Raw genomic sequence first — 144179 nt, 5'->3', positions numbered from 1 at the left:
ATACAGTAATTCTCAACATCAGTTTGAACCTATGTTTTATGGGAAAATTCACACAAGAACATCTAGAATATATTATGACTTGATGGCAATGCCAAGTGCTTTTGGAAAGTTACTTGTCTCTACATTTGCAATAAAAGCTTGATTGTGTTAGGTAATATACAGAATTTGATACACAGCATGTCATATCCAGCTATAGTCATTTAACAACAATTATTCATGAAAAATTACGCTCCTCAATGTATCAGAAATTTTAGCAAGTTTAGAATGAGAAGTTTAATAAGGATTATCTTCCAACTACAATTATAGCAGACACAATAAATAATAACAGTTAAATGCAGACATAAACTCTGACATTACTAAAAAATGTCGTGTTGTCTTTTTTGATGAGCATTGGGAAGAGTGAGGTAAATCAGGTGAAAGATTAAAAGCAGAAAATAAATCGGTAAATATGATACAAAACATATATGGAAAAGGTATAGAATAAACTAATTCAAACAAGGAAGTGGTGGATGTGGAGAAGATTTCATTATATAAAAAATATTGCTAATTGAGAAAACTAACTAGATTAAGTAGTTCAAACCTTAACAGTACTGTATGACAAATAGTCATATGGAATCATCTATGGAGTCATACAGTTATCTATGGAGTCATACAGTTTCCCTTAGAAAATCATCTGGGGATAAATTCCTATGCAGTGAGAAGATATGCATGGCCAAAGGAAAGGAAAAGCTTTTGCTCATATTTTTAAATTACAGATGATCATCAATAACTTTTGGGGCTTATAAAGGAAAAAATACTAAAAGGTACAAGAAAAAAGTCAAATATTTACTACTGATGTGACAAAACTTAAAAAAGAAGATATCAAATCCCACACAGATTTTTTTTGTAGACTTGTATTAGTTCAGCATTAGTCAGAATTAAAAGCTGTTTTAAATTGAGAATTCCTTATAAAAATGCGACAAATGTTTTTATCATCTAGAACTCTTTCATAGCAGTTCTAATAATAAATGGGAAAGACATTTAAGCAAGCTGAAATATTAATAATTTAACGGTAATTTTTTATATTTTGTATCACAAAATAATTGAAACACTATTCTTCAAAGAATACTTCATATCATGTGCGTAGCTTCTGTTTAGCTATAGTATTTGTCAGTGCACAATGTTTATGTGTAGAACTTCAAACATAGCTCATAAATTCTCATGTTCAACTATCATGATTGATCTTGCCATTACTTTCAGTTGTAAAAATCCTAATAATTTAAACTCAAGTGTTTTCTGCTAGTTATCCTAGTAAATTTGGTCTGACTGAAAAGATCAAGCTATTACAATTTTATGTTTCTAAAAAGAGCTGCTTATTTGCTGTGAAAAGATGCTACTTCTTTGCTGTGAAAAGATTAAGGAACGTGTTACTTCATCTGTAGCAGTATATAGATTCTACAGCAAAGAAATCCAACAAATATGGGGAAACTGACTGCTCAAACAGCTTAGTGAACCATTAAAATGGTTCATGGAACCTCCTGGCTTTCAAATTCTCTTTTGGTTATATACTGTCTCAACATGTTCTAGGAAAATGCAGAGTTCCTCTGTCTCAGGGCATAAGTTGGGAAAATGCATAAATAAATGCTTTCTGTATCACTTTTCATCTCAGGGATCTTGCGTAACTTGGAAGTACTTAAAAAAAGAGGTGCCACAAATACTGAATATTAGATTAAATATTTTACTAGTTCAGAAGCTACAACAGAGGAAAATAGAACAAAATTCTCTAAGATAGTTTCTTTAATACACTTTCTGAAAAGATGTACTCTTCATTTTTTCCATACAGAGTACAAAATATTTTGGATCAGAGTATAGTTTTGTATCCAAGTGTCTAGGATGTTCCGCTGTGAGTTGAGAAGTTCCAGACAGTTTCAGACACAGTGTCTGTATCTCACATTCAGCACTAATTGGAGAATAACTGGAGAATACCAGTATATGTGTCAGTTTACCCAGGCTGGTACTAGGGTATACTGTCATTTTCCCTCCCCTTGACTGAGACTCTGAGAGGATTTTGCATGAAAAAATTCTTGCTTCTGGATCAAAACCACAATCACAAGCAGGTTCAGCCCTGACCTCAGTGTCAATATGTTCAGTGCTGGACAGCCAGAGTATACACATCTCCAGCTACTCAAAGAACCTGAGAAGCAGCTTTGAGGAGATTTAAAGAATTGTAAATATAGATTAAGGCACCTACATATCACTGAATCATTGAAATCCCATTTCGCTTTTTGCTATTGAGCTGCTTCTTCCTGCTCTTCCCAAGCAGACCATTGTTTCTGCCCGTTAATCTGTGAAAGAAAAGATCTGGGCCAGAATTCAATGGGAAAAACTAATAGAAAAATGCACAGCAAAATCAAGAGACTGTCAGCCTGCTTTAATTAGTTATCTTCTTATTTTAATTTAGTCTGATGTGCAAAAAGTAACTGTAAAAGCATTACTCCTTTATATATCTAAATACTAACATAAAATATCATTAAAAAATCTTTTAGTGACTTTCTATTATGTCTCATAATTGAAGTAATGGTTACTCTACAATGCATCTACTGTGCTAGTACACATTAAGCAAACATTAGCAAAACCAGAGAAATTTCAATGGAATGGAACAGTATTATACACTGATTATTATCTTTTTCTGCAGTGTATCTTTCAGCCCAATAACACTATTGAATATGTTTCAAATTCTCACAGACCCTGAAAGATGTCACAAGAATTTTCCAGCCTGGTGAAAATCTCACACCACTTTATCCCACAGCACCACACCTCAGCAGCCTTGCCCCCAATTTTGGTGACCCATTGCTGCACGAGAAAAACTCCAAACAATTTTTCAAAAAAGTCCCACTGCTGACCTTAACCACATCTCTTCAGTACACTGGTTTCTGCTCATGCATTTCACCTACCACAGTCAACTTTTCTCTGACGGAGCTTCTTTCCCAACATACAATCTTCTCCAATTTACTCTCATAGGAACTTGTCTCCGTACCGTAATCTCCCTGTAGCCTGGTAATATATCAGTGTTGCCAAAGTGTTTTGGATGCACTGGCTACTTCCCTGTGTGGCAATAGCTCCATCTCACCCCTGCTGGTAATCTTTCTGTCTTCTGTGTAGCTTATCCTGTAATGATCCTTTGTTCCCTTCCTCCTTCCCATTTTTCCTCCACCTGATAAAAATGTGTCCATTAGTGGTGCTGAAATCACCTTTAGATAAAGAACCTTACCAATGTGAACTGCGTTAGTAAAATAGTATAACAAGTTTGGGGAGGTGTAGTCTCTCCCTTCCACATTCCCTTTCTGGCTAACCGATATTGGTGTTACCACTCTTTGGCGTTTTGCTTACAGAAATATTTCAGAAACTTAACATTAACAGCTTCTTATTCTTTACTGGTCTCATCTCCCTTGAGAAAAAGTGTGCAGAGAAGAGCATTTGGTAAAGAAGTACTTTCCAATATCTTTCCAGTGTGTTTTACACTAAGGAGAGTCAGGCTGGTGAAATAATAGCTGCTCTTTTCTCTCTGAAAACAGAGAACAAAGGGAAAGATTTAAAAAAAAAAAAAAAATCCGTTTTTGAAATGGCATATAGGAAGACCATTGAAATTAAAAGAATGGAGATGTAATTCTCTGCCCTCTAACTTGAAGGAGTCAAGGGAGGTCTGAAACCAGAGTTAAGGCCCCCAAGTGCATGCACATGGGTAATTGCATAACAATGTAGTTAGAGAACACTGAAGAAAAGACATTCAGGGAAAAAAAAAAAAAAAGGGCTGATTTAGCTTTTACCTTCTATGACAACACTTAAAGAAAAGAACAAAACTCAGGTCTGATTAGCACTCATGAAAATTTCTCCAGAAAATTTCATGGTACAAATGCCCAAATATTTTTTAGACAAAAATGATATTTTGATATTTAGACAAAAATGATATTCTGCATTGTGGTGGGTTCACCTTGGCTCGCTGCCAGGTGCCATCCAGTTGCTCTCCCACTTCACCTCCTCAGCAGGATAGGGAAGAAAATAAGATGAAAAAGCTCATGGGTCAAGATGAAGACTATGAGATCATTCATCAGTTACCATCACAGACGAAATAGACTTGGGAAGATTAATTTAATTTATTGTAGATTAAAAATAGAGTAGGATAGTTGGAAACAAAACCAACACTAAAACCCCTTCCCTTCATCCCCATTTTTCCCAGGCTTAGCTTTGCTGTTTTGTTCCTGACTTCTCTACCTCCTCCCCACACTGAGCAGCACATGAGGACGGGGAATGGGAGGTTAGGGACAGTCCATAACAGCTCCTCTCTGCCACTTCTGCCTCCTCACGCTTTTCCCCTGCTCCAGTGTGGGCTCTTCACTGGCTGCAGTTTCCTCCAGGGCACATCCACCTGCTCTGGCGTGGGGTCCTCCATTGGCTAAAGATAGGTATCTGCTACACTGTGCTCCTCCATGGGCTGCAGGGATACAACCTGCTTCACCATGGTCTTCTCCAGAGGCTGCAGAGGAATCTCTGCTCCAGTGCCTGGAGCACCTCCTCCCCCTCCCTCTTCACTGACCTACCTGAGTGTCTGCAGGGCAGTTTCTCTCACATTTTTCCCACTCCTCTCTCACATAGATGCTATGTAATGTTTTCTACACTTTCTTAAACTTGTTTTCCCTAAAGTGCCACCATCTTGGCTGCTGGGCTCAGTTGCCGTGCCCTGCGGTGGGTCAGTTGGAGCCGGCTGGAACCATCTGTGTCTGGCACGAGGCAACTCCAGCTTCTCCTCACAGAGGCTGCCCCTGCAGCCCCCTGCTACCAAGACCTTGTCATGGACACCCAATTCAATTTTGTCTTAATTTGGTTCAGTTATAAAACAAAGCAAATAAATCTTGAGACTAGCTTTCTCCTGCTGTATGATGTGATCATAAGATCTAACCAATTTCATTAAAATAGACATTTTCTCACAAGTTCTATTGATTTGGATGAACTCCCATTTCTCCATGAAATAATTTTCTTATAAAAAATATCAACCAGCCAATTATTAATAATGTTCTAAGACAACCTCAGCAGGCTAACTAAGCTTCTTTAATAACAGAAAATGTTTAGAAAACAATCTGCCATGGAAATTTGAAAATTCAAATCAACCCTAAAAATTTCATGTGAATTTTAATATTTAATTGAAATTGAGAAAGACACTGTCCTAGTATTGGCTGGGATAGAGTTAATTTTCTTCCTAGTAGCTGGTACAGTGCTGTGTTTTGGATTTAGTCTGAGAATAATGTTGATAATTGTCACGACCCGGACTGGAAGCCCAGAGAGTTGCAAAGGTTCTATGATCCGTTCAGGTTAAATTAAGGTGAAATGACTCCAAACAACCAGTTAAAATGTTTTACTTGTGGTAGAAAACAATTTAAACCTGGAAAAGGATAATATGCAATGTGGCCTCTTATAAATCTGTAAGAAAGAAGAGAAATTAAGGAAAAGAGAAGGAAAGGAGTGAAAGAGATTCAAAGAAATCTGGATCACCACCCCTTGATCCAGCATTGTCTCAGGTCCAGTAATATTGGTTGGTGGGTGCACACACAGAAAGTTTTCTGTCATATTTTTAAATTCATCTCATCAGCTGATTAGCATACTAGACAAAGAGAGGCAGATATTCCATTAACTCATTTCCATGAGAGATGGGCAAAAGGTGGAGCATGGGTTCTGTGTGTGCATTGTGGGGGAGTGGGGTACATTAACCCTTTTGTCTAATTGAGTCAGTGGTCACGATCTCCCCCTGCCACCTTTACCTTTTCCTCAGTTTTTTTTTTTTTCTTGGGCAATTATCCAGTCATTAGCTCCATCTGGTGTCGGTTGTTTATCTTTCTTACTAGTCTTTTAGCTCTTCTTCAAGGCTATAGTAATAAATTAAAGTGTAGGCCTTAACCCAAACATACAGTTTTACTCAGTCTATGTGTCCTCCCTTCAAGGCTTATCTAAGGAATTTGGTTATATGAGTTCAAGGGAGCAGAGCCATGAACCCTTCGATACACCCTGTGCTTCCCTAGGCAGATAATTCATTCCTTAGACTAGTCACAAAGGCCACATTTTTTCCTTGAGGTTTTCTGTGTTAATGAATATTTGAGGCATTACTTCCTTCAGTTCCTTACAACAACATACTGATGTTTTAGTTGTTGTTAAGTAGCACTTATCGTGTTAGGGTTTTTTCAGTTTCACATGTTCTGCCAGCGAGGAGGTGCACAAGAAGCTGGGAGGGGGCACAGTCAGGACAGCTGACCCGAACTAGCTAAAAGGGATACTCCATACCATAGAACGTCATACTCAGTATATAAACTGGGGGAGATGGCCAGAAGGGGCAGATTGCTGCTCAGGCATCGGTCAGTGGGTGGTGAGCAATTGCACTGTGCATTGCTTGTCCTCTCTTGAGTTTAAATTTTTTTTTTCTATTATGTTCCTTTTCAATACAATTATTAGTATTATATTTTATTATTGTTATTAGTTTCATTTAGTTTAATCATTAAACCATTCTTACCTCAAGTTTTACTTTCTTTTCCGATTCTCCTCCCCATCCACTGGGAGGAGGGAGGAGTGAGTGAGCGGCTGCGTGGTGCTTAGCTGCTGGCCGGGGTTAAACCATGACAGACACTTAACAACTTTTTTCTCTTCCAAAGAATATTCAGTGATTATATCCTACCTAACACATGAAATTACACATGAAAGTAGATGAGAACATTTTCTCTACTGTTCAGAGAGAGCTGAGTGCTAGGATATCCATTTTGGTGATACTGCTAGATGAAGGCAAAAATGAGAAATGCCCTGGATTTGGGGTTCTGAAGGTAAAAATAACTGGGCTTTTTGTGCAACAGTATTTCCCACTGTGTCCCCTGTCTCAGTAAATGACATCCTTATCCACACACCTTGAAGAGGCAGATGGAGAACTGGGTCCTGTGCCTCTGTGTAAGTGGATTCCATTAAGGAAGAGGATAAGTGGTTCTTTGCCTTTTAAAAAATAACAGATGAAATAACAATAGTGTATATTATAATTAATAATGATCACTTTCAGAATACCTTACAGCTTCAAAGCACTATGAAACCAAGTAATTAATGTTTACTTAGTGAAGTTAACATAATTTAATATGCAAAGATGCTGAAACAACAGAATTGTTTTAAAACACACAAGCCAAATCCCAGAGCCCACCTGAGAAGCTGCACAACTTTGTAGTCAGGTTCTACAGAAACCTTGATGTGCCATGTATGCACAGTGTCCAACAGCAGCAGAATAGATCAGTGGAATAAATCATATGGAAAACAATAAAGTCTCAAAGGACATTCAGGCTTTTAGATGGTTCTCCAGAGGTTCAAAATCACATACCTTGATGTTCAAGCTACTCATGCTACTAATAGACAGGAAAGAATTGACCAGATAAAGGTTTGTTGGTTGTGTTGTTTTTTTTTTTCTTGTGACCAGTATAAGATTTTATTGCTAATTGATTCTTACAGCTCATTCACAGTATGATTCTGCATTTTTATATACTTAGAAGTTCCATTGACTTAAACAGGAGTAGTGAGTGCACAAGGAATGGAGAATAAGGCCTTTGAAGTTCAGTATCATTATTTAGATTTCAGGCATGCCTGGAGACAGCACTCTAGATTAATAAAATGCTTTGCTTCAATTAGCTCTGTGTCTCCTGCATCCCTCCCCAATTCCCTCTGCCCTTGTTTAACATACTCCCTTATCCCTTCACATTATCCAGACAGGTGCTCTCTGCTACCACAGGCTGCTGGAAGTTTCATGGAGGATATTCAGTGTGGGGAGGAAGGGGATGTATATTGTTTTCTTGGCTCTGATGCAGGAAAGGAGAATGTGTGAGTCTGTATATGAGTCTGATTTGTTCTCCCTGAGTATTGTTTCAGATCTTTAAAAAGATCTCTTAAAATAAAGATCTTAAAAGCACATTTTCACAATCTAGCACAGAAAATGTAAATCAAAGAGTATTACTTCTAGCTGATTAATACTGGGGGACAGGGAAGCCAATATAAAGGAAAGATACGTATTCTTTTGTATATATGAAAGAAATCTTTATTGTAGTGGAACTCAGATTTCTGCCGTGATTTTTTCTGGTTTTCTACTGTAATAAGTCCCCTCATTTCAGATTTCCTTGAAAGAGGCTTAGGAGCATAATGCAACGGCCACTGAAAACTGATGCATCCTGCAAAGTGGGGGCAGGAAATTATAAGTTTCACATTGAGTTCAATGGGAAAGTCATAAGGGCCTGCTCCTTCTCCCTTGGGGTATTTTCCTATTTTATTGTCAGTACTATAATGGGCAATCAGTTCCTGAAATGGTGCCCTGCTGTCTAGATGAAGCATTTATAGGTTTTTTAAGCAGTCCATTTGAACACTGAGGTATAAAAAAGTCAGCCCTTGTAAGTTCTGATTTTAGGGTCCTGATCCTGCACTGAACTATGTGTCGGCAAACCTCCTGCCCACTTGGAATTCAATGCAGGATCAGGGTCTCGATTTCTACATTTTCCACTGCAATTCAGACCTTTATTTATCACAGCTGGAAAAAACATTACAAATAAAAATGCTTCTAAAAACCAAAGTGTCTGTCTCTTTTAAAAGTTAACTTTCCTAGATTTATGCACATATATTTACATAGTAATCCTCTGAATGGAGATACTGCTTCTAATGAATTAGGGGATTACTACAAAAAATATATAAATCATCACAGATGTTTTCCATGCAGAAACACTTCCTTTGGGGGGGAAAAAAAAAAAAAAACAAAAAAACAAAACACGCAACAAACAAACAAAACAACAAAATACCCCAAAATCTCTTCAAACCTCAACTGAAAAAAGTCTTTTTGAGGGCCTAACATCACAAATCAGATCCAAGAAAGACCTTATGGGCCATATCCAATATGAGATTTAGGTCTAAAATGAAACTAAGAGAATTTAGGGATCACTTAAGGTCAGTCTAAATTGGGATTTAGAAGCCCAACTTGACTACAGCCCAGACCATTATCTAGGTCATCTCTTTCCAGCACTGCCTAATCCTTACAATACCTAAATCTATAAAATGCCTTCCTGTGTGGCTACTGCTGAAAGCAGTCATACTTGTTCAGACTGGCTACTGAAGATACCCATCGCCTAGATAAATCCCACTTTTAATCAGAGGATAGTAAGTCAGTGAGGTATCTACTTCTCCAGAAAAGTCTGAAAATATTGCTATGTCTTTATACATATCTGCTTAATGCTCAGAACTCTTCTTCACAGAAGCTGGAGGCCCATTACCAGCCCTGAGTCAGCATTGGCCACAACCTTAACAGCAGCCACAGGAAAAGGCATGTTCCACCCACCTATTGAAGTGGGACATCTATGAAGCAAGAGTCATGGTATTAGAAGAGATAGCAAGTTTATGGGTGATTCTCTCTTAGTTGTTATGGCATTTAGTAGGAAAGAGGTAAATCTGGTATTTTTTTCAGGTCTTTACTGCCAGGACTATTGTCCTTGTAACTAAATGGCATAGGAAGTACATATCTATTCGGAGATAGAGCAAGAATATAATTTCTGTCCCACTTGAAGGACAGTTGGAGAACCCTTTCTATGGTCACTTGACTTTTCTGGATACAATGGCTTAGTTGTAAGAGCAACAGAAAACATTTTTCAGCAGATCTCCTCATCAACTTGCTGCTTGTGTCTCAGGAGGTCACAGAGCCTGGTGATTAAGGCCACTGCTGTATGGGGGAACAGGAGGCATCAGTTGCTTCAAGATTTAAAAATCTTCTTACTGGACGAATGGTTTAACTGCCAGTCTACAGTTCAAAAGACAGGGAGTGCAATTTATCACCACTTTTCAAACTTCCTTTGGTGCTTATTCCCCCAAGGTGTGTAGGCTCTCAAAATCAGCATCTCACTCTTTTCATCTGAATTCTTTTATATCAGAGCAAGAATTTATTCATGGGAACTAGCTACTTACTCTTAGGTGAGTGACATATATCTGAGTTCACCATACCATTTTCATTCTTGGGCCTAATTAACCTTGTCTCATGTAAAATGAAAAAGAAAGATGATAGCATGAGCAGGACTGAATTTTCCATGCAGACTTTTTTTTTTTTTTTTTGAAAGCCTGAGGACATGGCTCCATAGACAGATGTAAAGATTCATAAGGCAACCTATCCTAAATTTCAGCTGGCCAGCTATAAGCTGACTCCACTTCCAAGTCTGGGTGGTAGTGTTAACACAGCACTAAGCCCAACTTAACCAAGCATGAGGAATCTTGTGAGAAAATGAGAGCATTGACAACTTTGCAATTTTGAAAGGCTTGAGACTGTGTTTTAGTCACTCCCTCAGCCTCAATGAATAGTTCTATTCAGTAGAAGGTGATTATGCTTAAGAGCAGGACCTATATGCACTCTGATAGAGAGCTAGTAGAGACACCCTACTGTGAGTGGTTTTTTGGCAAGCCTCACCAGAGACTTTGGCAGCCTCTCTTCCTCTAAAGTGCTACTGTGCTTTTGCATGGTTGCATTCTTCATGCAAACAAATATCAATGCCAATCTGAAGAACATGAAGAACTGATAGTAATTATTGTTTTCACTGCTGGATAGCAGAGACCAACTGCAACATTGAGAAATATCATGATTTCTGAGTATTTTTTTAGAAAATGTATCTATTTCCTTTAGCTTAAATAATAAAATCCAGTTATCTGACAACATATTTGAATTGTGTTTTCATTATACACATGTATATTTTGCAATGGATTACAATTTTTAATTAAGGCCCCATATGGTTATCAGAATAGAGTAATTAGTAACTTCCAATAACAATTTTATGTTAATGTTTGTGAAATAATGTATTAGACAATTTTACAACAAAATAAAATAAATTTAAATGTAAAATGTCTTAAAGATCACACCATTTGAGCCCAAACTGTTTCTTTTATTCAGTATTTTTAGTCCATTCCATGTTTAACAGTGTATTGTTAGTAGATGTATGTTCATATCATTTCAAAGCTAGAAATGTTTACTTGCTTGGATTGAAAAATATCTCTTCACAGTACTTCTAATGCTTACTTAACCTGGACTACTTTGTGAAGTTTTAATTCTGGGAAGAAGGGCAAAACAAGGTCCACAAAAAATTGTGATAAAGAAAAGAGATGAAAGAGAAAGAAGTGCAAACAGAAAGACATATAAAAGGTCAAATGTTTTTAGAAATGGAATAGGAGCAATACATCATTTATTCACAATGTTAGCAGTGAAAATTATTTCCAACTTTTGTAGCAATGGGCTATCATTGGCATGAAACAAAAAATTCCGTCTAAAAAATCACTTAGGGCAGGTGTCTGCCTAACTTCTACTAGTGTTAACAGCTGTTGGGGTGGGAATAAGTAGAGTTTTATTGCTTGTCCACTTGCCTACAGGCTGCAGCTCTTTGCAGCACATTCCCTTCATGAACCTTGTTGGCCAAAATCAGGGAACAATAAGACCTGTTCACAAGAGGGAAAGTCCCTAATCTCTAAAAAAAGATAAAATGTTCTTGGCAAGATGACTCCAAAGGTTTCTCTGAGACACTGAAAATTTGTGCTGGCCAGAAGGCTTTATTCTGCCAAGCAAGCACAATTTATTCTGTCTTGTGAGAAATGCCACAGTGACTATGCAGGGAGCAGTGAAGTTTCTGCTAGGCAAGGTGAGAGTTCCCCTCTCCTAGAGTTCTGGGTTGTGATACAGAAACAATACATGTGTTAATGACTAGTCTTGCTTCCAAGATCTCAGCAGCAAATGACTCATCTCATGCATCACAGTGCCTCCTAACCTCTTGATCCTGCTTAGATGCTAGGCAGACTGGAGACCTATTGGAGAAAAATGTTATTACAGAGCTCTGAATTATACCATATTCTAAACGCACAAAGGCTGACAAGGCCGTGTAGGTGGAAGATGTCACTCTTACTATATGAATCTTCATTACTGAAATTCCCACACTAGCTCTTTTAGACTCCAAGTCTTCTGTTTGCAAATGAAAAATAAGAAGTCTAATTTGATAATTCATTCTCACACCAGGTATCTTTGACTGTCTTTTGTTTACTCATAGTTGGCATAACGGGGGCTTTCTGGTCTAAGGGCCAAGAGACAGAGATAAGCAAACAATCACAGAAGAGCTAACCACTATTTCTGTTCATTTTTGGTGGCTGTCGCCTACATGTAACCAGCATAAGTATGTTTAATTTTTATTAACAATTTTAAATTATTTGGACCAGCAGCTGGTAAGCAAAGGAGGATACCAGTAATTTCTACCAGTGATTTTTTTGTCATCCCTTTGACTCTAGGTTTTTATTTGTCTTCAACAGTCTAGTGATCAAATATTTATCCTCCTAGTTCTCTTACCCTGATGGAGGAATTCCATTGGTATTTCCATGGGAAATTTTACTTCTTGAAAAGGAACAGAAGACAAAAGTTTTCACTATCCCAACAACAGGATGTATGATCTTAAAACTTCTCCCCCACAGTCTTTCTAAATACCTTTTCTCTCAGATGGTGTAAACAAATAATGTTACAAAATTAAACTCAGTGCTGCTGTCTTCAAACTAATTTAAATTTGAATGTTGATATTTCTATTTCAACATGTTTACATGTGTGCCTTTAAGTTTACTGGTTATGAGTTAATCTATTGTAAGGCATCACCTCCTTCATATCTAGTCTCACTTATTCATCAAGACTTCCTGTCCTTTTCATAGCTTTGGAGAAGACACTATCTAATACCTTAGAAGTAAAGGGATAGAAATGAACCAGACCCAAAAAGTTTTGTTTGACAAGTGTCTCAATACTCCATGTCATCTGCTTCTCAGAAAAAGGAATCCTACAAAATGTGCATGTTTTAGAATAGAGGAATATTTTCAGCAGTTTGGAAGACTTCAATACAAACCGAAATTTCAAACTTCGAGTACCTTGCTTGGAGACATTATTTTCCTGTCTCTACTGTTTCTGCTGAAGTAATTTTACCTGATACATACTAGGGTTGTAATTGCCTTTTGAGGGAGCTGCTTCATGAGGGAGTGTTGCTCCCTGATAGACTATTACAGCTAGTTCTTACTTCTTTTTTTTTTTCACTCCCATTTGATCGAGCTCCCAGTTTATTACTCTCTAAGATAATGATACTGCACTCGACATAAGTATGTTTCGTTCTCCTTCTACACTACAGTCATCCATGTCATTAATTTTTTCTCATATCATGATCTTCCACTGAACTGGTGATCCCTCCCAATGCTCTGCAGTTCATGACATTTATGCCAAGGTCATCAACAAATATCAATAAATTCCCATCAATGATGTTCCTGCATCTTAATATGTTGCCTTCTAACACAAAACCTTTTCTCTAAGGAATAAAACCTTGGTTTTATTCACAGAAGTATTTTCAGATGTTATCAGACAATGATCCAAATTGAAGTAGAGATTGTCTTGAGGACAAATACCCTCTTCAGATGTGCAAACAGGTAGCAGCCCTTATATGTCACTGCCTGGATGTCACTGAGGTATCCTGTTTATTCTTTTTATTAGCAGCTAATGAAAGGAAGAAAATGTAACCCTTTTTTAAAAAAAGAAAGAAAAGATCCAAAACCTGTAGCAGCCCATGAACAATACTTGAAAATCTAACGACTTCAGAATAATTTGATGGAAGATTTAGGGATTAGAAGGTATGTCTACATTAGGAAGCAGTAGAGTGCAATAGCGGTGAATCTGTGGAATTAAACCATTAATTTAAGCGATATACCCTCTCCAGTATAACCATTTTAGATGGGATACTTCAGAAAAGCTGCAACCTTGTCTTACGCAAAAGCGCTCCTATGGCACAACCCTTCGCCTGTCTTCAATTCAGACTATAAGGCATAAAAGGTATTCTTCAGCCATCCCTTCAAATGGCTACAAAGACTGGTAAAAATATAGGGTGAAAAAATCTCCCTACAGATAAAGTGACTTACTGTGTACTGACTTTGACATGTAACGAGAGACATCAAAGTAAATCTACATCTAAGAATTCTCCATTTTTACCAAAGATATACCAGTCACACCCACAACTCTTATGACGTCCTGAAAAATAATTGCCTTTGGATTCATGTTAGCTACTTATATAAGTTAGGAGAACTAACATATCTCTTTCTTTTCACAGAATCTTATATAAATTTGAATTTTGAATGTTTTCTATTTGACATCTTTCATATAATTACTATCTTGTTTAAATATCACTGTGCTATTGCCTGAGGTAAATGCAGTAGAAAATCACTATGTTCAATGTTACTGTCTTATAGTTCCATCCCCTCTGTCAAACTGAGAACTTTTTTAATTCTGCTGAGGAAGTTTTATTTCATTTACTTGTTCATTCCTAATGTGGATGAATAAGTTGATGGCTATCTACTTACAGATATAGAATATTTCCTGTGTCGGTTAGCCAAGCTTAAAATGGATCTGCGCACTTTTGTCATTGTCATAAATAGGGGTTTTTTTCCCATTGCACAATAATGAAATGTCGAAAAAATACACTTTAACTTTTTAAAAAAATTATTTAAACCATTCATAGTCAAGTCAACTGCTGTTTGTTCTAAGTCAGATTCTCAACCTTAATACAGACTAACCTTAGGAAAGAACTGAGCACATACTTAAATCAAACTTTGGCTTCAGAAGAGTTTGGAGTGAATTCAGAAGGTGGGTGCCAAGAAGGAATTCTACATTCACATACAACAGCTGTGGAACAGTACAGCACAGTGCTTCAAGTATTCAATAGCAGGGGGAACTGGGCACTGTCTTCCCTACCCAGTTTATATTAAACTGCCTTTAGATTAAAAACTTACAGTGACTGCAAGAGTATGGAGCAGAATGCAAATCTGGCTCTTCTCTACTCAGTGCAATACCTTATGAAATAGGAGAAATAATAGGTTTTTTCCCAAATCTCCAGCTTTTGTGGCAATTGTTCTAACCACCTAGCTACTGTGTGAAAGGCAGACTCCTAAACGAGGGCCAGTCTCATCCAGGCAGCTAATTGTGTCTCAAAGTTAAATTTTCAAATTGGAAGGGAAAGGATGTTTAGACATTGTAATGGTTTAGCCCCTGCCGGGGTCTGAGACCATGTGGCCGCTGCCCCTCCCCCACAAAGGGAGTGAAATACAAAGCCCTGATCTGAGATAAGGACAGGTTTAATACAGCAGTGCAACAGCAACACAACAAACAACAACAATAACAATATGAATAATAGTAATAACAATGAACAGGGCAAAATATCTACCAATATAGCAGTGAGAGAAAACCCGGTGGCGCGAACCCCACACGATCACCGATTCTTCCCGCGCTCTGGCGCCTGGACCTGATGTCAGTATGGCATATGAATAACCTGGCTAGAGCTTCCTCCTCCACTGCTGGGGAAACTTAACCCTATCCTGGTTAAACCAGGACAGACATCTATTTTTATCATTTCTAGTTGACTGATCTTGAAATCTACCTGCTCAGTACGCCAAGACTTGTATATTCTGTCCTTAGGTGCCTAATTCAGCAAAATTCAGTTCCTGGGATACAGCAAATAACGTACAGTAGCACACAAGCTTTCCTTTGGACCTCGTCCTTAGGCTACAACTACTGCTTTAGGTATCTACATCTGAAGGTTTTGTACCAGTGACATTTGCAAATCTCTGATACCACTTAGGAGGTGACTAACATTTCCACTGGTAATATCCCCAATATAACTAAGCTATTGCCAGAGGCCATGCATATTAACACTGAACTTCTGACAGCATTAAATTGGTAGGTGTCTAGAACATTAGATTAAAAATTCATAAAATAGACATTACTCAGTGTACTCCATAGCAAAGCCTGAAACATATTTTGAGTATTTCAGCTATACTGCAATATCTGCAAGAGCTTTGGCAGGACCCCAAATCAGCCAAATCTTTGAGGTGAACCAGTCAAGATCTTCTCCCTAGAGTGACCTCTCCAAAGAATACTAAAAACACAGAAAATCCAGGCTTTAACAGTATTACAACTAGGATAGCTGATTTTTTTTTTTTTTGACAGAAAAACTCAAAGTGACTAATTAATTAATTTATAAACCATTTTCCCCCACCCCAGTTCCTCCAAGATCTTAAAGGTAGGTCTTTGTTTCTACACTTTATTTCAGTCAAGCTGGCAGTTTCCCAGCTGGAGCAAATGGCACAGTCCTCTGTAGTTAGCAGGGACCTTGCTTCTGTCACCCATGAAGCCTCTAACAAGGCTTTCAGTTTGCCCAAGACCTGCAGGATCCCAATTTGTTGCTGTACCTGACACTGCCTCCTGCTCTTCTTCTCTCACCCTTGGCAAACCCCAGAACTTCCTATTTCTGTGCTTGCTCAGATGCTCTCCAGAAAAGGTCCAAACTTCCCTATACAGGGAATCCACATGGCCCACTCATTTTGAAGAAATATAAACACAATTTTGAACAGTGAATTAGACAAAATTAAAAAAAAAAAATAAAGTACAAGAAAAATCTCTGAAAGATTTACAGTTGTGTGCCTTACCCTAAGAAAGTGATCTTTACAGCAGGCAAGTAAACATCTAGGTCATACCATTTCTTCATGGCACTCTTATTCACCACCTTCTTGATCAGTGTCCTGGTAGTTTTGTATTCCAGGCCTATCAGCCCAACACAACCTTACACTGCGGAGCAAGGATAGCGTCTAACTGCAACACTGCAGCAGTAGTCAAGGGCTGCAAAATTCATTTGTAACACTGCTGATCTCTTAAGAATGATGCCCAGAAGCCTATAGTGCCTAATGAAAAATTGTCATCATGGCTACAGATATTATTTGAGACACAAACTAAGCAAAGCTCAAATTTGAACCTATATTCAAACTGGTTTTGTTTTGTTTGTTTGTTTTTTCAAATTTAGTACTGCCAACAACATTTACAGGATTGGTTTCATAAAGAGAGTTTTGAACCCATTGATTTCATATGGGCATTATTGGATCTCACAGAAACAATGAAAAAAAAAGAAGATTCTATGCAGAAATGTATATCCATTGGTATTCATCTCTTAAGGCTTTCTGTACTCTGTGATAATGTGACCTTTGTATTTTTTATTGACCACCAGACTTTTATTCAATATAATACTGTATTTAAATATTAATGTTTTAAAGCATATAACTGTACCATATGTTACCTTTTTGTTCCATTTCTATCTTAACTTATACTAGAGATTTGAAAAAAAAGTGAAATATGTCCTTGAAAACTTGTAACTAGATCTTTATAAATATTACAAAAACAATAATTTTGCATCAGTATGGTGAACAAGTAGCAAAGTGCCTGAAGAATATAAAATGAATGTTCTCTAGAAGAATTGGTAAAGGTTAAAATTCATCATTTTAACTGATAGGCTTTCTTTGGGAAATAACTGATGCAGTGAATACAAAATGCTATGATAATTTTGTGTTTCTCCTCAGTGTGTTTTTTCTTCCTTGAAAAACAATATATCTTCAATAATAAAGCATACCTTTTTCCATTCATTCCAGAACTAAAGTGTCCTACAATGCTTGTCTTCATATACAGTTGATATTTTTTTTCACTTTAAATGGAAACTTTTTATCTGAATGGAGTGAACACTTCTGTCCATTTCAGGAGAGGCTGCAATCCTATAGGAAATACACTGTGACTTAGTTCTTTTTAGGAAAAGATTTAACCTAGACATGGTATGAAGACTGGTTGCTAAATACTACATTTACTACCACAGTTTCCATAGTGATTTTCAGACTGTAGCAGGCTGGAGGCTAAACTAGAAAAATAGGCATAAATACAATTTATGCTAGAAATAACAGCAGTACTTAGGAGAACCTATTTGTCCCAGGCACTGCACCAATGCTGGTAACACATTTCTTTTCTTTTCAAAGTCTTACTGTCTACTAAGTAGAAAGGTACTGCCATCTTTCTATAGTTAGGAAATTGAATTACAGAGAAATTGAATTACCTTTTTTTCACAGTCATGTAGGAAGACTGTCACAGAAATGAACCCAAGTCTGTTGAGTTTCAGTCCAGGTTATAAACTGGACTTCAGTTTTCCATCAAGTAACTTTACTCTGTTTAACTATTATTCAAACTGCAGATTAACCTCCTGTGCTGATGGCCCAAAGCAGCTGGCTTGCATGTAAATCAGGTATCAATTTGCAGAGATTAGCTAACTTCAAGTAATATTATTTCTTTCTACCTTGTCAATACTTCTGCCCAAAGAAGACTCTCAGTACAATGTGCTTTGTTAATTTGGGGTGCAAAATAGCTTTTTAACTGCTTTTCTATTTAAAGCTTACTAGTATGATTAGACTGTAGTAAAACAGGGGCATACAGGGTGCAGATTTGTAATTAGCATTTCTGGCAATCTAACTACATCTAGTTCAAACATTTCCAAACCTTCTTCATGAGATATTCATTGCCCACCATGAGTGTCAGGCATCCCATGATCCCCAGAAACTGGTAGACAGACCCAGTAGCTTGGCATGGAGCACCGTTTTGGTAGCCGAAGAAAGGAGCTGCAGGTGCACGTACCCAAGCCCCATGTGCAGAAAGTACACTGTAGCATTGCAGGTTTTTGCTTTCTTAATTCACCTTCAGACAGACATATCCCCCCTTTGCTCAAATCTCTCTAAAAGTTCACCACAAAAAGCACAATGACTCCAAGTATGTGTTTGTGTGAAGTTCACCCCTAATCTTTACATAAGCTAAGAATTATTCCTGCTCTCTTTATACCTTTCTTTTTCCTTTTCTTTCTGCGGGCTATTCAGATAAGGATTTTCATTGTCACTGTTCCCACTTTACTCTGAATAAGTGGAGTGTACGAAAAAGCAAAACTCACAAAAGAATGATTCGCAAACACTGATGCCACCATTGGACTTGAATTTAAAGCTATCACACAAGGACACTGTTAACATTTATCCTCCTCTCTGTAGGCCGACAAATTAAAATATTACTTGAAGTCTCGGATCAGTTTCTGCTACAGCGATTCATTTTGATTGATGTGCTCTATTAATATCAGTGATGCTAGTTAGCTTTAAGACACCCCAAAGGGTAGTCAACTAGTTAAAACTCCAAATGAACCTCATGCCAGCTGTTTAGCCCCTTGAAAGTTTTGCTGAGCATTGACAGAAGACCTTATCAATCATTACAATTAAGTGTTTTCAGACTGTCCCTTCTAAGGGGAGTCAGCTGAAGTACCATCTGCTATTTTGCTTTTAAAACTCACTGGTCTCCTTCTCCAAAGCAGCTGTTTCACTTTTGAAATTACGTTTCTTTTGCAGGAGAGTGATGGGCTGATGAAGAAAACTTTTTGTTTTAATAATCAGCAGTTTCTACGATGTGACATAATTTTTGCAGTGCTCAGGGCCTTTTTCAAATCAAAAGGAATCCAACTAAAACAGTAATTAATGTCAAATGACTAGTCACATACGGCCCTATTTAATTAAAAAGTTCTAATCTTTGATTAAACCTCCTCACACGTTCTTGTGACTGCAAACTGTTGTCTGAAAAGAGAAAGTAATTGGGTACATAATCTATTGTGTCTTCTAACTGACACCTGCTAATTGTCTCAGCAGCAAATGGCAACAATTTAATTTAGAAAGTTAAAAACTGTATCCTAAATATTCAACAGATTTTTTTTTTCTGTATCATGTATTCCTATCCCTCCAAGAATTTTCTGCTCTCTAAGAAAATCATTTCATTGTTTTTCAACAACATGCTCTCATGCTCTCCTACAGTAAACACAAAACATATGATTTCCTGGTCCATTCTTTTAATGTGCAGTTAATGTTTTAAATGCTATTAATCTCTAATAATTTTTTTCTTAAATATTGACTAATCTGTACAGCAGCCATTGCAAACAGGTTTCTATACCCACAGTTTATAGGAAGAAAACCAGGATGAATGAGCCACAGAAATTACCTCCACAGGAATTCTAATTCAGAATTTCAGCTGGGAAAAAACACAGCTATAACCATCTTCAGCACTATGGTGAAGGACGTCCCCCCTCTTCATCATCCTCTTGGGATCTTAGCTTCAGCACTAGCACTACAAAGATGACTGTTAAGGCAAGAGTGTCTCAGAGGAAAGAATATCCTTTACCAGCTTCCACCCTTTTTTTTTCACTCATCAGTGCAAAGTCTAACTCTGTGATTTAGCAAAAATTATAGTTGCTGTTATGTCTGTGTTTACTGTTGAGGTGCTCTTGCTTCCTAGGTTTATGGCTAATCTATCAGCTAGAATTTTTTTTCTGTCTTCTATGGCATGATCATTTGTTGTTTGTAGTTTTTCTGAACTATAATTGGGACACTCCAAATATATTGGTACTCCCAGCTGAAATTACCAATAAGTATTTTGTATGCTTTATGTATTATTTTACCAATATTTTAAGAAGTCCTTTGTCATATTGAATGAAGCACTTTCAGGGAAGAATACCACCACTGTCTTTTGATAGCACAGGTTTCAGAGACATGCATAATCCCCCAAGCAAAATGTGTCTGCAAATATTTTTTGGTTATGATGGCTTCAGACACAGCTGAGCTGTCATACCTCCTGTCAAAACTACCTACTTGGGCACTGTCATTTTCAACTTTGTTGCAATCCCAAACACATCTGGACCCACCCTGGTGTGCTGTCACTATAAAGGGACCATTGCATCCCAGTGGTGGTTGTTGAAGGTGTCCATGTGGGTTGGCTTGATGGTCCGAGGACATCTTCTAACAAAGCTCTACAGAGAATTCTAAGTCCACTGAACAGTATCTAACCTTTTTTTTTTCTATAAATGTACAAAGAAAGGAAAGAACTGCTTTCAGCATTTTACAGGCAGAGAAACTGTAGCACAACAGACGGATATAACCCATCCAAGATTACAGGGCCAATCAGTGGCAGAGTCAGCAAAATAAACTTGTCACCTGATTTCTATATTACTGCTCTACCGTGAATGTATATATAGAGATAAAGATATAAATGATCTAGTTAGCTTTGTGACTTTTACTACAGCAAGTTGGCTGCAGCATGCCACTACAGCAGTGAATAAATAGCAGAAGCCTTGAATACATTTTTTTACATAATCATCAACATTCAAATGTCCAAATTTTGGCTGCTTGGTCAAATCATATCTCTTCTCCATCTACACTGTCTTCAGTTATTCATCTTTTTTTCCTCCCTGCTTCATGCCTTCATTATCTCTCACCTGCTGTGACCTCTTAGACACTGTAACCTTCTTCCCTCTAATCTCCCTCCTCCACTGTACTCCAAACACTGCAGCCAAGGTTATCTTTCTTGTTCACCACTCTGACCATGACAAGTCATGTCTCAGTCCCTCAGGTGGTTTTTCTGTCTCATTACACTACAAGGTCAAATTTCTCCTCTGCAATTTCAAGGCTTTGCAAGAATCTGCCTTAGCCTACCCCTGGACTGAGTCCTTACTCTTTCCTGGCTCAGATACAGTCCTGCCTACTGTGTGTATCTGTATCTTATGCATGACTTCCTATTTCTATTCTCAAAACTGTTTCCAGTGCCTAAAATATCCTCTGTGCTCTATTGTGCCAACCAACCTTACTTTCCTCTTTCAGGTCTCTTTACACATTCTGTGTAAATTTGGTTATGAGTGCTTTGGGGCAAGAGCCTTGTTTCTGAAAATACGAGGCATTTGTGAAGTTTCAGGTGTAACAATGATGTTGAAGAAATAACAATTATGAAATTTTCCTTATCTTGCACCACACTGTAAACAAACATACAAAGTAGCATTTAAATATATTCGGACTAAGTAAACAACAGAAATGTCTCCAATCTCTTTTCCTTCAGATTTATACTCAAGCAAAGGAAAAGGAATAGCGGTTACTATGTGTGCGTCAGATATACTTGACAATTTTGATTCCCTCACCAGATTGCCTTTCCTTTGAAGATTGACCTCAACCAGCTGATACATATTTAAACCACAGCTTGGACTTTATCATGGACTAAAGCATACTTTTGATTCTTATTAAGACAAAACCCCTGACAGCATGCTATGACTCTGTGACTTTCTCAAGAGGCTTGAGCCATAGTTAATTCTGAGATAAATATGCTGCCTTTTGACCAAACAGCTCCTACTGCAAGAAGGCAGGTACACCTAAATCTGTAAAAGAAAAGAGGAAAGTGGATCATGGAAAGAAATCATAGGCAAGGCTTATATCAATTGAAAATGTTGGGGGAAAGTTTATGACAGCAGAAGAAAAAGCCACAGACACAGCAGAACATTTTATTCCCAGGCGTTCCCTCAGGCAAGGGGCATTTCAGCTTGTTCATCATACAAATCTTTCCCATAATTCAGCTATTAGGCAACAAGATTCTATAATCTATTGTCAGTTAAATTAATGTCTGTAAATCTTTACTGCTGATGATATTATAATATCAGAAGCATCTAAGAGCAGCTGTTTTCAGTTTTATTGACATAAGAAGTGGGAAATGGAAGCAAAAAACTTGCAGCAGCAAATCAGTAACTCTAAAGCAAATGCAGTGTATGTGATCCATTTTTTTAGTTTATCTCTGACAAGAACTAACAGAAGAAATTGAAAAAAAAAAAAATCCTGGCCACACAAGGTTTGCATCTTGATATGTAATTAACTCAATTAATTAGCAGCACACTTCTTAAACTGTAACATGTAGATGAGTTAAGTGAGAAAAAAATATCCACTAAAATTTTCTGTATCTGATGTTACTGTGGGAAAACAACCCCCCTCCCCAATTTATCAAAGTAATTGAAAGAGCAAAAGAGATAAAAATGTGTCATCACAAAATGATATAGAAGTTAATCTGCTTGAGAGCTCAACATGTTATGCTGATCACTAGCTGCCTAAATTCAAACATGCTTTCACATTATTTGTGACACATACTCCACAGATCTGGAGACACAGACTATAATGCATGCCAGCTCTTCATCTATCTGCTCTAACAATGGTGATGATAGAAGTTTGCTTATATTTCTTTCTTTGAAATACAGCAACGTTAGAAACATTGACATCTACAATTAAAGCACATCTTGTTAAATTCAATCACACCTGTTAATGTCGGGTGTGATTGCACTGTACCTAGCCAAAATGAACCAGAGACTCTACTCTCCACTTTGTGGTGCTAGTGAGTCAGTGTTGATAATGAATAAGTCTAAATATTTTGACTGAAAGTGTTTTATTTGAAAAAAAAAAAATCCACTGAAACAGGCTACTTTTTCTTTCTCAGCATATCTCTGAACCAAATTAGAGCAATATTTCAGTGTGGCAGCCAAGTATATTTACATACTTAATTTTAAATAATTTACATTACCCTTTACTGTAATAGTTTTACTCTGATTGTTATGATAGAAAACTTATAAATTATTGATTGCAAATTAAATAATTATTGTGCTCACCTGTATTAAGATAAAAACCCCCTATTTTCAGTATCACAGTGTGTACTTTTGCTGCCATGGTAATCAATGGCAAAATTCTATCTGATTTCAGAAGGATGAAGATAATCTCCCATGTTTAAATCTGGCTATCTGTCTCCTAGACTTTTCTTTCAAATGAATTGAACACATTTATTCAATGCAAATTACTCAAAGTTGTTTATTTCACTGCAAATAAACAATGTATAATTGGAAGTGAATTCTCATTTATCTTTTTGCAAAAAGTGTTGTATGGACAGAAGCAATGATGTAAGGTAATTCTGATATTTTTACTTTAAAAAAAAAAGAAAAAGAAAAAAGGTATATGCCTTTCTTTAGGATCTGTCAATAGTCATCACTGGGTTTTAGCTCAGGGGTCTCAGTTTCCTTGCTGTTGTGGAACATAGCATCTTTCCATTTAACGCTCCAAAATTGTCCCTGTGTGATTTTCAATACTGTGGCATTTAGAAAGGATGACAAAACCTCAATACTTGTTTATTCTGCAGGTCAACATTCCAAATAATTGTCCTGATAAATTAGAAATGTTAGCTGCATTACCGTTAGTTTTGACACCTGCTATTTACCCAACAAAAGGGAAAAGGCACATGTTTTTATTATCTTTTTCTTTCTAATTAATTGCATAAATATGCCTAATACCAGAAAAGGCCTTTAAATCTGATGAGAATTTGTTCTTCTATTCAGTAGGGTAAGAGTTAGGCCTTGGTTATACTACAACTGACTATGAAGTGATTTAATAATTTTAAAATTGCGTCAGTCATACACAAGAGAAAGTCCCCTAAAGTATTAATCTTTGTCTAACTCTGTTTATTAACCATCTTTTTTCCCTTTATGTGATCAGGTGTGAACACTAACTATTGTCATTTTTCTTTTCAGTCCTGGAAGGAGAACATGTGTATTAGAATCTGCCAGAGAGCATCCACAGCTTCAACTCTAAATGAGCATACTGCAAAAGAATACTTCCACCAAACAGAATAAAGAGATTAAATATTAATCTGCAAATAAACTTAAGTTGCTTAGTAGAGGCTATACACTTTGTGTATGTGGACATTTAGTGACGTATTGCTCAGGTCTGCCAGCTGTAACTTTGTATTGTTTCTTATTTTAAACTCTTTGAGCTAGACAGCATAGACAACAATTTGGTCTCTGAGGTCTTTCAAAATCCTCCTGTGAACCTACTCTGTATTTTTTACAGTTTTTCTTTTATGCACTTACTGTACAATAAGTGGCTTTCCAGAGGTTTGGGCCAATTCCCAGGGTACTGTAGACAGTTGAGACAGTTGCTGTTTACTACAAGACAGCAAACAATGGCCCCTGTTTGTGAACTCTTTCCCACAAAGTCTGTAAGTGAAAGAGTTTGCTATAGGAAATGCTTAAGAACAGTCACAAGCTAAAATTTAGAATTCTCCTCACTCACTGGTTAAAAAAAAAACCAAACAAACAACAACAAACCAAAAGAAGTTGTGATTCAAAATTCATTAGTTAATTAAATGTGTTTCTCTATAACTTCAGTTGTTGGGGACTTCTTTGATTTTTGCATCACATGGGCCAAATGACAAGAAGAAGATGATGTAGGTGAAGGCTTAAATCTGGCTGTGCTTTGATGAGCCTTTAGTAGGAAAACTCAGCAAGTAGCTACTTGATAAAGTTCTGCAGGAGAGCAGAATCAGGACTGCAGCCATAATACTGTAGAGACAATTTACGTCTGCTGAAGAAGTGAATGCGATACTAACGTGACTATAGCCTTTAAAGATCAGAGACAATGATCAGGAACGCCACATTCTCTTAGAGAAGAAAATAGCAAAGCAATTTAAAATGCACTTCTTCAGCAGTTTTCTATATGATTATGTCTTGTAATAAGAGCTCAGTAATGTCTGAATTCAGACATTTTGGTGACCGAATATATTTCATACAGCTTAGGTCCCTGACACCACATATTAGCAGTGATTTTATCTTTTTTTTTGGTCATATGTGGTCTTCTCTGATATACAGGTTTTAGATAGACATTCATCACTGTAGCATGAGAATATCTAATATTAGTGTACCAAGCAGTACAAATTATTTTAATTTTGTTCTGCCATCCTTGCTTCCAAGAGAAAAGTGTGAGCTGTTTTGTCTTAATAAATTAAACTTACCTACATATAAACCTTCCTATATATTTCCATTAAAGCAAGTTAAGTAAAGAGAAAAGCTTTGCACCTAAAGCAGAAACTTGCTGAGGTGTAAAATGGTCATTGTTTCTTGTGGGATTTCATTCCACTGTATAGGATCTGTCCACCAAAGGTGTCAGGTCCTTTTCCAGATAAAATATATTTACCACAGACTGCTCTACTGGGACAAAAAAGCAAAATTGTCAACCACAGTCTTCATGAAGGACTCGGGCTTTTTGATACCTTGAATCATTAAGCACCTTCAGATAAGGGTGAGATATTGAACTTGACTGATACAGCCTGAGTCAGACTTCGTGCTCTCACACATCAGGTGGCAGCTAGTGTTACGGAGGAGTTGCACTGCAGCAGCCTGTCAGATGGAGTTTCCCATGCAATGAGGGTGTATGGCCTCACCATTACAGAAATTGGGATGTAACTGATGCTGCATCATATTCACCATAATAAAATGGCATGTTCTTGTGCCCCAAAGATGTTTACATACCCTTAATTTGGCATGTAAATTAAGTAGTTAATTAAAAAGTAAATTTTACTTCTTCAGGAAAACTTTAAATAGCAGTCCTCCAAAAAGCAATTAATTTAGGTTTAATAGGAGTTACTACACATTAAACAGGAACGAGTTATTAAGAGATACAGAAGTTTAAAAAAGGATAAAAATCAATTATATATTCCTTACATCTGAATAAATATTTAAAATAACTATGCTATTTTAGTAATGTAACCAACTCATTAGATCCAGATTAAACACCTGTAGTGTAAACCAAATCTTAATTTAAAATATTACCCATCTTAATGTAGTACACTCCCCTTTACACACCACAGTGGACACATTTAGTGGAACACGCAAATGGCAGAAGTTATCCATTTAAATACTTAATGACTGGGCACATTAAATAAAAACTGTGTGCAACATATATTTTGTAGTGATTTATTTGCAATTCAGATGTTATCTCTAGATGTATGTAAAGCTGTTAAGTCTGCTAACAATTTAAGATATTATAATAAAACAGAAAATTGTAGCAATTCATTTATGTTAATTTATTGACACTATAAATTCCTCAGGGCAGCAGCCATGAATACACTTCTCTGTATAAAACTAAAAACTATTTTGGTACCTAACAGATAAAACTTAACAATAGAAATGCTAACTAGGATTTATATTTGCGTGGGGTTTTTTTTCTGTTTCTCTTTCTTTCGCTTTTTTTTGCATAGGTAATCCAACTTTTCAGAGTAACAAGTGATTTCATGTACTCATCAATAAGATGCCTTAAAGGACCTAATTTCTGGGACACGGACACTTTGCAATTTTTAAAAATAAAGCCTCTTTAAAATGTCTTTCATAAAACCAGACAAATTCACTAAGAATTTTTAGTGGTCTCAAGGATACAGTATTTCGTATTTTAATTTTAGGATCTGTTTTTGTTTTTGCAGCAGGTTATAGGATTTTTTTAAACATTAATTTTGCACCTTGGTTATTACATTTGGTCCTGGGTTTTTTATAGCACTGGATTCTGACTAATCACTTACGACAAGACTGTAAGACAACAGTCTGCCTGCAGAAAGAGGGATGCATAGCAGCACCATCCCAGGAGCAAACGAAGAGAGGAATTAGGACTTTTAGAAACATAATATCCTCTCTTGCTTGCCCCAGGCTCTAAGGGGCATACAAACTCCTACTGTTCTGTCCTGGCAGCCAACTGTCAGGTCAGCTTATCTCAGATGGCCAATGTGTTGAGGGGATGAAGCCAAAGCCCTGCATGTCCCTGAGCGCCAGCTGCCAATGCCCCATCAGGACAGGGACCGGCAGCCCCACACAGGCTGCTGTCATCACTCTCCAGCTTTCACTGTGACCTGCAGTCCCACTAGCCCACGCCAGAAAGCAAGCCCTCGGGTCTCCCTTATTTTCCTGTACACTGGGGATAAGGGAGTTTGACAACCCTATTTGGCGATTACACCACTGAAAACAGTATTGAGGCCTCAATTTGGTAGGCAAGCAAGGCAAAGCAATCATCTGCTAACCCGTTATCAAGTTGTAGCTATGCTGGGCACAGCAGGCAAAGAACCTAATTTTGTAGTTCCTATGAGCACTTGCAAATTCATCAGAGGTGGGGCCCTCCCTGGATCCTCAGTTGCCATCAGAAAATTAAGGAAGCTTCGTACAAATGGCTTGTGTTGCACCTACAGATGTGTCAAACTTTGAAAATCTCATGCTCTAGACAGCCTTGCCTTGCTGCTAATTGGTATGTTTTTCTTTAAAAAGTGAAGATTCTAACCTTTTACTTGACAGATATGTGGGTAAAATGCCACATAACATTTTGAAAGCTTATCTATAGTCTGCTGTTTACGAGTCTTGTTTATGTTGGAGCTCACACAGGAGTATACAAATGAAAAGGGTTAGCAGGAACAAAACTGAATGGTTGGTTTCAAATAGATGTGTAAACTAGCGAAGAAAGGTTTTCACTTACAGAAAGTCTAAAGATGTTGCTCCCTTTTAAAAGGCAACCATACAAATGTGACACTTCGACTCAACAGATTTTTTTATTATTTATTCCTAGTTGTGTCCCTGGACTTTTGGGGTGGAGAGTAGAGACGGTTTCATTACCTGTTTTTTGGTTGGGTTTTTTTCTTTCTTTCTAATCTTATGAAATTGCAGCTAGGAGAGAGTAAATGGGTTTCCATTTCTCTGCCAGATTTAGCAACAGAATTGTTTACAGTGTTGCAATCAGTCATGTTTAAAGTAGAGCTACTAACTGCATAACTGAATAAGGGAATACTTTGGAAACAAAAGGGTTGCATAATAGGCAAATTTACCTTGTAGAATTTTTAATATGCAATGTATAAGAAATTTCATAAACCCTAGGGAGAGTTTGCAATTTTGTCAGTGGGTGCAAAATGCTAACTTAGAAAAAGTAAAATGACAAAAATATGGAAATAACTGATAATCAGAAAGCTGGCTTAATTCCTTTTTTCTGTTATTTTTGTGTTTGTTTGGTTTTTGTTTGGGTTTTTTTTTTTTTTTTTGGTAGGAACTTATCTTCTGCAAATGTATACACACAGATTACTTTGCATTTCAGGCTTATTCTCTTCAGGAAACTAAGCACTGTACTTGGAAACCAAAAGTTTCAAAGACCATGATATCTTCATCCCACCTGGAGAGTTAACTGTAAGAATACTGGCAGAGGTGAATTTCTGTGTCTCAGGAATACATAGTATTTTACATCTAAATTATTTTGGAGTCTTCCTCAATCCTCTGCTTCCTGCCACTACTTGGAGGTGGCAGCACCAGCTCTGAATTTCAACAGACCAAAGACCTTGGTCTTGCCTTCGCAAGCAAATTGCTGACCCATCTGACTGATGTTTCAGCCTTCAACCTCTAAGTAGTGCTTTGAAAGGAAAAAGTGATGCATTGAACTCTACCACAATTCCTTGGCTACTGCCAGTAAACATTAGCTCTGAAACAATTGTGATAGTGAAATACTAGAAGAGAGTGAAAAATAGAAACCTACCATTTCATAATAAACAATACCCCGATGCTTAAAATTTGGGAAAATGTTTTGAATAACTGACTCAATCTCCTGCAGCTTGAAGGTGTGAAATGTGGGAAGCCTGCGAAGTTCCAGTTAAAAAACTTATGGGCTCTGCTGGGTTAGCTAGAGATTCAACTTGAGTCAACAATATCAGCCTGTTCTCAATAATATCGTAACTTCGAAGGTGCAGTGAGCTTCTTCCTAAAGGAGGGACAGTGACTCACTATATTGAAATTTCAGTGCATTCCAAATTATTATTATTAATAATAATTACTTATTTGTTAAATATTATTTACTATTTAGTTATCAATAATATTATTACTTAATATAATATCTTAATATTATTAGAGATATTCCTGCATAAGAAACATGAGAAGTATCCAGCAGCTTCCTCGGACTCTGTTGGGCCAGTAATCTTGTTTGTTTAGTCTTTTTATTTGGTTGCTTTTTTAATGAAGAGAAGGAAAAAGATTCGTTCCACACCTAACCTCACTGAGTATAACCTTAAAGTCTACTTGGCAGAGCATCTTTCTTATAGCTCCATGCAGCACATGCTTTTGCCCTTAGACTGCCCTCATGAAACACATTTGTCAAGACTTTCATCAGGGCCCTCATTTTCTTTGACTTTCGTGACCTTTCATATCATCAGATATGTTCTTCTTGAAATGTTACTTTAATTTTGGCTTCTCCAATTTCGTCCTCTATCAGTACTCTACCAGTACTTTTATCTGCACAATGGATGTCACTTAGCCAGATTTTTGAGCTGGATCCGCTTCTACCTCTTCCTTAGAACAAGCACTACCAGCACTCCCAGAAAAGTTTTAAACACTGAAGATCAGATTTTGCTCCGAAACAAAGCTTCATAAAACATCCGAAATGAGACAGAATAGAAAAGGTGTAGATGAACATCCCCTGGCTCACGCTGCTGTGAGATGGCAGGTCTGCTTGTCCATGTATGTTCTCAGTCCAGCAACTCTGCAGGTTTGCGGAGGATTGCACACAGTTCCCTTCCCAAGCCCAAGAGAACATTTTCTTTCCTTCCCCTCTGAGACTTGAATAGCAGTTCTGTTCCCTGCTTTTCTCAGCACTTTCTGGAGTTTCTGCTCACTCTTGTCTTTTTTTTTTTTTTTTTTTTTTTCCCCTTCCTCCTTCTCCTTTTTTATCCTGCACTTCCATAAGTTTCTCCACTTCTGCATTCTTAGGGAAGGCACAATCTTGCCCCTTTCCAGAGTGCAGCCTAATCCAGAAGGGAACAAGAAGATAAACATCTGTCCTGTCCTGTCACATAATCTTTAAAGGACATAGGAGACATTAACCTACAATAACTGCAGACAAACTAAACACTGTTTACTAAACAAAGTATTCAGTAAATTTTAATGATGTTTATAAAAATTTCTAAACAAATATTTAAATCATTATAATAATAAAGGGCGTGTATGCTCTAATCTCTAATAAATTTGCCACTAATAATTCACAAAACAGATTTTCATCAGCAAAGTACTTCATTATTCAGTGAAACAAAACATACTGCTGATCTTTATAGGGTTTAATGAAATTTACCATGTAAGCAAAAATTGCCAGGTTTAAAAAAAATCCATAAAATATTTGCTTCAGAAAAGTTTCTAAATGCTTCAGAGAATATCCTTTATTTAAAAATGAAAATATTTTCTAATCTATATCACAAAATCTAATGTCTATACTTACACGGTATATTCCTGTCTTACTGGTAATATCAGTGCATGCATTATGACAACATGCCAAGTGGTATCATGTGACCATATTACTGAGCCATATTATACTCCCAGAATTAGGGTCATATTATAATAAAATGGCTCAAGTGCTTTAATTTTTAATGTTCTAGGGTTTTTTTAAGCAGCCTATGTAAGTAAACAAACAGCCCACTTGACCATTACCTGAGTGTCTCTCAGTCATTCTGCCCAGTAACTTTGTGAACTACTGGACAATTTCAATCAAATTTGCAAGTGGGGTAGACGTTTCAAAGGTGATCGTAGTTTAAATTTCATTCCAGTTGGTGGGTATGTATGGGGCATAAACTGATACCCTGAGAGAATGAAAAGAAGCCATTTTACCTTTCCAGGCAGCTGCTGCCTGGCCCAGCAGCATGTCCCTCTCAGCCAGCCACTCACATCTGCAGGGTAACCATCACTGAAGACACAGGAGGAAGTTGGTAGTAGTGGCAGTGGAAAAATTAAAAGACACACCTGTAGGAAACTGGTTTTCATTAGTTCAATTGCTCTTAAATAAATTGCTTTATTTTTTTAAATCATTAAGAAAACTTCTACTTAATCTGTTTGAAACACTCTGAGTTTGATCTCAGTGTGTCCTGTTTTCACTGTAATAAAAGAAAAAAATGTTTCTGTATTCTGTAAAGAGCCATTAGATAACATGCCTCAAAAGAGGCATGAGAATTCAAGTCCTAAGCCACTAATCTGTGGCCTAACAAGTCACCCTTTCTGTAAGCCTAATGAATCTTTGTGTTTGCTTGTTTGTTTGTTTCCAAAATGACACAGGTACAACTGTAAATGTAATACTTCCCAGCTAGATAGAAGTAGGTCTCAACTGTTTCAGTGACAATGTTAGGCTTATCTCCTACTAATTCCCTTTGCCTGACGTCTTTTTAAATAGCCCTATGCCACACTTCAGCACCCGTTTCCTGGTTTCTCTTCTTGGCTCCTGCCCCTCTGTTAGCCCACTAACATCATTTGCAGACACTTATCTTCTCTTGTCTTTACCTACTGCACTGCTATTTCTTGTTCCGTTTCTCAGCAACTATCCTCTCTTCTACATGTCTTGCTGGTGTGGAGTCACATTTAAATTGACATAAAGCTGCTTAAATACAGAGTGACAAAGGTAATTTTATCTATTGTTCTGTTGATACTTTGAAACAATACTAATAAACAGAAGAAATGTCCTTTTAATCTATGCAACTGGTGCTACTTCACTATTACAGGATGAATCAAATCAGTGGAAATGTTTCTATTGATTTGAGTTTCTGGACACTACTTCTCTTGCATTTCTCTAGATGCCATATAATTTCTATTTTTAATTGTCATTTTAACTAATTTTCCTAGTACTAAAAGTAAAGCTTGCCACACTGTAATTCTTTGACCACCCTTTTAGTCCTTTTAAAAGACAAACAGATTTTGTACCTTTTCATCCTCACACATAGTAACTGATCTTAATGACTGCATATTTTTAACAGTCCATTTACTTCATTTTCAGATTCTGTAATAATGCTTGATGACTACCATTTAGCTGGATGCTTTAAGAATCTCTCTGTTGCCACCTCAGTACACACCCACATCTCATCTTTGGTACTAAAAAAAAGTTGACCTGAGGAAATGTCTTAATTTGCTATGAGTACTGAAGAACAGAAATTTAATTTCTCTGCAATACATTCTCTTTCATAGCTGGCCAACTAATAGGCCTGCCAGTTCTGTCGTGACTTCCTCATACTGGTAAAGTATATGCTTGTTTTTTAACAGCTAATTCATTCTCTTATATATGGATTCTTTGTTCTTCAAATTCCCTCCTTGGCTTTTCTAATTTTACTTCTTTCTATTGTTTTCAAGATGATTGGATTTGGGCTTTCCCAATGATACATTTTAGGCTCAAATAACTTAAATATTGAACCTTGACATTTAATGATATCGATCTTTTCCTTGCCTTCCTGTTTTCTTTTATTTGTTTAGGGATATTTGTTCTGAGACTTTTGTGCTATGCTTAAGTACCCTCCATGCTGAGACTAAAGATCTTCATTTCAACACTTCTGATTGAGGATACTTCTTATTTATTTCCTTTTTTTTTGAAAGTAGAATGGTTTACCTGCCTTTCCTGAGGATAGAATAATAAACTATTAGATTTTGTTATGAACATTTCCCAAAAAGAGTCTGAATGATGTTGTATTATGTTCATGATTAATCAGCATTTTTTAAAAAGTTGGTTTTGAGATGTATCCTGTTAATACCTGTTATTTTGGTTGATGTCAGTCTAGAGCTTCCAATAAACAAACATTTCAAGAATCGAAAATCAGTTTTCTGAAGCACAATTTAACCCTTTCATATATAGGTTATTGTTAGGGCTGTTACACTGGACTTAGCTCCTTTGTTGAGCTTCTCCTATCCAGCGCATTTAATGTGTTTTTCTTGATCTGTCAGGTAGTGTAAGCCTTCTGTATGTGTATTCCTATTATCAAGGATTTGCATTTTGTCAATGTATTAGCCTCTCCGCAGTACAGCTTTCTCACCAAGCTGGTAATAAGCGTTTTTTAATTTTGTTTTTATTTTGTTTCACTTTTTCCCAATAAATATACACTATATATTCAATACACGGTGACATGGCACAGCATATAGGTATTATTGGCACTCACTGGCATTACCTTCATGCATTTTATTTCTGACTTTTCTATGTGAAAAAGACAGCAATTTCCCGATGAATGTATAGAAACTTATGATGCCAGTCTAAGCTATCAAATATGTAGTGTGCTACAAATTTGACAGAAAGCATTTTAGATATACTGTAAAATCATCGAACAAATAAAATATTCATTACTTGCACAGGTGGATTAAAATCAATAAATGCCATTCTGTTGTAATAAACTGTCTGATGTAACAAACATCAGTCTGACAGAGGTATATATTCATATGCAGGCATAATTTTTTATCTGGCTTTTTCCAGTTAGGCATCTAAGTCTCTACTGGGTTTAAGAGCCACAGTTTTTAAAGATGTCAATATTATATGATTTCCAGTGAATCGTGAGAAATTGCTAATAATCAGCCATACCTGAAAATGAGCATTAAAAGTAGCTCTGTTGAAGTTAACACTAAAAACCACAGTGACTTGTAGGGCAAGGGGTAAGCGTTTCATTTACGGTCATCAGGTGGTAGTCAGTCATAGGTTTGAAGACCTAGTGCTAGCGATTCAGATTTTATTTTTCCTCTAAGTATTCCATGCATGTCGTTGGTATCAATGGGATGTTGTAAGCTGCAAGATGTTTGATAAAAAAAGGCAGATTTTACAAGCAAAGACTCCAGTTACGTGGATAAAGGGTTATATAGTTTTCCCCTTAGTTCAGAGTCCCGAGTACTTGTTTTACAAACTGCAGAGTGCCCTCAAATGTATTGACTTCATTGTGGAGTCAGAGTATTTATTGTGTAATGCTGAGTCATATAAAAAAAGAAAGGCATTCACTAGGCAGGAGAAAAAAGTGGTGGAGACTCTAGCCTCCTCAAAAAGTCAAATTCATCTTGGGTTTTGTGGCTTTTTTTTTTTTTTAACAGAAGTACACCATGAGAAACACTATCAGAAATACATTACATAGTATATGCCACTGTAATAGTGAAATTATTGTTTTAACCTGCTGGTGCCTTCCTGCTCCCTCATAAAGGAAACAAGAGACACCGTTATGTGCACACGCATACACAGCATATGCCCCAAATGCAGCAGTACCGCTAGCACGCTAGAGGGAGCTATTACATAATTGCAATGACCCTTTTTTCCCCCCAATTAGCAGAACTTGGGTAGAAAATCTCTGGACGTCCTGAGACATCCTGAAGGTTTGGCATAGGCTACAGAATAAGGAGAGGAAAGCACAGGACTCAAGTCACACTGCAACGAGGTCTCCTGATATAGCTTAGGGGCGTTCTCAGGTGTTTGTTCCATTTTTAAAATTGTGCTGCTCCTATAGAGGACTTCTCCAAGTAAGTGACTTAGCTGAATACGCCGATTTTCATCAGCCAATGTGAAGCCCTCATTCAGAAAGCAAAGCCCATTTTGTAAACGTATCCTTTATTTCGTCTGTCTGTCACTCTCACACAGAAAGCTGGCACGTCTGAGAGTTGTGATTTTACGCTGCCACTAATGTATGTACAGTTTATTTATATACCACATTTTAACACAGCATTAGTTTTATAACGGTTACGAGCAGACTCATTCTGCATTGCAAACTATCCGTTTCAAAGCTACAGAGGGGTCTTCAGGATGGGAAGATGGGTCTAGAAAGAACATTTATTTGAATTTATAAATTCGTAAGACTTTCTCCAAGTCAAATAGTATTTATGGACACAGTAACTCAGAAAGGGCTGAAGGTTATTCTATTGAGCAAGGCGAAACAGCAGCTTCCTTAAGGGAATCTTTTAAGAGCCACTCCTAAAATAATTGTCAGGAGCGTCTTGTAATTGCTCCGGCGTCGATTTTCCTTCTTTTTGTTTTACCCTTTTTTTTTTTTTTCCTTTTCCCCCTAAATGATTCATGCTACTTACAAGCTCATCACTCACAGCTCACAAATGGCAGCTTCATTTCGGGACGCGCGGGTCGAGACCGGCGCTCCGGCGGTCCGAGCACTCACCTTGCCAGTCTCGGGGTGTCCCGGCCCCTCCGTGTCCCGCCCTCCCCGCCCCCCCGTCGCCCTCGGCCGACAGCCTCCCACCGCGGCGGGGGCGGCCGCCGCGCCGCGCCGGGCGGGGAACGGAGGGGAGAGAGGGGCGGGGAACGGAGGGGAGGGGCGGGCAGGGCGCTGCTGCGGCCCCGAGCCCCGCACCGCCGGGCTGCCGCCGCGCCCGCCCCCCCCGGACCCTGCTCCGCGGGCAGGGGGGTGCCGCCGTCCTCAGGAGCTGCCCCTCGGGGAGGGCGAGACCCGCTCGGGGCGGCTCCCGCAGGGCCGGGGGGCGGGGGGGCGCAGCCACACGTCCCTCGCCGCCGTGCACCCCGGCGGGGGGTGGCGGGGTGCGCCGGGACCCCGGGGGACTCGGGGACCGCGCCGCGGAGGCAAGTCCTCGCCCTCACGGTGCTGTAGAGGAGCGCGGGGGAGTCGCGTCCTCCGTCCTTTCCCACCCGTCATCACGGAAGACTTGCTAATATGTCTTAAAAATAAAGAAATGGCGGGGGGGGGTGTGGGAATAAATAAATAAGTACCGCGAAGCCGGGGGGAGCCGGGGGCGCGGCGCTGCGGTGCGCGGCGACGAGACACCGCAGCCCGCCCGCCCGCCCGAGCCTTTCGCACGTTGCGCGTCTCCCACCGAACCGATCTAATCAATGACACCCAGCGCCAGCCGCGGCCCCGCCCCCCGCCTCCTCCCATTGGCGGATCGCTGCCGGGGCCGGTCGCCGCCACCGCCGCTGATTGGCTGGCGGGGAATCCGTATCAATGTTTAAGCCGCGGCGTGAGGTGAATAGAGGCAGTCGGCGAGCGGCGCTGGGCGAGCGCGGCGCGGCGCGGCGGCCCCGCGAGTGCTGCAGTGAGGGAGGCGAGGCGGAGAGGAAAGGAGGAGGAGGAGGGGGGGAGGAGAGAGAGAGGAGAGAGAGGCAGAGAGCGGCTCCAACTGTTGAATTTTCGCTGAATTCTCCACTTACCTGCGGGAGGCTGGCGAAATGGATCTGGCTTATCGGGGATCGGCGTTCGTTTCGCGTGCTGCCTGGCTAAGACTGGCGACCGTCTGTTTGAAAGGGGCCACCCATCAATGAGGCAGAGAAGAATATTTATTTTTTCTTTTTCTTTCCCTTTTGAAAGCCTCTCTACCACAGGTTGCAGAATTAACTGTGTACTTTGGGTCTGGACTCAAATAAAGGAGAAAAAAACAGTGCAGAACTGAGACTCGGAACTAGATCTGTGAGCTATGTATTGGGAACCTATGTTTTCGGTTTTTTTCTTTTAATGTGAAAGATCTCTGATTTATTTCACACATAACACTGAGGAAGGGTGGTTAAAAACACTCAGCAAAGCAGGAGACAGACGCGCCTCTGTGCCAGTGAGTGGATAACAGCCTTGTTTTCCTGATCCTCAGTCTCCCGGAGAAAGAGGTATAGTAAAAGTGTAGCTGGATCCGAACCCCCAACCCCCACCCCACCCCCCATTCTCTTTTTTTTTTTTCCTTCCCCCACCCACCCCCTCCAAAATATAAATCTGATTTTTTTTTTTTTTCTTGTCTATAGAGTGAGTCAGAGAAGCGTTAGGAAGAAGCTGCAACTAATGTCTGTGAAAGGAGGAACATGAGGCGATAGTGAATGTGATTTGTTCCTCTGGATCTGACTCATCCAGCAGATTGAAACACCTGCATTTCTAGATGTGCCATTCATTTATTTCTAGTTATTAAAAGAACCTGAAATAAAATTTAGTTACCCTTCCCCAATATTTACCTATACACTGTATTGCTGGGAAAGGTATATCAGAGAGGGGGAACGCATCTGGCGTTGCCACCGCTCTTCTCCCCTGTACCAAGATGCCCAGAGAGACGGTTAAAGCTTGAAAGGGCTGCAAAAAAAAAAAAAAAATATGCATCACACCAATCGCGGAACTGCATAGGGTTTAATACAAGCGAATTAGTCGACTAAAAGATCTCCCACTTTATTCATCGCCAGGATTGTTTTTCCTCCTCTTCTCTCCTCCCCTAAATGAAGAGGACTAGGCAGCAGTGTCATTGGAAGGAGATGCTGAATAGAAAGAAAAGAGAGGCACTTGATAGCGCAGCCCTGTGAATACAGAGACTGTTTCCCTTTTAGCGAGAGACTAAGAGAGAGAGAGAGTGTGTGTGGTGGCTTTTCTTTCTTTCTTTCCTCTCCCCCCCCCCCCCCCCCCCCGCTTTCTCTCTCTCTCTTGCTCTCTTTTTTTTTTAATCTATGCGTCCAGCCATGGGTTGCCTGTTGATTTCCTCTCGGCTGGAGAGAAAAGCGAACTGGAATTAAACTGCATCGAGAAAAGTGCAGCTCCTCAGACACGCATACGCACACACGCACAGATACACGGAGAGAAAGGATGTGGTGGTGGCGGCGGCTACTGGCCTGTCTTAAAGAAACCCAAGTGTGTATCTGATTGAGCGCAGCCTGTGATTTGTCTCAAAATATATATTTACTGCTAATGATGACCGTCAGCCGGTGGGTTTCTTAATTTTTTCCCCACAAAAGGACGAGTGGGAGGCTGGTAGTAGAGGGAGAGAAAGGAAACTACAAATCCGGACACTAGTTTTTGCTGTGGTTTTGTTTTTTTTTTTTTTTTTCCTGTGTTTTGTTTTCCCCCCTTGCCCTGCAGCCCTCAGTCACTCGCCTTCTCATTCGGGAAGGAAACAGTGAGGGTGTACGAGACAGAGAGGGGGGAAATACCGATGGCAGCGAGATGCAGCTCTCCGCCGCAAGCAATGCAAGATTAGATCTCTAAATGCAGCAAAACACTCCCTGAAAACCAACAACCCCGCGGTGCAATCAGACATTTCACTGCCTCTCACTGCACACGAAGAGGGCTTCAACAACAAGCTGAGACTTTTTTCCCCCTTCTGTCTCTCTCCTACCCCTCCAGTCCATCAATCGCATCACAAGCGATGAGTAGCAAATAAGCTTTTCTACCCCTGCTTACAGACCTGTGGCCACCCCCCTTTCCTATGTATATATAAATACACCTATTTAAAAAAAAAAAAAAAAAAAGCGCTTTTTGATCGTTTTTAGAAAAACAACCACTGCCGCCGATTTTTTATTATTGTTATTATTTTTATTATCCTTTGTACATCGGCGGGGATTCAAGGATCGGGAACGCTTCGCCTGCCCGGAGGAGAAGATCTTTTGCAAATTTTCTGATTTTTGAAATCCTCCCACTGCCGAAGTTGGACAGCCGAAGTAACTGCGAGGGGACTGCAAACACGGCAAGCGCTTGCTGAAACGCTGCCGAAGCTGCTCCCCCCCCTTCCTCCCTCCCTCCCTCCCTCCCTCCGGCCCCCCCGATTGCTCCCTCCCTCAGAGCTACATGGTCTATTTGCTGCCTCTCATCCTGTGTCTCTGCAGATGTTTTAGAGCAACAGGTTCAGGAACTTAAAATATAGGGGTGGGGAGAGAGAAGGAAGAAAAAAAAAAAAAAAAGCAGCAAGCCGACGGAGGAGGAGGAAGAACAAACCCAGCGCGGGAGACAGAGAAGACGGGGACAACCCTGGTCGCCGCTGCAGCTGCTGCCCCCCCCACCCCTGCCCGGGGATGTACCTTTCCATTTGTTGCTTCTTCCTCTGCTGGGCTCCCGCCCTGTCGCTGAAGAACCTGAATTACTCGGTGCCGGAGGAGCAGGGAGCGGGCACGGTCATCGGGAACATCGGCCGCGATGCGCGGCTGGCGGCGGGCGCGGCGGGAGGCGGGGTGCTGCCCGCGGAGCGCGGCGCTGCCGGCGGCGGCCCGGGCGGCGGCCGCGGCCCCAAATCCACCTTCCGGGTGTTGGAGAACTCAGCCCCGCACCTCCTGGACGTGGACGGGGAGAGCGGGCTGCTCTACACCAAGCAGCGCATCGACCGCGAAGCGCTGTGCCGGCGCAGCGCCAAGTGCCAGCTGTCCCTCGAGGTGTTCGCCAACGACCAGGAGATCTGCATGATCAAGGTGGAGATCCAGGACCTGAACGACAACGCACCGGCCTTCCCCTCTGACCAAGTGGACATGGACATCTCAGAAAATGCTGCGCCGGGCACCCGTTTCCCCCTCACCAGCGCCCACGACCCGGACGCCGGGGACAACGGGCTGCGCACCTACCTGCTCACCCGTGATGACTATGGCCTCTTCTCACTTGATGTGAAGTCCCGCGGTGATGGCACGAAGTTTCCAGAGCTGGTCATCCAGAAGCCATTAGACCGTGAGGAGCAGAGTCACCACACCCTGGTACTGACGGCACTGGACGGCGGTGACCCACCACGCTCGGGCACAGTGCAGATCAACGTGCGCCTCATTGACTCCAATGACAACAGCCCCATCTTTGAGGCGGCCTCCTACGTGGTAGAGCTGCCAGAGAACGCACCACTGGGCACTGCCGTCATCGACCTTAATGCCACCGATGCCGACGAGGGTACCAACGGAGAGGTGCTCTACTCCTTCAGTGGCTACGCACCCGAGCGTGTCCGTGACCTGTTCAGCATTGACCCGCAGAGTGGCCTCATCCGTGTCAAGGGCAACCTGGACTATGAGGAGAGCGGCCTCATTGAGATCGACGTCCAGGCTCGGGACCTGGGACCCAATCCCATCCCCGCTCACTGCAAGGTCACCGTCCGCCTCATCGACCGCAATGACAATGCGCCCACCATTGGCTTTGTCTCCGTTCGCCAGGGAGCACTGAGTGAGGCTGCCCCACCAGGCACTGTCATTGCCCTGGTGCGGGTCACCGACCGTGACTCGGGCAAGAACGGGCAGCTCCAGTGTCGGGTGCTGGGCGGTGGCGGCGGGCCCGGAGCCGTCCCTTTCACCCTGGAGGAGAACTATGACAACTTCTACACTGTGGTCACCGACCGGCCCCTGGACCGCGAGGCACAGGACGAGTACAATGTGACCATCGTGGCACGTGATGGGGGCAACCCTTCGCTCAACTCCACCAAGTCATTTTCCGTCCGGATCCTCGATGAGAATGACAACCCACCCCGCTTCAGCAAGAACCTCTACGTGTTACAGGTGCCTGAGAACAACATCCCTGGAGAGTACCTGGGCTCTGTCTTGGCCCAGGACCCCGACCTGGGCCAAAATGGGACAGTCTCTTACTCCATTCTGCCTGGGCATGTGGGCGATGTCTCCATCTACACCTATGTCTCTGTCAACCCCACCAATGGTGCTATCTATGCTCTGAGGAGCTTCAACTACGAGCAGACAAAGCACTTTGAGTTTCGCGTGCTGGCCAAAGACTCAGGTTCACCCCACCGCGAAAGCAACGCCACGGTGCGCGTCACCGTGCTCGATGTCAACGACAATGCGCCCCTCATTGTCCTGCCCGCCCTCATCAATGACACCGCTGAGCTGCAGGTGCCACGCAATGCTGGGGTAGGCTACCCCGTGGGCACCGTCCGTGCCCTGGACAGTGACTTTGGGGAGAGCGGGCGTCTCACGTATGAGATTGTAGAAGGCAATGAGGAGCACCTCTTTGAGATGGACCCCACTAGCGGTGAGATACGCACCTTACACCCCTACTGGGAGGAGCTCAGCCCTGTGGCTGAACTGGTGGTAAAAGTCAGTGACCATGGCAAGCCCAGCCTCTCTGCAGTGGCCAAGCTCATTGTCAGGGCCTTGGCAGGGCCCCTGCCTGAGGCTGGTGAGCCACAGGTGAATGGCGAGCAGCATCGGCGACCACACTGGGACTTGTCGCTGCCCCTGATCGTGACGCTGAGCACTGTCTCCATCATCTTGCTGGCTGCCATGATCACTATTGCCGTGAAGTGCAAGCGAGAGAACAAGGAGATCCGCACCTATAATTGTCGCATTGCCGAGTATAGCCACCCTCAGCTGGGAGGAGGGGGAGGCAGTGGCGGGGGAGGAGGAGGCAGTGGCAGTGGAGGGGGCAAGGGCAAGAAGAAGAAGATCAGCAAGAATGACATTATGCTGGTGCCCAGTGAGGGCGAGGACAGCCGGGGTCCCCTCAATGTCATGAACGTGGTGAGCAGCCCATCCTTGGCCACCTCACCCATGTACTTTGACTACCAGACCCGCCTGCCCCTCAGCTCTCCCAGGTCTGAGGTGATGTACCTGAAGCCCGCCTCCAACAACCTGACTGTACCCCAGGGACATGTGGGCTGCCACACCAGCTTCACAGGGCAAGGGACTAACGCCAGCGAGGCTCCCCCGAGCCGGATGTCCATAATTCAGGTAGGAGACTTTTAGAATACCCTGGACCTCACTTTAGTCACTGGTTTAACTTTACCTTTTGTCTGCAGTGAAATCTGCTGTAAGGCATCACTGAAGGGACCAACACAAGTCACTAAAGAGAGGTGGACTTAATGAAAGTGGAACCAGACCACATCTGGTGAGTCTGGTTCCACTGTCACACTGGTGTTTCCTGTGTGATTCAAAAGCAAATGCCCACTGAAACAGAGACGGCAGTGCAAAAGAGGTGCATGTGAGAGGGCAGACAGGCGTTTAGTATGGGGCACACTGGGGTATTTTCTGAGAATATCATCAGGCAGAGGTGGGCGCTTCCACACGTTTCACTTCACTTTGGTTTGGGGTGGAGAAGGGGGAGGGCATTTCTGAAGCAGTCATATCATCTGCAGTAACTAACAGGACATGGGGGAAACTCTACACACTGAGGACATCTATTGCAACAGTGTATTATAGCCCTCCAATTCTGTATGTAAATATGAGCTATCTTTCCAAGATGTATGATTTAAATTTTTTAAATTTCCTTCTTTAGAATATATATATTTTATTTTTTATTTTTTTTTTTTTTTACGCAGAACAGTATCATTGGGGCCCCATTGCCTCCTCCTCTCCCCATAAACAACCAAACCTTCAGCACTGAAAATTCTGCTTAGTCAAATAGAAAGAAAATGTATGTGGTGATTCCCTCCTACCCCCAAATGTTAACAAAACTCACATCCTGTCATGAAACAGCAAAACAACTAGTCAGATTTCCAGCAGCCTGAGTCAATACTGATGATTGCTTTATAGCGAAAGACTTACATGCTCTGTCTTCTACCAAAGCTTATTTAGAAATTACAGCTGGGCTGCATTCTGCTGCCAGTTATATCCACACTGTCCTCTACCGACTTTTGTGAATGTGAGAAATGGCAGAATTTGGACCATTGGATATAGGGTGCTAAGCAAAGAATGACTTAATTTTTAGCAGGTAGTTTAAAGTCCAAACACAGAAGATGTATTTCAGAGCGGTGAACTCTTAGAGTGAAGGTGAGGGCAGAATTTGGCTCTAGTTGATTTAATTTAAAGTATTACTTCATGATTAATGCAGCTTAATGTTCAAATACTACAGGTATGTTCCAAAGTGATTTTTAACATTTGGATTGAAAGCAGGCTCTGGATAATGACTATTAAATATATTTGAAATGTCATATCTGTTTTATCCTGTGGTTCTCCTAATATGCTGTTCTGAGTCATAGGGGAATGAGCTGAGTGTATCAGAAGTGACACAGACTCATTTTGTGTACACAGCAAGTGGGAAAGAAGGTGCACTGTAGATGCTTGATGTACCAAAAGAAAATTCACAATACCTTGGAGTTATCATACCCTGTGGTCTGTGAACACCGAATGTTCTAGTTGCCAGCTGTATCTAATGTTTTAAACTAAATAGAAGTGGCCATTGGAAATTGGTAGGTTAAGTAGCCAAAATTCCAGTAACTGGTGGCCTCTAAACTAAATATTTATAACTGGGAAAAAAAAATGAAAAAGGCTGTCTGTACAAGATCACTGTGAACTAATCATCAATATACTATCGAGTTGTGTCACAGAAACAATTTCATTTTACGTCTATCATGAATTTGTGTTGCTATCAATTAGGTGAGTGGAGCAATACTTAAAATCTGAAATTGATTTTAACAAAAAGTGACACTTCAGGAAAGAGTTTAGGTTAGGGCACAATCGGAGATAATTTGATTTATAATTCATGCTTTAAAAAACCAAACAACTTTCAACCACACTTGTTTAAGTAATGTCAACTTCTTACTGTGAAATGGAGTTGTCAGAATGATAAAAAACCCCCACATTTTTTTCCGACTGACAAGTGTAATACTTACTAAAAAACAGAAAATTATACTTTTCTCCAACCATGTAATGTCTATATAAAGCAATTAATTCATGTATTGATGCTACTGAGTAGTAAAGATTCAACTGTAGTGTAAAATCCCTATGGAAAATATGATTCCTTTTTTTACAGTGTTCACTGTATAATATCAGTTATGATTTTTTTTTTTTTCCTGAGATCTATATAAAGCTAAAAGAGGAATTTCCTCCCTTAAAAAGGTGTGTTGTGGTTTCTATGAGTTTTCATGATGACAACTGTGCGAAATATTAACCGTAACTCCTCATAGCACATACTGGTATACCTAATACTGGCTTTTCTTTCCCTGAATATCTACACAGAGTGTTTTGGATGTTTAGATGGTCTAGTCAGTAGGTTGGATTAGGAAACATTCAGTTTTCCCTACTGAACAACCTATTCAAACATAGTTATTGGTACTGTATTGTGTAGTTATATTGACAAAACAAATGCACAGTATGAAACAGAGTAGTTGGTTTCTATTTAGGAAAGGCACAGACTTAAAGTAGCTAGATGGGAAAATCTGATCCTCTTCACTATAATTTTGCATTACTGAAATACATTTTGTATTCTCCATCTCCACATCCCTGGAGTAAATTTTATATAAAATTTGCATTTAGAATGTAGACACTACTTTGTGTCTGGTCCTGTACTTCTGCCTCATGTAAAATTCAAACTGCAGACTTAGGGAGAAATAGTAAAGGATCAGCCCTCTCTCTGGATCTGCAATATCCTTAATCACTCCAGGAAACCTGTGTCTGGAAAAGTAAATTGCACAATTAGGAATCAAAGGTATAGCCAGTGGAAAAAAGATACAGAATCCAAACAGCTGCTTTATCATCTCCTTTCATTAGTCGATTCAGAAAAGCAGTTTTCTTCGTTACCTCAGTAAGGGGTTACCTCAGTAAACGATTGTGTAAGTGTTCTCTAGTGAATATTCACTTTAGTTTTTCCAGATATATTACTGAATCACGATAATCTCACACTATATAATTCATACAATGGAACTGCTTTTCTTCACTCTCATTTTTTCAGCAAGTGTTTAATGGCAGAATTCTCTAGCAGGATCCTGTTACTAAAACTTTATGGTTTTATATATATATATGTATGTGCATACTTATATATCTATGAAGATATATATACATGCTAAATATTATATTATTACTTAGTACATCCAATTGAGTCCATAAATATTTAAAATCAAATAAATAATTTCTTTCTCAGTAAGATCCAAATTTTCTCACTCTTATTAGGAGTGCATAACAATTTTTTTTGCTTTGCTTACTAGTAAGAGCTAGTAAAGTCAATAGGCTTTATGATTCCCTTATTTCTCATGAATAGGATTTTATTCTACAGATAGCCCAATTTATATCAATGAACACCTGTAAAGTGTTGCTTTGTGACTGTGGGTTTCAGCCTGACCCAAAATGACCAGCAGTTGAATAAAATATTGCCTGATACGTGTAAGAGCGGTGTAGTCTTGCCTCTCTTTAAGTAGAGTTCTGTTATACATTAGTCACACTGTTTAACAACTTGTGTCTTTAGTCATTAATTTGTAGCATTCAGCTATGTCCCATTTTGCATGTGTTACTTATATGAATCAATGAACTTCTTCTGTACCCTAAAAATTAAATAATTTAAACATTCATACATACATGTATGTATAAAATTTTGGAAGGATAGCCAAGAATGCTGTGTACCTTCAGCTTTTATTGGCACAAGAGACTTGCAAATACTTAGGGCCTCTGAAAATAGACCATTTGTGATTTGATGTGCACATGAAATTGATGTGTATGAAGAACAGTGTTTAGTAACACACTGGGAAGTTAGAACAGCTACACTTCAGCATGTTTCATTGCTTGTAACTTCAGCACTCATATTCTAAACATTCTTTAGAAACAGTGCTTTTGAATGCAAATCTATTAAAAAGATTTAAATATAGGCCAGTGCTATACAATTCTCATTGCCAGATTCAAAATTCCATGCGACCTTTGAATCACTTAAGGTCCAAACTATTCATTTTTACTGGGGAGGAAAAAGAGGAAAGTAGGAGAAAATAAAAACTCTACATGGCTGAAAGATTTTTGTTTACTCTAGACCTTAAAGACTGCTGGACAAATTCTGTTCATCTCATTCGGAGTAAATCAAGCTAACCTGCTCACCTGACTAAGAGAAAAAGAATTTTGCTTTATTTTGAAGAGCAGACATTAGAAAAAGAACTATCGCATACAAAAATACACATAGATGTTCATATCTCTCCTACCAAAAAGTTCTGGCTTAATCAGTTTGCTGTTCCCTGGGTGAACAAGTCGCAATTTCTTCTTGCAGGTTTTCAATAGATAAAAGAATGGATAAAAGGAAAAAAAAAAGTTTCTTTAAACAAATAGGTTCTGGAAATAGGTTCCTCAAAGTGTAGAAAACAGTAGTGTATAAAACTATACACATATGCAAGCAATGTTGATCATCCTAGAGATTATTTATTATTATAGTTGTGGTGCAACTTGGAGAGGTTTGTAAATATATCAGGAATGAGATGGGCATGAATAAAGAAAGCAGTGGTCACAGCTTTTGCTAAACAACCGCTAAAAAAGAATGACTGTGATGCAATAAGCTCTCAAGCTGGGAATCACTCTAGCTGCTGTACTAGGCAGTCCTGTAGCACTTTAAGATAAAGTTCAGATCATTCTTAGTACTTCAGGCACCTGATGTTTATGATGTGTCAACAGATTACTGTCAGGTCTCAGTGCAGCTTCGTCACCAGGTGTCTAGTAGTACCTAAGAAGATAGAGTCTTGGGAAATGAAAAACATAAGCTATATTAGTGCTGCTCTGTCTTTAGATATACTATCCCATGCTTTGCTTTGAGAAACTTCAACTCAGAAATTTCAAGATTGCAAAAAGAAGTCTGCAGCTGCTGCAGTGTAAGGAGAAGCATCTTTCCTCATAGAAGTTGCATTCATTCTCAGTAATTTAAATTCTTAGCTGAAAACAGAGGTCTTCATTTTTTATTTTTATATCTCTGCTGCAAATGAGGAATATTATTCTCTCTCATTAGAGCTAGTAGAAGTTAACATTTTGCACCAGTAAGATGCTGGGCAGTTCTACACATTTGCAGGTTTGCATGTTCATACTTAATAATTCCCAAATTTTCGCAGCTGCATGTTCTAGGGCTGTATCTAAGGTCAATAAATTGACATCAGATCAAACTTCAGAACTACCTGACTAAGATGAATAACAGTTTTTGCAGTGTTTTACGAGGTTAGATGTCTTGCAGAATAACTCCTGTGAATGCTTGTATTGAGTAAATACAGTCTGCAGTTAGTAGGTTTTGTGTTACGTCGTTCTGTAGCTTTAGTTTTAGTTACTCAGTGAAGTCAATACCAGGGTCGGCTGTGCAAGAATTTCAGGAAAGGATCTTTTCTCTATTTTTATGAAGCATTATTTCATTTTTATCGAGATACACTGCATAGTGCTGTGACACAAAGTACATATATTTTAGGACCAGATCTGGCAACATACTGCTCACTGTGGCATCCGCCCTGGCTGCTGAAATAGAGAGAGGAAGCAGAACTGGGCTCTTGTTTTGTGTTACATCTGCTCTGGTCTTGATCTTGAACTCCTTGCCGGTGTTTATAGCAATATTATTTCAAAAGGACCATTTCTGATATATAGGTCCATATGAGATCTAAAGAACTTTCCAAGATTAAATGCTGCAATATAGAACAATAAACATAACAATTTAAAAGTCTGAAGTAGAATATTGGTATTATGAGAAACAAAATTATATTGCCAGAACAGAAATTCTTGTTAACCAATAAATTAAGAATAATAATGTATCCATAGAAATGGCTAGCTTATAAAGTAAAAGAGCTGAAGACAGTGCAGTTAAAATTAGACATGAAGCAGGATTTACTGGATCACAGCTCTCAACAGCTCTTAAAGTTCTCTGAATTTTCCTCATCTTGGTGCTCACTATCACTACCTTATCTTAAATGGGAAAATCCACACAAATTTGTCATTAACAGTGCAATTTCAATGACTGATCCTTTGAAGAGTTATCTTTTAACAATAGATTTGGTCAGAGTTACCTTATCCTTATCGACGATGAAAAGGCCTGTTCATACTCATGTTTCAGTCAATAGCATAATTTTGACTTCATCAATGATTTCAGTGGTTCAAGAGTAAATTGTGACTAAGAGCCTTACAGTGTGCAGCTAAGAATAGTGTGATTGGGCCCTTTATTTTTAGATTTCAGCTTTTTGTGATGTTTCTTTACAGCTTCTTTATAAACAATTACGGAGACTGGAATTTAGAAGATTTTGTAACTATGATGTGAACTGTAACATAGAATCACACAATCATAGAATTGTTTAGGTTGGAAAAGACCTTTAAGATCATCAAGTCCAACCGTTAACCTAGCATAATCAGGTGTGCAGCTGAAAGAAGAAACCAAAGACTCCATTGAACATATCGCTGAACATATATTTTCACACATTTTCATGTGTTTTTTAAAGTGTGCATAATATAGTATTATTCTTAAAATTCAGCAAATATTGTTACATGGAATATCATCATTAGGTATGTGTAAAATATTCATAAATATTGGTATTAAGAAAACGTAGATACAACCTGGCTTCTCTAATGAGGCAAAAATGTCATTAAAAACCAAAATTTTTTCCCAACATTTGGCTGTAAACCAGCTGGGATTTTGTTTTCAAAAGAAAAAAAATATCTTTTTTTTGTTTTTTCCCCAGTATTTTTTCTTCCTTTTCACTACCTCCCTCCCCAGGAAACTTTAACATACTAGGTAATATTTACACATGTTTTTAAAGATCCTGCTTTATTTCTCTTTCTTTCTTTGTTTCTACAAGAAATAAAATGCCTTGTCAAATTAGTTTTAGGTTTCGCTACAGAAGACACTCATTCTACATATAAAAAGTGTATGTATATGGGTTGCTGTTTTCTTTCTGAAGCAAACATAGAATACATGGCAGAGGTCTTAGGATACCTCTTCAAGACTGAGGAATGCTTGCACATATAAAGAAAAGCCATTTCAACACTAGTACTAGTATTTTCCAACAGGTAAGATTTTTCTGTGAAACTTCTGTGATACTTAAACAATGATTTGTTGACCAGAGCAGAAACAAGATCGGTTTTTATCTTTAAAAGTATAGAAACGATCCTTTGGTGTCAAAAGGTCAAAGTAGAACAGTTGGGACAAATTTTTGCAGCAGGTAGCCTAAGAGCTTTATACTTTCAATTGTATCTCTACTTCAGCTGTAAGAAGAGAAGTGGTGAAATTAATGCTAAAGGGTTCAAAAACATCGGAAACTACTGAAACTCTCATGGGACTGCAGGCTCTTACCTGAATAGGAAAAAAAATGGAAAAAAAAAAAAAGGTACTAGGAAGAGAGTGGCAAAATGACTTTGGGGAAAAGTTTCTTGAGTTTAAGTGATTCATTTGTTATGTTTTTAAGGGGCAACAAGAAGATTAACTAGTTGCTGCTTTTGCTGATATGAGGAGATGAAAGGGAGTAGTGTACAGCTTGCTATAAATCTTAGCTAGGGTGCATTCTAAGCCCTAGTAATATATTTGTCATGGTCTTTTTAGTGCAACCTTAGTTGCAGTTTTTTAGTCTGCTGTAGACATTTTTTTTTCTTAACAGTAGATTCTGGATTAATTACTGCAAATCCTACGAGAAAGAAAAAATAGATAAATTATTAAGCATTTTAGATAAAATACTCAGTATTAAGTACTAGATTCAAGAACAAGCAAATTCATATGAATGTCCCTGTTAATTAGGATATTAATCAGTTCTTTAAATAACCTCCTTGAACAGTCATATATTTTCTAGCTAAATCCCAAAGGCTGCTGATACAATTCCTGCTTATTAAGGTCACACGAGAACCATCTCTTTCTTCTACTGAATTGCTTCCACTAGTTAGTCATCTTACCTGTACAGAACATATAGCAGAAGATCAATTCATCTCACTCGTTTGAGATGAGAAGACAGCTCCTTTTTTCATCTGATAATGTGTTCTCGAAATTGAGGAGTCCCTCTGCATATAAAGGTATAACTGCATAGTTTCAGCCAATTATTAGTGTTACTTGTACAGAGGGACAGCATAAAGATCAATTTGCATCTCGCTTTTGTGCAGTGAGGGGATATCTCCTCTTTCAGCCCTCGTGAGAATCAGTACCATGCTGATCTATTTTCAGTTTAATTTAGTATGCTATAAGCGATCTAGGCAAGTAAAATCCTTCAAATGAACAGTATTTTATTTTAAGCCATGGACCCTTCTACTGGCTTTGTGATGTATGTATCAGATCAGAGTTCCTCTGGTTCATAATATACTTTTACCTATAATAGAAAAGTTTTGAATCACATCCTGTTCCTGCTGGGTGGTTGTGTGCTACAGTCTCCATGGCACGCCGAAGGAGGACTCTAAAGGGGAAAGGAAAAGTCTTGTAACAAGATACAAATGCGTAATTTCAGCTGTGTGGGTGGAACCTCTGATCGATGCATTGTAAGTTCTTGCAGTGATAGACATACGAAATTAGTTTCAGGCAGTGTTTCAGATCATCTATTGATGTATGTGTGACATGCTTGTATTTGCCTGTACTAGTTCTAGTGACACTATGATTACTGGTATTTGCAGTCCTTGCCCTGGAACACTTCCAGGCAGTTTTATTGTATTGAAATGGCTCTCACAGTTCATTGAGCATCCAGCATAACACTGCTGAATATGATTGGCGCGTTTGCATATATTTATTCAAAAAAAATCAGGCAGTTAAACTGCATAATTATGGGAAAACGAATCATAACAATAAAAGACCATTTAAGTTAACAAGCTTTGTGATCAAAGGATAAATACAGGTTGGATAAATGAGACTCTAGATGTAACTAATCTACATAAATAGGCTGTGGTCTGATTAGAGGAAAGGAATATATTAATCTAAAGTATTAAAAAAGCATTTTACGTCAGTATTTTTATAATGTCTGGTTTTATTTAATCATATTTTTAACATTTATACTCAATAAAAATAGCTGTGTTTAATGATAAACTACTTTTATGTGGTTTTATTTCTTGATTAACGTTTACAGTGCAAAGAAATTCTAAACTAATACAAGTAAACAAAAGTAATATCATAAGTTTTCATTCTAGTTTGAATGCGTTGTGTGTCAAAAACCTTAAACATTTTTTAATGTCTTAATTTTAAAATTTTTAATGTTGTAATGTTTTTTGATTGATTTTTAATTAAAGAAAAACATTAAAGGGAACATTTAAAGGACAATTTCTTGTTTACCGCCTTTATCAGCAGAGAGCAGCCTTTGTAGTGTTTGAAAGCTGGTGCATTAAAAATCAATTTCAAGTCTTCAAAGCTATAAACTCTTGCTTGCTTTGTAGATATATACTGTTTTTAAAATCATTGGAAGCACACTTGACAATTGAATTAAAAACAAAAGGTAAATAATGGCTTCATCAAAACCTGAAGGATTTTAATGTATTTTTAATAGTACCTAAAGGATTTTTTATAGAGACTAGACATGTGAATCACAATTTGTAGCTTTTAAATGCATAATTTGTTCCTAAAGACAGTTATATGTATTCTTTTATTAATAGTTTTTCAGACTTTCAGACTTCTGTTGGTCTTATTCTGCTGTTTTTAATGAATGCCATGATTCAAACACAGAACGTCAGTCAGTTTCTTTACTACTATATTTCTGTCTTGTTCTTTGCTGATTGCTAAGCAACCATATATCGTTAAGGTTGTTTAGCTACAGTTTAAAAAAAAGGTGAGCTGAAGGAGGCTAAACAAATTTTCATTAATTCTTAATGAATATATTTAAATTCTATAAAATTTTAAAGGTGACAAAACAAAGAACATTGTTTTAATAATGCACTTTGGATTCAGAACTTGAGCTTTGTTCCTACCAGTATCAAGGAAAAGACTGTTTTTCCACAAATCTAGAAAGAGTGGGATCATGTCCTTAATCAGTGCATAAGTGATTTCTAGGCCTATGGAAACTAATTTATATATGTATAATTACATTAGTATTATGTCTTTCAAGGCATCATCCTTAAAACACTTATCCAGTGAATATTATAATTTAGGTCAATAGAACCAATAAATTAAATAGATCACTTACAGGAGTGGGGTGGCTGATGTGCATAAGCGTGTACAGAATTCAGCCCAGAATCTGTTAGTCTGTGTTAGCTGAACTGCTCCCTGTTGCTTCTCTCCTTTGCTTTAAAAACACTGCAAAGCTGCAAAAGCTGTTCATTTCACTTAGCCTCCAACTGCATTCTCTAGTACTCTATTGAGATAGTCCTGATGTCTGAATATTTGATATTTTTGCTTTTTTGCATAGACTTGTGTAATTTGATATGCAGATTTGAAGATCATAAAAACAATCCTGCTTTGATGATCATGAACAAGATTATCCAGCCACAGCTGTAAAGTACCAAGTGTGTTCTTTTCTGATCTTTTCATCATTTCAGTGGATCAAATGACAATAAGAATATAGTGGAATTTAGAGTGCTTGGGAAATAATTAATTTAAAAGCCTTTTAAAAATGGCAGCCATGAAACCTTAAAAACTATTTAAATTTCTAGACTACATATATGTCAGATAATACAACTGTGTATATATGCATATGTGGAGATACTTAGATATGAGAGCAGCATGGATTCAAAAGAACTATTTAGCTGGATAAAAGACACCAATTAATGACCAATTTTTACTTTTTATTTATATATATTTACTTATACATATTTATTTACTTTTTTTTAATATATATATTATGTATGATCTGTACGCAACTGTGTAAGTGTTTTGGAAGATGCTGTCAATCCACACCTTTTGCTGTAACCTAGAAAACATCAAGTTTAGAGACAAATGCTGTTGTCATTTTCTTCCTGAGGCAAGAGTGTAGGTAAAGAAGGACCTAATTTTCCACTTCACGTTGGAAGTTATACATCTTGCTTAAAACTATGTATCCCACTATCAGACTTCAGGATTGAGAGTGATCATGAAAAGGAGGTATAAATCCTGTGACACGTGAGAATAATCAGCACTCAATTGCTTCCATCAACTGTGTCAAGTGTTAAAAAGCACATGATAATTTGCATTTTGCAGCTCCAAGGCAAGGAACGTATTAGTCAGTTTTGTAGCCATCGGGTGAAAAAGAGGGGGAACAAAAATTTTTTATGTTATTTCTTAATTTTGTCTAAATCTGTAAAAGTATTTTATCTGTTTAAACCACCTGTAGCTTCTTTGCAGGCCTAACAAGATATAGTATTGCAAAGGGCAGAAGTAACTGATGGATTTATTTTATTATTTATTCATTGGCCACTATATATATGATCTTTCCCAACAGTATGTGTCTCTAATGTGGCAATAATGAAATAATAATTCCCTCAAGCATGAAATAACTCACTTTAAGTACTTTTTTGTGCTCAGTTGTTTCAAACAGGCTTCCCGAATTTTGAAGAAAACTTTAATTTCAGTTCATTTATAATATATGTAGACCACACACACTCTTTTCTTCGTCCCCTGATACTGGCAAAGGAACCTTAGGAACAAGTCGCTATATTTCCAGATTTTGACCTACTTGGTAGTCTACTTTGCTTGCATGAAAGTAAAGAAAGACAAAGCTGTTTCTATTAAGCCAATGTAAGCTTAAGGAATTTTGGTTAGTATTGGCAAAGATCTTTAGATAAAGATAAATTGCTTGCAGTCATACTGGACTTGCTGATACCATTAAATGAAGAAATAGGCATACACCTTGAATAGCCATGGGAGGAGAAGAATTTATGTAAAGGAATGGTTTCGTTCTGATTTAAATATTGAGTGATAGATTTTCTATAGTATTTTATAATAAAGACAATTACACAGTAATTTGGGTTAGAATGCATGCCCAGTTCCCCATCTCAAAACCCAATTTGTTACTACCTGTGGCTATTTCTATTAAAAAAGAAACATAATTACTATGAGTCTCAGCAGTCTAAGAGTAAATTTTTGCAATTACAATACCCCCCTTGGGCAGATGTGTGAAAATAGCAGATTAATTCCTGCCAGTATCTGTCTATTCCTTGCACATTCTTAAGGTTGCTGGTAGCTTGGATTATCATTATGTTGGTGCTGTTTGTTATGCTGTGGTTAAGGTTAAAGCAGCAATCCTATTATAAATTTTTAGGAATAGGGCTTTATACCATTACCTTGGAAAGTCTCTGCGCTCAAGTCTGATACACAAGGTCCTAGCAGTAAGATCCTAATTCTGTTTTCATGGAAAGTGAATGAGTTTGCTCTTGATCTTAGCATATTTTAGAAGGGCATTTTGTATTTTATTACTTTATGCCTGAGAAGATTTAAACTAAACCAACCAACAAACCCAGTTTTACTCATTTTTAGGAATTTACAGTAAAGCTAATAAAGTTGCATGTGAACTGAAGGCCATGTGGTAGTCCCTTAGTATTGTATGGCTTTTGTTTTATTCCCAATGGCACAATGATGCGTTTATTTAGAAAGAAGCACCAGTAAATTAAGATGGCTCTGAAATTTTGTAAATTAGTAACTTTCCATGGAAAATAATCTAATTCGTCTCCTAACGAGCTTTTCTAACTGAAAACAAGTTCTGAGGGCATATGTGTAGAAGAATTACATGTGCAGGCTCTGCTTCTGGAGATCACTGTCTGCCCCTAAGTACCTAACTCCATGTTGAATTCCAGTGAAGTTGGAAGTTGGTGTGGCTTCATGTGGGCTCGTGATCCACCTGCAGGGAGCAGCATTAGTCTGTGTTACACATTATCCAGTTTGAATATTCAGGAAGAACAGTATGAACAATCTTAACAAATTATTTCTTTCCCCTTTGCATGAGTTTCTGTTTGGAATTTCTTGTACTGTACCTGTTGTATTTTCATTTCTTTTCCCATTTTGAAAGAGACTCTCCCCCCCCACACACTTCTTCTGAATTTTGGCTTGGATACTTTTGTGATGTGGACATTATTTAGAGAAGGTTGCATTAACTATTTTCCTTGAAAGTTCATGACTAAAAAAAAAAAATAAAAAAAAATAAAATATATATGCAACCTTCAGTTGCCGTTGCATGCATTCTCTTTTGGAAAAATTGCTCACATGCTGGGTGATCATCCTGCTAATTAGATACAGAGCAAATTTATAATTTAATCACTGTATTCTAACTAGCCTCTCAGTCAGATATTAATGTTCATGTTCAGTCTCTCTATCCCTGGTGAAACTTGCAGCAGTGTCCTAGATGTTGACAATCCAACAATGGTTTGGAACAGAAAGGGGACTTTTCCTAATCCTGGAATTCTTGCAGAGAACATTTCTTATGTGGATCTTCATTATTTTAACAGCAAAATCTGTTTTCAGAGTCTCAGTACAGCAAACTGTAATGAGAGGGGTAATCCAGAACATTTTGTTCCCAGGCTGTTGAGAATTTGCAGGTCACAGTCAGCCCTTAAATACCTATGAGTTTATAGTTTACCTGTGGTGATCCCTACATAAAAGAGTGTTATGTTCTAGATGAGGTGATCCTATCAAGAAACATAACTTTTTTTTTTGCTTGTTCTGAATCAACTTTATATAGAATCCTGTATGAAGTCATTGCAGTAGGCTAACATTGAAGTAACAGAGCTGTGGATGGTTATACAAAGCTTTATAGCCAAAAGACCTTATTTTTTCTGTCCACGCCTACCTGACCACTGGTACTATATTCAGGGTGTATTCAGTCAAACTTTTCATTTTATGAGGTACCTCATCATAGGCACATGACTGTTATGGCTCTAAAATATATTTAGGGACAGAACCTCATGCTAAATTTGTGCAAGCCTAAATTATTTATTTTATGTCACAAATAATAAATCAACTCATCACCATTTTGCAGTTGAAAATCTCCTTGCACAGGCATGTGAGGCTGTAAAGTTTGATGATCTACTATTCTGTCATAAATCCAGCCATTATTTTGGCAGCATATTTAGTGGTATGTCTTCTTCTAGTGCTAAGAGGAAATAATTATGCTGAGGTATTTGTGTGAAAGTAGGGCTTTGTATCCTGTCACAAAATGTTTATAGAACACCTTGCTGGGGATTTTTAACAACATGTTGAAATAAAGAGTTGCATGACCTAAATAACAAATTAGAAAGAGATAATAAATGTAAGTTCTAACATCTGTGATTTTCTTCCTAATTCCTAAGGACTTTAAGGGAATCATTGCTTTTCTGGGTAAGGATTTTAGGAACAGAAAGGGGATAAGGTTGGAGCTTTAAGGGGAGGGAGGTAATCTAGTTTTACCTCTGTTCTGACCGTCACCTAGGAAGAAAGCTTCAGTGTTTCTCTTTATGTGTGTTTTCTGTGCAGGCAGTGTGGCTTCAGAACCAAGTCCTGCTTTATCTTTGTTGTTAATTTTTTTCACTCTGTAGGGAAGAAGCATAGAACTGGAGTCCTGTGCCACACACAGTATTTGCTGCCTAGCTAATCACCTTTCCCTGTCACTGCCATTACAAATCTGTTTAAATGCCGACCATAGAGAAGACCATATGCTGGGATAAAGGAATATTATGTTGAAGAGTTTCTTCTCATTTTCTGTCAGTATATAATCTTCTTCCTGCTCCTTTGCAGCTTTCTTCAGCATACAACATATGTATCTGTGGGAATGTAGCACGCTATGTAAAGCCTCGCTTATCCCATAATTGAAGTAAGCAGGCTGATCCAAGGGCTATTGAAACCAATTTGAAAACATCCATTGATTTCAGTGGACCTCAGGTCATGGCTTGTGGGAGTTTTATTGTTGCCTTTAGTGAGAGTATGGGTTGGACAGAAGAAGGTAAACATAGTGTATAAATGTTAACACAAACTTAACAGATCTAAAATATCCAGTGTCTCTGTTTCCCCTTACTAAATATTATGAGTACAAAACAGTTTGTCAGTGTTAAAAGGACATAATATGATCTCCTTCTCCACTCTATAGTACTGCAGTGTTCATAAGCTTTTATCTCTTCAGAAAACATTTGTGATATGTTGCTTTTAGAAACAGGAAAACAGCAGTGGTAAGAATAGGACAAATCCTACAACACTTACTGGCTTCACTGGGAATTCCTGCCGAGTAAGAGCTTTCAGATACATCTCAAAATTAAAAATAAAATGCCAGGAACTCACAATTGCACTGTAGAATCTATGTACAAGAAAGAAAGAAAGAAAGAAGGAAAGAAAGAAAGAAAAAGAAAGAAAGAAAGAAAGAAAGAAAGAAAGAAAGAAAGAAAGAAAGAAAGAAAGAAAGAAAGAAAGAAAGAAAGAAAGAAAGAAAGAAAGAAAGAAAGAAAGAAAGAAAGAAAGAAAGAAAGAAAGAAAGAAAGAAAGAAAGGAAAGAGAAGGTTGTTTCATACAGAAAAAAGGGTTCTAAACACAAGGAGAGAAAGCATTTTTGAAATTATAACAAGTATTTTGATCATCTTAAATTTCAAGGCACTATGTTTTTAAGTTTCTGATCTTAATGTCTTAATTTCTAGACTTCATATTTAACATGTAGACTGGAATGAAAAATTAAAAAACCCACAAATGCTATTAAAGATGCACTCTCAAATGTATTGTTATTTTGAGTTCATGGTATGATATTCTTAGAATAAGCTGGATATTGTGATACATACAGATTTCATTCTAGTTAGCTAATTGTAGTTGAGTCTGTTATGCGGTAAACATAATATCTGTTAGGAATACTAAGGTAGACTCAACATGGTGGAAGCCATAGATAAAAGGTGCATTAAAGCGTTTCAAATTCAATCATTAGGTTTCATTGCACCCATCTGCTACCAGAAAATATAATTGGCAACTTGATTCATTGACCTTTAACTGTCTTTTCGGACCATGTTTTTTTAAATCCATATTTTCAAGTTAGACCTAGAGAGTTAATTTGATAAGAGAATGCCCAGTACATTTTAATGCAATTACTTTTTTCTTTTTTCTTTTTTTTAAGCAAAAGATTTTTTAAATATAATCGGGTTTAATGGTCTGTTGTATATTCTGCTAATCCAGTCAAAGTAGTTATTTAATATTGAATGTGGTTAAAAGCAACTAATGTTCAACTTCATTAAGGCTTCTATTAAATAGAAGGCTTGCTGAACTTCTACTGTTTTTTAATGCACGAACTACTACCTCTTATTAATTATTTCCAGGGGTTTCTGTTATACTAGAATTATACTTACAAGCTTGAGTTTCCACCAAGTTTATACAGCACAGTACAAGGACTAAATAAGCATTGAAATTGTGGAGTGCTTCATATTTTGTTCCTAAAATGTGTTTTATCTCTTTCCTTTTGTTTTCTGGAGCAGATATTATCTTGTGCAGGTGGGGTGGAGTGCATACATCTCTTAGCAGTTCTATATGTGTGGCACACAAGTAGACTGTCTTACAAAATAATAGTGTTACTTAGAGCAAGCAGGAAACATAACGTGATAAATGAGGATGACTTAATATTTCCTCGGCAATGATAAACAATGATACTATTCTGTCATCTGAAGTTTATGTAATGGAAAAAACTGATTACATGTGTTTCTTTACACAACAGGATAGAATTCCTAAAATACTTATGTAATATAGAGACAGATGTATGTAACCTAAACTTATAATCCCATTTCACAGCTTTCCCAAATACTGGGGAGCTCGATAAATAGGAAGCCGATTATATTGGCAGTATAACTCCATTAATAGGATTCGGATTTGCCTTATTGACAAGCAAGTACTGTTAATATGATCCAGTATATTAAACTGACAGGAAAACTGGAGCGATAGAATGTATCTGCAGCCTAATTGACAGGGAAGCTCTTTCAAAAGGTTCTTAATGTGGTTTTTATTGACAGAGTATCTTCAGTAAGTACATATCATTGGTGAACATTGCAATGTTCAATGCAACTGTACTAGCAGATTCAGGTGAAGTAGTTATTGTTCTGTTTTCCCATACTTCCATCTTTACTTTGATATAAGTTGTATCAAGCTCTCTTGGAAGATCTTCACAAATGCCTCTTAAAGCACCAGTCTAACTGCACTGCTCACAAGCATTTGACAAGTTGTGAATTATTTTAAATGTGTTCATCATTTTTTAAATGAATAGAGGCAGTACAGAGCAATGCAATAGTGTGTCATGAATTTCATTATGTTTATTTATTGACACCGTGATAGCAGAAGCAGAGCTATTGTACTTTCAGCTCAAGCTCTTTAGGTAGTGTGATGTTTGGCACCTCTTCCTACATTCTGATCTTGCAGCTTCTCCAAAAAGTAGTTCATTTTAAGAGCTTGTATTATAATTACTTATTCCTAGTCCCATTTGACAACTTTCCACATTGTCTTCCCAGACAATGCTAATTTCTTTAGATGCTTACATTTCATGTCTCTCCAGTGCAAAATAGAATGAGGCTCAGAAAGCTGAAACCACTGTGAAACAAACAGCAGTCTGGGTAGAAGAAAGTTTTACGTTCAGTTTCCACACTTTTCCCTAGTCCTATCTTTCTCAGAGAGAGCAGTCTGCCCTTAAACACATATCCTGCATCTGCTCTGGCTGAGAAGTTGAAGGCTTTTGTTAAACTGAGTTCCCCACTGATGAGGAGCCAAACTTGTTTCTGAAAGACTTCAATCTTTTATTTCATATCAAAATATCTGATCAGGGTCTGGTCTCACCTCAACTTTAGAGTGTCTTTCAAGTCTACTTTTTTACCAGGGTCACTTAAAAATATGTCTCTCTATAGTGACTTTTTAACTTCTTCAGATTTCAGACTTATGTAACCATCAATGAGGTGAGAGGAAGCTTGACGTGGTCTTGTGACTTCTGATCCTTGCACTGTGTTAAATCCCTTGCAGTCTAGGCTTCTGTCTTCTTTTGTGTCTTGTACATTGCCGAGTAAACTTGTAAAAATTTGAGAAATAATTGTTTTCTTAAATCAGTAGTACAAACACAACTGAAATATCTTCAGTACCTTATTATGAATGCTTAAGCAATAAACCAACAATTTTTTTTTTTTTTTTTTTGTAACATACAGTACTTGCTAAGATAAAATAATACAGGGACTAGGCATTTATATGGGGAAAGTCTGCATTCCTTAGCTTACAGGAAAGGGTGGTAGTCTCTGTCTCCAGAGTTTCACTTTTCAGAAGTCACTCTGTACATTTGACTGAATAGCTCTGGATTTCTTTCCCTCACAGTTTTCCTTTTCTCGGTCAAGAAAAAGAAAACACAAGCCACCAGCCCTCATCAGTAAAGAGTACAGCACCCTGGTGAACGATACTGACTTGTGCATCTGACTGTTTTTGTTGCTCTGTCTTTTTAATGTGCTTTTGAAGAATGTTACATATGTCAGAAATTCACATAAACACACCGTAAGCCTTTTAAAACCAAAATACACATTTTACAGCAAGTGTGAAACTTTCCAAATATGTACATGTCATATAAATTATGTCTCAAAAACATTTTCAAAAGAATGAATGGAGAGCACATAGTAGGACAAGGTTTGTTAAAACAGCCTATTTAATTTTGTCCTTCAAAAAGGTGGAATAACTTATTAGAAGTTTATACCCAGTTCTCTTTTTTTTTTTTTTGTTTTTTTTTTTTGTTTGTTTTTTTTTTGTTTTTTTGCTATTGGGCTAATGTATTTTCTTAAAGAAGTAAGTTTTGTGAAAACAAAAGCTACTAGTTTAGGCTAAGTGGATACACTCACTGGAAGTCTTATAGTGAGGAGCCTTTGTGAGAAATTGTACTATGTTGAACCCAAACTGTTCCTAACAAAATGAAGACAATTGTCTGCTCTTTCAAAACTAGATTTAGCAGAATACAATTCTTGTCTTCAAAAGTGATTGCCATTATATAAGATCTTTGTTTCATGGGGAAAGGGTGAATACTTGGAATTATGCTTTTCAAGAAAAGACACAGAAGATGCTTGAGTTAGGCATTAAGTGGCAGTCTGATAAAGGGGAGAGATGTTTCATTTCATTTTTGCATTTAATGTTTAATTAAAAAAAAAGTTAGAGTCAGCAAAGACATTTTGCTTTATTATAGTTCCAGGTATGAACACTTACATAAAATAAAGTCGCATTGAATCATTTTTGAAAATGTGATACTTGTTCTTGTAATTCTGAGAAAAAATTATGAATATTCTAGTGGTCTAATATTCATAAATCTGATTAATGTTTAAGTACTTTTTTTTTTTTTTTACATTTTAAAATACATCCTTCCCTAATATGACAATTATTTCTGGGCATAATTTGTCAAGAATGTTTAAATATTGCATTTCTCTCTCATCTTCCCCACCTTCTCTCTCTCACTTTCTATGGTTTTTTTTCTTTGTAGTCATGTTGATTCTAAGATTTTATTTTTTTATGAGAGACACCTGTCAAATTGAAAACCTCTTCTTTTTCTCAGATTTTATTAAAACAGTATGGAATACACCAAAGATTGCTAAAAATCTTCAGAATGGTGGTGTAAAAGAGATTTTGATTAAAAAGAAAAAAAGGAAAATAACTAGGAACTTCCAGTCTTCAACAGACAGACTTCTTTTTGTAGGAATTCTGGAAAGCAGAAACCTTGTGAAGTCCTCTACCATTGTCTTACTGAGCAGTAGTAGAATCCCTGAATTCTGGTTGATTAATATCATTAATATGATGGCTGTAATTTTAATCCTGACTTTTTTTGGAAAAAATATATATGTGTGCAGAGTCACAGTGGAATGTCTTTTTATTTATAAAACTATCAAAATATTTCAACAGAAGTCAACACATATACCTTGTGAACATGAATTTATGAAAAAAAAAAAAGAGATTAATGTAGCTCATTGCTAAAAATATTCCTCATAATTCATTGTGTAATGCTTTTTCCAGGTTCATTGAAACTGTTTCCAGTGACAAAGCTTTCACTTTTTCTTTTTTTTTTTCTTACGAGATTATTTGAGGTTAATGGATCCTATGAGGAATTTGTTTCTCATACTCTGTTCTTGGTTATAGTTCTTCATTTTCCTTTTTCTAGATTAAACTTTTGGAAATCATAGCCACTCTAAAATTAATTAGTAGAACCTTAACAGTTGACTTGCAAACTTTTGAATGTTTTAAATTTGATTTTATAAAATTCAGTTTTCCAAATTCACCATATGAGAGCAATACTTAGCACCAACTGAAGTTTATATACAGAAGCCCTAATATGCATAAGAGAATGAAAGGTTTTATAGACAGTTGACGACAGCTCTTCAAAGATGGTCTACACGTTCAAGCAGACATTGGCCAGTAAATGATTCTTCAAGTTATTTAACTCTGGTAACTTTCAGAGATGGATTATTTCTGGGGGTTTTCTTGGGGGAGGGTGAGGATGGAGCTTGTTTTATTTTGTTCTTCAGGAGGTTAACAGTGCTGACATTTGAGTAATTTTTGGTTATTTATCAGGAGATTGTAATTCCATGTAATTCACTTCTGATAGGATGCATCTTGCTTAGCTTTAGCTATTACACTGAGCATCTTGCTGGCCATATAGATTTCCCTAGTTATTAGTGAAAGTAATTTCCAGGAGCAGTATGTACCTAAAGCTAGATGCCCAAAATGGGACAAATTATCTTGTATGTCTCTAAATGCTTATAGAGCAATTTTAGCTGATTAGCTCAGAGTAGGTGACTAACTTTTAGATGGTTATCTGCAGGTGACCTGAAACCTACCTGAAAACTGGAGGTAAACAGGGAGACACAGTTGTTCTAATTTCCTAGAAAGGGCTGTATACACAGAGAAGAACAAATAGTTTATTTGCTGTTGATAGATTTTTAAAGTAGCACTCATTTCTTAGAGTTACAGCTATTCAGTGTAAAGAGGTATGATTAATGCATGAGCTGAAATATGTAATGTCACTTCCATAGATGTTGAAGTATCAAAATTTTAAGTATATGACCTCTCACTTCAACTGGGATTAAAAAAGAAAAAGAAAAGTTTTTTAAGGGAGTTAGACATTTATATCTCTCTGTAATCTGTTGTGAAGTGGATGCTTACCTAAGATTCCTCTAAAACACCTAGCCTTAAAATTAAATGTTTGTTTAGTATCCAAATTTGTGTATAGATATTATTATACATGAAGTAATTCTCTCTTTGCTGTCTGTATCTTAGAATGCTCTGTTACAGCTCAACACAAACATCAGACTTTCATAGTTCATAGAAGAAGGTCTAATGTTTTTAGAGCAGAAGGAAAAGAATTCAACTCTGAGCTCTGTGGCTGTATATGATTACCAAGTATCTACATTTGTTCTTTTGCAGCAAGGAACTCACTGTAACATGGCACCCAACTGTTTGTATTGCTGCAAAGTAACAATATGAAAAAAATTGGTCAAATTATTATTGAGTTAAATGTCATTAATGATTACCATAAATACAGAATTTCTCAGAAGAGGCTTCCATTTTTAGGATGGCAGCTAAGATGTGGTCATAACTTCTGTTTTAAACTTTATATCTTGGCTAGCCCAGGGTGTGCAAAATGCTTTTTTTGCTATGAAAAAGTAGAAAGAAAAAGTATGACCAGCTCTTACTGTGGTCCAGCTTATAGATAAGTTCTTAGCAACATCTTTAAGGAGATGTTATAATTAGGGCAAAAGTCTGATTTTTCTAATGACAGAGAATTATTGAAAAGGCAGTTTATAGCAGGCATTTTGCCTCACAATAACATAAAAAATGGAAATGTTGATTCTAGTAGCAGCTGTGTTTAGGAGGAGGTAGATATCTTATGTAAGTAAAAGCATAAGGTCAGTTTTCCTGGGCATCTATAGTTGAGATACTAGACCTAGAAAACAGACATGAGTTCTGCAATTGTAAAGGTTTATTTGGGTTGAGAAGTATTGGGCTCTGTGAGTGTCACAATGATTATATGTGTATATATATATGAGGTAGATTTGCTGCACACAAGAGAGATACTAGTTTACAATTTGTGACAAGAAAAGACTAAATGGCAGAATTAAGGCTGCTTCCAAAATATGATGTGCTACATTGAAGAGATTACTTATAAGAATGCTGAAATATTTATCTTTATGCCTCCATTTCTTCCTTTTTTCTGTTTTCAATGTTTGTTTTTATAACTTGAAACATGTTAAAAGTTAAGACAAGCTTTTTTTCTAATTGCATATATTTAAACCAAGATCTTGTCTGTTTTTAAGCTCAAACCACTAAACTGCCCCCTAATTGAAGTGTCCAGATTTTAAAAAGTTTGAATACCTGTAGCTGAAATCATTAGCTTCTGAAATGCTGGCTTGGAAAAGCAGTGACACGACACAGAGTCTGATGTCCCAGATCTTCAGAATTCTCCTTCTGTAACATAGCGTATTGTTTGCATTTCTTAGGCAGTATTTAAGAACTTTCATAAACCCATGTTTTAATAATGCTGCTGAAGAACAAGTCTCTAGTTGCACATAAACACCCAGATTTCCAAATTATGTGCAATTTTGATATGATAAAAAATAATTTATAATTACAGGCATAGGTGCTTTATGCTATATTTTGAAAATAGATGAGTAAAAACTGATTCCGTCGTACAGTTTATCATAAAAGAAAATTCACTGATAAAACATCAGATTATTTTTGTAATGACATATACAATGCTATGTACTCCACCGCTTAAATTAGAAATTGCTTCAAAATGTGAACACAGGTGTTATAATTTTTGAACCTAAGGATTTAACTAGAAACAAGAAGAAAATACAGTGTGAACTGATTTCATAAATGCCAAACAAAAGATAATTCTTTATCTTCTGTTCCTTCCGTAAATTGCACAAGATATCTGTGGTATATAAGCACATCTATTTCACGTGTACCTTGAGAGTGGTAGGTGGCCACCTATTTTGTGTTGCAAACAGCAGTGACTGTTAAATTTCAGATACAAATTCATGCATCTTTTCCAAGCTCCAGTAGTCCAACCATACAAGAATTAACAAATATTTCTAATTACTACCTGCCTATAGAATCAAAACAAAGCTAAAAAACTGGAGTGGGGAGTGGCAGGGAAAAACAAATATCTAAGACACCAGTCACTTGTGTAAACACTTGTTGTGCAACATTAAACCTTACCTTGGGCCTTCTGCTCCATTAAGTGAGCGCTGCCTGTGTTACCGATACTGATATTCTAGATGCTGTTGTAAAACTCATAGCTGCTGCAAAGCATAATGGTGTGATATGAAGTGATGCAGAAAACAGTAGAAGCTCTGTCACTAGGTCAGCTGCAAGAAGAAGTGACGTGTGTGAATGTACAGTATATGGAGTTTTGTGAAAGATAGTCTCTCTTTCTCCCAAAGAACTTCAGCTGATGATACAAGGGGAATTCAGTTCCCTTTGGCAGGACTCCATGTTGGTCTGGATGCTGTAAATACTTGTGCTTCTACAGTTACTAAGCTCATGCTGCCAAATATATCCTCATGACAGACTTAATAAAAGTATCTTCTTTTAAAAACTACTTGTCTTCAGCAATCATTTAATGTTCTTGTTTGCATGTGTGGTTCTCATTTTTCTGATATAGTTATTAATACTGATGAAAATTAAAGAGAGAAAACCCAAATATTTTCATATTTGCACTTTTCCAGTAGCATTTAAGAAACCCCACAGCTAATCGGCCATAAATTTTCTTGATTTTTGTTTATTTTTTTTAAATTCAAGAGTAATGTAGGAATATATGGAATTATATTACAGCGATAAAGGCTTCAGAATCCCAGTAGATGATGTAATTATGATTAAAAAATAGTATTATTGAATAATTCACTTTTGTAATATGCAAAAGTAATTTTTTCTCTCATTTTCAAGAACCATCAGTCTTAATATCTAACTAATGAAAAAACATAAACAGTGTCATCTGTCAGGTTACTAACAGAGAATACCACTTATTGGAGCTTCATTGTTTACTTTAGCAGGTAATTTGTGGACCGGAATCATTTAATTGTTCTGAACACATAATTACATGCCCGCATTTTCCAATTTAATTAAAATGTACAAATCTGAAGATTAAGGGAATTTTTGAATTATTAATCATTTCTCCTCTAGGAAATCTTGTTGCTCTGCAGGAGATTTGTCCAGTTACAACTATACGTATTTTTTTCCTTCTCTTTCACAGACAGACAATTTTCCCGCAGAGCCCAATTACATGGGCAGCAGGCAGCAGTTTGTTCAAAGGTAAGGCCTATTAAATAACTTTCTCGGCTTCCCCATTTGCATTCTTGTCAAAATTGCTTTGCCAGAGAGTACAATTCAACTTAGAACAAGTAAATACAACTCTCTCTCTCTTTTTTCTTTTTCTTTCTTTTTTTTTTTTTTTTTTTTTTTTTAAATATGTATTTCAGTAGCTCCACGTTCAAGGATCCAGAAAGAGCCAGCTTGAGGGACAGCGGGCATGGGGACAGTGATCAGGCTGACAGTGACCAAGACACTAACAAAGGCTCCTGCTGTGACATGTCTGTTAGGGAGGCACTCAAGATGAAAACTACTTCAACTAAAAGCCAGCCACTTGAACAAGGTGAGTGAAGCCTCCAATGCTTACAAAAGCGTAGAGTTTAAGCCATCATTATAAACCTATTAGTTTTGCAGTTGCAGTTTATCAGGGTAGAATAGCCCACTGATAATACTATCAGAGAAAACAGTAAATCTTGTAGCTAGCCCAGAGCAAAAACCGCGCAGTATCTTTCAGAATGAACATGAAATGAAACCACAAGTACCCAAAGTAGATTAAAAAAAGCAAAAAAAAAAATTAGTACTTTTCTAAAATGATTAAAATATATTTTATCTCCACTGGCATTGCCTGTGATATATTATATACAGTCCTTCTGCCAAAGGATGATTTGGAAATTGAAACTAGTCATGACTACAACAGATAGAAGAATGCCAGTCATTTACATTGCTCACGTAGTTTGGAGAAGAGCGAAAAGCAAAAAGGCAGGCTCGGGATATCAGGCAAGAATAAAACTGGATCAGAAGATGTTTTCATTTCATGGATGTATTTTCCTATTTGTAATGTTGATTTCACAATTAATAGTAGTGTGAGAAGTGTCAAATAATAATATAATCTGATTTTCAGTATAATTTCATTCATATCCTGTGAAGGTACCAAAGATAAGTGCCTGAAACATCTAAAATGACTTAGGACGATGACAATGCTCTCTGCAAGCATTTGTTCTGACAAACAAGCATGTTTATTTCCTCAAACTCTGTATCAAATTCATTTTTTTCCAGATGTCTTTTATCTAATTATGAGGTCTTTTTTTTCAAAAGGGACACTTTTTTCTTAAAAGCATCAGAGTAGTCCAGAATTGTGTGTGTTTGCATTTTACTTCTAGGCTGTAAGCAATAAGTGCACCACTGAATTATTTTTAAATGTTTTGTATGTTTACTATTATATTAGTTTGTTGTGGGGAAGATGATTCAGTGTTAACCAGTTAAAAGACTATTAAATAAGTCAGCCTTAATAAGAAGATATATTTATAATTAAGCAGAAAAATATTGTAAGTTTTTTATTAATTATTGATTAATTTGGCCTAGGTTTTTTGCCTCTTAGCCTAGTCTGATCTATAGTACAGTCATCAGGAAATACATGTTCAACTTCATTTTTCTGATTATGTTGAGATTGTAATATAATTTTTGCTGCGTAGAATATTTAGAATGCTGCAGTATAATTTATTCTGTATATATTTGAAGGTAGACCTCATACATGACCTTATTTTCCAAGTAATAAATGCCAGAAAGATTATTTTTTCCTGACCTTTTGCCACAGCAACTCTGTGCTTATAATTGGACATTGATCTGTATAAAGATGCAGTACTGGACTTTTTTTTTTTTTTTTTAAGAAGCTGTTTGAGTGTGTGTCTAATTCTCTCAGTTTTGTGGAAGAAAAAGACAAAATCTCTGGATTCCTATCTATCAAGCATGGCCATGAAAGAGTTCTAGAATTTTAAAAGTTTCATTAGGAAAATGATTTACTATTCACATTAAAAACGTGTGGTTTCTTGGAAAAGGATGGTATGGCCAGGGTTCATAATACTGCAGTTTGTCCAGCAGCATCAAGCCCAGTACTGGTCAAAATATAAAAACTCCAGTAGGGAGATTAAGCCAACCATTCCTGTAGCTTGTTTTCATTGTAATGCAAAGAGTTATATGGAGGTTTGCACTTGTCATTGTATCTAGATGAGGGGCCCTATTCATCAAGAAACAACTTATTCCAGTGGCTCATATGAATTCCTCACATTCTTATTAAACATATATTGAACTGTGAATATTAAGTACTGTCAGCCACTGAACTGCAGCAGCAGGTGTTATGTGAATTTTCCTACTGAGAAAAAAAAAAAGAATGAGGATAGAGAGATAGACTACTTTTTTCTTTTTTTCCCCCCTTTTTTCCCTCCTAAATATAATTAAAAATGGTAATGATATCCACTTGTTTACTTGTATGAACTCTTCCATCTCAAGTGTGCTGTAATAAAATCATTGGCATATTATGAAAACTGAACCTGCAGTAAGCACCTTATGGGGTTACCAATCATTGCAGTAACAAATGTGGTGCAATGTGGTGTTCCCAATGAAATCAACGATTGTTTGTCATTGAGCTTAGTACAATTAGGGCTCTTAGCCCAAACTAACTTTTCTCTTTTGAAGGAAGAGAAACAGGATTGCTTTCTCTAGTCATAAGCCAAATTGAAGGAGAGTGAGAAATACGATATATGTGATTAGGATAGAAAAGGATTGTGTTTTCTTTAGAGAAAAATTGTTTTCTGGGAAGAGGAAATGGACAGCTTGCTAGAAACAATTGTCTACAGCAGCGCGTGAGGCAGTATCAGAACTTGTGGTTCTGTCATCATCCTGGGTTGTGCACAGGGATGGGAATTCACTATTTTGTAGCAAAGTTGCAGGCTTGATTACTGTTGTTTAAAGATATTTAAAATAGTTTAATTTCTGCTTTTAGAACAGTGCTAATTATTAGGTCTTCTGGCATTTTTGAAAAATGATCAGGATTAGCTGTGAATTGAGGATCTTGACTTGAGATTCCTAATTTAAAAATGAGTTAAGTTTGAGTTTGACATCCTCTGTATGTGATTCCAAACACTATTGTCACGGGTCCAATTCTACCCATGTCAGTAATAAGAATGCTAGTGGTACCAGTAGTTTAACTACAGTTTTGAGCAACTATAGACTAGACAGCTTGAAAATGAAATGATCATACTGAGACAAAAATTGTGTCAGTAGCAATACAGGAACTGTTCTATCAGGAAGAGAGAAATAAGAAGTTTTATGAAAAAATAACTTTTGTAGACAAGACATCTTCTGATTTCAGCATAGGATGGAAGGCAATCAAGATTACTTTATGATTTACATTAAAATAGTGAAAACAGTGGATGGTAAAGCCTCAGTAAGTTTACTATTAAAATATTTGATTTCAAGGAAGATATCTCCAGATAGCAGTGGTGATTGTAAACATTCACACAAGTGGGAAAGATAATGCAAATTAAGATATCATCATGAAATGCTTATGAAAACTCATCAGTTGGCTTTAATGGAAAGAAAGGGGAAAAAAAGCCCAACCCAAGAAAAGTTATCAAGACAGTAAATCTTGTGTTAAAATAAGCATGTCCCTTTTTAGTTATCTCAACCATATATCCTCTTGCTGTGAATTCCAAGCCACTTTCTGCATAAAAATATATAGCTGTCTCTTAAACTTACTTAACGAAATCTGAATTAGCTGTCTTACTAAGCAGCTTGCTCCATATGCCTGCTACTCTCTCAGTGGAATGGTTTTAGATAAATTTGTTTTGTTTACCTCTCTTTTTTCACTGCTGTTTCTAAGACTTTAAACCCCATCACTAGTTTGGACACTTTGAGATCACTCTTCTTAGAAGACTTAGAATTATTAAGTTTGAATACATCTGTCAAGTTACCTGTTTGTTCCACCTGAAGTAGCATATATTATTCATATTTTATATTTAAATAACAGAATAATCTTTTTGTTTGGTATGGTTTAAGCATTACAGCTATAATCTGTATTTCTTGAAAAGATATCCAAAGCTGAAAATGATATCGTAAACCATAAATGATATCTACAAGGAAGCAGTACAACAGCAAGATGTATATTTTATACCTTTCTTAATGAATCCTGGATATATTTACCTTATAATCAGTAAAACAATATAGAGTTATGAACTTTTCTGTAGTTACACATAAATCATTTCTTTGATAGATTTTCCCAGGAATTTTTCCTTCCTTTTTCTTTTGGTTTTTTTTTTTTCTGTGTTTCTTTGCTTTAACATAAATCTATATTTTCATGTCACTGTCAAAAATATCCATGTGCAAGGGATTAATTATCTCCAGATTTGGTAACTTTATTGTTGACTTTTTGCTTTATCACTGTGCATTACATTTTTCTTTCAACACGTTTGCTTGCTGTTCACACCTGCATTCCATAAAGGGGGTATTTCTGCATGTACTGTTGCCTCCTTAACAGTAGCACAGATCCTGAGAATAAACAGAAAATGGAGCCATCTCCTTGGAGGAAGGCTAGAAGGAAACTCTTTAGTGTTGGTGTCAGAGAGTCCTCTAGGACCTCTATTACTCACCAGGCTTTGCTGTAGAACAGCATCATTTCAGTCAAGGATATAGATGACTAGTATAAAATGACTGTAATGTATCTTCAGGAAAAAAAAGGAGATATTTAATATAACTTAAAAATATAATACTTCTTTCTTCATCTTCACAACAAAAATACATTTACATCACAGCTGGTGCAGTCCTGCATGCATCATTTAGGAATAAAAACTGTATCAGTGCTGTGGAATCTCTATGAATACTGTTAATTCTTGAGTTTGTCCACTGAACACATTCGCAGAATGAGTCTGTAGTAACTTCTACATTTATATTCTCAATTTTTAAACAAGAATGATCCCTGAAATCGAGTATTCTGCATTATCCATCTGCAGCAGAGCAGAAATTATCAGAATTTTTTACCAAGATTTTTTCTGAACTATCCATTGATTTTCTTGCCTTAATCTTGCTTGAGTCTGTAAGATAATTAAAATCCATTCTGTTTAACTGAGTGAGAATCAGTCTAGACTGATAAGTGCAGAAAGTTCATCAAGCAAATTTCTGCTGTCTGACATCATCACCAATGCTTTCCATGTCATTGGGGATGATGGCTTATTTTATGAGTACATCAGCTTAATGAGATAATGGAAAAGAAGTTTGTGGAGAAATATTTCTTTTCAAAGTTCTCTGAGTTGGTGATGGCCTCCACTGAGAAACCGATGGAGGCTGGGAGTCCCCCCAGAGCTGGCATGACCTGTGAAATACTTTGTTCAACATTGCTTCCTCCCACAGGTTTTTTTTTTCCCCCTGGACAGAATATCTCCTATCACATTCTGTCTGTGTCCAGAATGGGAATAGCTGTCAGACTGCACTACTTGTTCTGACGCCACCTAAGGGTCTTTATATCTCGGACTATTGTCCCTTCCAAGTCGCTTACCTCTAACATGGTCAAGTAAGATGCTAACTTGCTGTTGTAGATCAGGACTTGCATGCAATACCCATTCTTCACTTATGTCTGTTATCCAGGTAAGAGTCTCTTTCATTTTCTTAATATGACCTAGTAGTAGCCTCTACAACTAGTTGAAAAGAGGTTGTAGCGAGCTGGGTGTTGGTCTCTTCTCCCAAGTAACAAGTGATAGGACAAGAGGAAATGGCTTCAAGTTGTACCAGGGAAGGTTTAGACTGGGTATTAGGGAAAATCTCTTTATGAAAAATGTTATTAAGCACTGGAACAGGCTGTCCAGGGAAGTGGTTGAGTCACCATCCCTGGATGTATTTAAAAGATGTGTAGATGTGGTGCTTAGGGACATGGTTTAGTGGTGGACTTGGCAGTGTTAGGTTTATGGTGAACTCAGTGGTCTTAAAGGTCTTTTCCAACCTAAACGATTCTATGATTCCATTCTGTTTCTATAACTGTAAATTCTGGAAGTGCTTAGGTGAAGCCCACACAAAATGAATTTTTTCCCCCCCTTTCATTTGATCTTAGCCTCATATTTTTCTCCTTTTTTTTGGCTTCTGTGCTTTATACAAGCACATGTGTGATCCTAGATGATGACTAGCATAGGTCAAAGACTAATTTATCTAGTCTGTAAATGCTTCTAATCGACCAAATTTGTTAACACCCCCGAGATACTTGATTTTGGCCTCATACTAATACTGGGATTTTTAATTTAAGACTAAAAATATATGTGGAATTACAGACTTTTATGAAGAATAAGGCCATATTTATATTCATTCAATGTCCACTCCAGTGCGTTTAACATATTCATTATGATGTTTAAGTCACTGCCAGTACTTCCTTCCTACTTTTCTGCTGTGAGTACCTTGTTCAGTGAAACAGTACTTCTAAATTTAAGAGAATTAGCAGCATTATTATTGGTCTCATCCTTTTATGAAGTCCGTGTTGAATGGTAATATTGAAACTTCTATTGGCGTTAAACTTTTAAATTAATGTATTTCACTTTTAGTCAGAGGAGTACTCATAAAAGTTTCAAATGTTCTATGTGCCTTGATCTCAAACACTCATTTAAAGATGATCTGGGTAACACTTTTGCAAGGCTTCCTTACCTAGGCTGAGCTAGACTATGCAAATGTTCTGTAATGCCCTTTTTTGAGAGATCAGAATAATCTCCCTTTGAACCTAAACTAATGAACTAGAGAGAGAAATACAGGTCAGTTGCCTTTGCTGTACAGATGATTGTCATAACCTTTCTCATCTTAATACCCAGTAATCTATGACATATCTGTTGCTGTATTATGTGTTGAGCAAATTATATGATGGATTTGGGCAAAATAAAGACAAATCTCTTGTATCTGCCAACTTGTATTTACCCAGAGTTTTAAATATTTCTTTTTCCCTCTATTGTAGTTACATTGAATATCTTTCTGGTTTTGTTTTTATATCATCTATTAGTCTAACAGTCAATTTAGATTCACGCTTTACATATCAGTTATTTCAATACTGAGCCTAGATTTGTGGGTGACACTGTATGATGTCAGGTTGAACGATGATTGTGTGTGCTTCAAAGCAGAGTCCAGTTTGTTTGGTGCTTCCTCATTAGAGATGGGAGTGTTGCCAGGCATAGTTTCCCTTGTAGCATGCTCTTCTTAGAAGTATATGAGCAGCCTTGGATTTCAAGCAAGACTATCCAGGTGAGGAAGGAGAAGTTTGAGGAAGCAGGTGTTTGTCCTTAAAGAAGTCAGGAAAAGAAGTGAAGTGGCATCCTAATGGAGAAGGGATGGATTAACTTAATGCCTAGACTGCTTACTTATCTGCCTTCATTGATACAAAATAGAAAAGCAGTGCAAACATTCTGGCAGCTGAAGTGACAGTGAATACACTTTGCATCAGAGTATTTTAGCCTATTATTGCCGCGTGTTATTGCCTATTATCCTGCTTTTCAACTGGAGCTGAGTTCTGCCAAACCAGGTTTTTAATCAGGTGCATGTTTCAGCATCTGGCAGATTATTATCATCATGTATCTGGTAGTAGTGAAGTTTTGTGAATAGCATATCCCACATTTAATTAAGGTATTTAGCCACAAATTAGGGGGGAAATTTCTATAACTGACTTTCAAAACATGCAGAAAGAACTTTCTGCATCTGTACACACACAAAACATGTCACTGTGAAACAAAAAAGGGATTACTGCCATTCAGCACAGCTTCATCTATGCACCATTTGGTGTGTTATGCTACATTTTTCAGGTAATTTCATTTCTTCCCCCCATTATTTCTACTTATTTTATAATTACAAATTAATTCAGTGGTTGAAAATTATCTATATTTTGCCCTGTATTTTGTTTCAACTGGAAGCTTCACCATTGAATCAATTTAGATTATTACCAACACCTTAAAAGTTCTAGACTGTACCAATAAATGTAATAATAAATTTCCAAAGAGTTCTCTTTCATGATCTTATTTGCAAATTAATGCATAACATGCACTTCAAGATCACAAGTCTGTTACCATAAGGCTCATATCTGAGATGTGAGTGCAAATTGTAATATTTGGCTGCTGTAGCTGTTGGTGCTCATTTCTTCATGCTTTACTTTAGAGGCAACACAGCAGAATATCCCTTCCCTGGCATAAGTGTAAATCTCATTACTTCCTTTCTGTACTCTCTGTTTTGACACTGCCTTTCCCAAGTCTGAGCACAGTCATTGTACTGCAGTTTGTTCTTGGAAAGCTTAGAATCCATAAGTTATCTTTTTTATTCCCACTAGAAGAGCAAGAGAAGAATTTGCAGTTCTCAGTAAGATGAAGGCCTTCTATGTCAAAATCATTATCTTCAGCTAACAATTCTTCTTTTCAGATTCTTTTTATAAATTGAAAGAAAAGTGAGGGCATAGAAAGATCAACAACTTTTGAAACAAGGAAATCAGAAAATGGATAGTTTTCATTGTTTTAGGCTTTATGCATTTCCCTTGGTGGTAAATGGATGTTCTCTGACTGCTTACTTTTTTAAATGAATATTTTAGGGCATATATTCATATATTAGATACTTAATATCATGGAAACTATTGTAATGGGTCTAGAAAGTCTACTCCTATCTCTTAGTCCATGTCTGAAAACATCCTTGTATGGTGTATTTACAGTTTTCTTTTAATTAAGCTTGCACAGATTTATAGATTTAAAAACATATATATATATGAGAGTGTGTGAGTTTATTCAGCTATATAAAGGAGACAATTAAAATGAATACATGTTCTCCTCTCTTTCTCATTTTAAATCATCATTGTATGATTGTAACTCCTCTTATTGAGTCAGCAGAAAATACAGATATGCTAAACAGCAGTAGTAGTCAAGTTTTAACACAACCCCATTGCATATTCCAGCCACATTCTTGTACCAAAAAAATTAATATTCTGCAGATGGAGTTACTGTAAAGTACATTAGTTGGAAACCTGAACTTGGACTGTAAGTAATCAATAGCTTTATGTCTGGATGGGGAAGACAAAACAGAAGTGTCTTAAATAAGAGATGGGAGTTAATTATTCCATTCATCAGTTCTTCAGTTGGAATAATACTAATTGTATTTTGTTCTTCTGGAACAAAGAGTATCTCCTAATTTCTGTATACAGTAATCCAGTCTGTCCTTTTCCTGGTCCTTTTCCTGTGCACATACTACTTTTCTCCTATGCCCTGGTTTCCAGAGGGAGAAAAGTGGTATAATTTAATTTGGGCCAGAGTTGCAGCACACTCTAATTAGTGACAGAGCCACTGTACCCAGTTTGTAGGCATATTTTTAAGGAAGATCTGGACAAATTCAAAATCAACAAAGAGGGAGAGTAACAGCAGAAAACAGAGGTTTACAAAACATGGCCTGTGGGTGACGTTTGAAAGAAGTGTTTGTTTAGAATTTGTTTTTGTTTAAAGGAACAAAGACTGGGGTGAAACATAATAAAAGTCTTTGTGTATATAAAGTTGTTATAAATAGGATGGTGACTGGTTTTTATTTTCTTTTTGTTTAATTTGCTGGGAGAGCTATTTAGGTTACATATGACGGCGAGCTTTGCTATAAAGATATCTAGGCACTGAAGCAGGGTACCCATGTAAGTTAAAGAATACCCCTTCCTGGCAGTTTTTAAAACAGGTTAAGTACACATTTGTCAGTGATAAACTAGATTTATTTTAACCTACCCAGGGCCAGTGGATCCACTCTAGCCCTGCTTTTTACGATGCCATAATTAAATGTGAGGATGCGATATACTGTCTAGTCCCAAGTAAAACTTAGTGAAAGGGAACACTTACACTGACCCGTTCTGCAGCCTTTTCTCTGCGAACATCTTCTACGGGAAGACCATGTTAGAGAATCACAGGGAACATGAAATATGTAGAGCTTCATAACAAGAATCCCTGATACGATATAATAATACTTAGCATTTAACATGGACTTTGCTCAGTGGCAGAGCTGCAGCATGATTAAGTAATTACTGCTCAGTGAAACTTTGTCTGCTCTCTGTACATCATATACGCATGCCATGTATCAGCCTCTGTGCACCTACTGCCCATCCCGATTTCCAGAATGGCAGAACAGCTGGTTTCCATTCCCTGCTGCTGCTTTCTCCTATTCCAGCTGCCGCTCTCAAATAACCTCCCTTCCCCAAGTGGGCTTCATATGGTTTGAAAGGGACTTAATGTACCTCAGTGCATAGGGAACTTTTGATGCATATTTCATCATGTTTCAGTTCTTTCTACAGGGAACACTGCATGTATAACAGATGTTCCCTGACTACTACCCTTTCCTGAAGGTGACATGCCCTTTTTTGTGTTTCATCTCTAATGTATATGGAGCTGGTAATGCCTGTGTGGTACTAAAATATACTGCTCCATGGCTGCCCCTGTGCTGCATGCCAAGCTATATTTAATTCCATCTGCTACCCTCTGCAGCATGAAATTGAGAGGAGCATATGCCCAGTATAACCAAGTCATACTGTGGCACAGAAAAAAAACCCCTTTATTTAAGACAAGTAAGATATTTTTTAAATTTACGACCACATTCTTCCAGCTTTTTATACATAAACTGTCTCTCATAAATCAGTGGGGATGTTCAGGTGTCTACATGTCAAAAATCCTTTATCTTTTATTATTTCTTTTAATATTATTAATACTGTATATGTAGTATGTGTTTGTTTATATAGGTACACATGCATATGCATAAATACAGAAATAAGACATCATTAACCGATGTCCCTGAAAATTCGATTTTGTAACCTATATAAACCTGTATTTTAACAGTATGGAAAATTTAAAGCTTTAAAATATTTTATGCTTGTTTTAAAACTGCAAATATGAAAGCAATTCACAAATTTGTTTACATAAAACACTATTTTCATCATAAAGCTTGTTTTGGGAACGTATAATAATTCTGAGGCAAAACCTGTCAATCTAAAATATACAGTTGAAAAATAGTATTTTAAAAAATAATGTTTTTAATATATAATTAATAATGTACTGTACATATAGATATACATGTATATAACAATATAATTGCAGTGTCTCCTTAAATATTATAGGGTTGTGCACCTTGGATTTTTAGAGGGTAGCCTATCAACTGTTTCTCAGAGTTTTGAATTAAATTCTTCATACAAAATTTTACTATCATCTGACCCCATTTTTGCTTGAGCAAATGAATGAAGCTCCTACATAAAAAGTGCAATTTAAGTTGCACATTGACGAGATCTCTAGGCAGTTGCACAGCTCAACCAACCTTCCAAACTCTGAGACAAACATATAGACTAAGAGCAACAGAAACACAGAAGTGGGGTTGTGTCTGTTTTCTGTGAAGAGGCTTTTGAAACACATCTGTAATCTGTGTGGCCTGGGGAAGTGTGTATTGGATATGTGTGCACTGCAGAATGTGAATATTCCTACACTTCATGTGTGTAATTAGTTTTAGCATATGGTATTTCTTTTCTACTTTACTTGTTTGATTTAAAGTAACGATTCTGTCCCTTATCCCTATGGTATTTTGTTGTAATCAGAGTTCACATAAAGACAATGTAGATCTATATGTTTATCTAAAATGCCTAATTTAAAGAAGGAATAATTTTTCTTTTTTTTTTTTTTCCTTCCCTGAGGTATGTAAAATTCATAGTGCACATTTATAATCATTTCAGAAAGTACCAGCTTCACTTCTCTTTTACAGGAATATTTTACTTACAGTAGAAATTTTGTACATGTAATGTGGGAAATCATATTATGCAGCCCTAAAAATATGTCATTTGTGGGTGGCTACTTCTTAAAAGGACCAGTATTATTTCCTATGAAAAAACTGCAAAATAGTCTATGAAATCAATTTCTGTCAAATTCTCAGCCTGATTTCTTTTATAGACTTAGTATTTACCCATAGGCAAGAAAGGCAAATTAAAACAGTTTCACTAAAATATTTGTAAGATTTATGTCTACATTATAAAACACAGAAAGTTAAATGTGACCCTGAGTTATGTCAGGTACCATGTTCTTTTCTCTCTTTTCTCAATTCAAAGTTTTATGACCCAACCACATGTGGCTGGTACCCAGGTAGGAATACCTGGGTGCATAGAAAAGTCAGGTGTTTCTGAGGGGAAGTGAATGCAGTAGACAGGAATAGAGAAAGAAAACTACACTGAACAATACAGGCGCTGCTGTGAGGAAAGTTTTAAACTCAGCTTAAGTTGTCAGTGTGCTGTGGCTGCTTTTTGCTTCTCAAGAGTACCGTAGAGTAACCAGAGCACACTACTGAATTGAACCATAAAAATTAAAATAAAAACGACCATGTAAAGGTGATACTGCATATCCTTAAGTCACTCAAAATATATAATAGCATAAAATATTTTTTATTTGACATTCATGCTCATAATAAACAAATAAGGACATTCTCAAAATCTAATTACGTTGGAAAGTTCACTTAGTAATATATGGCAAAATATATTACAGCTTGCAACTGTAAAGCAAGCAAAGCAAGCACTATTGTATTAACTCAGGACGCTTATATTTAGCATTTATTAAAATTTTCAAACAATAAAAAACCAATAATAAAAATGTAAATTTTGAACAGAAGTATCAAATACGTTGAAGCATGTAGTGAAGACAATCTCAGTTATCATTGTATGGTTATTTCAAGATAAGACGAGAATTTAAATAGTTTGGACTGCCAAAATAAACCTTATCTCAAAATTTTCTGGTTTCATGATATTTATTGTGAAAATAAAATCCCACAAGTTGTTTAAGACTAGTTATTGATATATAGTTCTAAAAGTTGTGATTTTTGCTTATGGATACCTTTTCTTTATATGGAACTACTGATAATATCCATATTTTTGTTAAATTCAGAATGTACTTATCTGTCATTAATAATCATGTTTATTGTATATTATTATTTATTATAGATTTATAATAACACTCATAATCTAATATTAATAATGTCTATTATTATTCATAATGTTTAGTTTTATTCCCTTATTTTTAATTTTATGTGCTTTATTTTGTGTACATTCACATTTTTTCTTAGTATATGGAGAATATGAAAAATATTTATGTTGCTAGAATTTTGACAAAAGTAAAGTCTCTCAAAGTCAGGTTAGATGATTGGTGAAAATTGGGAACCCACCTTCCTCTTGTTTTTAAGAAATCATCCCATCGTTAATTTGCTATTATTTTACAGTGATCTCAAGAGATGTGTAACCTCTTTAAGTAAGACAAAATAGGCTACTATTTAAAGCCTGAAAATGTCTTTGCTATTTAAAACCTAAAGATTTCTTTAAATTCTTTGAAGACATAGATTCAGATGTCAGTAGAATTACATATCATTGTAAATTTATTGCATTTCTGCAGCTTTTCACAGGTATACATGACAACAGTGTGTGGTTCATTGTTTATTAATGACTCATATTTAAACTTGTTACAAGCACATTTGAAAGATAACTACCATATTGTAAACTTGATATGCAGAAAAATTGAAAGACAGAGAGAGAATGAGTTACAGGAAGAAGGAAGGGGAAAAAAATTAACTTAGAAGTTTAAGGTTTGGGAAGATAACATATAACACAGGAGAAAAAAAAGCAAGTAATCAAAACAAACTCATATTTCTTAAGAAACAAGAAACTGCCCTACTGTCAGAGTTAGCGTGGTTTTGTTGAATTTAATTCTCTTCCAGAAGTGATCAAATTTTATTTTTCTTAGCTGCAATTAAATTATCCAAAATTGGAATATATTCCATATCAGACAGGTGTTGCGGTTTTGCAGTGGAGGCTCATCAGAGTCAGCAAAGTTGTACCACCTTGCGCTTTTTGAACCAAAAGAGTATAATATTTATTTATTGTTATAAAATTACAAAACATAACTTTTTATTTTTAATCCGATGTCAAATAACTTCATTCTTTTGCGTAAGCTTTTGTAGCAGTACAAAAATAAATAAAGTACTTTCTCAAAATGTAGATGATGATAGATTTATATAGGGATTTAGTGCCTTTGTTCATTTTACTGGCAAGATGTGCAAACACAGTACTTTGGAAAACACAACAAAAGTAAAGAATTAATTAAGTTCAAGACAGCTAAAAATACTCTTCAAAATCTTAATGAAACCTAGGAAATACAAGCTAATGGCATCTTCATTTAGAGTGATTTTTACCTTTCCAAAATAGATTCAAAACTAAGGCTCAGATTTTCTCCTAGATATTTAGTCTTCTATAAGTACAAGGAAACTGGAAAACCTAGACCTCAAGGTTTTGTTAGTTAAGAAAAGAAAAAGAAAGCTTAACATCCCACGCCTCTACATTTTCAATCCTGTTGAAGGAAAGAACAGTCACAAGGAACCTTGTCCCTGCCATTTCACCTACCAACTTACCTACCTCTGAGTTAGTTACCCTGACTTTTTAATTAGTTGACAAGCACTTTAGAATTAATTAAGAAAGCAATAGGTACTTCTGGAGCATGATTAATTTGACCTATTTTAGATGAAGTATGCCCTCAAATGCTCATTCATTTCTACTGCCAGTAAAAGATAGCTAACTCAGATGTAGTTAAACAATTGTAGATATCTAAAGTTATGATAGATGAATTGTAGTTCTGTGATTTTGCAGCTTTTTGCACACTGGCCATTGTTTATTCCAACTTTTTGGCTTCTGGTTCTCTTATTCATGTTATAGGTGTTAATGGTTCCAGTCCGAGTTTATTCTGGAGGCATCAGCATTAGTTTATTCAGCAAATCTTTCCCATTTTGTCAGAGTCATGATGTGGAGGTGGTGAAGCTCTCTTTCATGTGAGAAATACGATTTCTGTTTGAATAGCCGTTGTTCCCTCTTCCATGTATTTGCACTTGGGAACTGTTACTTCCCTCAGAAAACTGGGTGCCTGTGTAAGGTTCATAGTTTTCGATGCTTTGCATAAATATTCATCTATTTGGCTTTTCTTTTGAATTCTTATGGCCAAATTTCTGGTGCCAGAAACAATAAAGAATAGTGTGTTAGAAGTTTAAAATTAGAATCTTTGGCTTCTAAAAAGTCCTGTGTGCTGAAATGCTTTACTGAAATGACTTGCAGAAAAGGAAAGGGATGGTCTTAGATTACATGGACCTCTACTTAAAATCAAAATATGTTAAAATATCTATCTGACTGCTGGAACTATTACAATTTAAGTTAATTAAATACGAAGGGATGAATAAAAACATATTAATTTAAGGATTAATCTCTATGTAAGATACCTTACATAGTGTTAATCTTCAGTAAATTTTTATCATTTGGTGAGTTGAAGTAATTCCTGATCTTATTAAACCTAACTTCTTATTACATCTAAGATGGTTCTTGTATGTTCATTAAATAGCAATGGATTCTGGAATAGCTGTTAATCCCTGGCAAATACATTTAAGAATCAACTGGCATTTCATAAACATACAGTAGCAATCCTATTAAATCTAAGTAAATATTTATTTTAGATACTTCAGATCTATCCTGTTGTATCACACCTACTGTGGTATGTGCCATTATTGGTGGTAAGGTGAAGTTTATCTGCAGGAGTACACCTGCTACTCTCATCTCAACTCCATCACCACAGCCAGCTGCTGGAGACATTGCACATGGTGGCACAAAGAGGTCTCGTTCTAACCTTTCTGCACTGTGTCCCTGAAAGAGATAAACTAAACTAAATATATATTCATATAGCTATGTGAATGTCAGAGTTTTCTGTCAAATAGCTGTGTGAACTGGGGTTGTCATTTTTTTTCATGCTTCTAGGTGACATAGCTTTGCCAGCAATACTTCACAATATAGATCCGGTCTTAGAAGTTCAGTGTTATTAATAGTGAACATAGTCTGCTTTCTTAGAAGGATCACACAGATAAAGACTGAACTGTATTTTTGGCAAATTGAACGGGTTTGTCAAGAATGTGTTACATACCTTTTCATGTTCAGGGTAACCCCAATAACAACTATTTAACTCTATAAGTGCCTCTCAGAACTATCTCAGAAACTAAATCTCGTGTGTTGTACATTACTCAAATACCTTTGACTGTGTTTTTCTTTTCTGTTTGCTCTTTCAGCTTTGCTAACTGACAAAGAAGTAGTGGTTCTCCTCTGGATTTTTTTTTTTCCCCTCAAGGTAGTCAGTTTACTTTGGGAAATTTAACTACTTTCTTCTTTTTCTTATCCACAAGACAACATTTCCTTTTTTAAAAAAGAAAAAAAATATTTAACTACTATTACAGAGGAAGAAAAGATGGAGAATACAGCTATAAAACAAACAACCAAACAAAACCCACCCATTTTATAATTGAAAACCCCAAGATTTTTGTGAAACCCTTAAGTAGCTAGTTTTTAATGACTATAAATTTCTATTTCAGAAATGATGGGAAATGTAATTCAGATTAAGATCCTGTTACACTAATTTATGCTTTTCTATTCACAATTAAATTTACATTTCACAAAATATTCCAAGTTTATCTAGTTTACAGAATGAGAAAGCAAAAGTGTGCATTACTGAAAGTAGTACCAACCTTTCTGTGTGTTGTCTTGTACCATTATACATCAATAGAGTCAATAATGAGTAGTTTAGTCCCTTAACATTGTTTCTGATTTGGGCTTTAGAACTCTTGGTTTTTTGAAAGTTAACTAAGTTTTTTATTTCCTTTCATAAAAAATAATCAGAAAACTTAATTTTAATAAATGTAAGAATTATTATGATTAATTACTGAAAACAATAGAACAGATCAGATTTTGAAAAGAAAGGAAGTTCAGCCTAAAACAATAGTTTAGTAATAATAGTGATCATACTAAAACACTATTGAAAGGGTAGCCAAATTTTCTATTGGACATTTGAAATTTTTTATGTGACTTCATAATCCTGGTCCCCTCTGGCTTTTTCTATATCACTATTCTAGTGTAAACTGTAAAATGTTACTCCTTTAAAAGGTATCTTGTCTGGAGCAGTCATGTAGTTAGGTACGTATGCATTTGCTTTTATGAAACTAATTCTTAATAAGTCATTCTTTTAATTTTTCTGGTGTAGATATTTTAATACCTTTTATTAAACTGAGCTAAGCTAGTACTTAAAAATAGCTCCCTGACATTCAGAAGAATGGATATAAAAGCAAGAGTAATAAAAATTGCTGGGAAGGTGCAGTGCAAGCACTGATTCAGCAACTACCACACTGATTTAAACATTTTCTGTAGTATGTAAGATATTAATCTATAGGAATTAAAAAACATTTGAAAACAACCCTGCCTAGTAAGGGTTGACATGTGGAAGTTATAACGAACTACAACTCATCATACAGTCTAGGGCATCTGTACTATATGTATGCCCTTCACTTATACCAGCTGAAGGTAACTCAATCACCCACCTAGATGTAACATCTGAGTCACCTTGTGGAATTTCCTGTCACTCCAGCAATTGCAGGAAGACTTTAGAACAATTATACCCCTGTGCAATTAAAGGTCTAAAGAAAAGAATGCAATAAAATTGAAAAGACATTTTTCCATCAAATCTGGGTGGATTTTTATTCCATTAATTTGTGTAATTATGTTATGGACCCTTGGCATCCATAAAGTTCTGCACAATGATCTCCACAATTTAGGTGTGTGTACAAACACAATAGTGTTGATTGAAACCTGCCACATGATAATTTCATTGGCAGTGCCTAGTTCTTGCTTTAGGAGAAACAGTAAATAATTGTTTCCTATCAGTCTTCTCAGTGACAATCACAATTCAAAGATCTGTTCATATTTTCTCTTTGTTGTGTTTTCGCCAAGCTAAAAAATCTTAGTCTATTTAATCTCTTCTCTTACAAAGGCCTTTTCATAACTTTGATTATCTTTGCTGCCCTTTTTTATCTTTTCAGTTCTATTATATTCTTTTGAACATGGCAGGAGCAGAACTGCATGCAGAAGTCTAGACACAGCAGTTGTGGATTTAATCAGAGTAATGTTTTGTCTATTCCTTTTCCAAGATTTCTTCTTATTCTAACTGATCTCCTGATGAGCTGACATCTTAACTGTCCAGAATAATACAAAGATCTGTTTTAGAGTCCATAGTTTGTGTATTGAGAATTGTTACTATTTTTCATCATGCACATTACCTGCATTTGTTGACACTGAATCTCATGTGTCATTTTATTGTAGACATTCAATAGCATGACATCTATCTGCAGCTCTTCACAATCACTCTCAGATTTTACTACTCACATTTGTTTGGTACCAAAGCTAATTTAAGTGATAGTGTTACAATGCTCCAATTTCATATTTGGGTTCCATATGGTCTGCTGATTTGTTAGGAGTCATTTTACACATTTTCTCTAAAATTTAGTCTATTAATCTTTTAGTTGCAGGCGGTTTTTATGGCTCATTTCTATGCCCAAAATACTTGCATTGTGGGAATCTCCCTAAGCTCCTTTTTTTCAAAGCTTTTTCCTTTTTTTTTCTTTTTTTTTTTTTTTTTTTTTTTTTTTTTTGAGGAGTGGGTACTTGTGACCTCATCTTCTTTCAGTGTAATGGTAATTTTCTTTCAGCCCTACTGATCCACTGATCCTCTGGCAGGCTTTCATTTTTTCCATTTTTTTTGTAAAAATTTTCCTCATGACTTGCTATGTCATGAACAAATTATCTTCAAAACCTTTTCCATCCTTCCTTACAATATTGTAACATTTAACTTGTTTGACTTTATGCATTTTTCTCTTCCTAATTTGCACACAATTCCCACTTTTCTAAGAGTATCTTTTTACTTCTAATGGCCTCCTTTACTCTGCTGTTTCACCATGCTAGCTATTTTTCTGTCCTTTGAAAGTGTTTTTGGTAAGTGGTATACAGTTACTTTGAACTCCTAATATAGCATCTTTAAGCAGTCTGCCATGCTATCTCCAAGCATTTAGTCTTTTAGTTGTCCTTTTCAATTTCCTTTTAAAAAGCTTTGTCATGTTCAGGTAGTTCCCATTTTTTAAGTTAAATGTTACAGTAGTAATTTTTTTTGCCGTTTTCTTTTCTACAGAGACATTGAATTTGAGTGCTTTATGGCCAGCATTACAGTGTAGCATGTAGATAATTACATTTTCAATGTGGCCTGTTGAATGCTAAAAAGTAAATCAAGTAAGCAATGTTTATCCTCTTGTGAACTCTTCAACTAGTTGCTGTAAGTGTAATGTACTTCATCATTTCTGTATAATTTGTATCTTGGCATTAGAATTACACTGAGTTCTGCCGGGTATTTTCTTTCTACTGCCTCTGTGAGGTATCTGTTATATCACATTCCTCACTTAGAACCAGCTGCTGCAGTTCTTATTTTTTAGACTTAATAGACAGAATCAAATAAATATTTGGTTTTGGTCTGGTTACCAATTTTTATATGCCCTGTTCAATTGGGATTTTATTTGCTGACCTTTTTCTTTGCTATTCCATCTCCAAATATGGTAAACTTTTACTCTAGCCTTTTTTTTTTCCTTTTTGAGTGTACAGTTTGTGACTTCACTCTCGCTGACAATTTATCTAAGATTACATGCTTTTCTATGCAACCAATTCAAATGTCACCAGCCTTTTTTCAGTGCTGCAGTGCTGACTTGCATGATGCCTACCCTTCTTGGATGTGTTCCATTCATTACAAACATTTTCTTGGTTACTAAGTAAAATATACCCTCCTCTTATCTAAGTCAATTTTCAACCCAAAAAAAGTATATGAACTTTACCATCTAAATTCAGAAAGTAGAATCAGAATCTCTTCAGAAATGTGGAAATGTTGCAGAACTGTGATGTCATTTTCAATTCTTACTTAGGCCATAACAGAAAGACAGAAAAAAAAAAAAAAAAAAGAAGACATTTTTTCCAAATCAATTATAGAGAGATCCATAGCTGTCTTATTTTCATCTTGAATTTTATCTTTCACTTGTGATTCAATTGACTCAAGTCTACCTCTTCATAATGAATTTTTATAAAAGAGGAACTTGATAGTTATACCTGTTACTAACATTCAAGCAAAAATGCAATGTTTTGCTTTGTTTCATTGGGAAAAAAAACCACATTACATTGGTAGTCTCCAATGACTGCCACCAATTTCCTATTTTCAGCTCCTTCTGATTTTTATTCTCACACTTCCTGGGAGTTTTGACAAATAAGAATAACATTTTTTAAGTACATGTAGTGGCAATGTCCATTTTTGTGTGGTATATTAGTAATAATGCATATCAAAGACAAAATTTTAATGATATTTTTATTGGTCCTTTGTTACACAATTTGCCAAATGCTTATTTTAGACTGTTGCTTACCCTGTTGTCATTTTGACTTTCCTTACCCTTGGAAAAATATTTGTAGAGATCTTTCACAACTTACCATTGCAGAATTCCACTCAGGAATGGAAACATCCATTATTACTGTTTTTCTCATTCCAGTACAAGTCTTAATATTTTTGTCTTTTTCTACACTGGAGCAGCTGTGAAAATTTGTCCAAATTAATATTACAAGTAGATTAGTCAAATCACTTTCAATCTCTGTATAGATATCTTTATTTGAACTTAAAATACAGTTACTTCGGCTGAGCTTAAATCAGTTCCAGAGTAAATGAGAGCAAAGTGAATCAGGAGCATGTTAGTTCTGAATAGGAATAAGAATAAAAATAAGGCAAAGAATAAGAATATAACAATGAGACTGTAAGAATATCCACATAGTGCTTTAATGCGATTGAACAATTAAGCTTTAAATTCTCCTGTTTAATTGATAAGGATTAATTTTCCAGACTGTTTCGGTGTAGCCTCGGACAGAAGTGCGTGTGATCTTACGTTCTGTGGTGTTCACCGGTATGCTGTGGAGGTCTTTCATCAAAGTAACACCTTAGGCTGATTGTCCACTCCTGCTTTATGGACTGTTGTGGGATCTGTTTGGGTTACTGCGGCACCTAAGTGAGCTGCCATAGCTTTATGAGGTTTGCTGCAGCTTCATGGCTGGGTCTGGTAAAGGCAGAGTCAGAAGACATGAAAGAACCATATTGGTAATCCATCTTTATTCACCGTTGCTCAGAATCTGTCAGGTAACACCTTCATAGCCCTACTTTGTGCAAATAAACCATAAAGACTCTGACAGCAAGGGTTCTCTGACCCTGAAATCAAGCTCCATGGTCTGCCACAGACATCCTTGTAGTCTCTTTTACCCTGCAGCATAGAAAAGTCACCTGCTTTTGTAATTACTGAGGCTCTTTTTCGTACAGAATTTTTATGAAGGTCCAAGGTAAAATCTGGGAAGAGCATTATGCTAAGCAGAAGGATCACACAGCCATGATTCCTACACTGGCTTCTGAATCATATCTGAAACAGTCTGGCAGAATGGTAGGTGGCCCAGGCCAAAGGCGTGCCTTGTATCATTCCAGCTGCATGGACTTTAATAGTTGGAGTAGTTACATGGTATGGACAGTTTCCTGCTGTGACACTTTCACATTTCCTAATGTGATCCAGCCAAAGAATCCATAGAGAAGGAATCAACATTTTGAGCTCCACAGAGTCTCGCTCACATCTTCTTAGACAAGGATAGGAGTTTCTCAGTTTGTCTGAGAGGTTTTGCATTTTTTTCTTAGATTCTGATTCAACTACAATATATATTTATTTTAAATTCCTTCATCTGGAACCTTAGGAAAAGCAAACTTCTTTCCATTTCCATTTTAAAAGGCGGTTAAAATAAAACCTGAAACTTGTGGAATATTTGACCCAGTCATGTCCCGTTAATAGCTTGCTTGCTGATTCAAATGAGCAATGTCATCAATCTTGTATTCAGGATTTCCTTACTGAAAAGAACAAAACAGGCCTGAATGTAAAGCTATGGTATGCTGCACTGTCAGGTTGAACAGCTCAAAGGTAGACAAGGATACCTGCAATTCTGTTCAGCTGAGCTTGAATTCCACCCTGATACATGCTGAGAATTATCATTATATGCTTTATTCTCAGTGGTGACTGCCAGCCGTGTAACTCTTCAAGCATATCCTGCCATTTGTTCTATCCATCAGAACCGGTTTTGATTTCAAAGTAGCTCTTCCAGCTATTTTGTAGGAATAGTGTGCAAGGAGAGTGCGTTTGGGCAAATAGTAAATAAAACTTGACAGTAGTGTTATATGAAGGGAAAAAAAAAATTACTCCCATTTCCTTGTAAAACATGTGAGGATGTAAAAAATGTTATAAGTCATATTTCTAGTGAAAAGACAAAGAAAATAGAGCACATTCATTTTGTTAAGTACAGTATGCTAAAGTCTATACGATTCAGATCTTACCTACCCCTTAATCACATTTGCAGGTGCCTCTTACCACAGCTTGTGAGAACCAACAACCTCTACTATTTAGATATTGACATGACCAAACTGTGAGACCTGCCTGTGCTCAACTGCTTACTGGGACAAAACCCAGGATGGGACCCCACACGTCTGTTGAATTAATTTTTATCTCTTCACCCTGGTTTCCATTAGAAGAATGGGAATTAGGTATGTGGATAGGGGACCAGAGGCAATATGTACATCCCAGTCGATCCACACCACACAAGTTTGATGTAGTCATGGAGGTGTTAATGACAGGCTCAGCTTTCCAACCCTTAGCTTACAGATGTGGCAGTTTTTATTTACTGCTGTTTAGCTTCTGGTTTTGCTTACTTTCATTATTATTCTTGGCTTTGATTACTTTCTCAGTTTAGGAGAATCTGACTGGAGCCCCTGTTTATTTCTTGTGATGTGTCTTTTCCATCAAATGACAGCCATCAACTGAGAACATTTTATTTCTAGTCTTGAGAGCTTCACACTCACGAGAGTGGCCTAGAGGGACACAGCTGTCTCACTGTGCAGTGAACAGAGAATCAGATGCATCCTGCTCAGCAAAGCCTTAAATATTATGGCCAGGTTCTTGAACTGGCATTGAAAGTAAATTGAGAACCAGTGGAAAATATGAATTGTTAATATGATATGTTGTGGTAGCTTGTCCTTTGAAACAACTAATTTTCTTGTTCTGTGCACATTATGCACGTGTCCTCAACTCTGATTTCTACATAATGCTAATTACAACAGTATGAACAGGAAGAGATTATCACATTAATGGTTGCTATCAAATCTAACTTTAAAAAAGAAAAAGACAATATTTATTGAGGTAGAAATGAGGAATTTCTGTTCCTTTCTCTGTATGTCTAATGAGATCTTGAGACTTTGTACTACCTGAGTAAACATACAGTATATAATTTAAGGAAACAGAAGATATTCCTAGCATATAGGTATTCAGAATGTTCTATTTCTTCCCATCATCACATCCTTCTTCAGCTGGCTGACCTTGAATCAGTTAATTTTTACCCTTTAGATTTTGTGACACCCTTGTGATGACATTACTTCAGAAGCAGATGTAAGGCTAGGATCTATCAGTTTGTGCTCATAGCAGCTATACTTATACTGTCTTTGTAATGCACGTGGCAAGCATATAACTTGTGGTACCAGGTTGCATGGGGAGACTCGTGTCCCCTCTGTGAAGAATTCACATCCTAGAAATGTCTTCTGTGAACAGCTTTCTTTGGCAGTGCAAGAAGCTGCAACCTAGGAAGGACAATTCCTAGGACTGCATTAATATGTTTAAAATGATAAAAACCTTTAACGTTAAAGGGAAGGAGAAAAATTCGAGCGACTGTCCATGACAGCTGTTAGTGCCTGATGATCTCATAGTCTCTCCAATGTTAGAAAGTTATTTTCTGTGAAGGCACAATTTCACAGTTTTAACTGGTCTAAATTAGTTAAATAGTCCTAGTTCCATCAATATGGTATGTTCCCCTTTCTCCAGCTGGGGGTTTTCAAGAAGAAAGGGCTCACATGGTCCTGCAGCAAGTGAGTTCAGGAAGGTGAACTGACTGAAAACTATTTGCTTTTATTTTCTGCTCTTTTAGCCACTTGAACCAACTCACCATAATATTAAAACAGGGTAGAAACACATTCAGAGTGAGTGCCAGGCAGAACTAATCTAGCTTAGCTTTATATATCATGGAACCACAGCCTAAAGAAAGAAGTTTGCTTCTGTCAGAACCAGGTGTTTTCTTATGATGTTTGCTAGCTGAAAGGTCAGGAATCCACACTGCGAGGTTGCTTAAAACAAAACAAAAATATGACAACTGCCAGTTTTTTTCACACCTCTGGGTAAAAATCTTATTTTTGACCAAATAAAGAAATGGACAGTTACTTTAGCCTGTTGCAATTTATACAGTTTTCTGAAATGATACACATCCTAGCACAGAGTTTTTTATATACATTTTCACAGATGCTGCAACAGTAAAAAAATAAAAGAAAAAAGGTCTTTTTTCATCTTCTAAAAAAATTACATCCTTTGAATAAGAGTTCCTGCTACATATAGGCAAGATGTTGCATGGTAGTCTCAAACTATTACAATATCTGTTCCTGCAATTTTGTTCTATTTTATTTTATCTTTTTGATGTAAGCTACTTGTTTTGCATGCAGCATGAATGAATATCCATTCTGAGTATGCAAAAAATATAGGTCTTAAAATTTAAGCAATAGGTTAGATTTTCAAATTACCAGACCAGAATTACAGCAAGATGGAAACTATCATTGTGAAAATATGAGACATCAAACTCTTAAACTGAATGCATTCATATTACATCACATTTTAAAAGAGACATCTTAATTATAAATATATATTACAAATAAGAGCTTAAAAGTTCCACTATTATTAATTTTTTATTATTTTATAATTGTATTACAGGCCTAATCAGATTACAAATCCCATTTTGCTAGTAACTACCCAAGAAAATGTGTATTTTTATCATTCTGGACTGATCAAATGGTGCAGATTTCTGTTCAGTTTCTACTTCTGTTTAGAGTAAGGACTTTATGCTCTCCCATCTTAAATTGGAGAATTATAAGAAGGATATCAAAGAATAATGTTATTTTCTTGCAAACCATGAATGACTACTGTGAAATAATTCCTTTCCCAACAGAAAGTTCAGACTTATACTACAGAAAAACAAATTTAAAAGAATTCTAAAGTTTCCAACACCTATAGCAGTCAGATTTTGCAAATGTAATACAAGTGCAGATACAATGCACCTAGTTAAATGTGTTAAATATCCCAAGGTGTTAATAGGAAACTTTAGAATTATTTTTTTTAATTAGTCTAGATAAAGAAGGTAGACAGTCCACTTCTACATCTTGAGGTTTCTTAACATCTCTAGTATGAGAGGAGATACTTTATGAAATAATTATAAATAGAAATCTACATTGGAAAGTATTTCTAGTTCCAAGACGGGTGCAAGACTGAAATTTTCCCCTTAGTAGAACAAGAAAACATCAGGCATGAGGACTGCCAGTACTTACATGTGTTTAAATTCTTCCCACATCTCCAGTTGATTGACATCTTCAATAAGCTGTTAATGATCCACTCCATTTGCTTTAAATGAGCCTTAAATTTTTAGATCTGGTGTAGTTTTGTAGGAAGTGGAAATTAAGTAAATTTAATTGCCTTTTTCAGTTTTTGTTTTTGTTTTTGTAATTCATCATTCAAAGGAACGATACGCTTTGCCATCGTAATAAAGTTTCTCAGTAGTCTTTGATTTGAGTTCTAGATGCAAAACTGTGTACTAGTTATAAAGAATCAGTGTTCTTACTCAGGCTAGGTTGTGTGTGTTAGGTACCAGTTGTTCATAAAATAAGCGGTTTTCTCATGCTGGCTTTTGGTGTTTTAAAGTAGTAATTTAGCAGCTGTCTTGAATAGGGCTGTGAACACATTGGAAATCAAAGGTGACTCTGGTTCTGTTCATGAGATGGGTTGGCACTGCATTTTTATTAGCATATTTGCTTTCCTTGTACTTGATAGTTTTATTCCCTGGGGCACAGAGCTGAGAAATATAGATTGTAACTATCATGCCAGATAAGGAAAACAACGTAAGTGATGATGCAAATGTATTGTCTCTGACAGTGAACAAGCAGAGACTGGCTTGTGTAAAACAAATTTTTACAGTCTCACTGTGATGGGCTATTCTCACCACAGTGATACCTGCTGAGGAGCTGTGTTACATTTAGTTGCATTGTAATAGCATTTCTTTCAAGAAATGAATTACATATCTGTAGAGAAACGATGGTACAGGTAACCATGGCTGTTAGTATGCAGCTGGCATTTTATATTCAGGCATGAACATTTATATTGGTGCCAGACACTAATCTGTCATTGTGATAGAAGAAAAATATTGGCAAGAGGACTGGCAAGTGGGGAGCTGGACATCAAAGTGCTTATCAGCATAAAAGACTTTATTGCTTCAAAATGAATAACACGTGATCTTTCCCTGGTAGGAATGAAAAAAGCTTAGAAGACATCATAGGTAGTGAGCTATTCTACTTCGGTTCATGTTAGGCATTCGTATGGGCAGTACTTCACGATATGAAATCTGAACTCAGACTTCTGATGCAGGCTTATTAATAGTATAGTCCCTGAATCCATATGCAATCAACTTTCCACAAATATTTATGCTAGATCATATTTGCATAAGGTGGAGTGTATACAACTGCAAATTTTACATATGAGATACGGGGAATGGTAGTCCATATGATCTTCAGTCTTGAGCACAGAACAGTGCCTGTCTGCATAACCTCTGCAGTCTGTACCTCCCTTCAGAAGGAGGATAGCTATGGATAGCACTTATTTGGTAGGCCACACTTTAGCCACTGCACTTTGGAGAGAAGGGAATATGCCATTAGCTGAGTTAAAATGAAATAGAATATTGGGTATAAAGTAGTCACTGTGCTCTTTGTGACCTCATCCCTGCAAGGCAGCAGCTAATCAGCATTATCTGGTGGGGTCTTTCTATTATGTCCCCTCTCTTACAATTCCTATCTGCTCAACAAATGACATATGATCTTTCATCATCCTTTGTGCCTTCAATAAGCATAAAGTCTGATGGAGGGGCAGGAGGAGAAGGAGACTAACCTTTCGGCTCGATTACAGAGAGAACAATTTGTTTTTGTAATTAGAGCTCAGCAGTGATCTCTGTTTATTTCACTGATATTCAGCTCGGTGTAAACAGAACTCAATTTTGACAACTGTTTAGCTCACGGCACAGTTTTAAAGTATTAAAGGATAATGGAAGACTTATTAGATTAGCTTTTGCCATGATCTTTTTGTGTCCCAGATAATTATTATTTGTGATACAGCTGAATGGTTTAGGCTTGTATTATTATGCATGCATTTCTGTGTAATACTTTATGTACTGTTGATGGGCACTAAAATATGCATTAGGAAGTATATATTTAGTCAGATATTAGCAGTATTTTCAAGTGGCTCAAATTGTTCTTTTTGTAAATTTTATTTCATTTCCATCATAAGAGTTCTTAGTTCCTGACTTTTCTTTTTAAAACAAATCAGTTCAATCATCTTCTTCATCATTATTATTATTATTAATCATTCTTAGTAACACTTGTGTGACTTCTACCACACTACTTTGATCCAATCATTACATTACATTTCTCCCCCAGCATTTTACTTTTAACATTCCCTCCGTTTCATGTATTTTGGTGTCCTTGCATATTTTTTCTTGCACTATCACATTTTCTATCTTTCTTATTTAGTATTTTAGATCATTCCTGCTAGTCACATACTGGTTTTCACCTTGCTATTTGATTTTTCCTCTTATTCCATCTTAATTATGATATGTTGCTTCTATCTCTGATCTTATAATTAGCTTTCTACCTTTTGATCACTTTTTTTCTTATTTTGTGTAAGGCATGTCTTTTTGATCTTTTCACCACTTTTCCCTACACAGTTTTCCTTTTTCATTTTTTTTTTCTGGCTAACCTTATTCTATTAGTTTGACTCCCTCTGATCAGAAACACTACTTCTAATCTTATTTTTTATTTATAGTAAGAATTTTATATACTGTTTTGTCCTTGTTTACATCTATGTAATTTTCTTTTTTTAGAAGGCTAAGTTTACAACTTCTTGGTAGTTCTCTATAGATCAGGGCAATACCTTTGAAGGTGATTACATGATCATCCTAGACATCCAGACTAAATTACTAGAATACATGAGGAAAAAAAGAATATATGGAGTTTTCACTTTTGAATAATTACACTTTCTCTTAAGGTGCATCGGGAAAGCAAGTCTATGTCAGTGACTAAGTGCGTACATTTAACAAAACACGAGTACTAGTCCATGAGTGAAATACAGTTGTATTTTCACCTCAGTCTTCAAATGAACACCAGTGGCTCATGTTATGAAAGCACAAAGATTGCTTGGGGCAAAGAGACCTCTGTCAAGGTTAATGGCCCCAAATCCTTTCTGCCCTAAACATCTTTTAATGTTTGTTTTTTTCAGACTTTTTAAAAGTTTGCTCTTCAAAACAAGAGTCCAACAGGAAAAAAGTATAATAGTAGCTACACTTTGTGATCCACCTCATTGTTTATCTTTTATATATTAATCTTTATGCTGCACTCATTCCAGTGTGCTACCATCCAGGAGGATGGTTTGTTGCTGGTTTTGTTCATGTTTCATGCTTATGATTAGTATTCTTGTTTGTTCAGGCAAACTGTAATAACTTAAAAGCATACAGGCCTTTCACCCATATTTTCAATTTGGAAGTGAAAGGCATGTATCTCTTTCTGAAGAAATCAGACTTGTCAAATCAGCATAGTGCAAAAGAGGAGATTGTTATCATCACTGTGTAGTACGAAAAAAAGGATTATAAATATATATGCATGCCTTGCACATATGCTGCTAAGTTATCATGAAAAGAGCAGGTAGTTCTCTGAAAGTCAACCATTCGCTTTTGTTATGTATTAGATATTCCTATTCATTCTGTTGATACTCATCACAGCAGTATCTGAGTACCTCCCAGTGGTGTATTAAGCTCTTGACTTAAGATCTCTCATTTTCTCTCCATAAGAAGAAAACAGCTGAGTGCCTCAACTTCAAATGAACGCATTTTTGGTAGCCTATGTCCCAAAGGACTCCGATTCTAGGTAAAATTTGTAATTCTGGTTGAACTACAAAATTTGACATTTCATCTGAGAAGTGAAGACCTGAGCAAGGGCAGATCACTTTCTGCTTGGCTGAGACAGTTTTGCAGCCAACCAGCAAAAAGGGAAAATATTATTTATTTGTGACAACTTCATACTAACAAAGAACACAAAAGTTAAGATACATGATATAGAATCATAGAATCATAGACTGGTTTGATTTGGAAGGGACCTTTATTGATCATCTAGTTCCAACCCCCACACCATGTGCAGGGACTCACCACCCTCATTGTAAAAATGTCTTCATTATATCTAGTCTAAACCTACCTTCTTTCAGTTTAAAACTGTTGCCTCTTGTTCTGTCACCACAAGCCTTGGTAAAAAGTCTCTCCATCTTTCTTATAAGCCCCATATATATATTGATAGTCTGCAATATGGTGTCCCCAGAGCATTCTTTTCTCCAGGCTGAACAACCCCAACTCTCTCAGCCTTTCCTCATAGGAGAGGTGTCTCATCCCTCTGTCTATTTTTGTGGCCCACCACTAGACCCTCTCTAACAGGTCCATGTCTTCCTTGTGCTGAAGACCCCAGAGCTGGACACAGTACTCCAGATGGGGTCTCACCAGAGCAGAGCAGAGGGGGAGAATCCCCTCCTTCAACCTATGGGCCACTCTTCTTTTGATGCAGCCTAGGATACAATCAGCTTTGCAAGCGCACATGGCCAGCTCGTGACCAATTTTTTATCCACCAGTATCCCCAAGTACTTCCCTGCAAGGTTGCTCTCAAGATATTAATCTCCCATTCTGTGTTGATACTGAGGGTTGTTCAACCCAGGTGCAGGACCTTGCACTTGGACTTGTTGAACTTCATGAGTTCAACGACTCTTCTGCCTCATTTTTGGCAGCCAAACAAGAGCGAGTGTTTACTCCAAAAGTATTTAGTTTCTATATTAAGAATTTAACCTGAGTTTCCCTCTGAAAGAGCCTCTCTTCTTCCATTGAGTAGGTAAGGAGCACAAAAAGATTAACTTCTTAATTTACATTTCTAAGCAATGTAGCCTTCCCAGAACACAGATTATTTTATTCTTTATAGTGGTACAATTTCAGCCTCCAGAGACTACAGTATAGTTGTGAGAGCTTCACAATACTTCTGTGAGTCTTTTAGAACCATTTACTCTGCTGAACAAGTAAATATTCCTTCATGAGCTGCTTTAATCCAAGTATTTCCCTGGTGAAGGTAGCATCATTTTCCTGAGATACAGAGAGGTCAAGCTGTCTGCTACATGCAGACTGTTGGCTTTTCAGACCATATCATGTTAATTATATCACCTAATATATACGATATATCATATTATCATGATACATGGATAGGACCTGAAAGTACACTGATAATTATGCTATTCACCACAAGTGCGGGTCTTAGTCATGAAGAGTAGGTTCTATTATTGCTAATTTATGAGAAAAAGTTTTAGCACATTCTCCCTAGATCAAACAAGAGAGACAGATCTCATGGATGACAGTATTAAATAATGCAGAGATACAGGAGTATAAGAATAATGAATGTCTTACCTTTCTCTTTAGATCAACCACCAGTGTACTGTCAAGTCTATGCTGTGACCCAAGTCCAGGCTGAATTTTCAAGAATATTAAACTGGATTAGATTTTTTTTGTTAATTAACATCTTCCTGAGCTTGCTCGGGATTTAGATGATTGGGTAGTAAATGTCAGTTTCTTATAGTTGGTGAATCTCTTAACATTTATTAGAATACTCTTTTTGCAAATAAAGAAAAGATGACTTATTTGACTGTCTGTTCTAGTTAGTATCAGTACCAACCACCTTCCAGTTGTCATTGATTGTCTTCCTAAGCTAAAAAGGGCATGATTGAGATTTTTCGGATCGCCCTTTTCTTAGGGTATGATCCTCTTTTTTGGTGAATAGCTATATTGAATTTTGGGACTTTTGGTAAACACATAGTTTGTGCTTGTTGCTGAAGTATATCCAACAGTCTAGGAAGCCTTCTGAATATGAACTATGCTTTAAACACAAGTTCTTTATGGTTATTTAGATCACTGACTACAGTTCAGCTATGTACTGTAGGCATTGAATTGATTATGGAGTTCATCACTTTGATTGGTGACTTGAGGTGAGATATGACAGGCTTGGTAAATGCTGATGGAAATAAATCAAAAGGAGTTCTTAGTCAGCAAAAAAAACCCCAAGGAAATCACTAGAGATGATTAAAAGTAAAAGGTTATCTGAAGGATAGGCTGTCAATGGCTGAGACTCGGATATAAAGACTTTCTATGTCTTCATCTGGTGGCCAACCACATTTTTTTTCCTGAAGTGGACTACGGAATTTTTTAGACAGACATAGATGTTTTTCTTTTTTTTATATATAAAAAACCCCCCACAAGATAATTGTGTGGGTCTTTTTCCTTCTTTCTGAGAGTTGAGAAGTATTTCATAGAATCACAGAATCATCTAGGTTGGAAAAGACCTTGAAGATCATCTAGTCCAACCATTAACCTAACATTGACAGTTCTCAACTACACCATATCCCTCAGCGCTATGTCAACGTGACTCTTAAACACCTCCAGGGATGGGGACTCCACAACTGTCCTGGGCAGCCCATTCCAATGCCTAACAACCCGTTCTGTAAAGACATACTTCCTAATATACAGTCTCAACCTTCCCTGGTGCAACTTGAGGCCATTACCACTTGTCCTATTGCTTGTTACTTAGTTGAAGAGACTCATCCCCAGCTCTCTGCAACCTCCTTTCAAGTAGCTGTAGAGGGCGATGAGGTCTCCCCTCAGCCTCATGAGGCTTCCAGACTGAACAACCCCAGTTCCCTCAGCCGCTCCTCATAAGACCTGTGCTCCAGACCCTTCACCAGCTTCGTTGCCCTTCTTTGGACACGCTTGAGTAATTCAGTGTCCTTTTTGTAGTGAGGGGCCCAAAACTGAACACAGGAATCGAGGTGCGGCCTCACCAGTGCCGAGTACAGGGGTAAGATCACTTCCCTGTCCCTGCTGGCCACGCTATTTCTGATACAAGCCAGGATACCATTGGCTTTCTTGGCCACCTGGGCACACTGCTGGTTCATATTCAGCCGACTGTCAATCAAGACCCCCAGGTCCCTCTCTGACTGGCAGCTCTCCAGCCACACCTCCCCAAGCCTGTAGCGCTGCTGGGGGTTGTTGTGGCCAAAGTGCAGAACCTGGTATTTGGCCTTATTGAAACTCCTACAGTTGGCCTTAGCCCATCGCTCCAGCCTGTCCAGATCTCTCTGCAGAGCCTCCCTACCCTCGAGCTGATCAACACTCCCACCCAACTTGGTGTCATCTGTGAACTAACTGTGGGTGCACTCAATGCCCTGGTCTAGATCATCAATAAAGATGTTAAACAGGAGTGGCCCCAAACCCGAGCCCTGGGGGACACCACTCGTGACCGACTGCCAACTGGATTTAATTCCATTCACAACCACTCTTTGGGCCCGGCCATACAGACAGTTTTTTACCCAGCAAAGCGTGTGATCGTCCAAGCCTTGAACAGCCATTTTCGCCAGGAGAATGCTGTGGGAAACGGTGTCAAAGGCCTTCCTGAAGTCAAGGTAGACAACATCCACAGCCTTTCCCACATCCAATAAGCAGGTCGCCCTGTCATAGAAGGAGATCAAGTTTGTCAAGCAGGACCTGTCTTTCATAAACCCATGCTGACTGGTTCTGATCATCTGGTTGTCCCGCATGTGTTGTATGATGGTACTCAGGATGAGCTACTCCATCAGTTTCTCGGGCACCGAAGTCAAGCTGACAGGCCTGTAATTTCCCGGATCATCCTTCCGACCCTTCTTATATATGGGCGTCACATTGACCAATTTCCAATCTGTCGGGACCTCCCCGGTCAGCCAGGACTGCTGGTAAATGATGGAAAGCAGCTTGGCGAGCACCCCAGCCAGCTCCTTCAGCACCCTTGGGTGTATCCCCTCCGGTCCCATAGACTTGTGTGTGTCCATCTGATGCAGCAGGTCACTGACTAACTGCTCCTGGATTGCTGGGGGGTCATTCTCCCAGTGTCTGTCTTCTGGCTGAGGAGGCTGGATTCCCTCAGTACAACTAGTCTTGGTATTAAAGACTGAGGCAAAGAAGGCATTAAGCACCTTCAGCCTTTTCCTTGCCACTCATTACCATGTTTCCTCCCACATCTAGCAGGGGATGGAGTCTCTCCCTGGTCTTTCTTCTGCTGTTGACACATTTATAGAAACATTTCTTGTTATACTTCCCTCTGAAGCCAGATTAATTTCTAGCTGGGCTTTAGACCTCCTGATTTCCACCCTGCACAGCCTCACAGCATCTTTGTAATCACTGTGAGTCGCTAGCCCCTTCTTCCAAAGGCTGTAAACTTTCCTTTTCTCCCTGAGTTGTAGCCAAAGCTCCCTGTTTAGCCAGGGTGGTCTTTTCTGCCACTGACTTCTCTTACAGCACCTTGGGACTTCCTGCTCCTGAGTCATTAAGATTCCTTCTTAAAGAGTGCCCAACATTCCTGGACCCCTATACCCTTCAGGACCGTTTCCCAAGGGATTCTGTCAAGCAGGTGCCTAAACAAGACAAAGTCAGCCCTTCGGAAGTCCAGGATGTCAGTTCTGCTGCCCCCTCTCCTGGCCTCTCTAAGAATAGAGAACTGTATTATTTCATGATGTCTGTGCCCTAGTCGGCCTCCAATCGCCACATCATCCACCAGTCCTTCTCTGTTCACAAAGAGGAGATCCAGCAGGGCACCTTCTCTGGTCGGTTCGCTCACCAGCTGCATCTGGAAGTTATCTCCCACACATTCCAGGAATGATTACTACTGTAATAAATATGGTCAATCATCAGAGGCATTTGCAGGTTAGTATCCTCTATCTTGACACAGAAGGCCAAAGATCAGGGCAAGACTATCTGTAATGAAATGGCTCATGCAGGAAGGCAAGGGTAACATTGGACTCCGGCTATGTTTGTGTCAAAAAGTCCCAAATCCATGATTTTTCTATTCAATTATAAATAAGGTATCAGTGAACTCATTTTTCAATTCTTTAATGAAAGGTCCATAAATTGGCACTATTATTTTAAGTTATCATACCTGAAGTTTGTTCTGTGTATAAATATGTATTTTATAACTTTAACAACATAGATGCAGAGTTGCACAGAATTGTATCTTTAGAAGACTACAGATTCAAGCAGCAGATACCAGATAAAACATTTCCTAGGAATTTTGACAATGATCTCAGAAAACTCTAAGGTGATGAAATCTGTAGATAAGAATACAAATCAAACCTCCTGATGAAAAAGACAGTTATCACAATATGTGGAACAGCACAAATATTGAACACAGAAAACATATGAAATATCAGAAAATAAAGGAAAAAATAATAGTTGAAAATAATTCAGGAGGAATTTTACCATGTGAAATATCAGTCTGCCCATGCACATCTTGTGGGTATCCAAGAAAACAAGATGGAAATCTTTCTTTTAGAGGCCTCTAGTGAACTGCAAGCTCAGTATAGAGCAGACTGGCAGATGGAAGAAGAATCAAAAAAATATTGGTGTGTCTAAATTGAGGCTTGTCAGCTTTGTAAATAGCATATTTTAAAGCCAGGACAATTTCCCTCTGCAAAAAATATGAAGACATTACTTTCTTCTGACAAATATCATGTCTTGGTAGAACTTTGAAGTGATGTCATGTGTATACAGTAATCATATCTTTACTGCTGCACATGAAACATTACTTAACAGCAATTACAAAATCTCTGGTGTTGGTAAATAGCATGAAAAAAATCTTTAATTTCATGTATAGAAAATATTTTTTTTCTTCTAACAAGAAATAAGTGTTCTCTGCTCTTGTACTTTAAATCTAAGAGGAATTGTTTTTGCATAAAATGAGTTCCTCAGAATTACCGTAACATACACCCAAAGAGTATGTAAAGTAGACATTCACTGTCAGTAGCAGTATTATGAATTGCTCCTCCTGACGTCATGAAGTCATGTCCTCGTGATGTCTTGAAGTCATGACTCTGGTGATATTAGTCATTTTAAGAAGATATATTTGTGCATCTTTTTGACATCAGCATAGTAAGCAATGAGTCCAATATCATAAAACTAAATTAAATCATTGTAGTAACTTACTGTAGTACTCTGTTTAGTAGAATTCCTATCAGTAAGTGCTGAAACTGAAGAGAGTTGTATGATGCTTGGAAGAGGTTATGTGAAGCTGACTGAGGAGGGTGCAATTTACAGTGCAGCAATACAGTACTGCATTACTTTTTCATACAAACTATGATTATGTGCAGAAAAACTCTACCATAAACCATAGCACACATATCTATCTCATATAAGAGTTTTCTGTATTTGTGTTGAAGATGCTGTTGTATTCTTTGTACTTTTTTGTTTTCTTTTCTTTTCCTTTTTTTTTTTCAGCCCACGCTGATAATCTAATAAACTTCACTTTAAATTACAGTCTGCCTGGATCAGTTCCAAGAATCCTAATTTTCTAGGCACACATGAGTGCACAGTAAGTAGCAACACACTACACGTCAGGTAGTTCTAAGCAGACTTCCAACGTAATTTCAGGATATACCAGATGTAGGGTGTCTTTCACTTTCTTCTCACATTCTTTAGCGTTTCCGGCCTGCTTCCAAACTGCCTCTTCTGCTTTGATTCCTTTGCTGGAAGCAGGTGATGGCAGTGTGGGACAAAAAGAGTTTTCTGCAACTTCAATAATTTAAAAGAAACTATAAAGATAGTCTTTTCAAGCTTATGCTGAAGAACTCCTTCATGGAAATTTTATTTTTTCACAAAGTGAAATTTTTCTGTTACGTATGCACATATTTATGGCTAACTTGACTAGGCACATTACAAAAAACTATCCATGTAATCTTTCATTATTAAAGAGCTTCCAGCATTAGATATTGTTTAAAAGAAATCAAATGCTTTTTCTTACCTTATCACAAAGGGGATTTGAAATTGGAGTTTGGTTTTGGTTGTCTTGGATTTTTCTTTCCATTTGAAAATTATTTTTAACCTCTGCCTCGGAGGGAAACCAGACATCTTTCAGAAGAACAAAGGAAGATGAAATAATCTCATAATCTGTAACTATCCTACACATAATTTTGGCAAAAAAAAAAATATATTAATCTCTCCGATTTTTTAAAAAATCATATTTAGGTAAGGAACATTCTTCTATTCATCTGTGTCAAACCTACTTTACTACTGCAATGACATAATTTCTCTTTTACTTTAAACTCTGCAGGTTAGAAGCTGCAGTTTTGTGACCCTCTTAAACAACAAACGTTTCACAGATAAACTAGGAATTTACATGTGTCTTCTGTACTAATTTTTAACTATTCGGCACCTCTTCGGAGACAAATGAAAGCAGATTATATTTTTCCTCCAGCAGTAGCCATCAGATTACATGGTATCTCTTTGGTAAAGGGTAGTATCTTGTCCAACTATAGTATAATAAACATGTGAGTGAAACTCCACGTAAATGTAAAAATTTCATGCAGCAGCCAGGCTGGGAAAATATTAAAATCAACATTTTTTACACAACTCTGCCAGAAAATACATAAAATATACAATGGTTGCCTCAAATACTAAAAACATAAAAATAAACCAGTGACAATATGAGGTTATTCAGTGCTCAGAATGCAAATGTGAAGAGGTATACATTACTAAACCCATGGGGAAAATGTTCATCCTTATTGGGCTGTTTGGATTCATCGTTTATAAACCAATTCAACATTCATGGAATAATTCCAGTTAAGGTATTTATGCGAACCTGAAGATAGAATCCTCTAATTACAATAGGTTGTACATTCAATTACACTTACTGTGCTTTGTTTGTTTACATGTATCACATAAAATGAAATCCATTCTATTTCTGCATAGCATTGTCTTTTGCAATTTATATCCTCCTTTTTTAATGGTGTGAACTAAAGTGAAGATTTACTAGACTTTCAGTACTTTTTTCTCAGTTAACCTGGACTTCTTTAAACATTTTTCCCAGATGAATTACGCTCCTTTATTTATCTTAATCAGTGAACTCCAGAAATTCGGGGGAAAACAGCATCTTGTACCTGTTTCTGCATGGAGGAACTCTTATATTTTAGCGGACCTTTTGAACATCTGTCAGTATAACATTTTTCCATCTCTTTTAGGCTAAATGTCAAGTGCTAATTACTGAACTGAAGTATTGCAAAATGAGGACTATTTATCATGGAGCCATGATTACTTTTGAGATGTGTAGTGAGTTTATGTCAAATATAGAAAAGCAAAGTGAACCTATTTTAGAGGAAAGAAAACATATACATAGACATATACTGAAAGACTGTCAACCTTTATACAGAATGGCTTTCAAAGGTCTGGAGGTCTTTCTGGAGTGAGTGTGGTGAGAGACTATCATCTCAGTCGAATTCCTTCTGCTTTAACTGGGCAAAATGAATTTCACTGTCCTTTTAAATGCACTACATATCAAAATAAAGGTCTTGTGAACATGTGCATTTCACAGACTTATTTTCAGGTGCTTCCATTTGTTGTGAGGGCATACTTCAAGATCAGGAAAGAAATGTATACAAATTAAATGAGAAGCCAAAGGAAAAAAAAGAAAAAGAAAGAAACATCTGCAGGGCATCAGTGTGAAAAAATGTTTAAGCTGCCTGTTATTAACTGCTCAACCTGTTTTATGCTGGATTTCTGCATAATTATGTTACAGTGGAGGGGGGAAAGAACAGATGTTGAATAAAGATTGAAAATAAGAAAATGAGACTGTTAAAAAAAAAAGTAATTGTGGTTGCTCTCAGCTAGAAGTTTTTTGGCAAGAATTTTAGACAGCAATCTATTTCTCAAATTCATTGCCCATTTCTGAAAGATTAATGTAAAACAAAATGTTTCTTTTTAAGTCTGATCAGTTGAACAATTATACAGCTCAAATAATCCCCAAGTCAGTCTTTCAGAAAGCAGCTGATTCTTTCCTCAAGCAGTTTCATAAATTAGATTAAATGAATATGATATCAGGTCAGAAACCCTATAAGCTCTTTCCATGGGAAGTTGTTGATAGCTTATGTAATTAGCTGTTTTTTTCATGCTTTGCAAATATCCAAAAAATCCAAAGAAGATACATTTTTCACAATCTTTATGGAGTAAATGCCAGCAAACTATACTTGTGTGTTTTTCCATCCCTTTTCTCACATTTGCGTCATGCTTTAAAGCAAACTGAACTATCATTTCTTAAGAATGTCTCAATTTTTTTCTCCACTTAGTTGATATTTTCTGGCACTGGACTTGAAAGCATTATGAAATTGCTGTCAGGATAAAGCTATCTAAAAAAAGAGGATGAAACTATATGCAGTGTTACTACACTAAACCGTGTGCATCACCACTCTGCTGTACGCTCCCTTTTACCCTGAGTTGAATATTTACCTCACTGGGAGTTATTCCTGAATATGATCTGCAATGGCCCTTAACTGAAAGAACCAAGCGCTTTAACAGAACTGCTACCGCACTTTTTCAGACATGGCTATTCAGAAGGTTAAGATGAAATCAGAGACCATTTTGGGAGAGGGATTCAGATGAGAAATGAATCCTTTCCACAGCATTTTAATTTTCTTCTTGTTAACTAAAAATATTTTATTTTTCAAGCATTCCCGACTTTGCTTTCCTTTGCTATCCTCACCCTACATACCATCACAAGTAGACTTCAGTCTGTTGAACTGCTTCTTTCAGGTGAGCAAATACTTCATCTGCTAGCTGTCTTCTCTTGTGATCCAAAATTTAAATGTGAGATTATAAAGCTGTATAGGGTTTGTTTTTTGAAAAGTTGCAGCTTAAAAAGTCACATCTCAGAACTGGATAGACTGTGTTATTTCTTGAAGAGCTCACAAGTAATTTGATGAAGAAACCACATACTTGTATGCATTTTGTATTTAAAGGATTTGGACTGAAATTTCCTCAGAAAAAATATTCAAAATTATATCACTGTCTTATTCTATTTACTTTTATTCTCATAGAGCTTCTCAAAGAAAGTATGCCATTTGGAGGAAGTACAGATGTGAAAAAAACAACTGTGGGAACTTGTATTACTTCTGGTGTGTGGTGTGTGCAAGCACGTTTTCTAGATACATTCTTATTACAGATTCTTACTGTAATTGTAAGTGAAGAGTAGTAGCTCATTGTTATAGTATGTTTAATACTGCAACTGCACCATTACCACCAATCTCTATAGGAAAGCGTGGTTCACAGGTACCAGCAAGTTGATGGATCTGTCTGTGGAATCAGAACAAATCTTTCTTATGATTCATTTTTGCCACAGATAAGCCATAAAATGAAGACAGCAGATTGATGGAGGTTTAGTTTTTCTGCTCTTGTTTTAAACAGTAGATGTAGAACAGGTTCTTCTATTTTATAGCCCGAAGCTGAACTGTCAACATAAAAGATGTACGGACTTAATACCTGAGAGCTGGGCAGAAGAATTTCTTCCCACTTTTTTAAGAGCAGATTAAACACTGCACAATATAGCTTATTACTGCCAAGTGTAAATTTATTGAAAAGGCAGTTTTTGCTAAAGCATTAAATACTTTGTATTATTACCTGCTTTACAGCAAGACACAGATTTCAGCTGAGAATGAAGAAGTTTTTCATTTACAATCTGCTTGTCCATATTGTGAGAATTTCTATACCTGACCAAAAATATAAAGCTTGAAATATTATTTTTGCTTTTTGCTTCTGTGAGTTCATGTGACTGACTCCGTGTCTCACTTGGTGTCATGTAACTTCTGTCAATATACAATTATGAGTTTATTAATTATGTACTTCATGAGGAAAATACCCAGAACTGATTATAATATGTAAAGTAAAATAACAAAATGTGATAACAATTCAGGTTTGTTCAGCTTTGGAGATTAATTCTGTGGTTTATTTTTAGTTCTGGTTATTTTTATTTCACAGAAAAAGTAAAATTGTGGACACTTTAGAAAACCAGATGTCAGTATCAAAAGAGCATTCTATTACATGTTATGAAGGAGGAACAGAGGAAGAGAAACATGAACACACAAACAAAAAAAGATGAGAAACAAATACCAAAAAATAAAAAAGAAAAAAGAATTGTTAAATAATATATTGTGTTTCACATATTTGGCAATAATTTATATTTCATTAAAGCAAGCATAGTTTTCAGAAGATATTTCTCCTGTTCATCACTACAGATATACATATATATTTCTAAAAGGAGATCCTCTAGATGTGCATAGGATAAAAAGTCCCGCTGTCTTCATTTCAGCTCACCTCCTTTTCGGTAAGACCCTGCAGGTATGGAAGAACTTAAGTTAGGGCGTAGCCAGAGTCCAGTTTTGGACATCTTTTAAAATTCATCACATTTCTTTTTCCCACAAAGCAAAATTAATTCTTAATTTTAGATTATGGATCTGGTTAGAGTTATGTATTTTTGCTACATATGTATAACAGAACCAATACTGGTAAAACAATCTTCAAGTAAAAATGTTGTACTGAAACACATTCTGGTTTAGAGCTTACTGGAGATAAAACTTCATTTCTGTTACATCACCTTTTATTCCAGTTTTGTTTAATACCAGTTTAAAGGGAAAACAAAACAAAACAAAACAAAACAAAGCCACACCTAATACAGCTCCTCTTAAGCACAACCATTGAAATAAGCTAAAAGTTAGACTTGAAGGGATTTGTGACTTAGTGAGGAAAAGAAACTGTTTTAAAAGCGGACTGTGAGTTTTTTATAATCACTGATTTTATTTTTATTTTATTTTGGTTTTAATAGGATTTTTCCTTTAAGCAAAGCAAGTATATACCAGACATTCCCTGCACATTTGCCAACATGTATTAGGTGCATACTTGTAAATTTTTGTTTGTGCTTTAAATTCCTCAGAATGACCTATTGATAAATGTTCCATTTTAAAAGATTTTTGTTTTCTACTCATGTAGAAAATGGCATGTTTAAGCTTGCTAGATTTAAAGTTTGTTGACCTGAAAGTTTATACTTATAAATTTCCCTTCCTTGTGTGAACTGTCGTTGGATACTGCTTAAAACTGGATCCAAATAAGCAATATTTATTGTGGCATGAAGATTTATAATGTGCATGCTGGAGAATGGTAAGGCTAAACTTACAATTCTGATTTAGAGAAACAGTTCTCAGCAGAAGTATTGCCTCAGCTTTTTGCTTTTTTTCCTCCTAATCTTTATATTTTGATCTGATAGAATATGTTGGCTTCCTATGGTTAATTTTGTCCTGTAATGTCTTGAAACTTCTCCTTTCTTGTCCTTTGCTCAAGGTGTGAGAAGCTAATCTGCTCTGTTTTTTAAAGTAGCACTAGGAGATCTTTATACTTATGGAAGAGGTAGGAATATAACCAAGTTAACTTAAATTAGTTCTTTTTTGAGTGGTGTAGGATGATATAGTTTTCATTATCATGTGTGAGTGTGTTGTTGTGTGATGTAACACAGCTGGGCATAACAAGCTGGAGTGTGTCTTCCAAGAAGTTTCAGAACAGCTTTCTTGAAAACTGCTGTGAAAGAAATAGCATGTTTTTGTAGCAAGACTGATTAATCAAAATAGGCCTTTTCTAACACAGAAACAAAAAGAATCCAATTAGGTGTCAGTTCTGCAGCTCTGCTCATAATCACTGCCAAGATTTTGTGCAAAATGTCTCATTATAGAAGACTAATAATGCCATATTTAGGGTAGGGAACCAAGTATTTTCAAATATTTCTGCCTAAAGATGGTAACCTACATCTATATTTAAACATCTGGAGTGCAATTTTGGTCCACATTCATACAGTTAATTAGCAATGGGATTCAGATCAACTGTAAATATCTACATTAGCATGTGCATTGTGTTGACTCTCCTGAGTAGGTCTCCATGTACAATAATGGGAAGTTAGACACCTACCTGGCATATGGACTCCTTCCTTGGAGGCACAGAAGTGTCAGAATCTGGGGCTAAGTCCCACATACATTCCTTAGTTAGGTGTAAATATGTGTAAATATATGTACTTGTATGTATGAAGAGCACAAAGTAGTACTGAGTGGAAGTGTCTGAGTTAGCTCAGTGTCAGAATCAGTCTGGACACAATAGTGAATCATTTTAATCAGTCTTATCTGCTTCTCAACGAGAAGTCATTTAAACATATTTTACATTGATTTGGTCAGAAAGTGAGATTTGAAAAATGCAGCAAATAAGTAGGTTATGGTAGCATTCAAGATCTCCTAGGTACCTTCAGGATATTCAAGAAAAAAACCCACCCTATGTAGGGAGATCAGTCTTTCAACAACAGTTATGGAAAAAGAATTTGATTTTAGATACATTATCAGGTTTTTTAAGAAATAACTCTGTGAAAATGCAATCTGTGTCTGCCTGTTTCCCTGATTAACTGTAACTTCTGAACCAGTATCTATCCAAGGACACAGGCCTCAAAAATAAGTTTCCACAAATTTTGTGGATATAGACAGCTGTAATAGACTACGTAAGTGCCCAATATAAGTGAAAAACTGATGTCACAGATTATTAGACACTGAAGACTCTTGACTGAAGAAAGTAATTAATAATGACTCAGTTACCAAGAAAGCCTCAACCAGACTGTGCCTTCCAAGACACATTAGCCAATAATAATACAAAGATTTGCAGAAAATAAGCTTTAATTAGTTCAATTGCTCATGGAACTATGTGTTATTGTTAGTATGTTATATTTGTAGACAGTGCAACAGAAACAGGTCTAGTGAACATAATTAAGCACAGGGAGCCTAACAGCCCTGTGGAGAAGCTCAAGGAGGACAAAACTGTCATGACCACGCATATTAGTGGAACAAATATGATGGAAGGCCAGTGGATGTGCAAAGCTATTCAGTTTTGAAAAAGTTTGTTTCCTTTAGTGGCAGATGGAAAGTCATAAGATGGAATTGTCACTGAAATGACACTCCAAAAATCAGGGACAAGCAATCTGACTTCTGAGGATCTTGAGAGTCTGGCAAGACATTTGATTTGCAAATACTAAAGGAATATACATGCATTTAATGCAGGGGGCAGTTGTCTTTTTCTTTCCCTTCTCATATTCTTTAAGCAACTTCTTTTTAGAAGAATAAATTAGAGACAACTAATAGCTCCTCAGCTTCTCCTGATCTGCTCCCAGGTCCATTTCACTGAGTGATGGATTCTGCATGCCTCTGGGAGATCTCCATAGGAGAAAGGGAAAATGCAAACACCACCAGCATGTTTTGAGAATGTTACAGGTTTTCCTCTGTGCATGAGAGATAAGCAGGTGTTTCTTGATTTAATTATTAATTAGTCATAATTATCACAGGATACACTTCTACGACAATAAGATTGTAATGTATGTCCTTTCTAATGCCTTATAGTCTGTTCTTAAATTATCCTGTATTTGTGATTCTTTACCTGCTTTTACTCAAGTATCTCTAAAGGTGCTTGTTAAGAGAAAGCATTTTTAACAGATGTCCTTGCACTCTGGGATGAATGCATTATGGACATAAAATTGTCTTCACGCTTCTTATGATCACCTCTTTTCACCTCTTCAGGCAGTGAACACCTCAGCCTTGTTGTCACTGCACTTGATTGTATCTTAGTAGGTTTATAGGGTGAATGCTAGTCTTGTATCTTTTTGTTCTGTCATGCAAGTCTTGAAAGCTTTACTCTCATGCATTCAGTTTTAAGATGGCTTTTTTGTACTTTTAAATTTTTAATAGGGTAATTAAGTACTTTTCATACATATGTGCGACAAATGTATGAAAATGTATGTATTGTAGACACAGCTTTGACTCTATAATATAGATTCAACAATATCCTTGTGAACATTTATGTTTGTGTATGTATATGAAGGTGATTTCTAACAAAAGTGTCAGTGGGATACAAAAATTGCCTTTTTCCTCTAACTTTGCCAGACTCACCCACCCCCAATCCACTAGTCTCCTTTGCCAGGATTTATTCTATAATTTGAAACCTATATGTACATCAAAGAGACACAACTAAAAAATAAAATAAAAAAAAGTCATATAATTATCTTGTAATATTTTGAGCAAGGTTCAATTTTTATAGATGAAATTAATGTCTGCCCTAATAGCAGCTTTTCTGTCACTATTATATGCCCTAGTTCAGGAATATGATGCATTCATGTTTGATTTTAATCATATGTGATTTCACTGAAAATGAGGGAAATTGTATATTCTTTATGAAAACCAATTAAAATTGAAAGATTAAAAAATATATATCTTAATATCGTAATTAAAATTATTACGATTAAAATACATATATATCGTAAACAGTTGAACAACAAATTTGATAGAACTTACCCTAGTGAGCACCCGGCACACCTTAAGACATTGAAAGAGGACACAGAATAAATAAGAGGTTTTAAAATGATTTTGTCTTTTTCCTGTCCCAAACACTTAACATTCCCCATAATTTTGGCGAGTAGAGAGAGATTTTAGACAGGCAAAAGAGATCTTAAATTTGGGTGTGTTTTAGCACCCAAGCTATTGCTACATTTTAAGATAATCACATGGCACGAGTTAAGGATTTTATCTATATTACAGATCTGTTCTCAGAAGGCTTTACATTCCCCATTGCAGCCTTTGATAATTCAATTAGTCTTTCAAAAACTTAGGAGTAACTGATAAATTCACTTTAATGTTAAATCAAGTACCCCAGCAGGTTTTTCTTAATATGATCGCTTCTCAGGGAGTTTAACTCTAGAGGTGATACCTCCCAAATGTAACTTTCTGCAAGGAATATGTGGGCCTTTGGAGCAGATTAAAAGAACTGTCTGTGCCAATATAGCTTCTCACAATTAATAAAGTTACTTCAGATCATGACAGCCATCTCATTCACTCAGATGGCTGTCCATCTAGTTTAATTTATTTTAATTGGCAGCCTTAGGTCCCTCCATGGAACAAATTCCATGAATATGATGAATGATCCCAGGAACAGAGAATGTCATTAAACAAGCTGAATTTAACCCTTCTCTTTAAACGTTGTCTTTTGGGATTCCCAAATCCTATTGGCAGAAACTGATTGCTGAATAATAAGTAGGAGGGGATTAGCTAGATCTGCATTGCCTGTGTCTTTGGAGAATGCTAACAATAACACCAGTTCTGCTTGTCTACCTCTAGGAAATGAACAAAGGATATGTTAGATGCAAAAGATGAACAACAGGATTTAGTGTGGTAAATAGATGCATGTCCCTGCAGATATCATATAGCAATGCAGAGAGAAAAATCCTAACAAAAATGCTGCTTACTACTTGCAAATAGTTGTCCTTAATAGGCAGATTGTCATTGACCTTCTGTACAGGATTACAGTTTTGCTAGAAGGAAGACTTGAATTTTAGATGTATTCATCCATGTCATCAAAGATGCATGTTGTCATCATAGTTAGAGCAGTCTAACTGTGACGCTGAAAGCTTATAGAAAATGCTGTATTTTTGTCTCTAATGATAGAAAATAAAAAGTGACAAATCTACATATCCATCTCTATGTGAAATGTTTTATATTGTATTTTTACTCCACTTTGATTTCCTGTTTGAAATTAAATAGGCAATTATATTCAAGGATAAGATTTGTCATTTGTTTTATAGAACAGATTCTCACAGTAAACAAAATAAATGTATTAATTTAGATATTATTTTTTCAAAGAAAGATTGCAAACAAATTAATTTCTAATGAATTAACCCTAGGAAACATGAGGGAAGACATTTTACATAAACAGTTAGATTTAATATATGATTTCTTCTCTTTTGCTTTTTGACTTGAAAATCAGACTTACATAATAACTTCTTTTCATTCAGAGTGGTTAACCCAGTAAAGAACTGCCCTTTATTTTCCTGTATTAGTTTTATATTTTTTCATATAATTTTTTTAATGATTGTTTTCTTTTTAATAGCCCTTAGCTTTTTTCCACTGAAAACAAGCATTCAGTTTTAGAGAAAACTGAAAACATTTACCCCAATATATATTGTATCCCAATATATGTTGTGAACATTGACTTTACTACGCTGTCCAGCATGACTCTGAAATACTTCCTGAAGTTATAAAGGTGCAGTGAACTGTGGATGAAGGCAGTTTGTAACATCAAGCTGCAATTGAATTTATTTGTAAATCATGTAGACCAATAGGCTGTAGTGGCTAAATGTATCTGTGGTAATATGAGAACATTTGATAATGCAGATGCCCTCTACAGGATTACCATCACTGGTTTTCCACATGATTATGTTTAAAGAAAAATTAGCTGCTAAATAAGTGTGTCAGCTTTTCAGAGGACTGTGACTGATATTCTGATATTTAATGAACAAAGTTGTTGACAGTTGTTTATCACCCCAGTCTGACTCTCTAAGAAATACCAATTCAACATTGTTGAATCAAAAAGCACATGCCAAATTTAAGCTGAGATTTTACTTAAAGGAGTATTTAGGTTGATGTTGAAAGCCACAGACTTAATGAATAGAAGAGCTCAGTCCTACTCAACGTTTAAAATAAGAATTTTGAGATCAGAACTATTTCTGAGAATGGAATCAGTGGCTGATGAGTATTCTGGGTATGCTGCTCTATATCAATAACTTTTATTTTGTCCTTGGAAAGGAGAGAAGTGAGATACTATGATTGAATTTTGGGCATCTCAGATAACTTTAAGTCTGAATTCCAAAATCCAAGGCTAGCAATTCTGTACTCCCAAGACAGACAGGTAGTCATGAAAAATCTGATACATAAATATGGGCTATAATTCATGAAGCTCCCTTCCTTTTATTTTCCTATTAAAGCAAAAGCTAAACATATGCTTTAGTAATATTTGCAGAAGATCTGTAAGTCTGAACTGTAGATGAAACAGAAAATTGGAATTTAGCATCTTTGCAAGGTATCCAGTACTCTTCTGTGTTTAGGATTCAGCTAGATCTGTGAGCCAACACAGCCTGGGCTGAAAAAGCAAGGTATGACTGGACAGAAGAGTTGGCAAGGACACTGGCTCTCATCTGCCTCCAACTCTAAATTCCAGTAGGAGCTAGGATGATGTTCTTGTCATACTTCAGGTGCCAACTTGCTCTGTAGACAAAGTATAGTTGATCAGCTGATTTGGATTTGCCTTGCTAAATTTCTGGAAATAAAATAAAAATAAAATAAAATAAAATAAAATAAAATAAAATAAAATAAAATAAAATAAAATAAAATAAAATAAAATAAAATAAGCCACTTCACACTGTGTCAAACATCCTGCCTGTATAAAGGTGACAACACCTATAGGTCAGCAAAACCACTCCCTGGTAGGGTTCTGATAAGAACTTGGAGCCAGACTAGCAGCTGCAAGAAGGGAATGGATCAGCCACATTTCGTGTCAATGAAGAGCAGCAGATTCCAGTGTGTTCGTTCAGGCATTCAAAATACAGCACTTACTTTGACACAAACTTTAATTGTGTAAAAAAAAGTACCAACTTGATATAAGCACATCTTGGAAAGGGGGATTCATGATGCTGTTACACACCTAAATCACATCTACATTAAAATAGGGAATATTGGACCCGTTGACTCAAAACAGACAATTTTCTCAGTGCTGAAAAGCTTAAGACAGCTAATGGGAAAAGCAAGACTGATGGGTATGTATCTGTAACACAGAGGTAGATAACTTCAGGACATCAACTCCATGCACATTCAGTGAAGATATGCAGGCCTGTCTGGGAAGTGGTTTAGATCTGGAGCGTATCACTGACATTCTGAATGGCTCTTTGAATTCATCCTTCTCCATTGCCTCTAGAGACAGCTTAAGAATTCTAGCCTAATTTTAATTGTCAGAAATCAGATTATATGGCTGTCTCTGTTTCTTGAATGAAATTATTTTCTCTCTTGTAGCTGCTGCTAGGCATCTGATGAAGCTAATATTCAGCATCTAAGTCTGCTTCCTGTGGGTTTTTTCCCAGTCCCTTGATTGACAAGAATTTTCCCTTAAATAGCAGGTTAGATGGAAGCTCTCTCTGGTTTGCTTCCTTGTTGCATGATAATAAAGCTTAAACAGGAGGTGTGAAAAAACTATGGCCTGTCTTCCTGCTCACTAGGATTTAGTGCACATGGTAGGAGGAAATCAGGGTCTTCAGAAGACCTCAGCTGTAGGAATATCTTTTCCCTGAATCCTAAATAGACTTAGGCAGGTACAGTTGCCTTAGGAAAGACTATGCTTTATAGTCTTGCTCAAAGAAATAATCTTAGTAAAAGAAGGACCTTGAACATGTTTCATTTTTGCTATCATGAATGATGTCAGATATCAAACCACCAGCATTTTCTTATCTTACTTTACAGGAAGAACTAATTTCTGTGTGTTTTCCCAATTAGAAACAGTTTTTTTACTTTGTTGGGACATTTTGAGATGAGCATTGACACAAAGGTTAAAATAACTTCAAAAGGCCTTCAATTTAGTATTAGTTCTATGCAGCTACCTCCATCTTTTAGAATATTACTGTTCTCATGGTCTGTCTAACCAAAGAATAAGATTTGCCATGCTCTTTGATCTTTTAAAAAAATATTGAAATCTGAAATCAGGTGCTTTGCATGAGTCTTAACTTTGCTAACAACAGTGAGCTGAATAATGTACTAACATATAGAGTCCCCCTAATATCACTTAAAAAAAAAAATTACGTATCTTCAGAATTGGTCCAGCCATGTCTGGCAAATGATTAAATGCTCTGAAGTCTGATGTGGATAAAAGAGGGAGGATCAACAATCAAGAAAGGGGAAAAAATTAAAAAAAAAAAAAAAAAAGGAGAATAAATGGAAAAAGGGATTCCAACTAAAACAACCCCATTTGATTAAGAGGCTGTACAAAGTGCCAAATGTCATGCTAAGAAAAGAGCGTGATCTTTCTTTAAAGTTATTTGGAAGGCAGAGCTAAAATATTTTGCCGATAGTCATAGTGCAGAGCTCTCTGCATATCTTGCCAATAATGCAAAAATAATTCTACAAAAAACACATATATCCTTTCATTTATATTTTTTTTAACCATCTAGGTTAGAGGCTTTTTACATAGTAATACTAGGGACAATTAAGTCTGCTTAACACAGAGACAGATGCCAGATGTATGCATGTAACAGTTACAGAGGAAGCATATGCGTAGTATCAATTCTACAAATAGTCAGGCTCCCTAGGCACTCGACAGTTTTGAAGCTCCGGGAGTGAATGTTTTTATGTTATAACATTTTCCCTTGGTGGTAGCAAATTAGCTGCCTTGTATCCATCTTCAGCTGGAACTGCAGAGAGTCACTTGAGAGCTTACAAATAAGTTTAGAACTCTGCTAAACTGTTTCTTAGATACCTGAGAAGTAGGATACATACCATGCATGTGCTGTAACAGGTGGACTTAAAAAAAAAAAAAAGTTGTTTTTTTTTTTTTTCTACAAGAAAATTTTTTCTTACCTTAATTCCTTACAGAATTTGTTGAAGGTCAGAGAGAGCCTTGCTTTCAGATATGGTGCTTCACACACAATTTTTGTCTCCTTGGGAATTAAAGCAATTCTTTTTCTTAAAGAAAAACAAAGGAAAGCTACGTTTTTATTAGGAAACCCAGAGACTGTTTTTGAAAAACCATGCCATAGATATTGGGGCTCAGTTTTCTCTGCTTTCCATTATCTGTGATACTAAGAATTCAGACTAATAATGACTGTACAGGTCTCTTGCCTTTTCTTTCCAATAGAACAAAAATGCTGTGAGAAGGGGAATCCATTAAAATGAAGTCATGGTGGAAAGCACACATGAAACTCTAACTCAAGTAAATATTATAGTGATAAGTTCCAGTAAATGAAAAGGTCTCTTTAAATACCCCAAGAAAGTTGATCATGATCCATGTCTAGAATAGGTTTTACTGCATTTTACAGTATGTCTGACCCATTTCTAGGGTTGTAGTTTCTTCATTACCTCTACAGAGTAAAGATTTTCTTAAAGTCAATAGATTGACACTGACTGACATATTCTGAATCCTTCAGCAGCTTTAAAGGTAGCAGCTGCATCTTTTACTCGATTTTCCAGAACAGTGTTTAACTTATCTACTGCCTCACTGTTGGATATCCTTTGTAGGGTGCTCAGATAAGTAAGCTGAGGGCACAGCTGAAAGAAATTACACTGACTGCATCTTACTTGGTGGTGATGTTTGTAACTAGCCTTTAAGTCTATCACCAGGACTAAAATACACTTTTTATAAGAATATGGTTGAGATGAAGGGTTGCTAGAGACCAGAAAAATAGCTTCTAACAGTTGCAGGCTTAAAAAGTGAAGATATTAGTGAAAACAATGAACACATAGTGACGTCTTTGGAAATAGTTCCCAAATTACCAATTTTCCTTAAAAACGTGTTTTGTCATATCGCAGTATGCTGACATCAGTACAAAACTTGAAGCTATAACAAATACAAAGATGACAAGTGAAAAAGTGACTCTCAGTTGAGCAGCTCAACTGCTGCAAATAAAAGTAACTAGCAGGAGAGATTTTGTGTATTAGTGTTGTCAATATCTATAATCTCCTCAATCCTTGAAATACAAGAAAATGATCTGGAACTTAAGGTTCTTGATGAAGTATCTGGGAGAAGAAAGATTTGAATATTCTGAAGTCATCTTCAGTAAGTGTCTTTCAGAAATTTGTTTACAGTACATGGAGAACTTGAAAATATGGTATTGAATCTGTTTACACGCACAATTCTTTTTGCCAAACTAGTTTTATTTAGAATCAGATTTGAAAAAAGCATACTTAATTATTCTTTCTGATAGATCTAACTGGAGCACTATCAGGGCAGAAAGCTAAGTAGGATAGCATTATGAAACTCAAATTCCTAAGATAATGCAGGTGCTTCATAAATTGACATAAGGGTAATACTGTTCTGCAAATCTCTTTTGAAGGTGGCAATAAAACACAACACCACCAATCTGCTAAACAATAGTCTAGATCATCATCTAATCAAGCAATAATGAATATGTTACTTACCATAGCATAGGAGAGACTCTATATGAAGCTTTTAAGTAATTTTTTCCTAAGAAGGTATTTCTGTATCTGTATGTCCGAGTGACAGTTCCTTAAGATGCCCAGACAACTTCAGGGTTTTTCTGGGAGCAGCATCATGAAAAATGTTCTTACTCCTATTCTGGCAGATGCATTGTACCTCCCATGAAGTCCAAATTATATGACCTGTATATGACATCAACCTTTTGAAGCAGAGAATGATACCCAGTGGGCTTTTCCATCTATCAGTATAAAACAGACATGGTCTCATTATGTCTGGTAAAGGAGATTTTGAATGTAAATCTAGGCATACTGGCAGGAATGTGGAGGAAACTACTCTCTTTCACCAAAGTGGCCAGATTTTGAATGGTTCAGCATCCATATAGCCTGTAGCCAATTTTTGTGAGACTCTGTAAAGGAAAATAAATAGCATTTGAAAAGCTTTACTACATTGTTTCATTTTTTGGACAAAATCATGCTCCTACACAGAACCTGATAGACTTCCATTCAAGAGAGTCTACCTATAGACAGGATGTTAACAGAGCCACTAAAAGGACATAGAAACAGATTTCTTCAGAAGCCTGTCGTCGCTCTCCTCAGTGGCACCCTCATCAGTCAATGTCTGTAAACAAGTTGTCATATCCAAATTTGAGACAAGTTTACAAAGCAGAAAGCTTGGTGCCTTCTAATTAAAGTTTTGTATACTGAGATAATTGGCAACCAGTGAGGAAGGCTCAGTGGTGTAATATATAGCTAATCGTTGGTGGCTTGATGGTATGACAGATGGGGATATCTTCTTTAAATTATATAGCTTTTATATTGGTATTTTCAGGAAATGTCAACAGCATGATTATATTTTTATTAATGTTGTCTTTCCTTCCCATTCATTGCTTTTGTTAGTCCTAATCACTTGTTACCTCTTGTCTCTAACTGTACAATCTATTAATATTTGTATAGGATGCCTCACAATGGGCCTGGTTAATGACTGGATTCCTAAACATTGCCACAGTACAATATACATTGTTAGTATTTACTAAATATTACAAATTAGATACAGAAATTATTCATAATTATGACTAGCTCACAATTCAGTTAGTAAAAAGCAATGTGAATATCATTCAAATTCTGCAAATGATTACACAAATAATTCAGTTAGGTTTCAGATTTAAGACTCAATGCATTTTTAGATGCCAGTACTGAAACAATCCCACTGTAAAATCTGTGGAAATGCCTTGATCAAGAGTAGGAAAATGTGCTATATTAAAAATGTTCTTTCTAACAGATCTGCAAGCCTGCTCTCTTCTGTTAATTACTGCAGGTTTGTTTCTCTTCTTTTCTAGGAAACAGATTTACTGTTTAAAACTATGAATTTGTCCGATTACTAAAGTTTCCCTGTAGCTTCTCAGCTAAGCACAGGGCTGGCATATCTAGCCCTTGTACATTTCCTCCCTGCAACCCTGGACTAGGAAGAGTTTTTTATGGTGGGATCAGGAAGAGGCCAAAATATCTTTTCATGACTGTCATATGGTCTTTTTACTGCAAATTAGAGTAGGTGCCAGTCTGACTTAAAGGCAAATGTTGGAAACCAAAACTGAGTGTCCATTCTCAGCCTCGCCTCTTTGGTAGAAAGAAATGAGACACCCTTTTTACTAGTCAGACATTTTTAGTTCACTGCCAGCTATAGACTTCTGTGTTTTTATACCTTTGAGAAGCATAGGGAAAAATTTCAAGGGCTGTGAGCTATGCCTGGGCCACAGATAGAAATTGTTTTTCTGCTGTGGAAGTTTTGACATTGTTGTGAATTTTGGAAGCAGAGCCTATCCCTGTCTGTGACTCACAGGTCTGATTTGCCTCCAGAACAGCAAGGCAGAGGCCAAAGACCCATTGTTGGGATCTGTGGACCAGCCCGCTGTGAGGATGGAAAATTTTCAGGTAACAGAAATGTTTTCTTGCTCTTACTCTGTCTTTAAATAAAAATATGTGATTGCCATTAAATTTTAAGCATGAATTTAAAGCGTACTTCCATTAAAAAAATGTTAAATGTTCTGTAGTGCTCCATGTAATCCTGAAATATTCCTCCAATATTTATGGTTTGGAACAAATGTCAAGTAGAATTAAATCCATAGGCCCACAATGTTTTTATTGCTTTTGAAGTGTTTTATGCTATGTCAATATAAAAAATATATTCTCTTTATCCTGTGTCCAGAAAACAAGCAAACAAACAAAATAACCAAACAAAAAAACAACAACCAACCACAGGCAACTATGTAAGGATTACAGACCTCAGAAGCTTGTAGCTATATTACCAGGAAAAGACCACGGGATCCAAGAGGTTTAAAAAAGTGGCAGTCCATTCTCATTTTACTGCCAGTCATTTTGCTAATCTGAGCTACATAATTGCTTTGCCTAACTGAAAGGAGCCTTTAAACAGACAAGCCAATATAAATACTCAGATTGGAGACAGCTCTGTTTAATAACAGCAAGCATGTGTATAGAAGTATTTGTTTACCTCTGCTCATTTATGTCAAAATCAATTGTAATTAAACAGGAATCCAACCACAGAAGTAGTACTTTAGCTGATTGTTCTCATCAGAAGTGTCATATAGCCCCAGTGTTTAGGACATGTCAAAGCAGCCCATTATTTTTCTTCTGTAATAAATACTTACTTACAGTCTTTTCAGTTCTTTAGTAAAGGCAATTGCCTGTCTGAAATAAAAAAAAGACACCATTTCATATTAATTCTGCGAGGTTTTCTGGTCATATTACAGGAATTACTGACATTCTGAAAGGCAGAGTTAATTATATTCTCTACTAGACATTAGATGCCATTTATTGTCCATCTGTTTACACATACGTACAGAAAATATAGGTCTTTCATATCTATTCAAGGTATTAAAATATATAAAACTTACATTATTTTATTAGTCTAAGGCAAGTACTAGTGGTTTTTTTTATGTAGTGTGTTTGGGGTTAGACCAGAGAAATATAAGCTACAGAGGATTTTACACCTTGTTTCATTATTGTGTGAATTCTAGATGGAATTATTTTCAATAATGAACACAAATTCACAAAATCAAGGGTGAAATGAAACTCTCTCCAAGGAAGTCAGTGTGAACTCCATGTATGCATCAAAGGCAGATCTTTTTCTTTTTAATGTGAAACAAGGGTCAGAAAACATGTGCATTACTGTTCACCCTGTAATGCAATGAAGAATAGAGCATTTCAAGGGTGGAGGTAGATTGTATCAGCAGTGTGAAACCTCATGCTTCAAAAAGAAGACTATATACGTTTTAGAATGCGTCCTCCAGCGTATTTTTTATTTGGAGCTGTTAGCTGATAGCCATTCTAGTCAACTGAGCCAGCCAGTGACAATTAATGACTATTTTTTAGCTTCCATATTTATAGGAAAGAAGAAAAAAAAAAGGTCAGTTAGAAGGAGGTGTTTATGTGATAGTAAAGACTAAGCATCACCTGTTGAGAGAGAGTAAGAGTAAATAAAATATCTGAAAGATAGGCTAGCATTTCCTAAGCTAATAAAAAATAACAAAAGCTACTGACATTTTAAAATATTCACTGTTATTCATATACTTATCTAGCCATATTCTTATTTAGCTTTCATTAATGAATGTATGGTAATACAAAGCTACATTTTTTTATATTTCACGAGTAAAAAGTTCTTAGAAAAGAATGCACTTGAATGACTATTTGCCAGATCAAATCTTGTAAATTATAATGATCTGAACTCTCTCTGCCTTGTTTAACTTCAAATACAATTTGATAACATCATTTACAAGTTTTGGAGAGGAATATGAGTGTACAGATATAGGTATAGTTATATGTCCAGGCTAGTGTATAGAGTAAATCAGTTTTTAAATAAATGTATATGCATATATACATATATGTTTTTAGATATATGTATATATGTATGTAAATACATGTATATACACATATATTTAAAATCTGATTTCCCCTATACACAAACCTGGACATTTACTATTACATTATATGGAGCACTTCAATACGGAGTATAGCGTTTTCATCTTACAAACATAGTGCATGAAATATTTCTTGAAAATATTTGTATGCTGATGTTTTATGTACATGGATTTTTTACTTTTCATTTGGCTTTCTGCTTTGTGTGTCTATGTGTAATTTAAATAATTAGGGTCCAATTAAATTAGAAAAAATATTGTATTTATTAACTGGGTTCAGTTAATAACAGTGACTGAGCCACTGTTCAAAAAAAAAATTAATTTTTTTCTTTGTTATCATTATGCAAATTTAATATAATTAGTGAGTTAAAGTAAGATATCTCAGTTTTAGCCGTTGAAAGGAGTCAGCTATCTAAAGCATTAATTAATTAACTGTGTAGTGCAATATGTTTAGGGTGAAATTGGTACCCATATTTAATTCTTCACAATATTTATGAGGAAAGCAGGGGAAATTAAAGATAGCACAATAAACGTATCTTTTGCTTTAAGCTTGCTACAGAAGGCAGATGTTAACTACAGCTCTTCTGGTAATATAGAATAAAATACATAAGCTATGTCTTATGTTGCATCAAAATACATACCTTGCATTGCATTTTATATGTTGACAACATAACTTTCATCCTACACCATCTTAAATTTCTATCCAGTATACATTTCCTTTCTAGGTGACTGTTGTTTCCGGATAACTTGTTTCCTTTTCTTTCTATGGCTGATAAATTAGCAGTTCTTTTTTAGTGTATGTTCTCCCCTAAGTGCATAAAGCACTTCTGACTGTTTACCCTTAAAACTCCAGAGAGTTAGGAAAACCTCTAGGCGGCTTCTGTTTATTGTACACACTTGCACTGTTAAGGGTTTATTTTCAACAGGAGGGAGACAAGTATAGAGATAAAGACCGATGGTGCGTATCACTCTACCGGCACAACTTGCTGTACAGCACAGTGTATGACCTATTTTACATACATATATTTATATATTTACCTTTAAATTGATTCTATTTTCTCATATATACTAATTTGGCCCTTGGTGGTGATAGTTCAATTTGTGTTTATAGTTTCTGCTGTAAAAGTGCCTGTTCGATTTTCTTCACTGTCTACTAGCTGTAGCCATCAAAATTACAGGCTAATGGTGAGATGAGCAGCTTATAATGTATGATAATCAATACTCAGAATCTGTTTCCTATGATGTGACTTAAAAGAGTGAAGTGTAAAGACACAGATTTTCAAGACTAGATCACCAAAGCTCATGCAATGCAGGTGGTTTTCATTTCAAGGTCATTCAGTATTTGTTTCTTCTTCTTTTTTGGCTTCATATTTAATTCAGTCACTGCTAGGATGCCCAGGGAGCAGAAATGGAAAGTTAGTCGATACTGTGAGTATGAATGCAAGTATAAAAACTGCTTTAGCAAATGCAGGAAATGAGAAGGGGAAGGAAGATATGGCATGCAATATATATAACATATATATGCTATATGATATATATCTCTTAGAGACTGCCAGCAAACTTGTATTTTTATTGGCAGTAATGAATAATGTAAATACTCTGTAAGAGTTATCCTCATACCCAGTCTATGTGTACGCACATGCATAAAAGCTAAGAATTTAAAATCATATAACGTAACTTGGTTATAACAAAATTAACCCAATGAGTCTAGAAAATCTCAAATCATAGTTTATGGCACAGTTCTGAATACCTAGTGTAGTTAACTTATTTCCAGTGGCTGAGAACTTTTATGATCTTTATCTTTCATCTGATGTTTGTTCATTTCGATTTCAGTTCAGGGAATAATTTTATTATTATTTTTTAAACAAATACAGTTCAGTCAAGTTTTCAAATAAGAGAGAATGTCGAAATAAAATTTCCCAGTTGTATATTTCATATGCATATATATATGTTGTCAATGTAAATAGCAGGGAATTGTATATAAATATATGAACATTTATTTAATGTATTTTAAAATAATATGACACAGAACTACTGCCTGAAAGACAGGAAGAGTTTCCCTTCTATACATGGTCTTTTTGCGGCTTAACGCAATAGGCTGTAATGTATTGAAATCTCAGTTGTGTTCACTGATGGTCTCCCAGTATACTATGAGTTCTTGACACATTAAATATGGTTAGAAAGTTTTACAGTAAGTGTTTGGTTTTTTTTTTTGTAAAAGAAAGGAGCAAAGAGGAGTCCTGCTTTGATGGAATGATTGAAAAGAGAGCAACAGAGAGGAGTGCTGGTCCACTGATTGTACAGTTCTGAGCATTTTATGGTAGTTAACATGTAGCATGTTTTTATTTTCATCATTTGTTAAATTATTTACATAACTTCATGCAAAGGATAGTTAAGTTTACAAAATAAAACAGTTAGTTGGAAAGCTGATTAATTCCTTAGGGAAACCTTTAAAAGTGCCAGAAACCTTTTACTCAGCCTTGTCATGAGTTCCATATAAGAGAAAAATAATTTTAGATATGATTAAAGAAAATCCTAAACAAGACAAATGTTATTTCTACTTACTATATAGGCCCACTTCTAAAGCTAGAGGCTGAGCTTGCCACAAATCTATTCTGTAGGATTAGGAGGAAGAGAAAAAGAACAAAATGAATTAATAGCAAACATTTGCAAAATCTAAAGTTCTAGAATTAACATTGACTTAGGGCATTTTTTTTTTGTTTGTTTATTTCTGTTGTATTTCTGTGACAAAATGTAATCAAACCTGGCTAGTATTAACTATTGCCCATCCCATATTAAAGCTTGGAACCTTCTTCTCCAGTGCTGTTGCCCAATCTGTGTTTTAAAACATATTGATTTGGTTTGTTTTGTGGAGTTTTATTTTTTCCTTTTTTTGAGAGAGAGAGAGACTAGCAGTTTCACTTAGATGTTTTAAGCAGCAGCTGTTTGATGCTGTAGAAGTTCTGGAAAACTACATACAGAGAACTTTAGTGGAGGTGAACTAATGAGTGGAATGAGGTGTGTAGCAATGTCCTTTATTTGTATGGCTTCCTTTTCATTAAGCAATTGTCACCGCATATGTTGTCTCTATGGTTATGCATACCAATATCATGTCATTCAAGCGAAGTAAAATCAACCACCACAAACTTAAATCTCTTCCTTAAACTCTTCTCAGTTCTGCCACTGTGTTACTGTCCCAGGGTTGTGGTCATCTTTTACTCTTGCTTTTCATTATGATAATTCTGATTTTTATTGTACACTAAAACCAGCATTCAGCTTACTTTTCCTTGGAGGTCATAGAATCATAGGATGGTTTTGGTTGGAAGCGACCTTGAAAGATCATCTAGTTCAATCCCCATGCCATGGCCAGGACATCCTTCATTAGATCAGGTTCCTCAAAGCCCCTTCAACATGATTTTGAAATCTTCCAATGATGGGGCATCCACAGCTTCTCTGGCAAAGCTCTTCCACCGTCTCACCACCCTCATATTAAAGTTTCTTCTTCATGTGCAATCTAAATTTACCTTCTTTCAGTTCATGCAGCCCAGGATACAATTGGCTATCTGGCCTGCGAGTGCACATTGCCAGCTCATGTCCAATTTTTCATCCACTGGTATCCCCAAGTCCTTCTCCACAGGGCTGCTCTCAATCCATTCATCCCCCAGTCTGCATTGATACTGGTGATTTCCCTGATGCAGATGCAGGACCTTGCACTTGGACTTGTTGAACTTCATGAGGTTCACATGGACTCACTCCTCAATCCTGTCAAGGCCCCTCTGAATGGCATAGATCATAGAATCTTAGAATCGTAGAATAGTTTGGGTTGGAAGGGACCTTAAAGATCACCTAGTTCCAACCCTCCTGCCATGGGCAGGGACACCTTCCACTAGAGCAGGTTGCTCAAAACCCCATCCAACCTGGCCTTGAACACTTCCAGGGATGGAGCATCCACAACTCCTCTGGGCAACCTGTGCCACTGTCTCGCCACCCTCATAGTAAAGAATTTCTTCGTTATATCTAATCTAAATCTACCCTCTTTCAGTTTAAAACCATTACCCCTTGTCCTATCACTACACTCCCTGATAGAGTCCCTCCCCATCTTTTCTGTAGGCCCCCTTTAAGTATTGGAAGGCTGCTATAAGGTCTCCCTGGAGCCTTCTCTTCTCCAGGCTGAACAAACCCAACTCTCAGCCTGTTCTCACAGAGGAGGAGCTCCAGCTCTGTGATCATAGTCATGACCCTTCTCTGGACTCGCTCAAGCAGGTCCATGTCCTTCTTATGTTTGGGTCCCCGGAGCTGGACACAGTACTGCAGGTGGGGTCTCATGAGATCAGAGTAGAGGGGGAGAATCACCTCCCTTGACCTGCTGACCATGTTTCTCTTGATGCAGTCCAGGATACAGTTGGCTTTCTGGACTGTGAGTGCAGATTGCTGACTCATAGTCATTTTTCTCTCCACTAATACCCGCAAGTCCTTCTCTGCAGGGCTGCTCTCAATCCACTCATCGCCCAGCCTGTATTTGTGCAAGGGATTGTCTCGATCCATGTGCAGGACCTTGATGAACTTTGTGAGGTTTGCACGGGCCCACCTTTCAAGCCTGTCCAGGTCCTTCTGGATGGCATCCCTTCCCTCCAGTGTGTCAACCACACCCACAGCTTGGTGTCATCAGCAAACTTGCTAATGGTGCACTTAATCCCACTGTCCATGTCACCAACAAAGATGTTAAAGAGCTCTGATCCCAATACTGATCCCTGAGGAACACCACTAGTCACTGGTCCCCACTTGGCCATTCAGCCACTCTTTGATTGTGATCACCCAGGCAATTCCTTATCCACCGAGTGGTCCATCCATCAAATCCATGTCTCTCTAATTTAGAGACAAAGATGTCATGTGGGACATGTCAAATGCTTTGCACAAGTACTGGTAGATGATGTCAGTTGCTCTTCCCTTATCCAACAATGCTGTGAGACTGTTGTAGAAGACCACCAAATTTGTCAGAAGTGATTTGCTCTTAGTGAAGCCATGTTGGCTGTTACCAATCACCTCCTTATTTTCCATATGGCCCAGCACAGTTTTCAGGAGGATCTGCTCCATGATCCTGCCAGGACAGAGAGGAGACTGACTGGCTTGTAGTTTCCCATGTCCTCCTTTTTCCCTTTTTTAAAAATGGGAGTTATGTTTCCCCTTTTCCAGACAGCAGGAACTTCACCTGACTACCACAGCTTCTCTAATATGATGGATAGTGGCTTAACCACTTAATCTGCCAGTACCTTCAGGACCCATGGATGCATCTCACCAGGTCTCATGGACTTGTGCACCTTCAGGTTCCTTAGATGGTCTTGAACGTGACCTTTTCCTACAGTGGGTGGTTCTTCATTTTCCCAATCCCTGCCTTTGCCTTCTACAACTTGGGCAGTGTGACTGGAGCACTTGCTGGTGAAGACTGAGGCAACAAAGTCACTGAGTACCTCAGCCTTCTCCATGTCCCTGGTAACCAGGTCTCACGGTTCCTTCTGGAGAGGGCCCACATTTTCCCTAGTCTTCTTTTTATCACCAATATACCAGTAGAAGGTTTTCTTGTTGTCCCTGGCCAGATTTAATTCTCTTAGGACTTTGGCCTTCCTAACCTGATCCATGGTTGCTTGGACAATTTCTCTGTTATTCCTCCCAGCCTACCTGTCCTTACTTCCACCCTCAGTAGGCTTCCTTTTTGTGTTGCAGTCTGTCCAGGATCTCTTTGTTCATCCATGCAGGCCTCCTGGCATTCTTACCCAACTTCGTCTTTTTTGGGATGCATCACTTCTGAGCTTGGAGGAGGTGATCCTTGAATATTAACCAGCTTTCTCGGGCCCGTCTTCCCTCCAGAGCTTTATCCCATACTACTCTGCCAAGCAGATCCCTGAAGAGGCCAAAGTCTGCTCTCTTGAATACTGGGTAGAGAGCTTGCTGTGTGCCCTCCTCACCACCCTAAGGATCTTGAACTCCACCATTTCATGGTTGGTGTAACCAATGCCACCCTTGAGCTTCACCTTCCCCACCAGCCCCTCACTGTTGGTGAGAACAAGGTCCAGCATAGCAGCTCTCCTTGTTGGCTTCTCTGTCACTTGGAGAAGGGAGTTATCATCAAGTCATTCCAGGAACCTCCTGTATTGTTCCTGCTCTGCTGTGTTGTCCCTCCAACAGATATTGAGGTGGTTGAAGTTCCCTGTGAGGACCAGGGCTCGTGAACGTAAGGCTGCTCCTATCTGTCTATATAGGGCCTCATCCTCTTGGTCTTCCTGGTTGGGTGGCCTGTATCAGACCCCCCACTATAATGTCACCTATCCCTGCCCTCCCTTGAATCCTGACCCAGTCGGTTCCTCACCCATCCCCAGGCAGAGCACCATGCACTCCAGCTGGTCACTGACATAGAGGACGACACCCCCTCCTCATCTCCCTTGCCTGTCCTTCCTAAAGAGCCTGTATCCTGCCACTAGATTAGTCAGACACAATCTGCCCTTGGTGAAGCCATAGCATCTGTCTCTAATCACATCCCTGTCTTTCATATGTTTTGATATACCTTCCAGGAAGAATCTGTTCTATGATCTTAACAGGCACAAAGGTGAGGCTGACTCACCTCTGTGAATTTTATATTTAAAGCTTTTCTGTTACATTCTTTTCCTCAAAAATCACTCTGTGTTATCCTCTCCCTGTACCTCATTCTCGCTTGTGATATTTTTTTAGGGTTTACACCAGCCTTAGATTTTAAACTCTTTAAGGAAGGGAACATCTATACAGCATGACACTTTTTCACAGAACTGTATCATTAACAAGTACCAGTTCTGAGTAAATTCTCTCACCCCGATTTAACTGATCATTGTGATATAAGATAATTTTATTTAAATTTAAGTCACATTTATTCATGTCTCTTTAGAAACGTGGACAGTTAAAGCTCTTTACGTTATTGGATTCTCACAGATCACCTTTGGTGTTTCTTCTGTCTCAGATTTCTGCAGTGCAACTGTCCATGAATCTGGTGGTGATATTCTAAGATTACTAGGATTTTATTTTCTATTTTAGAAAGGTGATGATCACTTAAATTTTCCCTGTCTTTGTGTCAACAAGTTTGTTCTGCTTTTCTAAAGACCTGTAGTGCATGTCTCTGTGTGTTTTATTCTTGTTACAGATTCTTACATTTAAAGGTATACTCATAGATTTTGTCTAACTGTAATTCCATTTTGTAAATACTAAATTCCTCAAGTAAAATTAATATTTGAACCTGTCTGCCCATTTTGGTGGAAGAAAATGCTTAATCGCTAAAGACCAGTGTATAGCTGATTGAAACCTAGACATGATAAAAGGATTTATTCTATCAGTATTCACTAAAGAGTACTGAGAAGAAGAAAAAGAAAAAGAAAGCAACTTGGATCAGAGCTGTTTTTTTCTAAAAAATTTAAGCAGTATTTCTGGAATTTTTTTTATTCGTGATGTTGGGTTAGAGTCATCTGTACAATTATAAAATGGTAAATGGTGGCCCAAACGTATTCTGTTAGTGTAAAACGACAGATAAGAGAAGGTTTTTGAAGTGGAAATTTTTCTTTGAATTGTAGAACAGGAAGTATCAAAATTTATGTTCTAAAAATGTGAATAAAAATATCTTATTTAACCATATCCTTTAAAGAAATAAGAATATAGAAATCCTACCTGAAAACATTATCAGTTCAAATAGTGTGTCACGGTTTGTCATTCTTCCAAATTGTATGTATTGAGCAAATCCATTTTCACTTACTTGCACCAAAACAAAAAAGAGGAAAACTGATTACGTGATCCATACTCATGTCTAATAAAATTGCAATATGCACTTTTTGACAAGCTTATATTTAATGCATACTGATGGAAAATTCTAGTTCTCTGTTCTCAGCAGGAAAAGTAGGGTTTTTAAGAAAACCTTTTTATTTTGTGGCTGTCACACAACATAACAATTATAAATGAAATGGAGGTGACAAAAATGAAAAGCCAACTTGCTGATTTTTATGAAGTGTTTGTATTTCCAGAAAGACAGTCATTGCTCAGTTATTTGATTTGAAAAATTAATCCTGATAATGCCTTTTGAATTCCTTAAGTACTGTTCACTCTTTTCTAGGATGAGTTTTACAGAACAAAGACTAACAGATTTCTACAGCAGATTAGTTTACAGATGGAGCTCAATTCCACTGAGAATGATTCTCTAATGACCCCTTTATACTTCCATTGGGTTGTGTGAATGCTTTAATATGTAGAGAACAGAGTTAAATAAATCTATTGTCTCAACTAACAGGTTTATGCAATCCTTCTGAAATATTTTAATTATAGCTTCTTCTTTTTCTCCATAATTAAGAAATGAGATGTCAAGTAAGCCCATCATGTGTTGATCATAGCCTATCCATTAGTTTAAAGAAATCTGCCTATACTTAGAGTTTTTTCTCTTTCTCCTTTGTTTTACAGAGCAAGAAGAATGTGTTAACTGCACAGATGAATGCAGAGTGCTTGGTCATTCTGACAGGTGTTGGATGCCACAGTTCCCTGCAGCCAGTCAGGCTGAGAATGCAGATTATCGCACAAATCTCTTTGTACCCACAGTTGAAGCTAATGTTGAGACTGAGACATATGAAACTGTGAATCCCACTGGGAAAAAGACTTTTTGTACATTTGGGAAAGACAAGAGAGAGCACACTATTCTCATTGCCAATGTTAAACCTTACTTAAAAGCCAAACGTGCCCTGAGTCCTCTGCTTCAGGAGGTTCCCTCAGCATCGAGCAGCCCAACCAAGACATGCATTGAGCCTTGCACCTCAACAAAAGGACCACTGGATGGTTGTGAAGTGAAATCAGGAGCCTTGGCTGAACCAAGCAGCCAGTACTTGTCAACTGACAGTCAGTATCTATCGCCTAGTAAACAGTCAAAAGACACTCCCTTCATTGCATCAGATCAGATGGCTAGGGCCTTTGCAGATGTGCATTCCCGAGTGAGCCGAGACTCGAGTGAGATGGACTCTGTTCTGGAGCAGTTAGACCGTTCAGCCCGGGATCTAGGCAGGGAGTCGGTGGATGCCGAGGAAGTTGTGAGAGAAATAGACAAGCTCTTGCAGGACTGTCGGGGAAGTGACCCTGTGGCCATCAGAAAGTGAGGGGGAAAATAAGGACAGGCTGGCAGTAACATTTCTCTTCTGCTGATTAAAAGTAAATAAATAAATAAATCCCCCGGTTGTAACCCATTTAAAGGAATGAAGGAAGACCAATGCTGCTTTAAGGCTTTTAGTGAACATCTGAAGTGCCCACAAGTATGTTCTTTTCACTGCTCTTTCTTTTTGACAGATAACACTGGTTTCATTTTGACCAAACTTTCATTAGGACAGAGTCAAGTACATTAAGAACAAAACGAAAGAAGGAAAGATGGTGCCATTTTGACAATCTGATAGGAAGGTGTGAGAAAGGTGGAATGGAAATACGTCTGATACTTTAAGACTGTCCTCAATAGCTGATGCTGACTTTACTGTTTACTTATAAACCCCAAGAAAAACAGGGTTGAATAATTCTGATCTGTGGTGGATTTCCAGCAGTCACCACAGGCTTCTACTGAAAGTCCTAAAAAGAGTTGTTGTAGTAGTCCAAGCGACGCCAAACATTAACATTCATTTGTGGTAAACATTTATGTACAAAGTTATCTGCCACAAATATGAAAAAAAAGAAGAACAAGAAAACAAAAAACCCATTCCAGATCATTATTCAACAAAACATATCCTGATCATTAGTAAAACACTTCATATCATATTAAGGTTAAATGTAAAATGATATAGTCCATCTTGTCCTGCACACACATAAGCTAATTCACTTGATTAAAAAGAAGAAAAAGATTTTAATATCTATTTAGCGTTTTAGTGTCCAGCAAAACCATAAATACTTAGCAGTAAGTTTTAAAAGAAGTGAAACAAAATAAAGTTTGAAAAAAAATAGTTACCTTTAAGGGTAATACACAAAAGAAATTAGCATTAATAACACTTTTTTATTCATTTGTGGACACTAAAATAGCTCAGGAAAGTGAAAATGTCTTAGACATACACAAAAATCACATGATCATTTAAATGTGCAAATGTAAGAAGATTCAGTGTGTTTACATCAAATGACATATTTTTATTGATTTATTGCAGATTCAGTGCATATGAGCCAAATTGTTGAGTGTATAAGAGCTATATTGTGTATTTTATTAAATTAATATATAGTTGTGTTGCAAAAATATTTGGGCTTATATTGTAAATGGCAAGTGTTGCCTCAGTAGCTGTCGAACTCTATGAGTTTTGTTTTTTCCTGCTTCCTTTTCCCCATGGATTGTGGGAAGCAGTGCCTCAGAGCAAAGTCTCTTGTTTAATGTATGGTCTACGAAGTACTGCAGTACATAATCTGTTCAAAATGTGTTTGAGTGAGCTGATGGAGCTAACTGAACGGCCTACAAATACATCCATCAGTCATGGTTATGTGCAAGTCCTTGTAGAAGCTTCTATTGCAAACCCATGTTTAATAACAAAAATTACACTCGAACCAACATCTGAAACCTCGTTTTTTGGGTTTTGTTTTTGTTTTTTTTTTTTTTTTCCCAAACACATGCAGCCAGCCTGTTTAATGCAGGATAGTTGATTGACTTCTTAAGAGATGCCACCATTTTCAAAGTTTTGCTGTTAAGTTCATAGAGCTGCAAAACATGTCAGTGCCAAAGTGTCATGGGCTTTATTTTATCCAATTCTCTAGAATGTGCAATTGCTTACTGCAGTTCTAGATACACACTGCTTATTTTGGGAGTGGATTTAGTTTGGTTTTCATTGGTTCTGAAAAGTATTTGCAGAATAACTTGGGATATAGTTTCTACTTTTTATTATTTTTTTAAGGGTGTTTTTATTGCATTTGAAAAATTCAAAATTGCCTTCAGATGAAAATTACAAAGCAACTCACATTCAAAATGAATTTGCACAGAACAAGAAGAAGCAGAAGAATAAAATGTTTAACTCAGGATTTGCCCCTTACATACTTCAGATACTCTGTTGGAAATACCACTACAGTGTATTGTTTAAAATGGTGTATTGGGTTTATTAAATTTAATCTGTAATATACAAACATATATAAAAGAGTTTGGCAATCTCAAATCCCACAAAGCCATAGTTTTCACCAATTCAAGAAAGAAAATTGACCCAACATCCTGTTTTGATGTTGGGATTGCTGTTAAATGCTGATTTTAGCTAGTCAGTCCTACAATGAATTGTCTTTGGGAGACAACCATTCTGACAGTTTGCTTTTAGCTCCTTCTGTTTAAAAAGGCTACAATTACATGTAAAAAAGGGATCTTGTACATGTTTTATCAAGCTACTCTCCATGTTTTGGACAATTTATGTATCTAAAATGTGGTGTTGTCTGTGTTATATAATTTTAATTTTTTTTGGCCAGGAGACCCAAGATTGGTTTTGCTTGATAGCTTGATAGCTTGAAATTCCATAGTGGAGAGGATTTCTTATTGTTTGATCAGTCTCTTATACGTATTTCCGTGGTGCCCATCACCTCAGTGTCTGTGCACCAAGTCTTTAGCTCTGCCAGTGAGATCCATTATTCAGCAGAATCTAAGCCAGTATGTAAATGCAGTCAAGTGATGGAGATTTGTGTATTTTATAAATGATTTTAACACTGAGTAACCAATTGTACAATTCATTGTATGTTTCTGAAGACATAAAACCACAACATTCTGAGAAAGGGCTGTGCCAGTGTAAGAGGAATTTACCTTAAGGCTCTCTGTCACTAGTGATTTACTAGCTTTAGCTGTTTAACACATTATCTGTATTTAGTAGTGATTATTTATTTACCACTCTGAAGTAATTCAGAATTCATGACTCACAGCTTTATAGAAGAGTTTAGGAAATCTTGCTTTTATTTAATTTGGCTGACAACTGCCTTGTGTTGTAGATCTCTGGCATACTGCTTCCAATAAGGATATCCCAGGTTAGAAAATCTGTTTCACAATTTAGAATAGATACATAATGAACCAATAAACCAGCAGAACTTACAGAACATGAGTTTTGCTGGTTCAGTCAAAATTAACATGACTGTGGTGAAGGAAGTACTACACACAAAATAACTTAAAAAGTATTTTTTCTCCATGGTATCTCTACTGTCACCACTGGAGAAAGAGGCAGCAATGAAAGATAAAGTTTATGAGTTATTTCTCTCATTCCTTACATACATGTTTTATAAGACTGAAAGAAAGTATCTGCCACATGATTATAAAGAAGTGGTGGAGTTAAGGGAGGCAAGTTAAGTAACTAATGAAATTGTAGCGTACACTGTGAATAGCAAATAAGGCCTTCTATATCTTTTTTTTTTAATTAATGAAAGCCAGCAACTGGGAGTTCCTTAAACAATTGGCCAATCAAATCAGGACTCAAAATCAGACCTTTCTTTTTCTGTTTTTTTTTTCTTGGCATATTTATCAGGAAAGAGATTCTCCTGAACTGTGATTTGCTACTTGAGAATATAGGTTTCCCAGTCCAAGTTACCCCTGGAAGTCAAACATTGCTCATAGTAGAGCAAGATGCATCATTCAAACAAACTTTCAACTTGCTTGCTGTCCAATGGAAAGGAAATTGCTGAGGTCAAGAAGGAGTCTGAAACCTAGCATTATATATGCGCAATCATTATTGTTTAATTACTTTCTTTTGACATCAAGCAGTGATTATTATTGCATTAATTCAAACGGGAGTTTTGGCTATCGAGATTTGTTGATTTGAAGTGTAATTGAATGAAACCTGATTAAGGTTTTGACTTCTCTGGCCCAATCGTGATACAGGTTGGCATTCACATTTATCAGCCCCTGTCTCCCCATATGGCTCAAAGTTGCACCAATGACTGGTGAATGACAAAAACCAAACAAAAGCAGCATACATTGTATGGATTATCTCAACCGCTATTGTTTAATGGCTGTGTTTAATGTGACCTATCTGGAAAATGAGGACTACGAATAAAAAGCAATTACTAATAGTGGTGTTGCCTGCTTTTGCATTCATTAACACAGAAGAAATGTGTTAAACACTGCATACCACAGGGAGCCTGATGGTAATTACTTTGGAAAAGCAACTTGGGGCAATGTGGCTGTTACAGATAGTTAACAGTTTGCCAAAAAAATGACAGTTCCTGCTTCATTTATTAGAAATGTGTAACTGTTTTCTCTCAACAGGAAGGTGGTGAAGAGTTTTCATCAAGCTGGGTAGGTTTATCTTTTAAGCAGCTGATGTGCTGAATCCCTACAGGCTGTTATTTGCTCATGGAAACATGAAGCAGGATAAAGGATAGTTTGGTTTAGTACACTGGTGTGAATTCACCAAAAGTGTTATAAATGAGGGTATAAGTTCTCAAAGACCATTAGCCCAACATGAAAGATCAAAACACTGTTTGAGTATAGAAGTGGAGAAAAAAATCTGAAGAATGTAAAGAGTTGGTTTTTGTTTTGTTTTATAAATGTGTCTTTGTTAAGAGCCTGAGTAATAGAGGTAAATAATTTTTTTCATGTTGCTGTAAACAATGTGACAAAATGCTGGGAAAATATGACTAAGTTCTACGTCTGGTTGTTTGAGTTCGTTGTTATAATTTAACACTTTCATTAACCTCTTTTTGTTTGGTTGGTTTTTGTTCTGTTTGAGCATCATGATCAGTCCCTCAGAATATGTGGCCCTTTCTGTCTGCTCCTGTGTGACTGTAGCAATGACATACCAAATAGTGTAAAGCCTCCACACCTGATTTTTTTTGTTTTTCAGGGAGTTTAATTTGGAGTTTGTTTGGGTTTTTTTACCAATAATTAAGACATTGCTTTTGACAGTTAAATAGAATTTTAGTTTGTTCAGAATACTACAGGTATTATGAAGACATGTGTTAGTCCTGCAGGCAGAATTACCTTTTATCCATTGCATGTTTTCTGCAAGTCTCTTCGCCAGAAACAAAACCAGCCTTCATCTAGCTAGCTGGCTATCCTAGGCACAGAAACACCCCATTGTTTTCTTCTCTTTTTCCTGGTACATATATTTGTCTTTCTACAGGCTGAATTCCAAAATCTAGCAAGCCACTGTCTGTGCAGAGTCCTGCCAGAATGTACCTTATGCTGGTGAAGGTCTCACTGGCCATGGGATGTTGCTCTTACTGTCTTCAACTGTGTGTAATTCAGGGCTTGGCTGGATCCAGAGAATATGTAGAACAAGTCATAAACCATCCTGGCTTTTCTTTACTCAGAATACAGAGTCATTGATTTCTCATTTGGAAAGTGGCCAGTCTGTCAAACAGAGATTCTTAGATCTCCTTTAAGCCAACCACGTATAACTGCTTCAGGGTGTTCACTCATGGGATAAATACCCTATCCTTATCCTTTATTGAGTCTAAGACATGAAAGCAGCTGAAAGCTTATTTCTTCAGCTAGTAATGCTTCCCTAAAAATGAAATTTCTCCAGTAGAAATAAGGGATGGCTCTCTGCTGTATGTATAGCTTGATTTGTGAAAGGTCACCTTAGTATCAGTAGTGCATGAAGAAATAGATCAGGGAATTAATGAGCCATCTAAGAATTTTCTGAGATGTATATCCCATAATGCATATGTTATGATTCAGGGAAGGGAGCACAGTATCTTGGTTTATTTATTGCTGATGGTTCCCGATCATGCCTGGCTCACAAAAACATTTAGTTCAAGTTTTGGGGAAATATTTTTCTCTGATTAGGAGACCAAATCCTTTTTAATATATTTTTAAAGTTTTTATTTTTAGTTTTTCCTAAATATATGCTGGTCAAATTGTGGACCCTTTGTTAGTTTTAAAAATTAAAATGGTGTTCTGACATGATTGCCTCTTTTAGGATCTTTGGGCTAGAGATAATAGCTTTTAGTTGCACAAGACTCCAAAATATCTATAAACATTCTGATTTATCTTGGTAAGAAGCAAGAGTATAGACACAGCTTTAAACATAGATTATTGGACAACAGATTTAGATTTCGACCTACTGAGAAATGGAATAATTAAAATTTCATTTCTGAAAACATTTTATTTAGTACCTTTAGTACACTAACTCTGTGGAATCTTATTAAAGTGCACCTACTGAATTGCTGCCAGAGAACTAGGTGATCAGTCAGTCAGTTATCCTCAACTTTTTCCAAGTTAAAACCAACATTGAAGTTGCATCTGGAAATCAGTTGATTGCTAGTGCAGTACAGATTACATATTTGTAATATGTTTGCAGGAAGAAATACTACTCAACAAATTTGTAATTACATATTGTAATAGCTGTAAATTTTCCACCATTTTAGGAGCAATTACATACAGAACTCTTTTCAGTGGTTTGATTTGTGAGTGATAAAAAATGGATTGCTGTACTGGCATCAACATTAAAATGGAAACACCATATCTGTCTGACCATCAGAAAATGACATATATCTATTTCTGGCTTTACTGTCTTTAGGAAAATGTTCCGTGCATCTGTTTTTTTAACCACTTTATAACAGACATCTTTTATGATGCTACATGCTATAATGATTTCTGCAAGTGTCGTTTTTATTAGTCACCACTCCCTCCTTTTCAGATATCCATTTAAAATGCTTTACATTGCCAATTTAACTCATATAAAGAATTTAGAGCAGATTCCTCATCTGTCTTCAAAGATGTTTCACACTTTATACCATATAATTAAAAAAATATTAATCATAATATGTGTAGATAAGACCTCCATTTATTTCTTAAAATTCTTTGTTTTAAAATCTGATCATATTAAAGTTGCTAAAATATATTAAAACAATGTATTATTTTCCAGTTAAAACACTTATCTTTTTATAAACAAATGCTTCATTTGATATTGGGAGTTCAGTGGGAGATCCTGTTAAGAGGGTTATCACACTTAGTAAACTAGTCAGCTCTAAATCAGGATGTTTCCTTGATAACTAAACACATAGCTATTTCATCTTTGGTTAAAATGATTTCTTTTTAGATTTTTTTTATTGAAATTATGAGAAAAAATCATCTGATGTGTATATTTTGAATAACTAACTAATGCATTTAATATCTTCTAACTATAATACGGTTCATAACAAAGTATTTTATTATAAGCATATGTTTAGGGACTGTCTTAGACCAGATGAGAAATTGTATTTATTCTGAATATCCTTTGAGTTTCTATGCTTAAAGCCGTATTGGCTATAGGAATGATTTTCTATTCCCTTGTATCTTATTCTAAATTGAGAACAAAATGAATATAAGCCACTGCTTATGTCATATCATTTAATAAAGATTTGTAAGACACCAAATAAATATAGTAAATACAGCAGAAAAGGATACATATGAAACTACTTTAATAACATGGTATCACTATGTTATAAGAGATCTAGAATAGAGATTAACAATTGTTAATAAGCCTTTATCTTTGACCACAAGATAAGCTTCTTAAAAACACCGAGGCTTTGTCTCACTTCAAAGTCTGTAGGAGTGGAAAGCTCCAGAATAAGGGCACTGTCCAGACTTTGGGCTTCTTTCATGCTATGTTCTTCTGGAAAAGACTCCAGAGGTTGGTAATTATGGTTCCATAATAACTTTTGCACCTCCATGCACCAGTGTGAGTGAACCAAACTCCTCAGTATATACTAGATCACTGCCACTTAGTGCTCTAATACTACCTTGGCAGACTCTGTTTAGTTGATTCTTTTAGGGATGCAATACAGATAGAAAGTGTATTTGTTTAGTTGAGTTAAACTTTTTGTACATGTCAAAATAAGACAACAATCCTTTAAAAGGAAAAGAACACTTACTTTTTGAAAAAGTAACAATCTTTGAAAAGTAGTCTCCAGAACCCAAAGAGAAGAAAAAAAAAAAAAAAAAAAAGGCAAATACAACCTTATTCATGAACACTTCTTCCTCCATAACTCAGTTGAGTAATGCTGTTGATGACTATAAATCCACCACCATTCTTTTCTAAATACACCTTTTCCAGTGGACTAAAATAGGAGAGAGGAATGGAAGATCTAGACACCCAGGTAAAGCCTTTATAATGCTAGTAAGTACATTCAGTGTTTTAATTTCCAAAGAAATCACCTTTTTTTAAAAAAATCATTCTCCGGCACTTATTAATCATCTTCCCTGGACTGCTAAATCTTAAAACCACTACAGCTGCAAAAGTTCTTGTGGCTGGAGGCAGAAATCAAGATAGAGGGAGAAGAGGAATATGATGATTGTGACAGACTTTCATTCCTATTACTTCTTATTCCTTTAGCGGAGGTGAAATGTCAGGGACCCACTGTACTACCACAACAGTAGGATAAGTAGGAGCAATTGCAGGACATCTGAATCAAGCGGTCTTTTTCAAAGAGCTTTCATGGAGATTTGCCAAGTTTACTGTGGGATCAAGACTGTAAACCTGAGACAGCTCTGCTGATAACCAGTAATTCCTGTAGTCTAAGGTGCTGTTCACATCACCTCCTGCCTGGAAGAAATTCAAGCTTCTGTGGGCAATGACAACACTCAACTGCAAGGAGCCACCAGGTATTGCTGCCAAATCTTGAATCCCATAGCTTCTTGTAAATGGATGCCAGCTCTCCTCATTCACTTTCTTTATTTCCTTCATCCTGAGTGTTTGTAAGTCATACTAGCAAATGCTACTCCACATTTCCAAGCCTTGAAGGGTGGTCTGGAGAAAGACCAATCCTTGTTTAATGCATGTGTTGGTTAGCACAGAATGCATTTTTGCAGCCAAATAAAATTCAGTTAGGATCGTATTTGAAGAACCACCTGTTTGCTCAGTTTGGAAATTTTTTTAATTATTAATTTTGTTTCATTTTATAAGTAATCCAGAAGATCTTCAACATCAATGAAGCTAGAAGCATGCTCTTTTTTAACAGTAGCATAAATATTAATTACAATCACCAGTCCAGACTGAGGATTTTATTTGGCATAACATGCACAACTATGCAACAATTATGTAAAAATGGAACTTATTATGAGCTATAATTAATATACTGTGTTGCCAGCCAACTCAAAGCACTTTGCTAAGCATGCTTAGCTTTAAAGACTGCATCAGAGCAGTGGTAAAATGTATATTAGATTCAGTAAAGTACATCAGCATCCCTAGGATTTCTCTTCTAGTGGTGACTAGCATTACCATCGACAGCACGTGTTGCAGACTTGTTGGATTTTATTTGTACTGGAATCTTGCTATTTAAAAAGAAAAAAAGAGAAAAAAAGCGCACTATAATTGCTGATTTACCGCCACTGCTTAATCTAATTCAGTTCTTAATGGTCCATTTGCATAGCAGAATTTACATTTTATTTCACAGAAAATGTTATGAGTCCACCTGCCTTAGTTCACATAATGCATCAGAAAGGGGAAACAATGGTACAAGCAAAGGAGTGTCAGATCACTTACCTTTACTAAAACAACTTAAATATTGAAGGAGAAGGAAGTACAGGTGTATCATCTTTGCAGGTGAACCAAAATGCACCAACTCCCCCACCTCCCTCACTTTCCGTTTTATTGGGTTTCCACAGCTCAGAAGTAATTTTCAAGTGTGGTGCTATCACATGCCACTGTTCTCGTAAAATTTTATTCATTCTGAAGACAGACAGAGAATGTAAAAAGATATATGCAGGCATATTGTGCCTTATCAAACTAACATCACTAAACATAACAATCTTCCTATTGACTTGGACCTAATCCAGACACTAGGGATCACAGACAAATTACAAGATATTACACCCTGCCCACAGTGAGGTGATCAAAATAAAAACAAATTAAGGATATTTTTTGATCGACAGTTTATATGTATTTCATTATATTTTTGCAGTTCCTTCAAGGCTTAAATCCTACAGGTGACAGCTGTCATTTTAAAGGTGACTCATTACATTTATTTACAGAGTCCCCTAACAGATGGAAGGGTCTTTGTTTCCCAGGGAACACTGACAGGTTATGATTTGCAGAGCTTTTAATCATTTTAACAAAACTTATACACATCTGTCAATTACTCTATTCAGTGTTGTTAATAATACAGCAATCTGAGAATGACAAAGAACACTCTCTTTTTCTTGAAACCACAACTTTTCCATCAAGACTAAAAGAGTGGAACAAAAATAGTTTTGAAGAGCTGTTTTCTTCCAGAGAAATGAATATAAGTACCAGTGTATTTTGTCTGGCTGAGATGGAGTTAATTTTCCCTATAGCAGCCCACATAGCGCTGTGCTTTGTATTGGTAGCTAGAAAGGTGTTGGTAACACACCAATGTTTTGGCCACAGCTGAGCAGTGTTGAAACAGCACCAAGGCTGTCTCTCCAACATTCCCCTCTCACCCATTAGGCTGGAGTGGGCAAAACCTTGGGAGGGGACATAGCCAGAACAGCTGACCCAAACTGGCCACGTGACATTTGCTTAGCAATAAAAGCTAAGAGAAAAGGGGCAGGGGACATTCGTTATTACGCTGTTTGTCTTCCAGAGCAACCGTTATGCGTACTGAAGACGTGCTTCCTGGGAGGTGGCTGGATATCACCTGCTGATGGGAAGTAGAGAATAAATCCTTTGTTTACTTTGCTTCTGTGCACAGCCTTTTCTTTTGCTTTATTAAACTGTCTTTATCTTGACCCATGAGGTTTTTTTTCCATGTCCTGCTGTAGAGGGGAATGATAGAGCAGCTTGGTGGACACTGGCATCCAGCCAAGGTCAACCCACCACAGACAGTATTAACAATAACAGTAAAATTTTATTTTCATGGTACCTGTTCACAGAGCTTTTTTCCTCCTGAGCTACAGTGAAACTATAAATCATTAAAAAAAACAACAGATAAAACATGACAAGTTGGAATCACATGAATAATTAAAACCAAAGTCACTGTGCAGAACTGATAATTTTGGTCAGGTACAGAATAAGGCCCTTCACTGTGGTACTTTTTCTGGTCCTGATAACAAGCACTTCAAGCTCCCAAGGCTTCAGAATAGAGACAGCAGATGTATGTGTACCAGTACGTGTGGTGGCTCTGTCTCATGACTAAAACACAGCTCATTCATTCATTATAGACCTTAGGCCACAGTCCCCTTACATAAACCAGATATTCTTTTGCAATGATATTACAGGACATTCACATAGTAGTTGCATAGTCTTTACAGAGCAATGACACTGGGTTGGGTGTTTTTGAACTCTATAATGTTCAATATCAGCAGAAACCTGAGCACCTAAATGAAAACTTTCTAGCAAAAACTAGAAAGCTTTTTAGTAAAAGTGTTTTCACAGCATCTTATACTTTTATTTCTTTTAGAATTAGAGGGTTTTTTACTTCAAGTACCTACTACAAAAAATAAAATAGACATAGTTCTTTGCAATGTAACCACAACTTAACAGCACCTTAGTAACAGAACACTTCCAGCTTTCAAAGAAGCTACATTTTTAAGATCTCCCAACTGAAGATTTTTGTGTCATCAGGTGGTTCTTCATACTATTTAATATCATTACAATAGATTTTGAAGACCCTAGAGAAGGAGTCACAGCTTCTCTTTAAGCACTACTGATAAGTACTGAAATATTTCATTTTGCAAAAGCATTACAGAAGAAAAAACAAAACAAAACAAAACAATCCAATTTTTGGGACAGAGAAAGCATTATCTCCAGACCAGTCACAGCTGGCATAATAAGACACAATTTATAGGTTACAGTCTGCACAGGCAATATGTGCTGGAGACAGGAATTTAACTTGGATTTCCCTAGAAGTCTAATCCAGACCTTGAACTACTACAACCACCTTTTTATCTTCTTCTGGAAGCCCACACAGGTTATGGATTAGAAAGGCAGTTGCTAGAATTTAACCATGTTCCACAACAGTTTAACCCCAGCCTTTAACCTCTTCTCTGTATATTCTGTATAAATTCTCCGCCATTCTTCCAGTGACAAAATAGTCAGGAAGGGTGTTTCCCAACATTTTCTTAGGGGCCTTAAACTTTTAAGGACCTTGACATCTCTGTATATATTCTCTTGGAAAGAGTATGGACTACATTCAAACGTTATTCTGTAAAGTAAAATAAGTGGCAGCTGGCACCATACAGTTTTGTTATAATGAAAACATGAGGTGGTTGCCATTACACAGTCCTGCACTAATGAGAACAGTAGGAGACTAGCATTACAATGGTCTAATGAAAACAGGAAATAGCTGGCATTAGATTGGTATAATGAAAACAGGAGGTGGCTGGCATTACACTTATACAATAAATAAATTAAGATTTCTGGCCCTATCAATCTCATCTACATTATATATGATTCCCGGGTGCAAGAAAGAGGCTTATGCAGTCAGGGCCCCTGACAGTAAAGAGCATTCTTTGTTACAACATTTCAGAAGAAAAGGGGTGTCATTTTCTTGCAGGGTTTCTTTTTTCTTTTTTTTTGGTGGTTATACATCAGTGAAATAGAGATATGGTTTTAAAAATTGATACATAATATATACAGATTCTTCCTTTTTAAAAAAAAATAATCAAAAGCAGTATATTTTCTAGTGCATGTCCTGCTAGAATGTGAGATTGAAAGTAGCTTATTGAAAATGAAATTTAATATGACAGGACTTTTTAACTAACCTCCCACTTACCCCTCCCTAATTTGAGCTAAGTATCCAATGGATAAAAGTACTTTGGGGTGTTTCATGTAATGTAGAGAATGAGACCAAGAGGAAGAATACTTGCTGAGAAAAAAAAAGAAAGAAAAAAGCACAAAATCAATCATTCAGCTAATGGGCTTTCTTCTAGGAACAGAAGGGTCAGGTGTTTTTGTTCCTTGTTTTTCAAGCTAACCTCTCTGGTTGAGACTTTTTAATTATTATTGCACAAGAGGGTCTTCTGTGTAGCTCTTAGACAATAAATACACAACCATCTTCCCTTTTATTGTGACTTTTAGAGCCATTGGAAACTGATTGATTCTCACTCTCCTTAATCTGGCTGAATTCACCATCAAGTTCGTATAGTTCAAGGCCAGTACATTAAGATACTGCATCAATCCAGTTGTATGGTACCTTTCAGCCCCTCAATCTCCCATTTCTCATCTTCAAGCTCAACCACATCTTTCTTGGACATTTTCCATTAAAACCAAGAGGCAAAATGAAGCACGAAAATGTTTGAAGTATGATTTTCAAAGCAGCAATTAGTGTGCCGGAATGCTCCAGCATAAAACACTGTGCTTCCTGCAGCCTGGTATTCTGCCGATAGCTTCGGTTTCCATGCTCAGATTGCAGTGCAAATATTCCAGTCAGGTAGCTCTGAGTGAAACAGCAGTGTGATGCAAATAAGGAACAGATAATCAAATCAAACTTTCTAATCGAGTTTTGCTATGCTGACTCTCTTATTTCTCTCTAGCCTGCAGTTTGCATGTTGTTTTACAACACTGTGGAATTAGCTTAAAGAGTAAATACTTGTGAGTTTAAAGAATCCTGTCATGTCTCACATATACTGAAGAACGAATGAAGGAAAATAATCTTCCTGTGCTACTTCTATTATTACTTTAATGTCTTTGTGTCTTTTGTGTGGTACAAATTGAATTCTTTGGAAGGAGAGGAATAGGAGATGAAGAAGCCAGAGGGGTAAAACAGGGTGAGTGCCGTTAACAAATTTTTACTTTCTTTTTCTTTTGTTTTTATTTCTTCATCAAACAGCTGAAGGAAAAGGAAAGGAAATAGTCATGCCTTACGCACCAGATTTTAAACTAAGACGTATGGCACTGGAAGCAACATATGCCTTAGAAAATCTGCTGTTACGCATTGTGTGTGCAAGCCACAGACGTGGCTTAATCAAGATAGGAGGCGACACGTGCCGTGCATCTGAGATTAGTGTCTGGCCCTCAGCCATTAATGCTGGCATCCCAGGAACCGACTCAGTCCTCTGCCAAACTTCTGCTGTGATTTGGATTCGCTGAAACCAACTCAGAATCTTTAATCCCCCAAAGCAGTATCTCTTTGATTTGTGAGGCTTGCAAAACATCCAGGTGGTGGTCCAGCCATGACAGTGCTGCATAAGCTCAAGAAGCACCATGCTCTCTTTAAGAGTTTTACTATACAGTCCTCTACCATGTAGGTCTGAATGTCAGAGCTCACCCCTTTTTTCTTGTGTTCATTATTCTGCAGAGACAATAGTCCTATCGCCCATTGCATAAGAGTTCCAATCTTTTTGAAATACTTGAAATCTTACAAATGTATACTATAAATCTACTTGATGGGTCTCATCATTCCGTAAGCAGCATTTTTCATTAGCTTTACAATAAAAGGGCATTTTGCCCTATTTTCAAGCTAACAAATTTTGTCAGGGTTGGCATCTTTATTACAGTGCCAAATATATCAGTCAATATCACCTGGTGTAATTGAGTCTTGTTATATGATTCAGATAGTTGCTTAAACTATGGATTTTTCAAAGTCAAATTTTCTGGCAGAGAGAATATTATTTTAATAGAATTTTAGATAAATAGGTAGTGTATCACTGTAACTACTAGTCTTGATTTAAGATAATGAATTGACCTCTCCATGTATAATATTCAAGATCATTTGTAATTGTGTTGCACAAAAAAAGCTGTATAAAAACC

The 144179-nt window shown here is 36.9% G+C and overlaps 2 protein-coding genes across 3 annotated transcripts; both read left to right on the top strand.

Moving 5' to 3' along the window:
- Window positions 1-39108: 39108 nt before the first annotated feature.
- Window positions 39109-105880, top strand: LOC141939568 (protocadherin-17-like). 2 transcript variants are annotated; one of them, XR_012627631.1, is made up of 4 exons: window positions 39109-41736; window positions 65760-66158; window positions 104292-104375; window positions 105854-105880. XR_012627631.1 is itself a non-coding variant. In XM_074859550.1 (3 exons), exons 1-3 carry the CDS (start codon window positions 39109-39111, stop codon window positions 66164-66166), a joined length of 2868 nt encoding a protein of 955 aa, XP_074715651.1. In that variant the 3' UTR covers window positions 66167-66328. The 2 variants fall into 2 exon arrangements, 1 of the variants encoding a protein (XP_074715651.1); XM_074859550.1 differs by lacking the exons at window positions 104292-104375; window positions 105854-105880 and having other exon boundaries at window positions 65760-65818; window positions 65986-66328.
- A 12637-nt stretch (window positions 105881-118517) lies between these two features.
- On the top strand, window positions 118518-133611 carry LOC141939569 (protocadherin-17-like). Its single transcript, XM_074859552.1, has 2 exons — window positions 118518-118582; window positions 129046-133611. Exon 2 carries the CDS (start codon window positions 129111-129113, stop codon window positions 129726-129728), a length of 618 nt encoding a protein of 205 aa, XP_074715653.1. The 5' UTR covers window positions 118518-118582; window positions 129046-129110; the 3' UTR covers window positions 129729-133611.
- Window positions 133612-144179: the final 10568 nt, after the last annotated feature.

Source organism: Strix uralensis, chromosome 2 (assembly GCF_047716275.1).
Source record: "Strix uralensis isolate ZFMK-TIS-50842 chromosome 2, bStrUra1, whole genome shotgun sequence".
NCBI lineage: Eukaryota > Metazoa > Chordata > Aves > Strigiformes > Strigidae > Strix > Strix uralensis.
This window is presented reverse-complemented; position numbering and strand designations above follow the sequence as displayed.

What these genes read in the sequence shown, in the direction of transcription:
- LOC141939568 (XM_074859550.1), top strand. Translation starts at nt 39,109, where the DNA reads ATGTACCTTTCCATTTGTTGCTTCTTCCTCTGCTGGGCTCCCGCCCTG. An exon ending in GCCGGATGTCCATAATTCAG is followed by an intron (nt 41,737 to 65,759) that starts GTAGGAGACTTT and finishes TCTCTTTCACAG; the next exon opens with ACAGACAATTTTCCCGCAGA. An exon ending in AGGCAGCAGTTTGTTCAAAG is followed by an intron (nt 65,819 to 65,985) that starts GTAAGGCCTATT and finishes TATGTATTTCAG; the next exon opens with TAGCTCCACGTTCAAGGATC.
- LOC141939569 (XM_074859552.1), top strand. Translation starts at nt 129,111, where the DNA reads ATGCCACAGTTCCCTGCAGCCAGTCAGGCTGAGAATGCAGATTATCGC.